The following is a 101,006-nucleotide window of genomic DNA, read 5'->3' as shown; positions in this document are numbered from 1 at the left end:
TTTCTTAGGAGTTTTCCCTGATTCCACTCAGGCAGAGATCCCTCCCTTGTACATTTCTCCAGGTCTCAGACACCCCTATTCCTTTCTTTCTTTCATCAAAACTTTACAGCCCAACACCATAGCAAGGAGACCCTGGAGTACTTCTTGAGATCCAATGGGAAGACGGTTCTAGAAACTAACACCAGCCACAAGACAGCTTTTGTAGTTGTAGTTGAATTTCTTCCAGATTAGAGTCTTTTCATGTGTCTGTTCCTAGTACAGAGCACAGGACTTGCTAGTGGCTTGTTGAATGTGTGTTGAATGAATGAATAAATGAATGAATGGCAAGGACCCTAGGCAACATTTCTTTTGCACCCTAATAGGTGCCTCTTGCAGTGCTGATCTCCCAGCAGAACTGCCTTCAATGAAGACTCGTGCAGTTTCTGAAAGTTAGGCATCTGTAGGATCAGAAGCTGAGAAGGCGAGGGAAATTTACCTTCATAGAGTGTCAGGGCTGGCCATGGAGGTCTATCATTGGACCCAGAGAGGGAATCCCCTCCAAGCCTCTACATCACAGTTCCTCTAGCCTCTGTTAATGCTCCCTCAGTGACGATACATTCATTAGTTTATCAGTTAGTGGTCTGTTGTTAGGAGACTTCCTCCTGACAGGAGCTGGGATCTGCCTTCTTGCCATTTACAACATTAATCTTAGTTCAGAGCCGAGGACTCTGCCTAGAAACTTAATCTCTCTTATAACAGCCTGGCAACTTTCAACCAGGAGACACTGATTATTTTGCCTGGGATACTAGGTTAGGCTTAGCGCAGCTACAGAGTTGACTTACTAGATCCCTCCCTGCCTGGTAATATGTTCCAGCTCTGAGCTTGCAGACCCCCTGGAAGCTGCCTTAGGCCGAAGGCACCAGAAATTCCCAAAGTGGTATCTCTAGCCAGACTTCTCCTTAGATCTGCATATCCACCTGCTTCCTGCCTACTTCCACATAGATGTCTAAAAGACATTTCATCCTTGACATGACTCACACTGGAAACATTATCTCCCCCCCAAACCTGTTCTTCCTCTTTTCTGAGTACTGGGCACCACCATTCATCAATCACCTAAGCCAAAGGATCTAGGAGTCATTTGTAATTTCACCCTCTCCTCTGTGTTCCAGAACAATCCTCAAGACTTCTCAATTCTGGCTCTTAAATATCCGAAAAATAAAAATCTCTCCGCTTCTCTCTATCCACCACCCTGCTTCAGGCCAACATCATCCCAGTGTGATAGATTAAAAATGGCCAAAAGTTCTTTGTAGCTTCTCCTATCAGAGCTGGCCTTGAAACTTGTTTGGTGAGTTTATGCCTCAAAAGGCCAAGTAGTTTCTGCTCTCACCTTCTTGAAACACTGCCACCACAGGAAGAAGCCCAAGCTAGCCTGTTTAACACACATGGACCATCCAATAGATAGCACCAAATGCCAGCTGTATGACTGAGACTATTTTAATTAAAAAAATTTTTTTTTTCTGTGCACCACACAGCATGTGAGATCTTAGTTATCTGACCAAGAACCGAACTTGTGCCCTCTACCTTGTGGAGGTGCAAAGTCTTAGCCACTGAACCACCAGGGACGTCCCTGAGTGAGGCTATTTTAGACCAACCAGACCCAGCTGAGCAATCACATGACTGCAAGCACACGAGTAAACATCAGAAAAACAGCCCAGTTGAGCTCAGCCCAATTTGCCATCCCAAGAACTGTGAGCAAATAAACAGCTGTTACACAAGCTGGAATCAAGGTTGCCAGGAGAAATATCAATCACCTCAGATATGCAGGTAACACCACCCTTATGGCAGAAAGTGAGGAGGAGCTAAAAGCCTCTTGATGAAAGTGAAAGAGGAGAGTGAAAAAGTTGGCTTAAAGCTCAACATTCAGAAAATGAAGATCATGGCATCCGGTCCCATCACTTCATGGGAAATAGATAGGGAAACAGTAGAAACAGTGTCAGACTTTATTTTTGGGGGCTCCAGAATCACTGCAGATGGTGATTGCAGCCATGAAATTAAAAGACGCTTACTCCTTGGAAGAAAAGTTATGACCAATCTAGATAGTATATTCAAAAGACAAGACATTACTTTCCTGACTAAGGTCCACCTAGTCAAGGCTATGGTTTTTCCTGTGGTCATGTATGGATGTGAGAGTTGGACTGTGAAGAAGGCTGAGCACCGAAGAATTGATGCTTTTGAACTGTGGTGTTGGAGAAGACTCTTGAAGGTCCCTTGGACTGCAAGGAGATCCAACTAGTCCATTCTAAAGGACATGGGATTTTTTTGGAGGGAATGATGCTAAAGCTGAAGCTCCAGTACTTTGGACACCTCATGAGAAGGGTTGACTCATTGGAAAAGACTCTGATGCTGGGAGGGATTGGGGGCAGGAGGAGAAGGGGACGACAGAGGATGAGATGGCTGGATGGCATCACGGACTCAATGGACATGAGTCTGAGTGAACTCCAGGAGTTGGTGATGGACAGGGAGGCCTGGCGTGCTGCGATTCATGGGGTCGCAAAGAGTCGGACACGACTGAGCGACTGAAATGAACTGAACTGAACTGAAGCTTTGGGATGGTTTATTATACACAAAAGACTATAGCCTACCAGGCTCCTCCCTCCATGGGATTTTCCAGGCAAGAGTACTGGAGTGGGTTGCCATTTCCTTCTCCAGGGGATCTTCCTGACCCAGGGACCGAACCCGGGTCTCCCGCATTCCAGGCAGACACTTTAACCTCTGAGCCACCAGGGAAGCCCACACAAAAGATAACTAATATCCAAATTCCTTCATCAGGTTCTGTAAGGTTTGGAATATACTTTATCTTTGAATCTCAACTTCAGCCTCTACCACCCATACTATATGCTTCATTGGTTGAAACCACTTGCAGCTCCCTGGCTTATTCAGCTGTCACTTGTGAATCCTTTCACAGGTGTTCCTTCTGTCCACAGTCCTTACATTGATCACCTGTCTCTGCCTCACTATCCTCAGCTTAAAGGCCATCTCCCTGTCTGCCCACAAGTCTTCCCCACCATACCTCTCTTCCTCCAGACTGAGTTATCCGTCTTTCCTTTGTGCTTGCAAAGCCCCCACACTTTCCACCATCTAGCGTAATTTTTCATTTTCTTGTCTTTCTCACTTGATTGGGAGTTCTGTGTGGGCAGTGGCTGATTGATCCCACCTGGGTTGATTGCTTGTGTTAACACAGCGTCTAACATAGTGCTACAATAAGATATTCTTCTATGATGGTAGTGTTCTGTATCTTCTCTGTACCATCTCCTAGTCCCCAGCCACTTGTGGTTATTGAGCACCTGAAATGTGGCTAGTGCAAGTGAAGAACTGATTTTTAAATTGGATTTAATTCTAACTGTGTGTGTGGTGAGGGTGCTTCTTCTGGGTGGGTGTGTTCGTTAGAAAGCCAGACCCTGAGCTTTAAGATCTTGGTATTTAAGAGTAATTGTCAGGATTTTTTTCCTGCCCTGTTGTTTCTTAGAATCTGTTGGGCTGTGAAACACTTTTTTTTTTTTTCTTTAGAGAAAAAGAAGGTATGCTACTGCTACTGCTAAGTCACTTCAGTCGTGTCCGACTCTGTGCGACCCCATAGACGGCAGCCCACCAGGCTCCCCCGTCCCTGGGAGTCTCCAGGCAAGAACACTGGAGTGGGCTGCCATTTCCTTCTCCAATGTATGAAAGTGAAAAGCGAAAATGAAGTCGCTCAGTCGTGTCTGACCCTTGGCGACCCCATGGACTGCAGCCTACCAGGCTCTTCTGTCCATGGGATTTTCCAGGCAAGAGTACTGGAGTGGGGTGCCATTGTCTTCTCCAAAAGAAGATATAGCATTGACTATTTAGTGGATCTTTAACATTTAAAAAATAACTGTCAGGTTTTCCTTACAGGTTATGAAGATCTCTTATGGACTATGAGATAGGCACTGCTACTGCTAAGTCACTTCAGTCGTGTCTGCCTCTGTGCGACCCCATAAATGGCAGCCCACCAGGCTCCCCTGTCCCTGGGATTCTCCAGGCAAGAACACTGGAGTGGGTTGCCATTTCCTTCTCCAATGCATGAAAGTGAAAAGTGAAAGTGAAGTCACTCAGTCGTGCCCGACCCCCGGCGACCTTCCAAGCTCCTCCATCCGTGGGATTTTCCAGGCAAGAGTACTGGAGTGGGGTGCCATTGCCTTCTCCGATGAGATAGGCACTCAGTTCAGTTCAGTTCAGTTCAGTCGCTCAGTCGTGTCCGACTCTTTGCGACCCCATGAATCGTAGCACGCCAGGCCTCCCTGTCCATCACCAACTCCCGGAGTTCACTCAGACTCATGTCCATTGAGTCAGTGATGCCATCTAGCCATCTCATCCTCGGTCGTCCCCTTCTCCTCCTGCCCCCAATCCCTCCCAGCATCAGAGTCTTTTCCAATGAGTCACCTCTTCTGTGAGGTGTCCAAAGTACTGGAGTTTCAGCTTTAGCATCATTCCTTCCAAAGAAATTCCAGGGCTGATCTCCTTCAGAGATAGGCACTAGACGACTATTGTTTGGAACCACTTTTTCTTTTCTGTGAATAACATTAAATTTTTTTTTAATTTTGTATTGAAGTAGAGTTGATTTACAATTTAATTTTAACTTTAAATTTTAGTACCCATGGTACTGTGTTTTTGTGGCCATAGTATTGGGCAGCTCAGTTATGCTCATGGAATATTTTTGGCTTGGTTGTAATTTTTTCCTTTTTTTCTTTTTAAACAGCCACTTCTGGTCATTATATTTACTTCTCACCTGCCAAATACTGATGCATTTAAGGATGGAGGTGATCCTTTATGATGATTTTTCCCATGGTTGTATTTGTTTCTTTCTTTTTTTAATTACTGAGTATTTTTGAATAAAGAAATGAGAGTGAAAGTCAGTCATGGACAACCAATTAGGACGCAAGATAGAATGCTGTGGGTGTAAGTAAGGCAAATTCATATACTGCCTTTTTCCCCCTGACCTTTTATCCCCTTAGTATAATGAAACCAGTATCTCTAATTCTGCCTTATATAAATATTGATATAAACCTAGTTCTTGTCTTTTTACTGCATTAGCTGGATTCTCTCCTGGACTTGTCCGGTTTGATACTGTCATTCCTCTGAAGTGAGCTTATCCTGAGAGCCTTCTGGAGAGAAGACCTGGTCTCATCCAGTCCCTTCTTGGATCTCGTCTGGCCAAAGTGGAGAAGACTCTGCTTAGAGACCTAGACTTCACCACGTGGCAGCCACATGGCCTGAGTCTGTAATTCAGCAGTGGCAGACGGCCTGCTGCTGCTGCTATGCTGCTGCTAAGTCACTTCAGTCGTGTCCGACTCTGTGCGACCCGGGAGATGGCAGCCCATCAGGCTCCCCCATCTCTGGGATTCTCCAGGCAAGAACACTGGAGTGTGTTGCCATTTCCTTCTCCGATGCATAAAAGTGAAAAGTGAAAGTGAAGTCGCTCAGTCGTGTCCGGCTCTTAGCGACCCCATGGACTACAACCTACCAGGCAGGCTCCTCTGTCCACGGGACTTTCCAGGCAAGAGTACTGGAGTGGGGTGCCAGTGCCTTCTCCGGGCAGACAGCCTAGTCCCTCTTAAAGGTAACAGCTGAGACTGGCTATGCTGTGAATACATCGCAGGAGAAAAGAAGCCGCAGTGCTGAGAGACTTCTTGCCACTCCTGTAATCCATGCAAGCCCCAGTCAGATGGTTTCCAGCCCTGACATCAGAGACAGGCAGGCAGACAAGGGCCACTACTAAAGGGCAGGTCTGTGGGACAGTAAAGGCCAGGGATAGTCCTTTTCAACAGAATTTTCTCAAATGTTCACTACTAAAAAAAAAAAGACCAAAACCAAACATCATAAACAAGTGAAAAGTTAGATTACAGAGCAGAATGTACAGATAATCCCAATTTTATAAAAATAAATACATTCCCACCTATGTCATATAGTAGGAGTTAATGAATATTTTATCATGTGTGTGGGAATCTGCAAAACATACTTGTGGTGCCATTTCAGAATGTGAATTTGTTACAGGGAAGAACTGACTCCATATTGGATCTGTTTCTTTTACTTTAATCTTTGCTTCCTGTGGCTTTCGTTCACTAAAATTATATTGTCCATACCTAATGGAGGGGCTTCCCTGGTGACTCAGATGGCAAAGAATCTGCCTGCAACACAGGATACCCAGGTTTGATCCCTGGGATGGGAAGATACCCTGAAGAAGGGAATGTCTACCCACTGCAGTATTCTTGCCTGGAGAATTCCATGGACAGAGGAGCCTGGTGGGTTATAGTCCATGGGGTCAAAAAGAGTTGGACACGACTGAGCAACTAACACACACACAATGTCCTGCCTCAGGAACCCTGCCCCTCTGTCTGAATGTTAAACCAAAATGCCTTTGTTTAGGACCCTGTCCATTTGTGGATGGCTATAGGAAGGGAATACCAGCCCACCTGACCTGCCTCTTGAGAAACCTATATGCAGGTCAGGAAGCAACAGTTAGAACTGGACATGGAACAACAGACTGGTTCCAAATAGGAAAAGGAGTATGTCCAGGCTGTACATTGTCACCTTGCTTATTTAATTTATATGCAGAGTACATCATGAGAAACGCTGGGCTGGAGGAAGCAGAAGCTGGAATCAAGATTACCAGGAGAAATATCAATAACTTCAGATATGCAGATGATACCACCCTTATGGCAGAAAGTGAAGAAGAACTAAAGAGCCTCTTGAAAGTGAAAGAGGAGAGTGAAAAAGTTGGCTTAAAGCTCAACATTCAGAAAACGAAGATCATGGCATCTGGTCCCATCACTTCATGGCAAATAGATGGGGAAACAGTGTCAGACTTTATTTTGGGGGGTTCCAAAATCACTGCAGATGGTGATTGCAACCATGAAATTAAAAGACGCTTACTCCTTGGAAGGAAAGTTACGACCAACCTAGATAGTATATTCAAAAGCAGAGATATTACTTTGCCAACAAAGGTCCGTGTAGTCAAGGCTATGGTTTTTCCAGTAGTCATGTATGGATGTGAGAATTGGACTATAAAGAAAGCTGAGCACCGAAGAATTGATGCTTTTGAACTGTGGTGTTGGAGAAGACTCTTGAGGGTACCTTGGACTGAAAGGAGATCCAACCAGTCCATCCTAAAGGAGATCAGTCCTGGATGTTCATTGGAAGGACTGATGTTGAAGCTGAAACTCCAGGACTCATTGGAAAAGACCCTGATGCTGGGAAAGATTGAGGGCAGGAGGAGAAGGGGACGACAGAGATGAGATGGTTGGATAGCATCATCAATTCAATGGACGTGGGTTTGGGTGGACTCTGGGAGTTGGTGATGGACAGGGAGGCCTGGCGTGTTGCAGTTCATGGGGTCGCAAAGAGTCCGACATGACTGAGCGACTTCACTGTCACTTTTCACTTTCCTCACCCTTACTCCCATCTGTAAAATAATCTGGCATCCAGACCTCGAGATGATGGTTATTTTGAGACATTATTCTGCCATCTTCTTGGTCTGCTGGCTTTCTGAATAAAGTCGTATTCCTTGCTTCAACACTTCATCTGTAGACTGATTAGCCAGTCCTCCGTGAGCAGAGCGGTAATGTTGCAGCCACGCGTTCCGGGAAACAAACGCACTCAGAAGGACAATGCAGATAGTGGAGTGCAGTTTATTACACCGGTGGGCCCAAGGCAGAGTCTCCTCTTAGCCAAGGACCCCAACCAGTTTTTGTGAAAATCTTATATACCCTAAGTGTATATGTTCAAACCCAACTCCCCAAATTCTCTGAAACTAGTCTGAACAAAGGAAAAGAAAGATACCTTCAAAGTTAACCCATGGTTCATATGCCTTAAACCCGTGATTCATATGCCTTAGGCCTAGGTAGTTCAGTCAGTCAGTCAGTTCAGTCTAGTTCAGTCGTGTTCAACTAGGTAGTTGCTGCTGCTAAGTCACTTCAGTCATGTCCGACTCTGTGTGACCCCATAGACGGCAGCCCACCAGGCTCCCCCGTCCCTGGGATTCTCCAGGCAAGAACACTGGAGTGGGTTTCCATTTCCTTCTCCAATGCATGAAAGTGAAAAGTGAAAGTGAAGTCGCTCAGTTGTGTCTGACCCTCAGCGACCCCATGGACTGCAGCCTTCCAGGCTCCTCCGTCCAGGGGTTTTCCAGGCAAGAATACTGGAGTGGGCTGTCATTGCCTTGTTCGACTAGGTGGTTAACAGCGGACAATTATTAATAGGCCTGTGGTCATATCCCAATAAGCATAATAGAATTTATGATTCTATTTGGTTACACAGATAATTAGTGTATTCTTTTAGGTGATGGAGAGTCTAGATACAAGCCCTGGGGCTCTTCCATTCCGGGGGAGGGGGGGTGTCTGATTTTCCAGTTGGTCTGTCGTTTCCGTAAATACTGGGCATATAGCTCAAAGTCCACAGTCTGACCCAAGATGGAGTCCTGCTTTCAAGATGGAGCCTGTTCTGTCTGTTTCCTCCTTCAGTAACACGTTGTACAGTGTACAAGCAGTAACAAGTGTCCAATTCTTTGGCAAGGGGAGAGAGCAGAGTTCATGGCATAAAAAGAAATTTTGCCCTTGCTCGTCCCTCTGCCTGGAAAGTTTCTTCCCAGATACTCTCAGTTTGCTTGCTATCTTTATCTAGGACACAGTTCCAGACCTCCTGCATCCTTTCTCTATCAGCACCTCCATCAAGCCTTCTTTCCTGTGATTTGTGAGTCGTTTTCATCCCTCTTATCACTTACCAACATTATATTACATACCCATTTGTTTTACTTGCCTGGGAGAGTAGACTTTGTTCTTCTTTACAGTTGTATCCTCAGTGTCTTAAACACAGCCTGACCCATAGGAAGGTTCCCCATAAATCTGTTAAATGACTAAAATGTAACAAAGGTTACATTCTTCTCTGTCCCTAGCTCACCCTGTCCTGCCTCTGTAAGCCCTAAAGTTCAAGTTCAGCACTCCCCTCCCCCCGTACTCCCACCAAGGCTCCAAAGGTCCCCTTAGAGAGGCAGCTTTCAAACTTTTTTGATCATGACTCTCAGAAAAATATATTCAATCTCCAGGGCTCACACCTGTACGTGCATATGTCACTGAAACAACCTAAACACCCTTACTATGAACAATGTTTCCTACTTTCTCTCCCCGTCTCTCTTCCTTTCTGTTTCACTTTCTTTGATGCTAGTCTCCACTCCTTCTTGGTTGGAGACCACATACCAATAGGTCACCGCAGCCTCAGGGCAGTTTCTAGGAGTGGTCAGAGGGCTCATTTGTATCCTAGTCTCAGGACAACTACCATAAACGCAGATTCCTGGGTCCAGGCCAGACTTGTAAATGAGAATCTCCCTGGGTAGCCTGTCTGCTTAACCACTCCTCTTCCCTGTCCATCTCAGGTGATTCTGTGGTCTGATAAAGTTTGGGGGATTATGAGTATCCTTAGGCTTCTTGGAGAAGGCAATGGCAACCTACTCCAGTACTCTCGCCTGGAAAGTCCTAGGGACGGTGGAGCCTGGTGGGCTGCCGTCTATGGGGTCTCACAGAGTTGGACACGACTGAAGCGACTTAGCAGCAGCAGTAGCAGTAGGCTTCTTGGGGACAAGTGTTGTTGGGCAGGGCTTCATACGCATTAAGGGAAGGGGTTGATCCTCCAGTTCCAGTCCAGCTCAGCCCCTGAGGGGTGGAACAGATGATCCCAATTTTATAAAAGTAAATCCATTCCCACCTAAGCCCCTTGTACTCTCTAGTCCCTCTGCCTGGGAGCACTTCTGGGAATTCTGTCTCTGCTTTCCTGCCTACAGCCCTCCTACAGCCACCATAGCTCTAGGGCCACACCCAACAAATGGGCCCCACTTTCCCCAAGGGCCTCAACCCCTTCTTCCTCCTGCTGCTCTCCCCAGTCTCTTTCCTTCAGACAAAATCACCTCCTTCTGTTTTCTTTGCTCTTACCATAAGATTCAATAGTCCTCCCCTCCTTTAGCCCTTCAAATAACAACAAAAAATTCTAACCACCATGTCTATTGTGGCCCATTTCTATCTCCATCCCCAGAAGTATAATCCCAGAAATACTATGAGGCCTTCACCCTTCCATTGAGATGCACTACAAACTTCTTTTGACGCCAGCAATACTACACCCCTTTAGCCAAACAACCTCACAAAATTTATATTTAGAAAACTTGCTACAAGTATATTTACAGATCCTCACATGCAGAGTAAAACATTAACCCCTAGGGCATGCCATACACGCAAGCTAAGCACTCTGCAGATAATATCTCATTTAATTCTTGAAGCAGCCCTCAGGGATAGATACTATTATCGCCCCCATTTTAGAGATGAGATAACTGAAGCACTAAATAATCTGACCAAGTTTCCATAGCTGTAAACTGTAAGTGGTACAGCTCTGGGGCTGAAGCCTCAGGGGCTGACAGAAGGGAAGGATTCTCTTTTCTTCATAAAGCTGTGGCTTAGAGGCGCCTCGGGGTCAAAGTGCCTGAGCCCCAGCGTGAAGCAGGATATAGTGATGCGCCTCTTTAGAATTTTGTTCTTACAAGCGTTCAGTTGCTGGACTTAGAATACCGCTTGTCACTCAAGGACTGCCCCTTCTGCCTTTGGCTGATTTCTCTCCTCAGTCCTCTGCCAAGATCTCCTAAAGTGGAATTTGGGGGTTGGGAAGTTGCACTCTGCCTGTACGCCCAGGAAAATCAGTCTGTATCCCATGCAGAGGGTTCAGTTTGGCCTTAAATTCCTTTATCAAATCCTAAGGAAAAAAGCTTCAAGATAGCTCAGGTATTATTAGCAGTAGTTCCTTCTAGGGATGGATTTTTCATCCAGGTGCTTATCTGCACATTCTATTTCCTTCAGTTAAGATGCATTGCTTTTTTCAATACTAGTTAAACTTTTTTTTTTTTTCAAATTAAGAGAACTTGGATATAACAACTTTGGGGAAATCAGCCTAATACAGATGGGCCTTGGTATGCAATTTAGAAAATATTAATCATATTGACCACAAGTCCAACTGCCTGAGTTCCAGTCATATTGCTACCAAAATAGTAACTGTGAGCCCTGGGGCAAGATCCTTAACCTCCATAAAAATGGGGATCATAAGTAGCACTTTGCTTGTACTATTAGCAGGCGCTTAGCAATTGCAACCGCCGTCTGGGCTTAAGATACTGTTTTGTGTTTTAACTCATTTAATGCTCAGCACAAATCGGTGACGTAGTTACCACATAACTCCCGTTTTACAAGTGAGACCCTGGAAGGTCCTCAGCCGATAAACAGCTAAATGGGATTTGACCTCAGACAGCCTGACACCAGAATCTAGCTTTAAGCTACTTGGTTAAAGTTGCCTGTCAAAAAGAGTTGTTGGGGTATTACATGATGGGATGCTTGTAAAGCGCTCAGCACAACTGGCACTTAGTAAGTGCTCAATGAACAGTACTCAACTTCCTACAGTCACGTTAATGTGTTTTATGTTTATTACAAAACAAATACGCGATAAAACGCGATTCAGTAAAACATCAAGAAGACTGTTGAAGCGGGCGGGATCTGGCCCGGCTTGGGGCGGGGTGTGGGGCGGGCGCCCGGCGGGCGCCCACCCGGCAGCGGGAGCGGGGCGGGAGGAAGCGGCGCGGTCTGGGCGCGCCGGGCGCTCTGCGGGGCTCGGGGGGCGGAGCCAGGGAGGCCCCGCCCAGCCGCCACCTGCGACAGGTGGAGCGCTCGGCACCCGGCGCTCGGCCATGTCCGCGGAGGGCGCTGGGCCGGGGCCGGGGCCGGAGCCAGGGGCCGGGCCGGGGCCGCTCTGCCCCGAGCACGGCCAGGCTCTCAACGGGTTCTGCTGTTCCGAGCGACGGCTCGTGTGCGCCGCCTGCACGGGGCTGGGCGGCCGCTGCCGGGGGCACCGCATCCGCCGGGCCGAGAAGCGCGCGGAAGAGCTGCGGGTGAGCGGGCGTGGGCGCCGGCAGGCGGCGGGCTCCGGAAGAAGGGGGCGCCGTGTGGGGGAGGCGCTGAGACCCGGCACGGGCCCGGCAGCGGGTCGGGGAGTCGTGGCTCCGCGAGAGGCACCGGCTGTGGAGCGAGGCGGTTGAGGGTGTGGCTTCTGGAGTCCAGCTGACCTGAGTTCGAGTCCCACCTCCATCAGGTCCTCTCTGTGAGTCTCGCAATCTCTCGGCCTCAGTGTCCTCATTTGTAGTTTGGAGGCATTTATTAAACGTGTTGCTCGGTGGGGCTGGCTTTGGGCAGTGAAGGGCTCCGCTGCTCTAGGTGCCCGGGACAAGGCGTTCCCCGGCTACCGCCCCTTTGGAAACTTGATAAAACTCGGTCTCTCCTTGTTTCCTAGACCCTCGACTCAAAGCTCCTCCCCTCATCCTCCCTTCAGCTTTCCTGGTGAGGTGACTTCTCTTCCCTTTCAGGATTGGCCTGGACTGTACTTGAAGCCGGTTTCACTTAGGTAAACGGAGGGGGCGGGGAGGATGTCAGGAGGCTCCTACTGGAACCTTTCACTTAGGCCTTCTTTCTCCCCACCTCCGCCTCCAGCTTGGCTTCCTGCCACCAACCTCCCCTGTGCTGCTGAGATTGGAGAGTCAAGTCCATGGGGCTTCCTATCTACTTCCACCCCACCTTTGGTCCCTGGGGATTTCTTTGCAATTTGATTAACCTGCTTGATTCTCCCAACCTCTCCCTGGAGGTCTGCGCAGCTGTGACGCCTGAGGGCTCAGACTGGACTGTTATAAACACACCTGACAGGGTACTGGAGAGAGGGATTCAGTTATCCAACAGCACCTGAAAAACTCCTGGTGGGTAACAAGTAGGACCACCAAGTTGGTGATGATGAAAATAAATTTGGATAATGTGGTATAATGAACTGGCACGATGGATAGAAACTTTGGAACTTTGCAAGTTACAAAGCACTTAAATAGCCATCATCTCATCCCATCCAGACCTTTGAAGGTGTGGTCCTACCTACCTTTAATAGATGAGGGAGCTAGCTGAAGCCCAGAACAGGGCAATAACTTTCTCAGGGTTCCAAATGTTCAGGGGCTGGACCAGAGGAGTCATTGCCGAGGCCAGAGAAAAACCATCTCTTTGCGTCAGTGGTTGGAGGGAGGAAGTAATGCTAATGGGAGTGAGAACTTAAGACCTTTTTAGAAAAGTTGCCATCAGGGCTGAATCTGAGTGGTAGAAGGGGTTGAAACCTGGAGGGGGAGCAAGCCTGCTATTTGCTTTGGAATGGACTCTGCCTGGTGCAGGGGGCTTTCCCTGAGCCCTCCTAAGGCCCTTCACATATTCATCTTATTTGCCTGGAGGGGATGTGTCTTGCCTTCTCTCCTTCCAATTTTTAAAAAAAATTATTTTTAGCTGTGCTGGTTCTTTGTTGCTGCCCAGGTTTTTCTCTGTTGGTGGCAAGTGGGGGCTATTCTGTAGTTGCAGTGTGTGGGCCTCTCTCGGCAGCAGCCACCTCTGTTGCCAAGCACGGGCTTCAGGGCACATGGGCTCAGTAGTTGTGGCTTCTGGGCCCCAGGGCACAGGCTCAATAGCTGTGGCACACAGGCTTAGCTGCTCCGAGGCATGCAGGATCCTCTCAGACCAGGGATCAAACCGAACTCTCTTGCACGGTCAGGCAGACTCTTCACCACTGAGCCACAGGGGAAGCCCCCTGCCTCCAATTTTGAGTAAACTGTGGGTTCTTTGCAGACTTCTCTGTCCCACTGGCCAATCAAAGAAATTTTGCCCCAGGGCAAGATTGTTACTAAACTGGGCAAAAACAAGGCCAGCTCAGCAACCTCTCTGTTACCTTCTGGATACCTGCCCTGTAGCTTTTCAGAAGCTAGTCTCACTTCCCTCAGTCTTGTGGTGTGTGGTGGCCACAGCTTTCTTCCAGTCAAGTCATTTCTTTAACTTGGTTGTTTGGGCCAGTGACGTGTAAGACTGAGTCCTGATTGTGGAGGGAAGGATTTATAAGAACTGCCTGGAAGAGACAGCTGAGTCGCCCTTGGCAGATGGAACTGGGGCAAAGCTCTTAGGGGAAATGGTGGCGGAGCTGCTGCTTGGAAGTGCTCCAGCTGTTACCTGGAGAAGTGGAGTGGCAAAGCTGGGACCTGGCCGTCTCCACGGGCAAGTCACTTCTCTGTGGGCCTCGGTGTCTTCATTTCTAAAAACTCTCCCCTGTCTCAGGGCCAATGCTCACAGCTTTGGGAGCTGTGAACTGCTGAAACTCTTGTGGCCAAGGAAGTGGGTGTTCATTCATTCGACAAATACTGAATATTTATTCAGGGTCTTCTATGTATAGAAACTCTCTTCTAGGTAGTAGGACATAGAGAACAAGTTAAAGTCATGATGCTCATGTTCCTGTAGGGGACGACAGCTACCAAAGTAGTAAACAGACTCACGATATACAGTCAGGGAGTAATAAGTGCAAGGGAGAAAAAAAAGTAATGACAGGAAGTGTGGGATGGTCAGGGAAGGCTTAAGCCTTCTTGGAGTCGAGAAACAAGACATAAATGGGAGATAGAAGGAGCAACAGGTGCAAAGGCACTGAGGTCAGGACGGGTTTAGTGTATTTGTGGAACAGTAAGAAGGCCGGAGTAGTAGGAGGACATTGGACAGAAAGGCAGAGACCCATCGGGGGGGCCTTGTTGGTTACAGTCTCACTGTGGGTGCACCGGAAAGCCACGAGAGGGCTCTGAGCTGGGATGTGACTTGATCTGATTTCCTTACCAAAGGTGGCAATGGCTAACGAGGAAGCTGGGGAGGTGGTCAAGAATAAAGGCCCTGTTAGGAGACTCTATCAGCAGTTGCTGTGGGAGATCATGGTGATCTGGGTGGAACAGCAGAAGTAAAGGTGAGCAACCTAGATGTCCATCAGCAGATGAATGGATAAGAAAGCAGTGGTACATATACACAATGGAGTATTACTCAGCCATTAAAAAGAATACACTTGAATCAGTTCTAATGAGGTGGGTGAAACTGGAGCTGATTATACAGAGTGATGTAAGCCAGAAAGAAAAACACCAATACCGTGTACTAACACATATATATGGAATTTAGAAAGATGGTAATGATAACCCTGTATGCGAGATAGCAAAAGAGACACAGATGTATAGAACAGTCTTTTGGACTCTGTGGGAGAGGGGAGAGGGTGGGTTGATTTGGGAGAATGGCATTGAAACATGTATAATATCATATAAGAAACGAAGCACCAGTCTAGGTTCGATGCAGGATACAGGATGCTTGGGGCTGGTGCACTGGGATGACCCGGAGAGATGATATGGGGAGGGAGGTGGGAGGGGGGTTCAGGACAGGGAACACGTGCATACCTGTGGCAGATTCATGTTGATGTATGGCAAAACCAATACAGTATTGCAAAGTAAAATAAAGTAAAAAAAAATTGTGTACCCCCCCCCAAAAAAAAGAAGTAAAGGTGACCATAAGTGGCCAGAAGAGAGAGAGAGACTTTGGAGAAGAGGCTGGTAGGACTCACTGATGGATTAGATGTGAGGTTGGAGATTAACTCCTGGAGTTTTGGTCTGGGTAGCAAGAATGATGGAAAAGGCAATGGCACCCCACTCCAGTACTCTTGTCTGGAAAATCCCATGGACAGAGGAGCCTGGTAGGCTGCAGTCCATGGGGTCGCTAAGAGTCAGATAGGACTGAGCGACTTCACTTTCACTTTTCACTTTCCACGTTCATGCATTGGAGAAGGAAATGGCAACCGACTCCAGTGCTCTTGCCTGGAAAATCCCAGGGATGGGGGAGCCTGGTGGGCTGCCGTCTGTTGGGTCGCACAGAGTCAGACACGACTGAAGTGACTTAGCAGCAGCAGCAGTGAGATTGATGCTTGGAAGTACTGTTAATGAATGGGGATTCCTTGGGGAAGAGCAGCTTAGGAAGCCATGTTTTTGTGCTCAGTTGCAGGTGTGGACAGTTAGGGGGCTGGATATAAATGAAGAGTGAGTATAAGAAAGTGATTATGATGGGCCATGGGATTTGAGGATCAAGAGGGAAGCAAGGCCACAAAAAGGGATGATGGACAGTGAAAAGTGCTAAGACTAATGTACTGGTGACTCCATCTAAGCTGAAGGATTGTTGGAATGGAGATTCTAGAGTGCGTGATCCAGGATGGAAAGTGGTGGGTAGGATGTGGGATCCCTGAAGATTTTGGAAGTGGCATAGTTTTCAATAATGATGAGTTCTGAGATACGACCATGGGAGTAGGTGGCTGAGGTGGGGTAAAAGGGGAAAAGAATCACTGGAATGGAGTGAATGGACCAACTGTGGATCCAGATACCATGGATGTCATCTGTGTTGCAGAACAAGATTGTGGACCAGTGTGAGAGGCTGCAGTTACAGAGTGCTACCATCACCAAATATGTGGCTGACGTCCTGCCAGGGAAGAACCAGAGAGCAGTGGTAGGTAATTTTTCCCCTCCCCCGCCCAGCCCCCCCCTAGGATAAGCTCTCAGCCTTAGGGGCTTAGACCAGTCTAGAGTTCCTTCCCAACCTCACAGACCCATTGTGCTACTGACAAAGCTGGATGCTCAGGAAGGATGGTTTCCTCTTTCTTGGTTTTACATCTGGGCAGAGTGGGTTGTTCCTAGAATGCATTTGATGCAAAAACTGATTTAAAAATAACTTTCTTCAGGTAAAAGATCAGATGAATCTTCTACCATTTTAATTATTTTGTGCTCAGCCCCGGTATTATAAAATAACCAATGGCTTTTACATTGCACATTCTTTGTGACAGTCTTAGGCAGGAGGTGGTAGTAACATCCCTGTTTACAGATGGAGAAATGGGTCCCCCAGCGGTTAATTGACTCACAGAGTCAGTTCTGTGAGCTGGATCGTCTGACTCCCTGAAGGTGATCCCTCTGCAGCACCTCACTAGTGCGTGCGTGCCAAGTCGTGTCCAACTCTATGGACTGTAGCCCACCATGGTTCCTTTATCCATAAGACTCTCCAGGAAAGAATACTGGAGTGGATTGCCATGACCCCCTCCAAGGGATCTTTCTGACCCAGGGATCGAACCTGTGTCTCTCTTGCATGTCCTGCATTGGCAGGCAAGTCCTTCACCTCTGGTGCCACCTGGGAAGCCCACAGCGCCTCACTGCCGATCCTTTATTCAGTTGACGCATTGCTGCTGCTGCCTCTTAAGTCTCAAGTGTGCCCTTCAAGAGCAGGGGCTATGAGTTTCTTCCTGCACACCCCTGCCCTCCTTCCCCAAAAGTACATGGAGCAGACGTGGTACTATTTTAGCCAAAAAATAAATGATTTTGATCGCAAGGAATCGAGTCCAGTTGAACTACTGATAGCATAAGTGAAACAGCATTTCTTGGATTTTAGATACACGAGTCTTTCAGAACCTAAAGAGGATGAGAAGCAGGAACAGACAAGCTGCTAGAAGTCCAGGCAGCTCTTCTCTGTGCATCTCTGCTTCTCTTTGCCTGATGATTTCGCTCTCTTTTTCTTCATCGTTCTCCTTTTCTTGTCTTAACTGCACTGGCTGGGACCTCAGCGCGATGTCGAATAGAAGCTTTCGTAGCAGGTGCTGATTTTGAGGGGAATACTTACAACATTTTTGTCATTTATTTGATTATTTAACAAACCTCTGTAAGCACCTGCCACACACCAAGCACAATTGGTCTATGTGCTAGAGGTTCCACAGTGAACAAAACGTAGGAAAATTCTTGTTTTCGTGAAGCCTACATTCTAGTCAGGGGAGGGGTGTGTGTGTGTGTGCGCGTGTGTGCGTGTGCGTGTTTAGTCATGTCTGACTCTTTGTGACCCTGTGTGTGTGTGTGTGTGCGTGCGCACATGTTTAGTTGTGTCTGACTCTTTGTGACCCTGTGGACTGTAGCCTGCTAGGCTCCTTTGTCCATGGAATTTTCTAGGCAAGAATACTGGAATGGGTTGCCACTACCTACTCCGCAGGATCTTCCTGACCCAGGGACTGAACTCCTGCACTGGAAGGCAGGTTCTTTACCTGCTAAGCCACCAATGGAGAGGGCTAATAACAAATAAAATATATGCTATGTCACAAGGTGATAACCTCTATGGAGAAATAGAATGCAGGAAGGGGGTGGGTCATGTTGAGAATGGGGTTGTAATTATATGTGCTGTGATCAGGAATTGCCTTATTAAGAAGATTGATATTTGTATAAAATTTTCAAGAGGTGAGGGAATGGACTGTATATCCTAGGGAAAAGTATTCCAAAGAGAGAAAAGGCAAGTGCAAAAACCCTGAGATGGGAGCGTACCTGACATGTTGGAGCAGAGTAAACAAGTAAGAAGACAAAGGCAATGAAGTCGGAGAGCAGTGCATGGAGCTAGGTAGAATCCTCATGGGTCACACACAGAGACTTTGCTTTTTATTTGGGGAAGGCAGGAAGTTATCAGAAGTAAGATGATATGACTTAAGATTTAAAAGGAGCGGCTGCTGTGTTGAGAAGTGACCATTGGCAGCAAAGGTAAAAACAGGGAGACTGGTGAGGAAGTGTTGCAGTAATCCAGGTGAGAGCTGAGAGGGGTTTGGACCTGAGTGAGTGTGGTAGGAAGGGTGAGAAGCAGCATATATTAATATGTACTTTCTGAGGGAAGAAAGAGCAGGATTTGCAGATGGGTTGGATGTAGTTTGTGAGAGAAAGGGAGGAGGGATCAGGTTAACTCTTATTTTTTTTGATGTGAGCAACTGGAGGGATGGGACAGCCATTTACCGAGGTGGGGAAGGATTACGTGTAGAGTGATGGCTGGTGCGGGAGGAGACTAGAGTTCAGTTTTGTACATGTTCAGTTGGAGATGACTATTAGGCATTCAAGTTAAGATGTTGAGTAGATAGCTGGGTACACAAGTTAGGAGAGGGCTAGGCTGGAGACATAAATGTATCAGTGTGTAAATGAGGGTGGGGTTTCCTGTGTAGCTCAGTCAGTAAAGAATCTGCCTGCAATGCTGGAGACCTGGGTTCGATCCTGGGTCGGGAAGATCCCCTGGAGAAGGAAATGGCAACCCACTCCAGTATTCTTGCCTGGAGAATCCCATAGACGGAAGAGCCTGGTGGGTTGCAGTCCATGGGGTCACAAGAGTCAGACACGACTTAGTACACTGTCTTTTTTTTTTTTTTTTTTAATAAGTGAGAGTATAAAGTGAAAGTCATGGGAAATGATGAGATCACTAAGTGAGTAAAATACAGATAGAAAAGAACAGGGGTCCAAGGACTGAGCCCTAGGGCACTCTGACATAACCGTTGAGTAGATAGGAACAAGCAAAGTAGACCAAGAAGGAAGCAATCGGTACACGGGAATAAAACGGTTAATAAGAGTGCTGTGTCCCACAATAGGTTTCAAGGAGATGGGTTCAGATTTTGCAGAGAGATCAAATCAGCAGAGACATGAGAATGGACTCTTCAGTAACATGCTCCTCGTTGGAGATCCTGACAAGAGGAGTTTGGTAGAGTACTGAGGTAAAAGTGTGAGCAGAGTGAATTTCCAGAGAGAGTAGAAGAAGAGCAATTTGAGATAGTTGGCACAGATGACTCTTGAGGAATTTTGCTGTAGAAGGAAGCTGAGACATGGGATGATAGTGGCGGGGGATATGCCATCAAGAGATAGTGGAGGGGGATAGCCATCAAGAGACGGATATGCCATTAACAAACAAGCAGATGTTTGTTGCTTGGTTTTTAAGATGCGGGAGATGACTCTGTGTGTGTATGCTGATGGGAATTGCTCAGTAGAGAGGGGAATGTTAATGATGCAGGAAAAGGGGACAATCTGGTTTAGCAGAGGGGGTGGGAGCTAGTAAACAAGTGGAAGTATTGGCCATAGGTAAGATGCACAGGCAGTTTATCCACAGAAATGGGAAGACAGAGGACATGAGCACAGGTGCAGGTGGATGGGTAGGTGTGGGCAGAGCTTGTTGAAGTTCTCTTCTGAGAACTTCTGATTGCTTCTCTTTTCCCTTCTGATTGCATCTGTTTTCCATTATTATTTCCTCTTTATGATTTTTTTCCTTCTGATTTTTTTTGGGGGGATTTACTCTGTAGTTTGTTAACTTCCCAAACTGAACACAGCCTATTGATTTTAGTCTTTTTTCATTTTCAAAGTGAGCATTTAAGCTATGTATTTCCTTCTAGGTATTGATAGAGGGATATCCCACAATTTTGATGTAGTATTTTCAGTGTCATTCACTTATAAGTATTTTAAAATCTCTACTACAGCTTTTTTCTTGTGCTATGAGTTATTAGATTTTTAATTATTTTATTATTAATTATTTATACTTTAAAATTTTCAAATATATGTTTTTACCTTTTACATTAGTATCAGTATCTTAGTTCCCAGACTAGGGATCAAATTTGTGCCCGCCTGCATTGGCATCTCAGAGCCTTAACCACCAGACCTCCAAGGAAGTCCGTAATTAAGCTTATTAATAAGTTCAAATTTTCTCTATATTTACTATTTTTTTGATTGCCAGATTTTTCGATTACTGGCAAAGGGGATTTACATTTTCACACTATGCTGTGAATTTGCCTATTTTCCCTTATAATTTTGTCAATTCTTTTTATATTCTTGGTACTATTTATTAAGTATATATATTTAAATTTGTTATATATTCCTGGTAAAACATCCTTTTTGTCACTTTCCAGTGACAGTACTCTTGTTTGGAAAATCCCATGGGCGGAGGAGCCTGGTAGGCTGCAGTCCAGGGGGTTGCTAAGAGTTGGACACGACTGAGTGACTTCACTTTCACTTTTCACTTTCATGCATTGGAGAAGGAAATGACAACCCACTCCAGTGTTCTTGCTTGGAGAATCCCAGGACAGGGGATCCTGGTTGGCTGCTGTCTATGGGGTCATACAGAGTCAGACACGACTGAAGTGACTTAGCAGCAGCAGCAGTGACATTTTATCAACAGGAATCCTTTTTGCCTTTAAGACTATTTTGTCTTTTACTCGTTACTAGACCAACAAATGTTTTCTGGATATATCAGTTTCTTTTCTTTTACTTTCAACTTCTTATGTTGTTTCAGGTGTGTTTTAGAAACTGGATTTTGTTTCCTTTTTAAAAAAGTCCAGGGCTTCCCTGGTGGCTAAGTGGTAAAGAATTCTGCCTGTCAGTGCAGGAGACACAGGTTTGATCCCTGATCTGGGGAGATCCCACATGCCATGGGGCAATTAATCACCTGCGCTACACCTATTGAGCCTGTGGTCTAGAGCCTGGGAACTGCAACTATTGAGCCCATGCGCCACAGTTACTGAAGTCTGCGCCCCTAGAGCCCATGCTCTGCAAAGAAAGAAGCCCCTGCAATGAGAAGCCTGCACTCCACAGTGAAGAGTAGCCCCGCCTGCAGCAGTTAGGGAAAAGCCCGCACAGCAACAAAGATCCGGCACGGTCATAAGTAAATAAATAAATAAAATTTTACAGAAAGGTTACAAAAATATTTATAAAAAGTCCAACCTGATAATCCCCTGGCTTTTAACTAGTGAGTTTAATCAATTTATTGCTATTGAGATTACAGATATACTTAGATTTATGGCTGTCATTTTATGTTTTCTGTGTATGCTTAGTCATGTCTGATTCTTTGTGACCCAATGGACAGTAGCCTGCCAGGTTCCTCTGTCCATGGAATTCTCCAGGCACGAATACTGGAGTTGGTTTCTGTTTCCTACTCTGGGGATCTTCCTGACCCAGGGATCGAACCCACGTCTTTCGCGTCTCCTGCATTGGCAGGTGGAGTCTTTACCATTAGCCACTCAGGAAGCCTGTTTTCTATGTAGTCCACTTTTACTATTTTTTAAAATTAATTTTTACTGGAGTATAGTTGATTTACAATGTTGTGTTAGTTTCTGCTATACAGCTAAGTGAATCAGTTATACATATACATAAATCCACTCTTTTTTAGATTCCATTCCCATATAGGTCATTATAGAGTACTGAGTAGAGTTCTCTGTGCTGTATAGTAGGTTCTTATAGTTATCTGTTGTATGTCTGTGTCAATGCCAGCCTCCCAATTTATCCTTCCCCTGCTGTAGTCCATGTTTTCTATGCTTTTTTCCCTTCCTTTCCTCCCTTCTTTTGAGTTAATCAACCCCTCCTCCCTTCTTTTTCCCTGTGCTAGCTTGAAAGTTGTATATTCTATTTATGGTCTCTTTTTGGTCCCCTTAAGAACTTTTTAATTAATTAAAAAAAATTTTTTTTTTTTTTTACTTATGCTGGGACTTCGTTGCTGCACACAGGCTTTCTCTAGTTGCTGTGTGCAGGATTCATTTTAAAGCACATCTTTTAATAATTCCCTCATTTGTAGAAAGTTTTCCCTTTTTTTTTTAATTAGAGAGGTCTTTATTGCACTTTTGTTTTGTATGATGGTTTACATGAGTATACAATTCTAAAGTAAATCACAAGCCCCATTCAGAACAGCTAGTTGAATCCTCAGCTCTTGATTACACTGGTCTTCAGTTTCCTTTCTACTTTTGGACTCCAAGGGATTTCCTTTTCTAAGCTGCCAGAAGTAGCTTCACTTTAAAAGGATGCTTTGGTCTATTTTTCCAGCATTTCTGTGTTTTGGTCTGTGTGTGTTAATCACCCAGTCATGTCTGACTCTTTGTGACCCCGTGGACTGTAGCCCACCAGGCTCCTCTGTCCGTGGGATTCTCCAGGCAAGATTCAATACTGGAGTGGGTTGCCATGCCCTTCTCCAGGGGATCTTCCCAAACCAGAGATCAAACCCAGGTTTCCCGCACTGCAGGTTCTTTACCATCTGAGCCACCAGGGAAGCCCGTGTTTTGATCTAGCAGGGATTTTAGTTTCTTCAGGGATATCTTTGGAAAGCAAAAATTTTTTTTCCCTGGGAGTGACTCAAGAAGCGTGTTGAAATTGACTGCAGCCCTCTTGTCAGGGGGTATCTAATGCATGTTGGGTCTGTTCTTGATCCTGTTCATACAGTACAAACGGGACTGCAGAGACCCACCCGTGGGAAAGGCACTGAGGTGGGCTAGAGAGAGGAGCAAGAGCTAATGATACCAAATATGTATGTGCCAGGCTTTGTTCTTCTTATATATATTGACTCACTTGACCCTCACAGTAGCCTTATGAGGTTGGTACTATTAGTATCTTCATTTGATAGATTAGAAAACTGAGGCCCAGGGAAGATAAGGAACAACGTTCCATAGTTAGTAAATAGAGCAGCTAATATTTAAACCTAGGCGCTGTCTCTACAGCCTAATTTCCTAACCACTGTGTTATGTTGCCTCCAAAGAACACTGGACTTAGAATCTGAACCCCGGGGTTCATGCAGCCACTCACTCAGGCCGTCTCTCTTCTGCCTGGGGCACACTGTGGGTCTCAGTTTCTGCTGAAAGACAGGCCTAACTGTCCCCTGCACTGTGCAAGGCAGGTCTTTAGGGGCAGGAAACAAGGAGAGCCAGTGACTAGCCCCGACTTTCTGGCATGAGGGAAATAGCTTCACCCTCAGGTGTCTGGCAAGAGTGCAGGAGCTTCAGACAACAGTGCCATTGGGGAGGATGGGTTACCAGATGGCATTGATGGAGGGGAATAGTGTTGGACTGAGAGTCGGGAGAACTGGGTTCTAGCCCCTGCTTTGCCACTGACTCGGTATGTGAGCACCACCAAGAGATTTTTGACTTAAGGTAGAAAGAACTTTTCCTGTTAATCATTCAGTAAATATTTGAGCACCTGCTCCTTGCCAGACACTGTGCTAGTTGCTAGGGGACACATGCTAAATTCATTGACTTAGAATTTATTTCAGCCCTCTTGTGTGGCAGATTAAGAATGCTACCATAGAAGCAATTGCAATGGACGGATTTGGGGTGTAATGAGCTTTTTGTCCTCAGCCATGGTCCAAATAGATGCTTCCCTCATAGCTCAATTGATAAAAAATCTGCCTGCAATGCAGGAGACCTGGGTTTGATTCCCGGGTCGGAAAGATCCCCTGGAGAAGGAAATAGCAACTCACTCCAGTATTCTTGCCTGGAGAATACCATGGACTAAGGAGTCTAGGAATCCATGGGTTTGCAAGAGTTGGACATGACTTAGCGACTAAACCACCAGCATGGTCCAAATAGGAACTGGACTACTGTTTGTGTGCATTCTGTTGATGATAAACTTTTTAGGCCTTTCTGCTCTGCATTTCTATGATTCTCTGACCTGGTCTCTTGAACTTGGGGTTCCTAACTGTGAAACAAGCAAGTAATTCCAGCTGGATGTTTTGAGTCCTGCCCAGCACTTTCATTCTGTCATCTTAGCTCTATGAGGTGTGACCTGGATGTCTGGATCTCAGCATTCTTTTCCCTGAACCACATTTGGGAAATCTTAGCGCTCGGGTGTTTTAAGCACTATTACTACCCTTTCTGTAACCCATATCAGACGTGGCTAATCAATCTCAGCACTTCTTCTGGCTGAGCCCCAACCCTCCTAATCTTGATTGGGGCTATGCCAGGACCCAACTCCTTGTTTAATTCCGGGTCAGAGCATGGCCAGCGCAGCTCGGGAACTGGTCATCCAGCGGCTGGGTCTGGTGAGGAGTTTGTGCGAGAGCGAGGAGCAGAGGTTGCTGGAACAGGTGCATGGCGAAGAGGAGCGGGCCCACCAGAGTATCCTGACGCAGCGAGTACACTGGGCCGAGGCGCTGCAGAAGCTGGACTCCATCCGCGGCAGCCTGGTGGACATGCTCACTCATCTGGATGACCTCCAGTTGATTGTAAGTCAGGCGGGGGTGAGGACACCACAAGTTGACCAGATTCCGCCAAAGTCTGAAAATGAGAATGTTTTATTGGTAGGAGGTGGGTGGAAAATGATAATTTGGAACCAGGATGAGACAGGGCAATATAACTATATGGGGATTTTTTGTTTGTTTTTGCAACTGGTAACTGTTCTTTCAGTAGTGAGCAAATATTTACTGAGTGCCTAATGTATGCTAAGCATTGTGTTATCTATGCATATTGTTAGTTGCTCAGCTGTGTCTGATTCTATGCAACCTTATGGACTGTAGCCCACCAGGCTCCTTTGTCCATGGAATTCTCCAGGCAAGAATACAGAAGTGGGTTGCCATTTCCTTCTTCAGGGGATCTTCCAAACCTGGGTTTTCTGCATTGCAGGCGGACTCTTAACCATCTGAGCCACAAGGAAAGCCCTAAGGGTGCAGGTACAGGATACAGCTGTCAGCAACTCACAGCCTTGTAGAAGAGACAAATATATAAACTGATAATTAAGACATGGAGGGATATGTGCTATGGTACAGGGCATTACTGGGAGCTGGGGCCCCTGCAGTCCTGGCTTGAGAGGGGTGGTAGTCGGGGAAGCCTTCCTTACTGAAGCAACTTAAAAGCTGATGCCTCAAAGACAAGAGTCATAGCTTTGTAAAAGGAAGTGGGGAGAGGGAGTCCAGAAGCTTGCAGAGAGAACACTGCACTGACAAGAGGTCCACTGCAAATACAGGGCTCATCCTCACTCCCACCACCCGGAAATCACCATCCAATATGTTGGTTCATATTCTTTCAATGTATTTTATATAGATATGCTGGTACCCGCAGTTTTAAGGTGACAGTGTGACATCGCAGTAGATGTGCCAAGCAGAGAAATGAGAATGTGGAACAACATTGTCGTTGTTCAAGTTGCCCCTCTTGTGGTGTCATGGTTTCTGTGACTGTCCCAGATCGCACGTTCATTTTGTCACACAGCTTTCATGTGCGGAGCACATTCTGTCCCAAACGCTGGGAGAGTCACAACAGAAAACTCAGTGAGTCCCGTCCATTGAGCCAATGGGCAATGAAATGTTGGGTAAATAGGTGATTGTCCAGAAGTGTAGTCTGAGGGAAACCTAGGGTGCCATGGGGCTCAGGGCACAGAGGGATTCATTTTGAGTGCATGATGGGAGAGGCCTGTGAAGAAGGACCCATAAAACTTGTGCAGGGTCTTAAAGAAGGAGTGGATGTTTTTATTCTAGAATTTCTGTCCACGTGGAGCCCTCCATGCAAGTTAATTGTAGTCAAGTCTTGACGACCTGCTGGGTTTCTGGTGCCAAGTCTGACTTTGTTTTCTTTTCTCACAGCAGAAGGAGCAGGAGATTTTTGAGAGGTGAGTATGGCCCTGGTATTTGCTTGGGCATTCATGGAAGCCATGGCCTTTGACCTCTCCAAAGTCTACCAAGTCCATTGCTATCAGGCCCCACTGCTCCTGGGAGGAAGCTCGGGGTGGGCAGCTGAGTGGCTTTCCTGAAGCCAGGCTTGAGGCTTGTCATGGGCTTTCTTAAACATTATCCTGTTAAAAAATGTACAGTCACCCGGCTGGGAGGGTTTCACCATCTCCATCTACAGATGAGAATGCTGAGGCTCAAAGAGGGGAAGGGACTTGCCTGAGCCCCAGAACTGGGGCTTGGACCCACAGCTGACACCTGACCAGTACTGTCTTCTCTACTTCATTCCCCCTTTCTCTAATGAAAGAATTTGAAATCTAAGTCTGCTTTACTAGGAAAATTCTATTTTAACTATGCAGTAATAAAAGAATTTCACCAGGCCCTACCTGAGTTCTGAAAAGTCTTGAAAGGTTCTGAGACCCAAGAGCCAGAGGAAGTGGCCAGTTCAGTTCAGTTCAGTCGCTCAGTCATGTCTGACTCTTTGCGACCCCATGAATCGCAGCATGCCAGGCCTCCCTGTCCATCACCAACTCCCGGAGTTCACTCAGACTCACGTCCATCGAGTCCATGATGCCATCCAGCCATCTCATCCTCGGTCGTCCCCTTCTCCTCCTGCCCCCAATCTCTCCCAGCATCAGAGTCTTTTCCAATGAGTCAACTCTTTGCATGAGGTGGCCAAAGTACTGGAGTTTCAGCTTTAGCATCATTCCTTCCAAAAGAAATCCCAGGGTTGATCTCCTTCAGAATGGACTGGTTGGATCTCCTTGCAGTCCAAGGGACCCTCAAGAGTCTTCTTCAACACCACAGTTCAAATGCATCAATTCTTTGGTGCTCAGCCTTCTTCACAGTCCAACTCTCACATCCATACATGACCACAGGAAAAACCATAGCCTTGACTAGATGAACCTTAGTCGGCAAAGTAATGTCTCTGCTTTTCAATATACCTTCTAGGTTGTCATAACTTTTCTTCCAAGGAGTAAGCGTCTTAATTTCCTGGCTGCAGTCACCATCTGCAGTGATTTTGGAGCCCCCAAAATAAAGTCTGACACTGTTTCTACTGTTTCCCCATCTATTTGCCATGAAGTGATGGGACCAGATGCCATGATCTTCATTTTCTGAATGTTGAGCTTTAAGCCAACTTTTTCACTCTCCACTTTCACTTTCATCTAGAGGCTTTATGGCTCCTCTTCACTTTCTGCCATAAGGGTGGTGTCATCTGCATATCTGAGGTTACTGATATTTCTCCCAGCAATCTTGATTCCAGCTTGTGCTTCTTCCAGTCCAGCATTTCTCATGATGTACTCTGCATAGAAGTTAAATAAGCAGGGTGACAATATACAGCCTTGACGTACTCCTTTTCCTACTTGGAACCAGTCTGTTGTTCCATGTTCAGTTCTAACTTTTGCTTCCTGACCTGCATACAGGTTTCTCAAGAGGCAGGTCAGGTGGTCTGGTATTCCCATCTCGTTCAGAATTTTCCACAGTTTATTGTGATCCACACAGTCAAAGGCTTTGGCATAGTCAATCAAGCAGAAATAGATGTTTTTGTGGGACTCTTTTGCTTTTTCCATGATCCAGCAGATGTTGGCAATTTGATCTCTGGTTCCTCTGCCTTTTCTAAATCCAGCTTGAACATCAGGGAGTTCACGGTTCACGTACTGCTGAAGTCTGTCTTGGAGAATTTTGAGTATTACTTAACTAGCATGTGAGATGAGTGCAATTGTGTGGTAGTTTGAGCATTCTTTGGCATTGCCTTTCTTTGGAATTGGAATGAAAACTGACCTTTTCCAGTCCTGTGGCCACTGCTGAGTTTTCCAAATTTGCTGGCATGTTGAGTGCAGCACTTTCACGGCATCATCTTTCAGGATTTGAAACAGCTCAACTGGAATGCCATCACCTCCACTAGCTTTGTTCGTAGTGATGCTTTCTAAAGCCCACTTGACTTCACATTCCAAGATGTCTGGCTCTAGATTAGTGATCACATCATCATGATTATCTGGGTCGTGAAGATCTTTTTTGTACAGTTCTTCCGTGTTCCTTGCCACATCTTCTTAATATCTTCTGCTTCTGTTAGGTCCATACCATTTCTGTCCTTTATCGAGCCCATCTTTGCATGAAATGTTCCTTTGGTATCTCTAATTTTCTTGAAGAGATCTCTAGTCTTTCCCATTCTGTTATTTTCCTGTATTTCTTTGCATTGATCGCTGAAGAAGGCTTTCTTATCTCTTCTTGCTATTCTTTGGAACTCTGCATTCAGATGCTTATATCTTTCCTTTTCTCCTTTGCTTTTCGCCTCTTTTCTTTTCACAGCTATTTGTAAGGCCTCCCCAGACAGCCATTTTGCTTTTTTGCATATCTTTTCCATGGGGATGGTCTTGATCCCTATCTCCTGTACAATGTCACGAACCTCATTCCATAGTTCATCAGGCACTCTATCTATCAGATCTAGGCCCTTAAATCTATTTCTCACTTCCACTGTATAATCATAAGGGATTTGATTTAGGTCATACCTGAATGGTCTAGTGGTTTTCCCTACTTTCTTCAATTTGAGTCTGAATTTGGCAATAAGGAGTTCATGATCTGAGCCACAGTCAGCTCCCGGTCTTGTTTTTGTTGACTGTATAGAGCTTCTCCATCTTTGGCTGCAAAGAATGTAATCAGTCTGATTTCGGTGTTGACTATCTGGTGATGTCCATGTGTAGAGTCTTCTCTTGTGTTGTTGGAAGAGGGTGTTTGCTATGGCCAGTGCATTTTCTTGGCAAAACTCTATTAGTCTTTGCCCTGCTTCATTCTGCATTCCAAGGCCAAATTTGCCTGCTACTCCAGGTGTTTCTTGACTTCCTACTTTTGCATTCCAGTCTCCTATAATGAAAAGGACATCTTTTTGGGGTGTTAGTTCTAAAAGATCTTGTAGGTCTTCATAAAACCGTTCAACTTCAGTTTCTTCAGCGTTACTGGTTGGGGCATAGACTTGGATAACTGTGATATTGAATCTAATCACACTAGGAAGTGGCCAAGAGGTGATAATTTTCCAGGCAAAGAAATTAAATTCTTACCCTGCGTGTGTGAGATTTCAGAGCTCACAGACACAGTGTGTGCTTAGGGAGCACAGTCCATTCTTCTTTATTTTTATAAAGACAGCAATATAGATATCAATAGCAATATATGCACATGGGAGAAAGAAAATAGTTTTCACCAGTAGAAAATGATTTAAAATGAAAAATGTCTTTATCACTTCTTCCCAATTCTGTTTCTGAGTGGTGATTAGCTTTAATAGTTACATGTGTGTCTTGTAGGCTTTCCATGTTTAACCACAAAAGAGTGTGGGGGATTTTTCCCCTCTTTAAAATTTTGTTTTGAAAACACAGATGGGATCACCTCCTATTTGTTTTATAACTTATCAGTCTATCTATCCTGGTACATTTAGATTTATGTCACTTTTTGGGAAGTCTGTGAAGTATTCCACAGTATGGATGTTCCTAAATTTAGGTTACTGTCTCCTTATGATCTTTTCCACACTTCTCCTAGTCTCTCTCTCTTTTTTTTTTCTTTAATTTATTTACTTGGCTGCGCTGGGTCTTAGTTGGAGCATGCAAAACTCTTGGTCGAAGTGTGTGGGATCTAGTTCCCTGACCAGGGATCAAACCTGGGCCCTCTGCACTGGGAGCTTGAAATTTTAACCACTGGACCACCAGGGAAGTCCCTCTCCTAATCTTTTCTCTTTTATCTTCATCATCTTCCCCTAATACAGTCTGTCCTCAATATCAAGCTGATCTGATTTCTTTAAAAATTCTTTATTTTTGGTTTTGAAATATTTCATACGAATAGAAAAGTTGCTAAAGTAGTATAATAAACTTAGAAACACTAATTGATATCAGTTAGCCACATTTGCTCTCTGTTTCCTATGTCTCTTTCTTCCTGTCTGTCTAGTGTATATGGACAGAAAAACTTATTTTTTCTGACCTATTTGAGAGTAAGTTGCAGATAGCATGACTTTTTATCTTATCGCCTACTTCAACATGAATTTCCAAAAAACAGACATTCTCTTACATACCACAGTATAATTATTAAATTCAGGAAATCCCATGTCCATATAACATTATTATCTAATATAGAGTCTGTATTCAAATATTACCAGTTGTACTAAAAATGTTCTTAATAGTCTTTGGAATCCCATTCCCCCCCATACCTAATTCATCTGATCTTTTAATCTGTAATTTTTCCTTCACCCTTTTCCCCCTCTAAACACTTTTTAAGAGTCTAGGACAGTTTTATAGAATATCCCTCAACTGAGTTTATCTAATGTTACTTCAGAATTAGCTTCAGGTTGTACATTTCAGGCAAGAGTATCTCATACGTGATGTCCTCAGTCTGTCTGTCATACCAGGCGGCACTGATATCATTTTGTCCCATTATCAGAGATGTTACCTTTTTTAATTGAAGTATAATTGACATACAGCATTGTATTAGTTTGTTTAAATTGAAGTATAGTTGATGTATAATATATAAGTGTATAAAATAGTGGCTCAGTTTTTAAAGGTTGTACTCCATTTGTAGTTATTATAAAATATTGGCTATAATATTTCCTATGTCGTACAATGTAGGCTTGTTGCTTATTTTATACATAATAGTTTGTACTTCCTAATGCCCTACCCCTGTCTTCCCTCCTTCCTTCTCTCTATTCATAACCACTAGTTCTCTGTATCTGTATTCTCTATTTCTCTATGTTCTTTTTTTTGTTGTTATAGCCATTAGTTTGTTGTATTTTTTTAGATTCCACATATAAGTGGTATATAGCATTTTTCTTTCTCTAGCTGACTTATTTCACTTGGCAGAATTCCCTCCACATCCACTCATATTGTTGCAGATGGCAAAACTTCATTTTTTTAATGCTGAGTAATACTGCGTTGTATATATATGTATATATATCTGTATGTGTGTGTGTGTGTGTATATATATATATATATATACTTCATCGTCTTTATCCATTCACCTGTCGATGGACATTTAGATATCTTATATATCTTGGCAGTTATATATAATGCCGCTGTGAACATTGGAGTGCATGTGTCTTTTTGAATTAGTGTTTTTTGTGTGTGTGTGTATGTATGTATATGGGGCTTCCCTTGTAGCTCAGCTGGTAAAGAATCTGCATGTAAGGCAGGAGAGCCTGGTTCGATTCCTAGGTCAGGAAGAACCCTTGGAGAAGGGATAGGCTACACACTCCAGTATTCTTGGGCTTTCCTGGTGGCTCAGCTGGAAAACAATCCGCCCACAATGTGGGAGACCTGGGTTCGATCCTTGGGTTGGGAACATCCCTTGGAGAAGAGAACAGCTACCCACTCCACTGTTCTGGCCTGGAGAAGCTTACATATCTTGGCAGTTATAAATAATGCTGCTGTGAACATCGGGGTGCGTGTGTCTTTTTGAATTAGTGGTTTTGTGTGTGTGTGTGTATGTATAGACCCAGTAATACAGTTGCTGGGTCATGTGGTAGCTCTGTTTTTAGTTTTTTTTTAGAAACCTCCATATTGTTTTCCACAGTGGCTGTACCAGTTTACATTCCCACTATAGTATATGAGGATTCTGTTTTCCCCACATCCTCACCATTTGTTATTTGTGTTCTTTTTGATGATAGTCATTCTGACAGCTGGGAGGTGATAGCTCATTGTGGTTCTAGCTAGCATTTCCCTGATGATTAGTGATGTTGAGCATTTTTTCAGGTGCCTGTTGGCAATCTGTATGTCCTCTTTGGAAAAATGTGTATTCAGGTCTTCTGCCCATTTTTGTTTTTATTTTCTGGGAGGGCAGGGTTTGTCTGCACCATGTGGCTTGCGGGATCTTAGTTTCCCCACCAGGGATTGAATCCCAGTCCCCTGCAGTAGAAGTGTGGAATAACCACTGCACTTCCAGGGAATTCCCTTTCTGCCCATTTTTTAATTTTTTGTTTTTTTCAATGTTGAGTTGTATGAGTTGTTTATATATTTGGCTATTAACCCCTTACTGGTCATATAATCTGCAAATATTTTCTCCCAATTAGGTTGTCCTTTCATTTTGTTGATAGTTTCCTTTGCTGTGTAAAAGCTTTTAAGTTTAATTAAGCCCCATTTGTTTTTTTTGTTTTTACTTCCTTTGCTTTAGGAGACAGGTCCAAAAAAATATTGCTACATGGAACTTCTCTGAGAGTCCAGTGGTTAAGACTCCATACTCCATACTCCAGCACAGGGTTCGCAGGTTTGATCCCTTGTTGGGGAACTAATATCCCACATGCTGCGCGCAATGTGGCCAAAAAACAAACAGACAAAAAAATGCTATAATTTATGTCAAAGAGTGTTCTTATGTTTTCCTCTGGGTGTTTTTTGGTTTCTAGTCTTCCATTTAGGTCTTTAATCCATTTTGAACTTATTTTAGTATATGGTGTTAGAGAATGTTCTAATTTCACTCTTTTACATGTAGCTGTCCAGTTTTCCCAGCACCACTATTGAAGAGACCATTTTCTCCATCGTATTTTCTTGCTTTCTTCATTGCAGATCGTTGTTGCTATGCGTAGTCACTCAGTCGTGTCCGACTCTTTGCAACCCCATGGACTGTAGCCTGCCAGGCTCCTCTGTCCATGGCGATTCTCCAGGCAAGAATAAGGGAGTGGGTTGCCATGACCTCCTCCAGGGGATCTTCCCAACCCAGGGATCAAACCCAGGTCTCCTGCATTGCAGGCAGATTCTTTACCATCGGAGCCTCCAGGGAAGCTCAGGGCCTTGTAGGTCAAGATAAGGAAACAATTATTTCGACTATTACTATTGTTGGGAATTTGAAAAACAGTAGAGTCTTAGCAAACCATCTGATCAACCCCTTAGTCAAGGGGGAAGACTGAGCCAGAGAGGGATAGATATTTGCCTAAGGTCACAGCCAGTCAGCAGCACTGCCAGGACTAGAACCCAAACCTCCAGATCCTCAGTCAGTACTTCCTTCCACTGCTCAGACGTACTTGGAGTATTCAAGAATCTGATTTTGGTGAACCTCTACAGCTCAGCGTAAAAGACAGGACAGAGCAGCCTGGTCCTACCTGTCTTAAAACCTCCCTGAGCCCCAGATATAACGCCCGCCTGGGTGGAGAGCCAGTGACAGGTTCCTGACTCAGTGCACAGAAAACAAATTTCTCATCGTAGATTAGCTGACCATAAATGTGTGGGTTTATTTCTAGGCTTTCTATTCTGTTCCATTGATCCATGTGATCTTGATTACTGTAGCTTTGTAGTATAGTCTGAAGTCAGGGAGCATGAGTCCTCCAGCCTTGTTCTTTCTCATGATTGTTTGGCTATTTGAGGTCTTTTGTGTTTCCATACAAATTTTAAAATTATTTGTCTAGTTCTGTGAAAAAAATACCTTTGGTATTTTGATAGGGATTATACTGAATTTGTAGATTGCTTTGGGTAGTATGGTAATTTTAACAATATTAATTCCTCCAATCCAAGAACATGGTGTATCTTTTGGTATCATGGTGTATCCATCTGTTTGTATCATCTTCAATTTCTCTCATCAGTGTCTTATATTTTTCTGCATTCTGCCTATAGGCCTTTTACCTCCTTATGTAGGTTTACTCTTAAGAATTTTATTCTTTTTATGTCATGGCAAATGGGACTGTGTCCTTAATTTCTCTTTCTGATAGTTCATTGTTAAGTGTATAGAAATGTAACAGATTTCTGTATGTCAATTTCGTATCCTGCAACTTTACTGAATTCATTGATGAGCTCTAGTAGTTTTCTGGTGGCATCTTTAGGGTTTCCAATGTACAGTATCATGTCATCTGCAAACTGTGACAGTTTTACTTCTCCTTTCTAGTTTGGAGTCCTTTACTGTTATTTTTTCCTCTTGTCTGATTGCTGTGTCTAGGACTTTGTTTATTCATTCACTTATTTAGTATCAACATAGACTCATAGATTCTTGTTTTATTCAGTGCATTGTAATCTATTACTATTATTATTAATTTTGATCTTCAAACTGTCCCAGATTTGGCCAGTAGGAGTCCCTTCAAGCCAGATCCTTCTGACAATGCTTCATCATTCTTAGAGCACTTTCTTGCTTTTCAGCACAAGAAGATATCCTAGGCACAGCTTCTTCTTCTCCTGCCCAAGCTCTGGAATCAGCTATTTCTCCAGGGAGTCTTGGTTCCTTTTAGTGGTGAAGAGTATTTAAAAAGATTTAGGCTTTAGGTGTGTTCCCTGCGACTGATGTTTTGCTTCCAAGCCTTCTCAGTAGACAGCAGGCAGGGTTGGGGAGTGTGTGTGCACATAACTTTTTTATTCCTGAGTCTGTATCACAACTTCTAATTCCGGTCAAACACCACAGGGTTTTTCCTATGCCTTTCCTTATTCTGTATTTATGTAGTTCTTCTTTCACAGTGAGAACCGTGGCTCCCAGCAAGAGCAATATATTTATTCATTTGTTCAGTCCTACAATACATGAACAGTTGTTTGAGTTGCGAAACCCATAGTATGGTAGACAAACCTACTAGGAGAGTTCAGGATTTATCTGTAGTGCTTTGTGCTTTTAGACTGAGGGTGCGTACTCTCAAAGTAGAGTTGGCCCTCCATTTCCATGGGCTCCCCACATATAGATTCAACCAACCAAGGGATTGAGTGTTTTTGAATCTGCGGATGGGGAACTGCAGATACAGAGAGCTGACTGCAAAGGATTTGAATGCCCCATGGATTTTAGTACCCCTGGGCGTCCTGGGACCAGTCCCCCAGGACATGGAGGGACGATTATACCGTTTTCAAAACCTGTTTGTCGGCCCCTAAGGTGGTTTCCATGTCTGTGGCTGAGCTCAGCCCTGGTCTGCCATGACAGAAGGCCATGCTGCACAGACTGGGTGTTCGGGTCCTGGCCAGGGCCCTGGTGCGTGCCAGCCTCGTTTCATTCCCGCTCCTTTGGGGTCACGAGTTTTCTCTTCCATGGCACGAGGCAGCTGGACCAGCCGACTCTCTAGACTCTAGTGTCTATAACTGGCCTCAGATTTGCTCTGATGATGATTCAGCACTGCCGACACCACCTCCTCCTTCCTCCTCACCTGGTCACTGGGGCTTCTCCAGAGCCAGCCTCAGTGCTTTGAGAAGACCACAAAGAGTCTTTGTAACTAGAGGCTGCTTTCAGCTTTCCTAGGGCTCTGTTCACCTCGCTCCTCCCAAGCCAGGACAGTTAGTGCCAGTCTTAAAAAAAAAGAGCTGGCATCCATGAGGAGACATGCTCGCCCTCTAGCCTCCTCCTCTGATTGTGGACAGAGCCACAAGATCTGGGGAAGAGAGTGTGTGTTCTCACTTCTTTGCTGCCTGAGCTCAAAGCTACCTTCAGTATTAGAGGCAGGGGGAAGGTTCTTTCTCAGAAGCCAGATCAGAGGTCTGTGAGGCCCTAAGGTGAATCCTCACTCTGCCTCAGATTTCAGATCAGCCCTTCAGATTTCACTTCAGGTCAAGGCAAAGATAATGGTGCCTGGACCCCAGTCTGGGTTTCTTTTGTTTCTGCAGGGTAGCAGGACTTAAATCCAGTTTCTTCTTTTTAGCTGAATGCTTTCTCTGAATCTCGGTTCCTTCCTGTCCAATGAAATAACTGCCTCCCAAGTTAGAGCAAAGATCCTGAGATTCTACATAGAAACAGCAAGCCTAGAGCCCGGCTGCTAAATACTCCCCTCCTAGGTATCTTGTGTTCCCAAGTCTCTTCCAGCAAAACCCAGTCCCTGCTGCGAGCTGAAAAGAGGTGGCTATTGGGAGCAAAGTGCTATGATTACTTTATGGTTGGGGTGATAACTGATCGTTTCTTCTTATGTGACTCCTGAGGGGTGTTTGATTTAAGAGCAGAGGAATGGCTGTACCTTTTGACCATGCAAATAGGTTTTGCTGCAGTAGATTTTTAAGGAAAGCGAGATTTTTCTCCATGCATGCTGGTGGAGCAGAAAGACAATGGCACAAGAGGCTTAGATCCTCCTTATAGCTCTGGTCCTCCTCCCAGCTAACTCATGAGAGACACCGGTGACTTGCTTTCCCCACAGAACACACTGACACCAAGTATTCCCTTCCCTATAAACCATGTGCCTTGCTGGAATTAAGGCTCCAAGGCATAGAGGGAATGCCCACCTTCTCTTCTGGCTCCATCCCCTTCTCTTTGGGGGTTCCTATGTGGGGCCTGGCCATTCTTGCTGTCACCCTCATGGGAAGAGGATTTTACTTCCATCCCCCTCCTGTATTGATCCAGATGCGTTTCCAGAACCTCCCTAAATCTCTCTCTTTTTTTCTTTTTCCCCCTGCATAAGGACGGAGGAAGCAGAGGGCATTTTGGATCCCAAGGAGTCGGAAAAGTTAAACTTTAATGAGAAGTGCACTCGGAGTCCATTACTGACCCAACTCTGGGCAACAGCCATTCTCGGATCCCTCTCAGGTTAGGAACTGCTGGAGCCAGGCTCCTGTCTGGGTGGGCTTTGCTGCTGCGTCACACTGGGGACTGGTGTGTCTGGCACCATAGCTTAAGCAACCAGTGATGCTGGATGCAGGCTTGTCAGTGGAGCCTAAGTTCTGGACAGGGTTGGGGCAGCTGGGCCAGGTCCTCTCTGTTTCCAGACCAGCCTGTTCTGTGGTTGGGTCTGGGATAAATGCTGTTCCCAGAAGTCACGTCCTCCTTATGTTCTGCCATACTGCAACAGCTCAGTACTATTTCTTGGAAACCTAGTTTCTCTTTAAGAAGCCACAGGAGTTGCAGGTTTGGTCCCTGGGTCAGGAAGATCCCCTGGAGGAAAGCATGGCAACCCACTCCAGTATTCTTGCCTGGAGAATTCCATGGACAGAGAAGCCTGGTGAGCTACAGTCCGTAGGGTCGCAAAGAATTGGAACACGACTGAAGCCACTTGGCACATGCAATTATGTGGCCAGCTGGAGAGCACCTGGAGCAAGAATTGAGCTTCCTAGATTCGTCTCACTAACCTGACATTGACTCAGGCCAGTGGTGGGTCTGGCTTTGTGCTGCATACTTGGGCCACAGAGGTGGACGTGATATGGATTCCTGCCTCTTAGAATTCCCCCACTGGGAGGGTTCTCAAAGCAGGTCTCCCCCAAGTTAAATGGAAGCTTCTACACTGCCTGTTGTAGTATTTTCACAATTCACAGAAAGGCTAAGTTAATGGATTGAATTCTTCTCAATTTTAACCCTCCCTCCCTGCTCATTCTCCTTAAAATATTAGTACAAGCTACAGCTTCTCTTCTCTAGATTCTGGAATCCAGTGGTGCCTGGTTTGCCAGCAGTCGCATTTACTTAGTTGTTGGAAACTGCATATCTGATGCTTTCAAGCTTTCAGGAACCATGTAACTAGGACAAGTCTGATCTGGATACTGCGTATGCCCAACTAGAGAGTACTGCGATCAGTGAATGAAAGTTGATCAGTTGTGTCTGACTCTTTGCGACCCCATGGACTTTAGCCTGCCAGGCTCCTCTGTCCATGGAATTCTCCAGGCCAGAATACTAGAGTAGCGATTCCCTTCTCCACGGGAATCTTCCCAACCCAGGTCTCCCACATTGCAGGCAGATTCTTTACCATCTGAGCCACCAGGGAAGCCCAATCAGTGCCAATGCTAAATGTAGGACCAATATGCTGGGTCTTCATTTGGCCCCTGCCACTAACTTGGTATGTGACCTTGGGCAACTCGCTTCTCCTCTCTGGGCCTTATTTCTATCACTTGTTAATGCTTGGTAATTTACAGGTATCATCTCATTTGATCCTCACATCCACCCTGTGATAAGTCCTGTTCTGATCCCCACTTTTATAGATGAGGAATCTGAGGCTCGGAGAGAGTAAATGGCTTTACCTGCCAGTGAGTGGTAAGGAAGCCCTTTGCTACCTGGCAGGACCAGGTCAGGGCTGAGGGTGGGCCTTGGGCAACTCAAGAGAATTCTTTCTGGTAGGCACGGAGGATGTGCGTATGGATGAGAGGACAGTCAGCCCCTTCTTGCAACTGTCAGATGATCGGAGGACCCTGACCTTCAGTGCCAAGAAGTCCAAGGCCTGTGCAGATGGTCCAGAGCGCTTTGACCACTGGCCCAATGCCCTGGCTGACATGTCTTTCCAGGCTGGGCTGCACGCCTGGATGGTAAATGTCCAGAACAGTTGTGCGTACAAGGTGGGCGTGGCCTTAGGCCAGCTGCCCCGCAAGGGTTCTGGCAGTGACTCTCGTCTGGGCTGCAACGCCTTCTCCTGGGTCTTCTCCCGCTACGGCCAGGAGTTCCGTTTCTCACATGACGGGCAGCACGAGCCCCTGGCGCTGCTGCGTTGCCCAGCTCAGCTGGGGGTGCTGCTGGACTTGCAGGCACAGGAGCTGCTGTTCTACGAGCCTGCCTCGGGCACCGTGCTCCACATCCACCGTGCGTCTTTCCCTGGGCCCCTCTTCCCGGTCTTTGCTGTGGCTGACCAGACCATTTCCATCGTTCACTGACCTGCACCTACTGGGAGGCCAGGTGTCCCTCCCCACCACCCTTTCAGCCCACGTTTCTACCCAGTGTCATCTTCACAAATGCTGCCTGTGCCCCGTGAGCAGCTTTAAGGGGGAATCTGGGTCCAAACATTAAATGCTGGGTATCTGGGGGAATCCGTTACTCCCTGAGGCTTGGTTTCCCAAATCCACCATCCATCTGGTCCTCTGAGGGTGTCTCATTTGCCTCTTTATCACTGGCATCCAGTATCATGCCTGGTGCAGAGTGAGCATGCGATAAATGTGATCAGTGAGTGGACGCATGGACTGATGGATGGATGGATTGGTGGATGTATGGAGGGACAGGTGACCGGATGCATGTTGTAGGCTCTTCTGGAGCACTCCTGCCCCCAGGAGACCCTGTCCTTTGGCAGAAAATCTTATGGCTGAAGCTCTTTCATTCCCTCTATTTGGTGCTTCTCCATCCTTTCATGACATGGCACAGAGAAAATATTTTTCTAGCACACAAGGACGACCTGGAAGGGATTTAGAACTTCTGCCAGGTTGCTGTTGGCCAGAGGACTCTGGCCTCTGGGGCTCTGTCCTCTCCCAGGTTCTCAGGAGACTCAGGGGATCCTGTCCCCAGGTAGCCTGCCTGCAACACACCCATCGGAAGCACTGCCTAACAAGGCAGAGCTCCAGCCAGTGCCCACCTGTGGTCACAGGGATGAACTTCTTTCTCAAGTGCAGCTGTACATGCCATCACCTAATGCCTTCTCTAATACAGTGAGACCAGGGTGAGGCCTTCAAACCAGAAGGAGCCAAGGGAATAAGAGGGCCAGCCTTAGAGAACATGTACATTATTAAAGACTTTAAAACACTGAAAAATTTCTTCTGTGTTCTTTGTTGGTAATTGGGCAAATCCCCCAGGTGCCAGCTCATATCTAGTGTTGTGTTTGCTGGGAAGTGAATGTCTTCACCCTCTATCCACATTCCCAGATACAAGCAGGAAACAGCTCAGCACACACAGCTCAAAGGGCCTGGGGACAGGGTTCTGGGCCCTGCATTGCTGAGACCATGGTCAAGTCCCTTCCTATCCTCTGAGGAGGTCACTGAGAACAGTGGTCCTCCCATTTTGTTTCACCTGGGAACACCATCCCAAGACAGTCTTACCTACAACTTACCTGTAAGGCTCTTGGGCTCAAAGATGGAGGACAGGGCCTTCCCCACTCTGAAGTTCATTCAATAATTTACTAAACACTGGGTGGGTCAAATCAACCTTTTCAGTTGACATGACTTCTGAGGCCCTTGCAACTCTGAAACCACAGCTCATGACCTTTGAGTCCTCACTGCTTGACAACTGGAAATTAATGTTTAGTCACCTGGCCTTGGCACTAAGCCCAAAGAAGACAGATCCACAAGAGGTTTGGCCAAGTCTAAGAAGAGCTTCCTGTCTGCTTGAACACAGACTCTGCTTAAAACCTAGGTCAAAGCCATTTCTTCTGTGCAGCACCTAAAGGTCTTCATGCTATTCTCCCCTCCCCCAGCTACCAATCTACCTTCCCACAGCAGCTGTGGGTCCACAGTTCATGGGCCTGCTGCTAAGAGTGCCCCCCTTATCTGTCTGCCCATCTGTGGGCCACTCCCAGTTCAGGGTCCACTTCAGAGCCCTCCCCAGCTATTGGCACAAGGACATATACTGTGTATGTGCCTGTCTGTGCCTTTTACCTGTAGTACCCCTGGACTTGGCACTGGACAGGGCACAGGTGTCCAGTAAACACCAAGTAGAGAGGAGCGTGAAGGGGGAAAGACAGACATGGAATTTCTCCAATGATTCCTCACCGCTCCCCCCACCCCGCTTCCCTGCACTCCTGCCAGTTGAGCTCCAGCCTCTGTTCCCTATGCTTTCCCACTCCCATACTACCCGTGACCGGGGTGCCCTTCAACACTGCCATCCTTAGGACATCTTCTCTATTCTCCCTGGATCTCCATGGCATCATGTCTCATGCGACACAGATCACTTTCTACTAGAAGTCAGGCCAATGGGCTCTGGAGTCGGACTTGCCTAAAGAGAACCCCAGCTCCTGCAGGTACTAGCTGTGACTCAGGCAGGCTACCTAACCCACAAATCCACTTCCTCATCTATAAGGTGGAAGTCACACTTGCAAGGCCCACTAGAGTTATGTATACATACATAAGGCCCTGCAGAAAATTTAACACACTGCAGGCCTACATCAGCTGCAATTAGTGTGTTCCTTGTCTAAAACTTCCTTCAGGGAATTCTCTGAAGACCCGGGGTTCGATCCCTAGTCAAGGAAATAAGCCACAAGGCATAGTTAAAAAAATTTTTAAGTAAGTTTCCCCTTCAGACTATGCAGTCCTAGAGGGCAGTGTCCTTACAGCTCAGCTTAGTGTCCTGGTTACCTAACTAAGCTCCTCTGATCTCCAGCCTTCCCAGGGGGAGAGTCATGGAGACTTCATGAATGGAAGAAGGTCCCCAGGACCTCTGCTTCAACCCTAGCAATCTCTCACTTTTCCTGTTTTGCATGTTGGGGTTCCACCTAAGTACTCCCATGACAAAAGGCCCTGCTGCTAAAAGAAAGTTTGAAAGTGCTGGTTTTGAAGCTAGTTGGGCCCTCATGAATCTTGTTGGAGGTGAGGGGGACTCGCGGTGGAAAAGGGACACGGGTTTGATGAATGAATCAGAGACCAGGAGCTGGTTGGTGGGGCAGGGCTGAAAGGCACACTCAAGGCTTTACAGTCAGAACATGTTATAGAGGCTGCAGGGGGAGGGGCAAAGGCCAGATCTTGGGAAGAAAAGGGTTCCCTGTCTCCAGTGTCTGTTGACCCTGGCCACTTCCCTCACCAGACTCAAAGCCTTGTGGGGGAGCCCGCCAGGTGGTCAAGGGCAGGCAGGAGAAGGGACAGTGAGGGGAGAAAGTGTTCCTGGGGTACAGAATCCTTGACCGCAGGGTCCAAAGGCTCAGGGCCAGCCACCAGGAAGCTGTGCATGCCTACAGCCCGTGCTCCCTTGTAATCACATTGGTAACTGTCCCCAATATGGGCTGCCACCGCCGGTTCCACCTGAGCAATGTGCAAGGCCTCATGGAAAATACGGGGGTCGGGCTTGGGCCAGCCGGCCGCCTCAGAGGTCAGCACAAAGTCAAAGTGTTCCCGCAGGCCAACGCCTTTCAGGATGTCCTCTAGTCGTCGGTCAAAGTTGGAGACCACTGCCAGCCTCAGGCCTCGTTTTCGGCACCCCCTAAGAGTGGCCTCAGCCCCCTCCAACACCTGCCAGGTGCTAGGACTGCTGAAGTCCTTATACAGCTGCTCAGCAATGGGGACCACAGCCTGGGCATCCCGAACACCAGCCTGGTGGAAGGTCTGCTGGACCAAATCCAGCCACCACTGGCGGGAGGTGAGGCCGTGGCTCAGGCCATAGTTGGGGAATCTCTGGCTCTGAGCCTTGTACACCTGCCTGAAGGCCTGTCCCAGGGCTGTGGCTTCCACCTCCAGCCCGTGGGCCCGGGCCTTAGTGGCATATTCCACTCCCACGGGGTGGCGGAGCCTGAGCAGCGTGTCCTTCACGTCCCACGTCAGCAGTCGTAACTGTAGCCGGTGCGCCATGGGTCTGCAGGAGGGGGGCCAGTCCACCCTAGGTTGGCCCCTTCCTCAGCTGCCAGGAGGTTGAGCTGGATAAGACCACCCTCACCCAACCTGATGGTCTTCTCTTTCTGGGCTTCGTGGGTTAGATCTGCTGGCACTTAGGTAATGGCTTCACAGCAGAAAATTCTGGAATGAGAGAGCAAGTGAAGTGGAAGTTCAGGCTTTGGAGTTAGAGACAGACTGGGTTCAAATTCTGATGCTGCCAACTCACTGTGAGACCCAGAGTGTCTCTGAGGCTCTGTCTCCTCATGTGTAAGGAGAGCAGAGTGACTCAACCTCACATGACTGCTGCACCAAATAAGATTTCTCCGTTCCTTCCACCTATTATGTGCTATATGCTAGGAGAGGGACAGACTTGTAGCCCTCGTGACAGTCACAGGCATTAAAGAACAGGGGATACAGCTATCAGACAAAGAAGGAAGGCAGCAGGTACCATGAGGATATCAGTCCAGAAACCTGATTTAGACTTTGTTGGCGGGGAACTTCCTAAGCAAGTGTAGTTTCAGTGACAATTTGAGAAGGCCGAATCAGCAGACGTGCTGTGTGTGCAGTCACTCAGTTGTGTCCAACTCTTTGAGACACCGTGGACTGTAGCCTGCCAGGCTCCTCTGTCCATGGGGATTCTCCAGGCAAGAATAAGGGAGTGGGTTGCCATGACCTCCTCCAGGGGATCGTCCCAACCCAGGGATCAAACCCAGGTCTCCTGCATTGCAGGCAGATTCTTTACCATCAGAGCCTCCGGGGAAGCCCAGGGCCTTGTAGGTCAAGATAAGGAAACAATTATTTTGACTGCTATTACTATTGTTGGGAATGTGAAAAACAGTAGAGTCTTAGCAAACCATCTGATCAACCCCTTAGTCAAGGGGGAAGACTGAGCCAGAGAGGGATAGATATTTGCTTAAGGTCACAGCCAGTCAGCAGCACTGCCAGGACTAGAACCCAAACCTCCAGATCTTCAGTCAGTACTTCCTTCCACTGCTCAGACGTACTTGGAGTATTCAAGAATCTGATTTTGGTGAACCTCTACAGCTCAGCGTAAAAGACAGGACAGAGCAGCCTGGTCCTACCTGTCTTAAAACCTCCCTGAGCCCCAGATATAACACCCGCCTGGGTGGAGAGCCAGTGACAGGTTCCTGACTCAGTGCACAGAAAACAAATTTCTCAGCCTAAAATCTATAGGCTGGAGGCAGATTCTTGCCCTAGAGCCGATTCCAGACACCCAACCTGTTCAGTAGAAACCTAAGGGGCCAGAGTTCAAAGTGCAGCTAAGTCGTTGCTGAGGTACATACCAGGCCGGTGAATCTGGGGACAAGCCTTAAAGGAAGTTTGGCAACGAAATTTCAGTCAGTCTGGAACTTTAGGGAGATCCTTCTAAAGATATTCCCACGTGGCAGGTGGGTAGATGAAGGCCCAGAGAGGATCGAGAACTCGTCCAGAGTCAGGCAGTAAACCACTGGCACAGCATTTTCCATTTCTGGAAGCCGGAGTTGGGGCTTCTGGCTGCCGGCTTAAATTGCTCACCTCCCTCCCCATTTCCAGGACTCGATGGCGGCAAATTCCAGGTAGCCTGCCCTAGCCTGACCTATCTACGCCTGAGGTATGCAGCGGGACCTGTGGCGCCAGCCCCCGGGCCCACGACCTACCTGCCTCACGGGGAAGTAGGTCAGGAAGGAAGCTGCAGCCCCACGGCCGCTAGGGAGAAGGTAGAAGCCGCAGACGCTCAGCGGCGCCCCTTTTCTCGCGAATCCTAGCTCTCCTCCTGGCCCTCCGTCTCTTCCCGCCCCGCCGCCTCCGCCCCGCCCCGCCGCCTCCGCCCCGCCCCGCCGCCTCCGCCCCGCCCCGCCGCCTCCGCCCCGCCCCGCCGCCTCCGCCCCGCCCCGCCGCCTCCGCCCCGCCCCGCCCCACCGCCTCCGCCCCGCCCCACCGCCTCCGCCCCGCCCCACCGCCTCCGCTTCCTTCTCCTCTCTTCACCTCACCACGCCTCCCCGCCTCCGCCGCCTCTCACCGCCCCTCCTCCTCCGCCTCCTCCGCTTCCTCCGCCTCCGCCGCCTGTCTCCGCCCGGCCTCCTCCACCTCTACTCGCACCCCGCCTGTCTCCGCCCCGCCTCCTCCGCTTCTTCCGGCCCTCCGCCCCCGCCTCACCGCCCCGCCCTCCCGCCTCTCTTCGCCCCACATCCTCCGCCTCCACCGCCTCTCCGCCCCGCCTCCTCCACTTCTCCCCGCCTCCTGCCTGTCACCGCCCTGCCTCCTCCTCTTCTTACGCCTCTCCGCCCCGCCTCCTCCACTTCTCCCCGCCCCTCCGCCCCTCCGCCTCTCCCCGCCCCGTCCCTCCACCTCTCCCCGCCCACGCCGCTTCGCCTCTGCTTCTTCTCCGCTCGCTCCGGCGGCACCTTCACCGCACTGTATCCGGCGCTCTAGTCACCAGCCCTCACCATCCTTCGCTGCCCTCCTCTTCCCTTCCATGACCTTCTCTGTCCCTTCGTAAAACCCCACAGCCTCTCGGTTCCAGATCCCGCACCGCACCAATCAGCTTGCTCGCTTTAGGCCCTCCCTGCTCCCTGGGTGCCCCTGGCCTCCCCATCCTCGCCCAGTCGGCCTCGTGGTTCCTCTCTGCTTTCCCCGCTCATTTCGCCCCCCCACCGAAGTTCCTTCTCCGCCAGCCATGGTTTCGGAGCCCCCCTTCCCCCAGGTGCCCAGGCTGATTGGGAGGAGGGGATTTCTGTCCTGGTCTGGCTTGGTGAGTGCTGGGTAAACTTGGGCAAGGTGCTTACCCTCTCTGGTCTGAGTCCCCAATCGGTACTCGGAGAGAATTGCTTTCTGTTGAAAACTTGTCTTAACCCAAGACAATTTGCTGAGGGTAGAGTCCTCTGTAGAAACCTTTTTTTCTTTTGATGAAAAGAGAAGTCAAAATCTTAGGTGTCTGTGCACTGCAGGGATGCCTGATAGAAATACAGACAGTTTTGGAGGAAAGAGAAAGCATAGCTTTATTTCTTTGCATGTCAGAGAGCATGCAGCAGGCTAATGCCTCGGATAATGTTTGCCCTTCCCTGGGGAAAAGGGAGAGGTCTTATAGTCTAGGCTTTACTCAGGGGTATGTGATACGATTCAAGGCAGTGACAATCTTGCATTCTCTTTTATGCAAAGTTTTAAACTGGCCATAACATTGAGTCTGGTCGTCAAAGAGGTTATTGGCTGGTAACCTTTTTGAAATGAAAAATGCCAAAGGAGTTAAAAGGGTGTGTAGGGGAAAAGAATGCCAGGTGCAGGATAGAATTCACAGTCAGAGAGTGATTAAGGAATTAAATTTGTGAAGGAAGTCTAGTTGCGTGCACTAGAAACAGCTAGAGTAAAACTAGGATTGCTGGACTCTTCCAGGCCTGTTCTTGGGGGTTTTATAGCTGTTTACTCATTCCTTCATTTCCCTTGCTTGTTAGCAGTAAAAAACCCCACTTTTCCATTTCTGTTTAACAAATTCCCCACTGCTGTTTCATTTCTTCCATTTTGGTGGACGAAGGGAATCAGGCGTTGTTCTCATCTGGCTGAGGATAAAATTTCAGTGTCATTCCACTTGATGAACATCAGCTGTTTGGCCCAGGAGCCCATCTATCTCCTACTTCAAAAGTAGTCATGTTTATCTCAAAAATCTTTAATAATACAAAGCAACAGCCCAACAGCCCATTCACTCACTAACTGCTTATTGAGGGCACTAACTTTGTGCTGACCTTATCTGCTCTGTCTGACACCCTGTTCTTCACTGAGGATATATACAATGAGAAACAAGACAAGGTTTTTGCCTTCAAGGAACAGGGGCAGGCAGAAAAAAATCAAGTAAATAAACAAGATTTCACAGGTGGTAAGAGCTATAGAGGTAGAAAACAGTGGTTTCATGAACAGTGACAGGGGACTTCTTTGGATGAACCAGTTAGGGGGGGAGCAAAGATCTGAAGGGCAACCAAGCAAAGATTAAGAATAAGTACAGCTGAGCAAGAGCAATGGCCTCTCCATTGTCCAACCACTTCCCAGGGATTGCTGCAGTTTGGGTTTTCATGCTAACAGACCATGTTCTAGGAGCACACAAACATGCATGATTTTATTCCTTTCCTCCCTCCACTTCTTTTTTGTTTTATAAAAACAAAACATTCCTCTGTATTCCAAGGCAGCTCTGTTGATTTTATTCAGAACTGCCTCACCCTCACTAGTCTTAGGCCTGGGAGGAAATACAAAGTTCAGAGTCACAGACCTTGGCCGCCAAGGGAGAGCTTGACTCAGGTAAGTTTTTCAGCAGAGAAGGGAGCCTTGAGAATCAACAGGAAAGCCAATGATAAGTCCTGCTATTTTGAAATAAATTTTTTTTTTTAATTAGCCAGTTCAAAAATAGGTCCATGTCATAGATACAGTTTCCTTCCTAAGGCAGATGACAGGAATTCCTAGACGGTTTCATTCTTTCATCTCCCCTGTGTGGATTCTGGCCTAGTGATTGCTCCTGGAGACACCTGGCATGTCACAATACTGGCTGTTTTTTTTTTTAAACAATTTTTTTTTTGGTTGCACCATGCAGCAGCATATGGGATCTAGTTCCCCAACCAAGGACTGAATCTGGGACCCCTGTAATGGGAGCCTGGAGTCTTATCGCTGGACTGCCAGGAGAGACTCTCTACGGACATTCCTTTATTTGGCTGTGCCAGGTCTTCGTTGTGGCGGCACTCAAGCTCTTTGCTGTGGCATGGGTGATCTTTAGTTGTGGCATGTAGGATATAGCTATCTGACCAGCGATCAAACTTGGCCTCCCTGTGTTGGGAGTGCAGAGTCTTAGCCAGTGGACCACCATGGTAGTGCCCTCTATGGATATCCTTGAACACATGTTTTGGTCACATGCATCCATATTTCTGTTGGGTAAATCCCTAGATGAAGAATCACTAGGCCATAGGTATGTGTATATCGTTTCAGTAGATGGGGCCAGTTTTCTGAAATGGTTGTACCAATCATGCTGGAAAGTTCAACTTGCTCCACATTCTCAGGAATTGGCAGTCTATGTTTTTTTTAATTTTTGGCATTTTGATGGATATATGGTGGTATCTCATTATGGTTTTGATTTTCTCTGTTAAGTAGTGAAGATAATACTTTTTCATGTATATTGGCCAAGTTTTCACTTACATGAATAACATGAATATATTCTCATTAGACATAATACATGAAGACAAAAATGTACTTGAAGCTAAGGCAATGCATAAAAGATAGTCCTAAGGAATCTCTTACCTCTACACCTTGCAATCCCTCTAGTTTTGAGCACTGGGCTTGAAGTTAGGAGATATGGATCCAGCCTTGGTCTAACACTGGCTTGTGTGAATTTGGACAAGTCCCCTCTCTGAGTCTGTCTCTCATCTATTGAATTAGAGTGTTTAACCTGATGGTCTCTAAGGACTTCTTTGATATTCTGGTCATTGTGTCTGTCATTACAAAAACTCCATGTGGGGGGGATAGCCATTTGCCCCCATATCCATCTCTCCATCTTCCTTAGTAATTGAATCTCCAAGTTTTAGCTGAGCACAGGGCTGCCCCACCAGATTCTTTTCCAGCCTTTCTTACACAACTAGGTGTAGCCATGGGACTAAGTTCAGACAAGGGCAAATGACGTGTGCAACTTTCGGGTTGTGCCCTTGTGAAGAAGTGTCATGCCCTCTACTTGCTCGTCTCCTCTTTCTGCTGACTGAAGGAGGGCCTGATGGTTGGAACTGGATCCACCAACTGTGATCATGAGATAGAAGCCAAGATGCGTTGATGATAGAACAAGGCAGGAGCGATGGCCCCCCACACCATATAGCTGATCATATAGCCCAGACTACTCAGAAACACATTTCCATCTTAAGCTATCATTATTTTGGCTTTTGTTATAATTACTGAACATGAATCCTGACTAATACAGAGTAACTGGGGAATGACTTTAAATCTGATGTCAGAGCAGATTTTTCTGAGGCCGTGACATTTAAACCAAGATCTTAACAATGAAAAAGGAGAACGCTGTTAAGAGTTTAGGTAAAAAGCATTCCAGGCAAAGGGGACAACCACAGGTGCAAAAGCTGAGATCCTACCAGCCTTACATCTCCTTGCCACACCTCCCATGCCATTATTCACAGGGACTAAACTGAGGCTGGTTGTGTGACCCGAGCAGGACCAATCAGAGACCTCCAGAGATCTGCTGTGTGAATACTGGGATAGAAAGGATTAAGGACCATCTTCCCTGGTGGCTCAGATGGTAAAGAATCTGCCTGCAGTGCAGGAGACCCAGGTTTGATCCCTGGATCAGGAAGATCCCCTGGAGAAGGGCACGGCAATCCACTCCAGTATACTTGCCTGGAGACTTCATGGACAGAGGAGCCTGGCAGGCTACAGTCCATGGCATCGCAGAGTCAGACATGACTGAGCGACTTTCACAGACAAGGACCTTGCCGCTGTCAAGTGGCAAAAACCCATATTAGAATAAAGGCAAGCTGAGGCAAACACAGATGACAATAGGAAGGGATACAGGCTTCCAGGAGAGACTGTATCTGTCACTTGCCACCAAGAGCGCCCAGCACAAGGCCGAATACGGGGTGCTGCAAGTGACAGGCCCTAATGTGTGGAATTGGCAGAGTCCACACAGGGCAAGGTCAGGACTCCCCTTTCCCTAGTTGGGAAGTCGGTTGTAAAATGTCTGGTTTAAATGCTTGTTGTTTGGGGGGACCTCAACCGTATACCCACTGAGGTAGTTTGAGGGACCTTAGTAAAATGAAAAGTGAGGATGAGGAAATGTGTTGGTTATTTGTGGTGGTCTGTGGGATGCCGCATTAAGGGACAAGCTACCATCCAAGTTGGCAGGTCCTGAGAGGGAAATAAGAAAATCATATTGTGTTGAGAGAGGCCCTTAATGCTCACCAGATAACCTGGAAATCTGAGAATAAGCCTCGCTGCTTGTGCGAGCCGAGTTCTCTGCCCAAGGATAAAATTATGGTACCTCAGGTGCTAAGTCCTGACTCCAGAGGGCGCCCCTCACATAGACCATATGCCTGAAGGCAGCTCAGTCCCTGGATGTGCCCCGTTACTAGAGCTACCAAGAGCATCAGTGTTAGAGCTATAATTTTGTTACTGTTTACTGGGAGGTGGTACGGCCGAGTAGGGATGGCCTTCGAGTTGGGCTATGTGATTTCAAATCCCAGCTCTGCTGTTTTTGGTGACTGGGGTTCTAGACCCAGTTCTGCCACAAACTGGTTGAGCGGCCTTGAGAGAGTCATATAACTAACAGACAGAGCTTCTTCACTGCAAACCCACGCTAAATTTAGGGATTCCCTTTCCAAGCTTTCTCACCTCAGTCAATGGCCGGCCTATCAGCCACCCAGGAGCTCAAGCCAAGTTTGCCCTTGACCTCTCACCTTAGTCCTAAATCTTCTCTTCTCCACCCCCACGGTCACACTCAGTCTAGGCCACACTTCTTATTTGTGCTTTGCCACAGTGCTGTCAAGATGCTTCTATAAACTCAAATTCCAACTAAAAATCTTAACTTTGTACTGTATTTTCCAAGTCTCCTGTAAACGTGTTATCATATTTTCATAATTTAGAAAATAAAAAAGATTAAAAAAAAAAAAACCATTAAAAACCTTTGTGTGTTCCAGCCACCCCAGCCGTCCAGCTCACTTTGGCCCCGGGATTCCCTTCTGCTGGGAATGATCGTCCCTAAACATGTGTCAGCTTGGCTACTTGCTTTCTAGGTCTAGGTCTAAATGTCAGACCTCAGGGAGGTGTTTTCGGATCCTTCATACCAGGTCATACCTGGTGGCCTTCCAGCGCCTGTCACTACCTCAGTGGTAACAGGTCTGCCCACTGATTCTCCTCAGGGAGCCCCATCATCACTCTGCTCAATGTTAGCTCCTGGGGGCTCGGGACAGTTATTTGCTTCCTGAGAATGGTTTGTACCTAAAGGGCGTGTCTGCCTCCCATCTCCTTGTGCCTAGAACAGAGCTGGGCCCCCTCTCAGCTTGGCAATGATGAGTGTGGGATGACCTTGAAGAATGTTCCCTTCCACACTAATCAGAAACGAGTTCAGGGCCAGGGAGCACAGAAACGAAGGTGGTGCAAGGTTCTGGCATGGTCCAAACTCAGACCCGTCAGTGGCTCATCGCTCATGTTTTCGGTCTCAAGGTGATTCTTCACATCCCAAAAGCTGAGTACAGAATGAGGTGGCCACAGCTCTGTGGAAGAACACCAGGAGTCAGAGGGAAGCTGCCTCTAACTCAGGTATTTCTAAATTTTAAAATAGATTATACTGCTTTAACATCCAAAATAGTCTTGCTTTGGCTCTAGAGCTGGGATTCTCTGTCACTCTGCAGACAGGTGGGTGGACTTACAAACTGGCCCCTCCTTAGCTGGGCCTGAACTTTCACCTGGGGGCAGGGAACATGACATCGCACCCTCTTAGAAGAACCAATAGAGACCTGTTTCTCAAGCCAGAAACCTATGAAGGCATCTTGGTCCTTGCCTCAATTCTCCAACAGGAAAACGTTGGCAAAGCTTGCTTATTTGGTCTTCAGAATGTATCCTGAGCACATTCCGCTTCTTTGCTCTCCACTGCCACAACCTTGGTCCAGGTCACTGGCATGGTTCCCTGGGGTCTGCAGCAGCCTCCCAACCAGGCTGGTTCTGGCTCGCCCCTCCATTTTTTTTCATAGCAGCAGAATGGGGGAAATTGGAACACATTAACGCCTGGTTAAGACCCTTTAGATGGCTTTCTATCAGATGCAAAATAGAAACCAAGCTTCCTAGAAGTGTGGGATCTACCTTTCCAGCCTCTGGTGCTGTCATCCACCTTCTTCATCTGGTTCCCACGATGGGGTTCCTGCTATTGCAGGAACCTGCACACTCTGCCGTCCTTCTCGCAGCTTCTGACGTCCGCCTCCCTCTCCTCTTGTTAAAGGCCTTTCCTTGCCCCTCAATCTCAGGAAGGGCTTCTCAGGCGAGGCCCCTCATCTGTTATTCTGTCTCAGACCCCTTCTTTCCCTGGAAGCACTATTACCATCTGTAACTGCCTTATATCTGTTTTCTTGTTGGCTTTCTTTCTGTCACCCTGGTTCCCTTGTGCAGATTCCATGCAGAGACAAGCTGAAGTCTGTCCTGCTATATATCCCCAGGACCCGGTATTGTGCATGGGCACAAAGCAGACCTTCTCAAGAAATATCTCTGCAATAAAGAGTCTTTTTGGTGGTGCCATCGCCAACAGTCAGGAATTCTCTCTTTGCTTCTGAATTTCGATCCTTCGGCAGCGTTCCTGCTTGTTAACGAATTAATTCTTTTCTGCTTGTTAATGAGTAATTCTTCTCTGGGTTTATGGCTCAGAGAACAATAGGAGACCTCAGGCAGCCTGGCAACCACTGGCCTGTGTGGGGATTGCTTTCCAGTGGAATTGCGGCAAATGTCAACTCTAAACCCAGGGTGTCAATCTAGGCCTGTATGCCCACCTCTGCTGCCAGAGGCCTCCAGCTTTCCAGAGCTTCTTAGGGTCCAAGAATCAACTTCCCTCTCTCCCTTAATGTTCCAAGCCCTTCTCCCAGACCCCACTGAGCTGATGCCATGAGTCTTGGTGGCTTTCCAGCTGAAGCGACCCCAGAGGAAGGAGCGGAGTTGGCAGAGGTGAGCTTCAGGACTGACCCAGAGGAGGGGCTGGGAAGCCTGGGAGAGCCAGTGAGGATGTAGCTGCAAGTGGGATGATTTGGCAGGCTGGCAGAAACCGCCCAGGGCTTCCAGGCACCCGCCAGCACATAAGCAGGAAGAGGGCAGGAGTGCACAGTTCTAAAAGCATCGTTTACTTTGGTTTTCACTTCTGCAAGGCTCAGGAATAGAAAAGTTCTCGTTCTTGAATCTGGTACACTTTCTCCATCACTCCTTCAGCCACTGCAGTAGCTGAGGCGTGTAGTAGGTGATGATGACATCGGCACCTGTGTGGGGAAAGAAGCAGGCAGCAGGGCAGGGCATCAGCTCGGAAAATACCTTCTGGGAGGTGAGGGCTGGGGTGGGAAGAAGGCTGCTATGAAAAGGCACAGCCCTGGGTGTCACCACCTAGGACCTGAGTCCAGTTCTGATCAGTCCTAGCTCTATACACTGTGTGACCTTGGGGAGGGCATTTTCTCTTTCTGGGCCTCAGTGTGCCAATGTATAAAATTGCACAGTGGGGGAAATAGACAAGCTGTGAGTTCCCCCACCACGCCATGTGCCTAACCAACAAAACTAGCTCTCATTTCTGAAATGACATGCATGTGCCAATTACACGCAGCATCTCATTTAATCCCCTCGATGACCACGCACCATCTCTCCTATCCCCAGTCTACAGATAAGGACACTGAAGTTAGAGAAGTGACTTGCCCAAGGTCTCAAAATCAAAAAGTAACTGAGGGCTCCGTGTGCTTCATTGCTCACCTTCTACCCCGCAGTTTCATGTCCCTTCCCCAGCCTGTCTGTTTAGGTCAGACATTGGCATTTCCAGATAGGTGACTCCAGGCTGTCCCCTAACTTTATTTCCCTATTTGGGCAAGCTGCCTATCAGTTCCCTGTGGCCCAGGTCAAAACCCCCCATTCCTGCCTGCTCACCTGCTCTGCGGAAGGCAGTCATGACCTCTAGTACAGCAGCCTTGAGATCAAATGCTCCAGCCTGGGCCCCGTGCCACAGCATGGCGAACTCTCCAGAAACGTGGTACACAGCCAGGGGGAGCTCAGGGTGCTGTTGGGGAAGCAGTGGGGACAGGCAGGTTGAAGTGGCAGGGGGGTGGTTGTGCCTCTGTTGTCCCTTCCTCCCTGCCACGAGACCTGAGTCATTGCTGCTGGCAGCCTGGCCCACTCTTGAGTTGTTCAAAGGCTCCTCTGAGCCCTGGCACAGAGGCCCACAGTGTTTCCCTGGCAGGGATGGGATATGGGAGGTGGGGGAGCGTCCCAGTTCCTGGGCAGATTGCTTCCAACTCTGCGATTCCCTAGATCAAAGGTCCCAGAATCTGTGGACACACTCTCATCTCCCCAGCCCCAACTCTGGCCCTTGTTGCCCAGAAAGAGAAAATGCCTTCCCCAAGGTCACATGGTGTACGGAGCCAGGACTAACCTGATCTGGACTCAGTCTTAGGTGGTGACACCCTTGTCCTCACCTTGTTCTTTACCTCCCGTACGATGTCCAGGTAGGGTGTTCCTGGCTTCACCATGAGCAAGTCCGCTCCCTCCCGAACATCCCGGTCCTAAGAGATGAGGTATGGTGTGGGCAGTGCTTGGGAGGCGAGGCGACAGGGGTTGAGGCTGGGTGGGGCTCACTCACCACCGCGCGGAGGGCCAGGCCTCGTGCTCCGGGTGGCAGCTGGTAGCAGCGGCGATCTCCAAAAGCCGGGCTCGACTGAGCTGCGTCCCTGGGAAGCAGAGACACCAAGGTGGGCTCCAGCTTTGGGCTTGCAGGTCAGGGATTCAACAGCAGACCCTCCCCCATCCCTACTCACCGGAAAGGTCCATAGAAACAAGAAGCGAATTTGGCACTATAGCTCATCACTGATACCTACAGGGAGACAACAGGGTCTCGGCTCAGCCAGCCCTTTCCACGTGTCCCAGGGTGAAGTGACAAGGAGAGGAAGGACCCAGGTCCAAAGAAGAGCCTGTGTCCTAGGCCCATTGGAGCTCTGGGCCTTGCTTCATCCACGTGAGGGGCAGACACAGGGGCAGGTCTGGCCCAGGCTCTCTCACCTCCCCATACCCCTCCCCTACCCTGTTGCCGAATCCATGTGCCATCAGAGCTTCCTTGATGGCTTCCACGCGTCCGTCCATCATGTCCGACGGGGCCACCACCTGGCACCCTGAAGGGCAGAGGGTGGCCTTCAGAACTCTAGGATCCTCCTCTATCCACCCTGCCACCTCCCTGACCTGGGGGTGCTCATCCCTGCTGGAGGCTCACTCACCTGCCTTGGCATAGGCCAGAGCCACCTCTGCCAGCCGCTGGCGGCTCTCCTCAGCTTGGAATGACCCATTCTCACTCAGAAGCCCTGCAGGACAGACAGCTGGGTTTGGGGGAACAGCTCGGGCCTCCACGCATCCCCGGCACAGCGGGAGTGCAGGTGGCCATGGGGCTGGTGGGAGGCGAGAGCTCACCACAGTGACCGTGGGAGGTGTAGGGGCACAGGCACACGTCGCAGGCCACCAGGAGGCTGGGGAAATTCTTGCGCAACAGACGGATGGCCTCGATAGCCGGGGAGTCCTCGGAGTCGGCTGCGGAGCCCCGCTCATCCTAGCGGCAGGGGAAGGACAACGCAGTGTGTCTGTACACGAAGTCTTAGGGAGGCATGGTGGCCTGCTATCAGAGCAGGCCAGCCCACTCCCTCATCACCACCACCGCCCCTGGACCAAGAGGCCTGGGGAGGACTATTCCCACTTTGTACAGGAGACCTGACTTGCCCATTCAGAGTTGCAGCCCTGCTTAGCTTCCTGATGCCACATGGCTGCTGTTTCCAGGGCAGGGGCTGTGTTCCTTCACTGGTGGCCCCAGGCCACCCATCAGACAGATGAACGCACCCATCAGACAGATGGGCAAGCTGAGGCCCCATGTAGCAGAGGCTGGGACCAGCAGAGCCTGGGACCAGCACCAGGCTGGAGCGAGGGTGTAGTCATTGTGGAACCTCAGCTTATTCGCACCCCGCCCCCCAGCCCTTTCTTCCGACTCCTCCTCCGACTCATCACCTTGGGAACTCTGCTGGGGACACCGAAGATCAGGACACAGCGTAGGCCCTCCTCCACCAGGGGTTTCAGCATCTCTTCCAGCCGGTTCACACCGTACCTGTGTGCCGAGGCTGGAGTGAGGCAGGGCCCAGGCAAGGGTCCCCCCACCCCTCTGGTCTGTGCCTCTGTTAAGAGTCAAGTTGCAGATGGCATCAGGAGGGCTTAAGTTTCACAGTATAGGGTGGGGCAGGAACACACCCATCAGACAGATGGGCGAAATGGGCAAACCGAGGTCCCATGTGGCAGAGCTGTGGGATTCAGCTTGGAAGACTCCTTCAAGGTTCTGTTACTGAGCTCCCATCTGAACTTCAACTCTCCTCTGCTGTGATGCCTTTGGTGATAGGCACCAGACTGCCTCTTTTGTTGTGGAACAACTCTGCCCCCGAGAAAACCCTTCTGATGGGAAGTCAGCCTCTCCAGATCGTCTCCCTCCTGGGTCTGCATCAGCTTCCTGGCACCTCCACCTGTGAAATCGCTCCCTCCATCATAACCCTGCCCTCCCCACCCCAGTTCCTACCTGGCCACTCCTGGGAGGCTGGCGATGGGCTGTTTGTCATCAGGAACATCCCTGCAAGAGCCGGGGATGGGCTATGGATTGGTAGCTGTGGGAAGGGCCAGCGGTGAGGGGGTGAGTGGGAGGGATGGTTGGGAACCTGGGAAGGGATATGGAGGCGGAGGTGGTGGGAGGAGGATGGGATCCAGTGTCTGGTTCCCCTGCCTGGCCAAGCCCAGGGCCTGAAATAATAATAGGAACAACAAGAATAACAGTGACAACAAGCAACTGTGCTAGAAGAACAGTACTCACAGGAAGGAATCAAGTGGGTAAGAACCTGGACTCTGAGTCAGAAGGTCCTTGGTTGTTAGCCCAGTCACTTACTGCCTGGGTGACCTTGACCACATGATATTCTCTTTGATCCGTATCCTGGGTGGATTCATTCACTCATTCCACAAGTATATATATATAGGGAATGCACTGTGCAGCTTGTGGGCTTTTAGTTCTCCAAACCGGGTAATGAACCTGGGCCCTTGGCAGTGAAAGCACGGAGTCCTAACTATTAGACCTCCAAGGAATTCCCCATTCAACAAATATTTATTGAGTACTTATTATGTGTCAGGTACTGTTCTTGGGGCTGGTGATCCAATGGTGAACAAAACAGACAAAAACCCCTGCCCTTGTGGAGATGACATTCTAAGGGATCATATCCATATTTTTCTCATCTGAATACTGTCAGGGCAGAATGAGGTAACATCTATAGGTGCTTAGCACAGTAGTACCCGGGGTACACTAAGCTCTCGATAAGAGTCAGGTGCTATCATGAATGATGATGACCGCCACCTTTTACATGTACAACCTACAGAAGATCTCAACTTCTGTCTTATGGCACAAACTCAGGGTGACAGGCAAGGGTTATTTTTATTTTCCAACAAGGAGGACTGTATTCTTTTCAAGGTTTGTTTTTTCCAAAGATGGTTGTCCTAAACCCATAGGTCACTTCCAATACCTTGAGCTCCAAGCTGACAGTTCACTTTACCCCTTACAACACAGACACCTGCTCTGTTCACACACACACCCCCCCAACCCACCCCCTGTAGATCAGAGACCTGGCTCATTGGGGGACTCACGTGACAAAGATGGGGTAGATGAGGTTGGAGGCGCTGAGGCTGGTGGCAGCTGTCTGCCAGTTCCGGAGCAGTGGGTGGAAGTAGCCGCTATGCAGAACTGACTGAGGATGCATGGTGGGCATGGAGGGCACAGGACAGTCAGCTGGTTGGAATGGAGGTCTCCCAGGGGGTCTGCCGTGTGCTCAGCTCTGGGGGCAATGGGAGGCACATGAGACATGGTCCTTGGTACCAGGAGGTGGTCACATTCCCCCAGGATCTAACCCAGTGCTACTGGGGTTCATCAGTTCCTGCCAGTCTGCATCAAGATAAGCAGACACATGATAGTAGGCCTTCAGAAACTTCCAGAGCAAGCTGAATCTAATGATATAAAATCTGGATTTATATTTTACAGTCTCTCTTTTAAAAAAAACAAACAAAAAACATGTCTCTAATAATTTATTTTCATTGTACTTTATCAAAGAATCAGTCTGGGGTGGACTGGACATGAATTACTATGAGAATCCTTGATCTAGCCACCACTTCAGCTCTGCCTATTCCATGAATGACATCCGTGGGCATGGCAGGAATTTCAGAAAAGTACAGATAAGCAGAAAGAGAAAAATGTCCTGTAATTCTGCCTCTAGGGAAAAGCACTGCTAACCCCTTGACCCATGGACTTCTTATCATGTAGGACACATGTGATAAGTGGGCACATGTGAACAGGATTCAATGGCACATGTACACAGGATTAAAAGGACACGTGAACAGGATTAAAAGGACAACACATGTGAACAGGATTAAACGGCAGTGTCCGACAGACAAGACACCCCTGGGAGTGGCCACAGGTGTCCTTTCCAGCCAGACAGCCTCATGTTGCTCCCCAAGCACCTGCCACACTTGGCCACCTTCTGGTTCATTTTCTTTCCCTAGGAGGCTGTGCTCCTCTTTCCACAACTCCCCCAGCCCCAAATCCGACCAGGCCCTCCACGAGACAGTCCCTCCTTCCCTGTCCCTCTGCGCCGTCTCCTCTCGCCCAGATCAGTCTCTCTTATATAACAGTCCTCTGTGGACCTATCTTATCTCGTCCCAGTAGGCAGAGCTTCTGCAGGGCAGGGTCCACACTTAGTTCATTTTTGCCTCCCCCACAGCACTCTGCCACACAGTAAATATTTAAGTGCATGAAGTACAATGACAACATGCACTCAATGCCAAATAACAGGTGTAAGAAGAAAGCTTTGGCATTAAGATGTGCTTCTCGAGCACCTACTATGTGCCAAGCCACGGTGGGCACTCGCACATGTGGTTTCTCATCCAGCTGGCACTGCTGTAGTGGGAGGTTGGGCAGACTGAGTGCATCTTGGAGAGGCTGAGCCCACTGCGAACAAGCCAGGACTTTCCCAATGTGAGTCAGGAGGTCAGAAGCTTGTTGGAAGAAGATAGGACTCGAAGTTGGTTTTGCAGGATGAGTGGGTTCAGCTTTATAGAGGGAAATGGGAGAACGTTCCCTCTGGAAGGGAAGGAAGGGGCCAGGGTGGGGCAGGAGGATGGGGTGTGGATGGCTGGGAGGACTGAAGAGGCAATTGAGGATGTGTGTTTGGAGGAGAGGAGCTAGGGGTGGGTGGGGGGTGGCCAGGATGAGGTCAGGGAAGATTTCTGAGCTGGGGGTGGGGGAGGGGCTTGGTCAGAGCCTGGCTTTAGGGAGATCATTCTTGCAGCCTTAGTGGAGCCCAGCCAACTAGGAGTAGAGGAGGACAGGCTGTGGGGCTAAAGGGGTGGGAAGGAGGGACCATCCTAAGGCGGCCAAGAGGCAGTCTCTTGGGGCGGATGCTCTAGCTTGCTTGACCTGGAGGACAGCGGAGCCAGTGACAGGCAGGAAGAGGGCGGTGGGGAGCCGAGCTTGCAGAGAGAGGAGGTGGAGAGCTCTGTTTTAGACACTTCCTTTTGGAAGTGCCTAACAGCCAGCTGGGGGGGGGAAACAAAGAGCTACCAATCTCTCCTTGTATGAATGGGACCTAGAGGCCCAGAGAGGGGCAGGGACTTACCCAAAGCTGCACAGTCTCCAGGCCTGTTGTGGGAGGGGGGTCCTTCAGTACACTGATGATGCCTTCCCCTCCCTCTGCCCCCCAGTTCTCCAAGGCCCCCTTGGCTTCCTCCCAGCTAGCTCAGGGGCCGGCTTTGTCTGATCCTCCTCCTTGGCGGGGTTGGGGTTATCGGGAGCACACAGGTTCCACTTCACCGCCACACCCCTGGGGACAGCCACATCATCTGACCCAGGGCAAGCCAGGCCTCCCCAAAGATGGCCCAACCCCCATATGAGCGTTCGTTCAGAAGATACAAAGTCCTGAGCGCTGATTCTGTGCAAGATTTGCTCTCAGGTCTGCCAAGGATTAGGCCAGCTCAGAGACGTTAAGTCTCTTGCTCAAGACCACACAGCTAGTTAGTGACTGAGCCAGAATGTGAGTGAGTTTGTTGCAGACAATGACTACAGGGTTTAGCCTACTATACCCCATACTACTGATAAACACTTGATTCAGCAGAAGTCTCTCTGCCTATACTATCTCTGCCTTGAGGCTGGAGAGGTGCAGGATATCAGAGGAAAAAATACTGAGGGCGTGTCACGTTCTGAGCACTGCACTAGGTATTTTATACACATATATTATCTCATGTAATTGCAGAAAATTGTCCTAATTTTTAGTGCTAAGAAGACGGAGGCTCAGAGAGGTGAAGTGACTTGCTCAACGTCATTCACATCACATTTTGAAGCTAGGTTCTAACTTACTTTCCAGAGAACAACCACCTTTACGGCAGCTGGCCCCAGGCTTCTGGAATTCAAGACTGCATTCCACTGGTCTCAAATCTGTATCTACTTTAGAAGGCTGCTGAAGGAACAAATGCCTTCAGAAGCAACAGGGCAGGCTGCCTAGGGCCGTGCAGTCCCAATTTACCCAGAGGAGACTGGGGTTTTAAGGGTGGGGGGCAAGGGAGGAGGGTGAGAGTGGTAAGGGGCAGGCCTTACTAGGGCAGTTTCACTTCTATCTGCTTTTTTTTTTTTAAATTTTAGGTTTCCGAGAAAGATTTGAGAAATGGGTATTAGTGCTGAAAACATTAAAAGAGTTGAAATCACCAATCCTGTTTAATCCCTCACATTCTGCTGTGGAAGCAGGGTGCAAAAAGCAACAGGAGTTGTTTGACATTCACGGCAAGTCATGTACCGCTCTGAGCTTGACCTGGCTTCCACTCAAGTGCCCTGTTACCTGCCCACACACAGTCATCCTGTTACATATGAGCTTAATAAACAAACATTTGTGCAGCAGAACACCACCCCCTGAGTGTCACAGCCAAATCCAGATGGAAGTTTTGCTTTACCAAAAGACCCTCAAGGACTGGAAGATTTATCACAAACTTGGGAAAGGCCCTTTTCCTAAATTAAGGGAGCCTCTAAGCCACAGCTCAAATCCTGTGACACCACACTAAAGACAAGGGCAAGTCACTGTGGGATTCAGAACACATTAGCTTAACTGGCAGGTTGTAGCAGGCAGTGCAGAAAGAACAAGTTTCAGGGTCAAAGTCCCAGGTCTTGTCTGTGTGTGACTCTGGGCAAGGTTGCGGAATCTTCATTTCACAATCTATGAAATGGGAACAATACTATCTAACTTAACAAAGCTGCAGAGAAGATCAGAGATAGTGAAGAGGTACGTGCCTGGAACAAGGAGCCACACAGTAAACACGTAGCTGCTGCTACTTTTACTGTCATCAGTAGCAGAAGTGAGCTGACTAGACCTCCAGGAGGGTCCTCACAGCTGTGCCCTCTGCACCCAGAAGGGAGAACATTCCCTCAAACCTGGATGGGCCACAGGGTCTTCCAGGATATCTGAAGTGGGGGGTTCCTGCCTTCCAGCAGTTTACATGGTAGAGGAGAAACCATCACCATACTGATGCTTCAGTAGAGGGGTGGGCTACAGGCTGTGGGAGGGACCTGTCTCTTGGGGAATCAAGCATGGATGGCTTCATGGAAGACGGGACACTGAGGCCTAAGTAAATTTCAGACTGATTGTGAAAATGTCTCCTTCCTTGGAAGGTAACCTCCCCCACCCAAGAGTAACCTAAGTTGGGCCCTAGGGAACCACCACCAGGAGGAACGGAGAAGAGCTGCTGGGTCTGATGCCCCCCGTGTTGTGTTCCTCTGAGGATTCCAGAGGCTACGGTCTTAGCACAAAGGGTTGCAAGCTGCTGCCAGGGAAAGCTGGCTCTGCCACTAGCAGGGCAGGAGACAGTCAGGAGAGCCAGCTAGGTAAAAGGTGCTCAGGGCTGAGAAATCCAAAGCCTCGAAGGGCCTAGTTGGTAGGCAGTTCTGAAAAGGATCTGACTGGCTGCCTGTTTATTCAACCTGCATTTCCTGAATATCTATTCCGGCCTGCCCCACGACTTGGAATGGAGATTAAAGAGAAGGAGACCCAGGCCTTGACTTGACTTTGAAGAGCCCAGTCTCATCTGGGCTTAGATATTTGGAGCTAAAAGGAGAATCTGTCAGTTCCAAACTCCTAGAACATACTGGTTAAGGGGGTTCCTTAAAGCATGCTGATTACATCACTGAAATGATAGTAATTTGGGCTGACACTGGTCCAAGATTGTACAGAGGGTCAACGGGGCTGGAAGGCAGGTCTCCAGCAAAGAATTCTTCAGTGTCCACCATTACCCCTGGAACTTTAAGTACAGATTTCAAAGCAGCCTATCAACAGAGGTGGGCTCCTGGAGAGCTCTGCAAGAATGGGACAGGGGAGGGAAAAGGCAGGACAGTGACTATGCACCTGGCTGAAGCTGGTAGCACGACGGTTAAGCGTGTGGGTTTTGGAGTCTGTGGATGTGGGTTCAAATTCTGATTCTGTCACTTTTCAGCTGTAAGACCTCAGTTTTCTCATCTGGTAAATAAGAACTTGAACCGACCTCAGTGGGCTGTTATAAGATGGAATGGGCCAGTGCAGATAACGTACAAGCAATCCTAGCACTGAGCGGCTGTTATTGTTTGCACCGCCCTCCCGCATCCTGCGAGGCACCTCCGGCTCTGAACTGAAGGAGAGAGCCCCGGTGGTCTCCAACGGAAAGGACTCCAGAGGAGACTCGGAGCCCAGGCCCGGGTCTCTAAGGGCAATAGCCACGCAGAGACCACCCCCAACCCCAAACCCCGCTGCAGCTGAACAGTCTACCTCTAAGAGCCCCAAATAGGGGTCGCACGGTGACTCCGTCCCCAGCTGCACAGCCGGCGCTTGGGGCGTACAGCACAAACTGGGTCTGGGGACACAAGACTTTGGTGCCACAGCCCCCGCCTCCAAGTCCGCCATTTCCCCGAGGCCAGACCCTACTCACCTGCCTCCCTAAGGAGTCCGAGACACCGCTCCCGCCAACGCTGTCGCGGGCTTTAGTCTCCCGGAGGCCACGTGCGGGCGGGGCGGCTCTTTCCGAAGCCGCACTCCCCCCGCTACCGCAGCCCGCCCCCGAAGGCGAGCAGGCCACGCCCGCTACGGGCATTTTGCCTGAGGGCTGGTCCGCTCCGGCCGCGGCCCCTCCTACAGGTCAGCAGGCCTGGCCAATCGGGTGTGCCGAAGGGCTGGCGGGCCCGCCCCTCCCTTCGCCGGGATTTGCGCATGTGCAGGGAAAGGCCCTAGGGAGCCCACTTGCGGGCCAGGGGCAGTGCTATTCTGTGCTTCTTGTGGACCGGCTTGATGGTTTTGTTTAAAGCCCCTCTCTTCCCAGCCTAGCGCATACTTGGCGCTGGTTGCTTGTTGAAAGAATAATTAGATGTCTAGGACATTAAAACAACACCATCGTGCCTAACACAATAACTAAGTCCACTTTGCGGACTGAGCATTTCAGAATTGTTGAGTTCAGCAGCAGGCTGCCCTCCAAGTTTTCAGAGAAAAGTTATTCCAGCGTAATTTTTCAGGGCTTACTCTGAGCCATCGTTTGGAAGATGTGATGTGAAAGACATGGGCACTTTGGAAAGGCCTCAAGTCTGATAGGAGCATCAGACCGGTCTATCTATCATGGGTACAAGGAGAGATTTGACCAAAAGTCTGAGGGTGAGTGGGCAAGGTGCAGCAGAGTATATTCAAGGGCAGGAGGGATCTGGTGAGTCTTATGGGGCTTGGGTGAACTGGTAGCATCAGATGAGGGAAATAAGGGTCGAGATCAATACGTAGCAAAGGAATACCTTTGTAAAAGTGAGACAGGGATTTTTGAACAGTTGATTTTGATCTGTGAAGGATGCCAGTGGGTTGTATTACACTTATTCTCAGGTTTTATTTATCAAAATCTGTGCTCCAAACCTGTTTTATACCTCTTTATATTCCAAGTCTAAGAGACAGGCTTAAAGCTGGGAGAATATGATACTGCTTAGTTCCTAGCTACTAGAGTTCTGATCTGTGTTCAAATAAGGAAGAAAGTAATGTTTTTTGTGCATTAAAGAGTCCAGGGACAGTATCATATGTTTTACATTCACTTATCTACATTTGATGACAACTATGTTATCACTTTAATTTTATAGATTGGAAAAACAATTGCCGAGATTAATTTGCCCCATGTTACCACTAGGATTTCTCAATACATGTTTACCATACTCCTTCAACTCATAGACGTGTGTTCAGTCACTCAGTTGTGACTGACCCTTTTCGGCCCTGTAGACTATAGCCTACCAGTCTCCTCTGTCCATGCAATTTTCCAGGCAAGAATACTGGAGTTGGTTGCCATTTCCTACTGTATGGGATCTTCTGATCCAGGGATCAAACCTGAGTCTCTTGCATTGGCAGGAGGATTCTTTACCACTAGCACCACCTGGGAAGCCCCACTCATAGAGGTAATCACAGAGTGGAAATTTTAATCTATTTTTCCCCATGTCTTTTTGGCCTTGCCATGCCGTATTTGGGATCTTAGTGCTGTTTGGTATAATCTGTTTTTTCCACGTCTCATGCAGGGTCTTATTTCCCCCACCAGAAATGAAACCTGTGCCCCCTGATTTGGGAGCTCAGTCTTAACCACTGGTCCACCAGGGAAGCCCCTCTCTCTCTTGGCTGACCTGTTTCCACTTCCTGCAGCCTTTAAAATATAATTCTACCTTAATCTGTTACTCTTAACCATAAAAAAGTACTGTGAATGCAACAATATAAATCTTAAATATTATGTTGAACAAAAGGAATTAGACACAAGAGAACATATTGCATGATTTCATTTATATGAAGTAGAAACACAGGCAAAATCAATCTGTGCTGGGAGTCAGGATCGTGACTACTACTGGGTAGATAGGGAATAATGAGAAGGGAAATCAAAGACTTTTTTAGGGTGCCGGTCCTGTTTATTGATCTCAGTGTGTTTCATGAATGTGTTGTTTGTGAAAATTTACAAAACTCTACTCTTATTTGTACTTTTTGTCTGTATACCATACTTACTAAATAAAAGTAAAAACAAACAAAACCAAGCCCCCTACTAAACTATTTTGAGTGCCTCCCAGGTAGGTACACAGGAAATTTATGTTAGAAATCAATATTACCTAAATTAAAAAAAATATATAGAGATGAATATATTAACATAGAATGAGCAAACTGAAACTTGAAATTTGGTTTGAATTCTGCTCCAAAAACAAATACTTGATGACAGTGCCTCTGATGTCTATCAGAAGCCACAGGGATTAGTCTTTAATTTCATCACAGAGTACAAATGTATGTATCCAGATTTTACATTTTTCTTAGTCTACTAGTATGAAAGAAAACGAATTATCTTAGACAAGATTATCAGTTTTTCTTTTTTTTTTTTTTAGGTTTTTACTATTTATTTATAACAGATATTCCATGTCCCGGATCGTCTCTAGTCAGAGAAATGAACGTGTGTACAGAAGAGAAAAAGATAAAAACAAGGCCTTCTTGTGTGTATCCATTGTGTTAAGAATCTTGTGTCTTAAAATTCTCAAGATAGGTATTATATTGCCAATTTAGAGATGAAAAAACTGCACTTTAGTGTATTAAAATTTAAAAACTTGTACAGTAACCAACTATGAAGGACTCAGTGTATGCTGTTTTCCCAGAGACGTAATACTGTCACATATAGCTAACTGTTAAGAGATATATCATCAATATAAATTGCAAGGGAGAAATAAGAAACAAATATATATTGAATAACTTTGTCTTTCATACAAATATAAATGTGACAGCAGGAAAAAAAAAAGGGGGTTTAAAAAGGGGGTTTCTGCTGTGGAGAAGGAAAAGCCACTGGGGGTGTGTTTGTATGAAAAATGCTTTGAAACAGCTACATAGATCAGAGGTAATATGGTGTTACAGTTGAAATCGTGGAGGTAACAGCAGTGTTCCTTCATAGGGTTTAGGAGTTAATACTTGATAGCAGTTTGAACACTGCCAGATACATAGCAGGGATTCAATAAATGCTTGCATCTAGTATGTATAGGGTGCCCAGCAGAGCCATGGAAAGCTCTCACTGTGGGTGAAGAGCAGCACCCTTACCTGTTAACAACCAACATCTGCTGGTGGTCCAAGGTGCTGCAAGAGCCCGTATTTACAAGGATCTGGCTCAGTTCACACCACAAGAACTGTATAGAACATGATCCGTGGTCCTCCCCCAAAGCACACTTGTATCAACAAGAAGGATGATAGAGGAGTCATCACTTTTAACAATAATGTTTATTATACAAAGCATTATAATTTTCTCAATATTCTTCACTCAATTATCAACAAACTTTCCACTGTATTCATTGAACAAATAAACAGTGTCAAACTACACTTCACTACCTTTCAACCTCCAAGCACTCAACTTAAAGAGACCAGCAAAAAAGTGCTTGGAGCACCAAATGGAAAGAGAAGAACACCTGGAAAGGTCAACAGAGATACTTAGAAGCAGTTAAAGGGGATGGGTTAGGGGAGGAAGTAAATTCCTGAGCACCATCAGATTTCCCTCATGGGTCAAAGAGGTTTACAAAATCAGTTTTAAGACATGAGATTAGAACTAGGGACTCAGAGGAACCCATACTCTGGGATACTGCAGGTCATCCAAGTTCCTGGGTTGGCAGAAGTGAAAAAAAGAGGGACAGAGAAAGTGGGAGTGGAGAGCAGAGGAGGCAGCAGGACAGAGACAGGTGCTGAGAAGCACAGAGGAGAAAGCTGTGCCTAGAAGAAATAAAGTTCGGAACTTGTCATGAATTGGAAAACGAAAAGCCACAGTCACAAATCTGGAAGATGGACTACGGGACACGAAAACCTGGAATTTTATACCTTCCAGGAGGTGATGACAAATCCTGAAGCTGTACAGTGGCAGGCAGTGAGGTGCATTTAAAACCCTCTGTTTTATAAGAGTAAGACTTTGGCAACCTTGCTTAACTAATTCTACTCCGTGGATTTGAAAACAATGTGCCTAGAAGGTAGCCTCCCAAGCAGGTTACACGTCTACAGGCAGTATAGAAGGGCTCTAAGCCAAGTGGGTCTATAGAAAACAAAATTCAATTAATGTTACTGTCAAGTGAAGAGACAGCAGATTTCATTGTTCTCTTCAACCTTTTTAGTAGTTTCCTAAAGCTAAGCCATTCTGATCACTTGAAATAAGCTAGTATTGCCAAATACTGTATAATCAAATAGGTCGACTGTGATCAAACCCCAATTTTTCCTGAGCCTTAACTGCCTCTGTGATTTGGGACACAGTTGCAGCATGGAAATTACTATTACTTTTCTGGGGGGCAGGGAGGGTACTGGGGGTCAACAATTGCCTAACTATATGTGTATGTAAACAAAAGAGATCAAACTGACCAATTAAATTAGCCATTCAGAATCCCTCTTGCCAAAAAGTTATAACCTTAAGACTGATTAAGCAAACCAGGATTCTGCTGCTCAGATGTTCTGAGTCTGGGAAGCACAGGCTTTGATGATAATCCTGATGATAATTCAGTTTTTATTTCAATCTTCTCAGGCTCTTCTGCCTAAGACTACTCTGCCCAGCCGGAACAAGCTTCACACAAACGTGTACCAGGTTTTCTCCTGGTTCCTTCCAAGGGGCGTCTCCCCATCCTCCTCAGTTGTCCACTTCCTCCTCTTCATTCTGTTCTTCTTCCTCCAGCCTTTCCTCATCTTCATCATTGTCCTCATCCCTGCTCTTGTCCTGCTCTTCCGAATCTGTTTTTTTGTCTTTGTCCTTCTTCTTTTGCTCTGAAGCTTCCTTCTTGCCTTTCTGCTCCCTCCTATAAGCTGTAAGGATAAAGAGGAGGTTAGGAAGCAAGGCTGAACCAGACAGACAGCAGCAGCTAACTCAACTGGGTAACTGGAAAAGCTGAGGTACAAAAGGAAAAATAATCTGCCCAGCATCACCAAACAGATAAATGAGCTGGTGCCTGCCATTTGAGTCGCATCCAATACTTGCTACTGGACTTTTTAAGAGACTCAAGTTGATCAAATCTCAGGGCCTAAATGAGCAGGTCATTTAGGATGAACATCGACTTGGATGTTCAAGAAGACGAAAGCGCAGTTACCTTCCAGAGCTTCTTTTAATGGGGTAACGAACCGCTGAAACTCCATCTCCTCCATGGCTGACAGCACATCGCTGGCATTCAGTGTCTTGCGTTTCCCTTTCATCGCAAAGTTGTTGGCACTGAAAGAAGAAAGATCAAGGGCTGTCAGATGCCCTCTTGCCGCGTATGGTGTGGGTGGGAAAAGGAGCGCCCAAAGGTGGAACGGGAAAGCCTGCGTCTTAGATGCCTGCATGGATATTTGTGACACGGTAAGTCCCACCCTTCCCTATACAAAAGGGTTAAAGTAATTGTCTTATTTTGTTTCATAGATTTCAAGATCTAGAACGAGGGCTCGGAACCTCGCTCCATTGAGGTAGAACATAATTATTGGGGTTTGCGGGGTCCAGGTTACGAACTCCAAATCAGGTGGCTCTCTTTACGCCTCCCTTAGGCTTTAGCCCAGCTAAGCTTCGGCTAAGTCTGCCCGCCTTACCAGGATGTGGCGTACAGCACGAAGACGCTGGCGGCGCGGGAGATGGCGCTCCGGGCCTCCTTGGAGATGTTGACACCGTCCGGGAGCTGTGAGAAAAGCGAGGGTGAGCAAAGCTACCGACCTAGCACCTGTTTCCCCCTGCCCGCTCGTCCGCCCCTGGTCCGGCCGCCAGCTGGAGCTGCTTACCGCCTCCTTGATGATTCTGGTGATGACGGCATTGGGCAGGTTTAGGTCCTCGGGCCTCTCCGCCATGGTCGCGGCCGGGGACCGTGCCTGCGACCTCCTCTTCAGGCCGCCACGGCGTCCGGACTTCCCGCGTCGCCACGGTCTGACCCAGCGAGGCTTCCGTCCCACCCCGCGTTGCCTACACCGTGTCCCACAGTGCCCCGCGCGCCAGAGCCGCCTTCCTCCCGCAGCTCCGCCTCCGCCTCTAGAGGCCGGTGCGTCTGAACTTCCCACGCTGCCATGGTTTTGGCCCGAGGGCCTTCCGTCCGGCCTTACAGGCACCTGGCGTCCTTTCCCAGGCTCGTTTCCCTGCTTCACACCTCCCTCGCATCTAGAAATTAAGTATGGCACACTGGGGCTTCCGTCCCTTCCCCACAGTGCTTTGCGCCGCTGCTTGGCGACGGAGCGGCCAGGCGTCTAGCGTGGGAGACGGAGGCGTGGACTGAGCCGGCGGGGCGGGGCTCCTTCGGGCGAAAGGCGGGACTCCTCGCCCACCTCTTAGCTCGTCTGCAGCTGTGACTTCCCTTGGGCCTTGGCGTGCTTTCTGCTTTGGTTTTGCGGAATCTCGGCCACCTGTTGCTGCATTCTCCCACTAATCTTTTTAGCCTTCTCAACTTTGTAATAATGGTATTAAGGATAGCTGTTACCTAAAATTTTTTTAATACAAACTACTTTGCCACCATGGTGCTATAGCTGGCAACATGGACACAGGCATGACTAGACCTCTGGGCACCATTCGGGCAACACCCAGCCGTTTGTAAGAGTAACGTAACATTACATAAGCATTCAAAACAAACCCTGTTACGGTTGTACTTGTTTTTTGTTTCATTGAATTGTTCATCGTGCATCTTTCCTAGTCAAAAATATTTTTCATGGTTTTGCAGTGGCTTTTTAAGTTCTATCGTTTTTCTGTTACATATGTAGAAATTGTCCTCAGGCTCACTGAGCAGAAATTGTTTCTTTTTATCCCTTGAAACTTGCTATTTCAGGTCACTGTTAGTTTTCCTGTTTGTGTTAGAGACATGAGCACAGAGAACTATTTCTCTCTTATAAGAAAAAGAGCAGCAAAAGCGGTGATGCATGGCAGCTGAAGCTGCTTCAGATACAGATGATAGAGTTTGGTGGGGTAAGTCTCTACTTGGATAAAATACACCTGGTTTAAAGATGTTAGGAAGTGCTCAGCTCCAGCCAGGTGCTGTGTAGTTGGAATTGGGCCTCTGTGTTGTTAGATATTTGATCTTTAAGAGGAGCCGGAAATCTGGACATTATATGGACTATTTCCATTTTTAAGTAATGGCTCAAAGTGTAAGCGAAACAAAACAAGTCATAGGTCAGGTGCAATCCCAGGCTACTAGTTTGTTTAATCTTTGGTTTAAATTATAAGTTGTTTAGAACAGAGACTTATTTTGTTCATTATTGTTCTCAGTGCTCATAACAGGTCCCCTCACATATTTAGTAGTCAGTAATTGTTTTGAGTAAAAGAAGAAATGGACACTCTCCTTAAAAAAAAGTTATTAGGGATCTGGTGGTAGTGATTGCCTAAAACATTTCTAGAGAGAGAAAGATAACATTTATTGAGTACCTGTTATATATCATACATAAAAGTACATTACCTCATTTAATGCTTCTGCAATCCTACTTAGGGATTTCCCTTTTCCTACTTTATATGAGGAAACGGGCTGAGAGAGGTGAATTCACTTGCCCAACACCATAGAGCCAGTAAATGAAAAGCTAGTGGCTTCTGATCCAACTTCTGAGTCGACTGACTTGCTGTTTCAGCAAACCCGTTTATTTCTGGTGGGTATTTTAGCTGCCTGTATGAGAACTGGAGCCTATTGAAAAATGAAGCGTCTCTTCTAAAGGTTTGAGCCATCTAAAGCACTTCTGTGACCCACAGGGAATTGGTTCCAGAAGCCCCTGTGTATACCATTATTTGTGGATATTCAGGTCCTCTGTATGTTGGTTATAATTTGATAAGGCTTTTTGGAGATTGGAGCATCCTTTCCCTAATGGTTAATGAAAGGGGAAAGGAAAGGATGTTAATAATTATTTTGAACTGTTTGCCAGACCTGTTAATATCTATTAACTAATTGTAGTGACCCTGTGAAATAGGTTTTTCCTCATTTTGCAGCTAAGGAAACTGAAGCTCAGATTGGTTAAATCTCAGGTCACTCAGCTATTAATTAAATGGTCAGTTGGGAGGCCTTCTGAAGTCAGTCTGAATCCAAATTCTTGTCACTCTATTCCAAGCTGAGATTTTCATACTTTCTTGGTACCCCATTCTTAACTATCCTGTAACCACTGTTTATCAATATGATTCAATAAAAACATTTTATGCTTTGAGTCCAAATTAATATCTGGACTAGCTAATATTTGTGAAAGTAAAGTTACTCAGTCATGTCTGACTCTTTGCAACCCCATGGATTGTAGCCTACCACAATCCATGGGGTCGTAATATTCCCTAATTATAGGGTGGTGGTTTCTCCAGAGGGCTAGAAAGCTGCAAGATTGGCTTTTGTCCTAAACCATTTGTAGATATGGATTTGCCAGATAAAAGCCAGTGGGATGAAACCACCTGTGACCTGGCTGTCTGTCAGCATCCACAATGCTGGGCAACTATCCGCCGGATTGAGAGGGGCCACCCTCGACTTCTGGACTCCTCCTCCAAATCTTTTGTGGATGCTGAAGGTGAATTAGCCAGCCCTGTCTCCTCCCTTACAAGATCCTTGAATTGTTTCTATTTGGCTCCCTAATGCCATGTTGTATATTTTCTTCTGGTCTGGTCTTTCAGACAAGCTCCCAGTGCTTACCATTGTAAACATCGCAGATTCCTGCTTCCCGGCCAAGAGAGTTATTCGTCGGCGTCACTTACCAGGATTTACCTTCACAAAGGCTCACTCTTTATTGAGTTCAAAGTTTGACTCCAAGTTTCAAGGCAGGTAAATAATCATGGAATCTTCCTTAAACGGCTTAATACCTCAAATTTTTTGGTTAACTTTCTTTGCCTATGTACTGAACTTTGAGAAAGCCAGATTAAAAACAAAGCATTAATGAGAAATGCCCTGGAGGTCCAGGGGATGGAACTTGGCACTTTCGCTGCTGTGGCCTGGAGTTCAATCCCTGGTCAGGGAATTAAGATTCCACAAACCACGTGGTACAGCCAAAAAAACACCAACTAACAATCACCCACCCCAGCCCCCTTGACCCACCACCAAACAAAAGAAACAAACCCTTTAGCAGTTCACTTAAAGGAGTAATGAGTAGGCAGTGTGGGAAACAGAAAGAAAGTATTCTTGTTTGTCTTGTAGGAGTTGGTTAAATAATAACTCTCGTTTCCCTCCTCCCTCTACTCCCTGGTGATCTCTGTTCTGTTTTTCTTTTTGCCTCTGTGCATTTGCCTGTTCTAGGTATCTCATGTAAGTGGACTCATACAATATTTGTTCTTTTGTGTTTAGCTTATTTCACCTTGGATAATGTTTTCAAGCTTTATAGATGTTGTCACATGAATGAACCTCATGCCTTTTTAAGGCTGAAAAATGTTCCATTGTATGTCACTGACACGTTAAAAAAATTATTTATTGATTTATTTGGCTGTGCTAGGTCTTCTTTGCTGCACGAGCTTTTCTCTAGTTGTGACAACTGGGGGCTGCTTCCTAGCTGTGGTATGCGAGCTTCTCACTGCAGTGGTTTTCCTTGTGGAGTATGGGCTCTAGGGCATATGGGCTTCGTTAGCTGTGGCTCCTGTGCCCTAGAGCCCAGGCTCAGTGGTTGTGGTGCTTGGGCTTAGTTGCTCCTTGGCCTGTGGAATCTTCCCGGATCAGAGATTGAACCTGGGTCTCCCGCATTGGCAGGTGGATTCGTTACCACTGAGCCACCAGGGAAGCCCCACATTTTGTTTATTGGCTTCCCTGGCAGCTCAGATAGATAGTAAAGAATCTACCTGCAATGAGGGAGACCTGGGATCAATCTCGGGGTTGGGGAGATCCCCTGGAGGAGGATGTGGCAACCCACCCCAGTGTTGTTGCCTGGAGGATCCCCATGGACAGAGGAGCCTGGCGGGCTACAGTCCATGGGGTCGCAGGGTCGGACACGACTGAGCGACTAAGCACAGCACAGCGTGTTTTTTAACATCTCCATCAAAATTACTGAATAAATTTTTACTAATGGTGATGTGACTGTTTGTAGTTGGAGAAAGGCTTAGGCTAAGAATTGAGTTTGATGCAACAAATAGTTATGAAAGGTTTGCGATGTGCAATGTCTAAGCTGTTCAAGGAAAAACAAACAAGCAAAACTTAAGAAGATGATAAGACCTGACATTCATTTGGTAGGTATTAAGTCCAAGGTTTTCTGTAGATAAGTAGGAGCTTTTCCTCACAGCACGAACTTTATCATCTCAGTAAGGCTTTTGTGACGCTTTCATGTTTGGAAACTCATTTTTTAGGCCTTGGAAGGATTTACCTGACAGAGACTTAATGAACCGTACTGATAGATCTCCCAAAGTAAGTCACAGATTAAAAAAGGTATTTCCTCAGCATTTTCTCTTTACTACTGGGAATAAAATGTTGCCTTTATTTAACATTGAGGATGACTGTAATACAAATAATGACGATAATAACTACCTAATACTGAACCCTTACTATTTGCTAGACTCTGTGCTAATGCTTTTATATGTTATACTGTTTCTAGAAATCCCAGACCTAGTGGGATTTATTTATGGCAGTTTTCCATAGTTAAGAATTTTCTGTCTCTCCTGTATAGAGCGTGTTCAGCTACTGTCATCTCATAATACAGGGAAATTAGAATGCTGCAATGTCAGATCTAAAATGAGCCTCAAGGTCGGCTATACTCATGATTTTTAAAACTTTTTTAGCTATCGCTCATGGTAAGAAATACATTTTACAATAAAATACCATGGGACAATCTTTACCCTAACCGTAAGTTACACTATACTCTGAAAGTTTCTATCCTTTTCTGATTCATTTTAAAACAATGGAGGCTGTGATTCACAAAATTTGATTTTGCGACCTATGAATAAGTTACAACTGCAGTTTGAAAACTATTTCTGTGGTCTGTTTCATTTATCTTACAGTTGAGGAAACTGAGGCCCAGATAGGAAGTGATTTTTTTAAAAGCACAGCTGGTTAGGAAAAGAGCTATATTTTAAGAAGAAAAAACCCTTCTACTTGTCTGCAGTAGAGATTTACTGTTCTTTGCAGTCCTACTGGATACCTTTTATTTTTTCCTATGAGATCCTTCACTTTTCAGTGTCACATGGTGGAGAGTGTAAGAACCAACGGAGGGTAGATGGGTTTGGATAGATGAGTGAACAAATCACTTACCTCTTTGGCCTCTTCAGAATGAGAGTGTTAGATTAAATTAGTTTTTAAATTAATTGTTTGTCTAGGATAATACATGCATATGGTTCTAAATTCAAAATCCATAGGAGGGCTTATGGTGCCCCAAATATCTCCTCTGTTCCCCCAAGTCGGTCAGTTTCTTTTCATGGGGACAACCTATTTTTAATAGTTATTTTCCTGCATGAATCCTGCTAGGGATATAGACTAGATGATTTATAAAATTTCCTTATAAATTCACATTTTCCTAAATAGCAAAATGTGGAAAAAAAATGATGACTTTAACTTTTATGTAGATGCTTGTAATTGTAGACAGGCTATAAAAGAGAAAAACTTGCTTCTGGTTCTTTCGGTTCTCTCCCTGCTCCCAGATTGTATTGTTTTATCTGCAGGGGATGTTAGTTTTTGGAGTGCAGTGGGCAGAATAAGTAGTGTTCCCTTGGGTAAGCCCCAAGGCGTCCTCCTATGAGGTGGGGTTGGGAGTTGCTAAATGCCGCCCTAATGTCTCAGGAAGGCCGGGGAGACCATTCACTCATCAGTGCTCACTCTTGCAGAGCACCTTTCCCGATACTTGGTTTCTCAAAGGAATATTATGAAGCTATTTTGGGGATAAGAAATGTTTATTTTATTCTGGTTTTTAATCATCTTCTGAACCACCATACCTTTTTGGTTAGCATGATTCATTCCTTAGCCTGGTCCTGAATACCATCAGCAGTGGTACCTTTAAGCCATACATAGGTTTTATATTTTTCTCTTAGCTATCAGTGCTGAATCTGAATGAGACAAAGCTTCCTTGCCCTCAAGATGTAGGAAATATGGATGTCATCTGGATCCCAGAGAAGCATGTGAGGTGAGTATCATGTTGAGAACTTGGGAGTCTTCAACTCTTGTGTTCCACAAATGCCTACTGTCTTCTGCCAGCCTTCTCTCTGTGAACTCCTTTTTAGCTACCTCTTTGCATGAAGGAGGAGGTCAAGCAGAGCAGAAGGCCATGGCCTCTTGCATTTACCTCTTGAAGTGATGCGAAAGTTGCTCATTCATGTCCGATTCTTTGTGACCCCATGGACTGTACAGCCCATGGAACTCTCCAGGCCAGAATACTGGAGTGGGTAGCCTTTCCCTTCTCCAGGGGATCTTCCCAACCCAGGGATCGAACCCAGGTCTCCCACATTGCAGGCAGATTCTTTATCAGCTGAACTACAAGGGAAGCCCAGGAATACTGGAGTGGGTGGCCTATCCCTTCTCCAGCGGATCTTCCTGACCCAGGAATTGAACCAGGGTCTCCTGCATTGCAGGTGGATTCTTTACCAACTGAGCTACCAGGGAACCCCTAAATGCTACCCTGGAATTCTTGTTAGTGCACTTTGAGATTCATGCTTTGGGACTTTGCTCCATCAAATTCTACTTGTCTGTAAATAGCATACAAGATAGGGCCCAATGTATTTTTGAGGTTTATTAAGAAACAAATGCCATCTATCAGTTTTTCTTGTTAGTCATCAGCAACTACTAAAAGTTTTCAGTGAAGCATCTGAATCTTTGGTCTCAAGCCTAAGGACTAGAGCACTGATACAAAATGAATAGCATATAGAATTTGTGTACAAAGCAGCTGTGATAAAGATCACTTGGTGAAGGTCCAAAGATTTGCTAATATTGACAGTCGTTGGAAGAAACGGATTTTTCTTTCATGACTGCTGAGGTTCTCAGATTCTTTTAGAGTGACTGTTTAGACATGTTATTCAAGTCACTAAGTCGTGTCTGACTCTTTGCAAGCCCATGGACTGTAGCCTGCCAGGCTCTTCTGTCCATGGGGTTTTCCAGGCAAGAATACTGGAGTGGGTTGCCATCTTCAGTTTAGAGATAATGAGACTTTATTTTCTTTTAAAAAAATCCTGTGAATGCTTATATATATGTGTAGGTATGTATTGTGTGTATGTGTGTGTGAATATATATAGTGTAAACAAAAAACCTCTAAGGGTTTCTTTCCTTTCATATAAAAGAAGCCCAGAGTTAGGTGGTCCACAGCTAGTATCTCAGCTCCATGAGGTAATCAGACACCAGAACGCCTTCTGTTAATAGCTTTTTGGGCCCTGGCCCCCACCTTCTGAGGTGCTTCATGGGGGTTTCAAAGTCTAAGTTGATTGATAGAGTTTAAGTCATCATATCTGTATTCCAGGTAAGAAAGAGGAGGAAGATGACAGGGCAAAAAATATTTGAGCACCTCTGGGCTAAGCAGGGGAATTCAGTCAAGAACTAAATACTTTGTCCCTGTCCTCCTGGAGTCTTATGGTGATGGTAGGATTCAGACATTATAAACATCCCTGCACTTAAGTATATAATTACTAATTTGGATTAATACTATAAAAGTAAATAACTGAATTGCTTGAGAGAATGGAGGGGAGCCTAATTTAGATGTGAGGGCAAGGTGAGAGGGGGGTTCTTGTTTTTAGCAGTCTCTGAACTGCAGGTACCTCTGAGTTCCTAACCAGCCATCTTTGAATACTGAATGGAGGATAGAAATCTTCCTGGTCATCATTCATAAATATCCTTGATGCCTCTGCTTAAGGTGTCTGGGAATAAGTTGTGGTTATTCTTATTTCAAGCCCAGCTGAGGAGAAGCATCTTATTTGCAGCCAGGATGGGAATATGAACAGAAAGAAATCTCCAGGGGTAAGTTTACTGTGGCCAAACCTTCCTGATCTTTGTCTGTAAGAGTTTATTTTTGTTTGCCCCCTTCTCCCATTCTCTCTTTAAATGAACAACATCTGCAAAATAAAACCCATCTTAAGGAAGGAATATAATAACCAAACCATTTTCTGTGCAGAGAAATGAAGAACTAGGTCTGTTCCCTACCTCCTCCCTGTAGGAAGGTAAAAGAACACCCTGAAGAGATGTTAGGAGCAACTGCTGGGCATTCAGAGGGAATTTTAGGTTCATTAGAAACTAATTTTCAGTGTGATGAAAGTGAAAAGTGAAAGTGAAGTCACTCAGTAGTCGTGTCCAACTCTTTGCTACCCCATGGCCTGTAGCCCACCAGGCTCCTCTGTCCATGGAATTTTCCAGGCAAGAGTACTGGAGTGGGTTGTCCTTCTCCAAGGGATCTTCCCAACCCAGGGATCAAACCCAGGTCTCCTGCATTGCAGGCAGATCCTTTAACCTCTGCTCCACCAGGGAAGCCCTGGTGTGATGGGAATAGAATTTCAACAGACTAGAAGTTACAGTGGAGCTGTGCTTCTTGTTTTTGGCGGTTGGTTGGTTTAGTCACTAAATCGTGTCTGACTCTTTGTGACCTCATGGACTGTTAGCTTGCTGGGCTCCTCTGCCCATAGGATTTCCCAGGCAAGAGTACTAGAGTGGGCTGCCATTTCCTTCTCCAGGGAACTGTGCTTCTAATGCTACTTCTACCAATTATTGGGTAAATGTAGCCTTGGATAAGTCACAAAGCTGGAAGTTTGCTACATCCAGGAGAATAGTATCTTGGCCCATTTTGTTCGTTGCTGAATTCTTAGCCCCAGCCCTCTGCCTGGCACATAGTTGGCCGATAAATACTTGTTCGGAGCCTTTTGGGGGAAAAATGGAACAAGTCCATCAATCCCTGTGTGATCTGATTTCAACAATGTGGTTGAAGAGCCAGATTGGTAAACATGTGGCAGGTTGTAGTCTAGAGGGGGCGAGGATGCTGGAGTAGGTCTGGAAACAAGGAGTTTCCCACACCAGGGTTGTGTCGGGAGGCTGGAGTGGTGGTGGGACAATGTGGCATCGAAGAGAGTGCTACAGGGAGTTCTTTCTATTGTTCCTCTTCCAGAAACACAAGTCGGAACTTCCAGGGATAATTGTACCGCCTCCCACCCCAGCACACTTGTATGAACAACTAAGTTCAGAATCCTTACCTTTATGGAACCAGTTTGACATGTTGCCTCAGGATCTACTGAAGGAGTGAGTGTCCTGTAAGCTGTGGGAGAACCACAGCATCCTCTTTTCTCTAGAAGCTAAGAAAGGCCTAAGCAGTGTGCTCTTCCTGGGGAGGGAGGGAAGAAAACCATCCCCCTACTTGGTCCCTGAATCTATGGACTTAGGCATATGCAGTGCTGACGATAATCACCACCATTTAAGTATTTACCACCTGCCAGGCCCTGTGCTTAATAATTAGCACAATACCTATATTCTCTCATTTAAACCTTCCCTGGGAGGTAGACACACTGTTCTTTTTATAGGTGAGTTATGGGTTAAGTGGAAGACGGAATGGAGATGTGGTTTGGAGCAAGACCACCTTTGAATTTTGTATTGAAATTCATTGCCTTCATGAATGTCCGCATTTTATTTAGCCTCATTAATCTTCAGTTTCCTCATTTGCAAAATGAAGATCATAAACCTGTCCTAAGGATTCAGTGGTGTAAAGCACATGAGCCCGACATGTAGTAAACTTAATCCACTCACCCATGATTGCCATAGTTGCATCTGAAAGCCGTTACTGAATGAGCACCTGTTGGTACAGGCCTTTTAAGGCCCAGGGTAGACATGTCTGCAAATGTAGAGTCCTTTTCTTCTCTTTCTCCCCAGCCAAGAAAAGCTATTGCTGACTGTCTCTGTGTCTGTCCCCTTCAGCCTCTTGCTGGATAAAGGGAAAACCATACTTTATCCAGAGATACGGACACAGTTGGCCATGATGAGAAAGAAACCTCCCTTGGAAAAGAGCCGACCCGACAGTGCCATTTCTGCTAAGATGTATTTATCTGTACACCGCCTCACCCTTCAAGTAAGAGCAAGGGGCCCTCAGAGGAAGGTGTCTGCGTGCAAGTCCAGACTCACCTGTCCTCAAGGCTGGAGGACTTAGCTTTCTAATTTCTTTCTCTTCTATTCTTCCACTCTGGATCCAGGTGCCACAGAAGGACTGGGCTGTGTGTGGGTGAAAGCGGATGACAGGGAGAGGTTGGAGGAGAGCAGCATTCTCTATTTCTTCTGCACTCAGCTTCCCACACGTTTCCCCTTTCCCGAGCTCCTGGTATAATGTTGCACACACTGGGCTTCTCAAAAAAGTGCTCATTGACTCGATGGATAAACGCATTTGGGATACATTTTGGGAAAGAGAAAGACCTACAGTAGAGCTTTTTTCTTTTCTCTTCTTTTTCCCTTTTTCTGCTCTAGAAACCAGCATTGAGATATCCTGAACATTTGAAGAAACACTGTTCTAACCTGAAAACAGATGGTAGGTTTTCTGATGCTGCTAGGTCTCCAGGTACCATCCCCTCTCGGCCCACGTTTCTTACATTTGATCTTGGTCCCAACTCAGTGACGTTTGCGGCCACAGTCGGACAGGGTCACATGTAGACCTTAGGAGACTGCAGTTTCGAAAAGCAGCCCCTCCCAGCTTGGTCCTGACCAGCGGGGAGAGAGGTCCCCACTGGGGGGCAGGGCACAGCAGGCGGCCCGGGGGAGGGTGGGAGCTGTCCGGGAGAAGAGGGCTGAGCTGGCTGTCTGGTCACCAGGTCATAGGAAGCAGCAGTGGCAGCAACAGAGGAAGGTGAAGACAGCCGCTAGGAAACAGGTAGAGTGACAGGGACGCTCGGGATGCTTGGACGCCTCCACCTGGGGTTGGAGCAAGTGGGTGCAGCCTGGAATAGGAAGGGCTCATACAAGGGATGGGATTCTCCCTGTTTGCTGGTTGTAGATACAAAGTTCCTATGTGGTTATACTAACAGCCTTCCTTTCGACCCTTTTGGGAACGAGTTCTTCACTTTCAAAAGTCCTAATTCACTTCCTCCTCATGTGGGTTTCAGGAGGCGAAAAAGAGATGCAGGAGTGAACCAGAGAGCCACAACAGCTCGCGCAAGCATCCAGGTGCCGTGGTTTGTTTGTGACCCATGCTGTGGCGAGGAGAATACGTGGGCTTGGGAGTGACAGAGTCCCAGGACCCAGCTGAGGGCAGGAAACGCTGAACACGTTTGGCATTTGAGGATCCATGTTTGTCAGGCGCTTGAATTCTCCTTGGAATGCTTCTGTTTGGCTGGTCTACCATGTATCAGCCTTCCATCAAATATTTGCTCAGCAAGTGAGCTGGGCCAGATGTCTGCTTCACATGGGGATTTGAGAGATGGCCATGAGCACGAGTCAGAGTCACTCCTCAGGTCTTACTTTAGAAAAGGAAGCGGTTTGGGGATGAAGAGTTAGCCCAGGTTATTGAAGAGAAGAGCCTCAAGGGCCCACTGGCCCGTGAGACAGGGAAGAGCCAGGGCCCCTCACGAGAGCCCCAGGAGAGTTCTAAGGAAGCAGAGTCAGCCACTTCTCAGGCACAGGTTGAAGTCTCAGGAGTCTTTCACAGTACAGCCCTGTCCAAGAGGCAGGGGGCTAGTTCTTGACCGGCAATTCCTTTCCTTTAGCGTCCATGCCAGAGATAAGAGATTCCCCCTTTTGGAGTTCTTAGCATGTCTGAGCTGAAGGTTATACTTACCCCAGTCCCTCTGACGTTTCTCAGTTTGAGTGAAGAATGAGAAGCAAGGAGAAAGAATCCCCCTAAACCACGGCAGATTCTTCTGCCCTAAATAGACTGGACATCGCTGTCTGTGATGGGGAGCTAACTGTTTAATCATCAGAATTCACCCTCCAACCCTGGGGCTCTGGGATAGCGAGGGTGAGGTTTCCTGAGAAGGATGCTTTTCTTGGTTTATCTCCCAACTCATCCTGCTCTCTGATACTAAAAGTGTCTTCTAACCTGGAGATCGAAGAAGCCTCCTGACCTTCACACGGGAGGTAGACAGCACTGGGCCTGTGGCCCAGCGCGGAGGCACTTGTTCAAGGCTAGCCTGGTATCCAGGGTGATGACAGCTCCCCTGAGTTTCGTTCTGGTGCCTTCTGTTTCTCTTCCTGGTCCCTCCAGTAGGAGCAGCTTTGCTTGGGTGACGGGCTCCCTTTTGAATTATATTCTTAGAGCAGTGGCTTGTCCTCTCTGAGTTGAGAAAGGCCTCGTGGAAGAGGTGATTTTTGCACTGGATCATCTGTGAGAGTTGCCCGGATATGGAAGAGAATTCCTGGAAGCAGGGATGGATTGGGTGAACGTGTCTTGGAGGAGCGTGGCTGCAGGGAGCACTGAGCAGTCTGCTGTGGCTGTGGGGTTGGGCATTTAAGGGAGAGAGGTGGATCAGGCTGACGAGATGGCCTGCTGAGATGTTTGATCTTTATCCTCAGTGGTGGGCAGTGGTGATCTGCCTTGATGGCAACCTGAGATCAACTGAGGAGCTTTCCAAACCCTAACACCCATGTTGCACCCCAGACCTATTAAAATCAGAGTGTATGGTGTTGGGTCCAGGCCTGGGTGGTTTTCTGAATGCCCCAGCGTGTAACTAAGGTGTGAATCAGTGCCGACAGGGAGCCAGCGCAGCTCTGGAGCAAGGGACTTCCTGTTTGGCTGTCCCTTTTAGCCTCATACCACTGGTGGTAGCTTGGAAGATTGCTCATTTAAAGGAAGAGAAACAGAGGGGAAAGAACTAGTGCATTTCATGACTAGCTGGGGGAAAGATCTGATACAAAAGAGTCATAGATCAAGAAATTTTGGGTTGGGAGGATGTTCATTTTCATAAGTCGATAGAGGTAACTTAGGGATGGTACAAGAAAGTAAGAACAGGATTCATAGACTGAAAAGACAGACCTAGGAGTTCTTTCGCTACACTGACATACAGGTGCTTGCCCTGTATGTTTCTTTGAAGAATCTTGGATCTTTTAACACACAGTTTACCTTACTCACTAATTCTATAATAGATGTGGTCACAGTCCCAGGTGAACAGAATCACGAATAGAACTTAAGAGGGCCTCACTCCCTTTTACCTGCCTCTAAGGTCCTGTATTGTCCTGGCTGGGGAGTCACCTGTAGACTAGGGGTCAACTAGAAGCCCAGCAATGGGATGTGGAATACCAATAAGAGACTTGAACTGATCTTGCGGTCACTAGGTCGCAAAACTCTACGAGGTCAGCAAAGTGACAAAAAGCGGCAGCAGCAGCAGATGAAGACACGAGGCCCCCCCTCGAAACAGGTGAGAGTGTATGAGGGACATTCTGCTAGGGCCCTGTTTGAGTTGGCTATGGGGTGCATGCTAAGACACTTTGGTCGTGTCCGACTCTGACGCTATGGATTGTAGCCTGCCAGGCTCCTCTGTCCATGGGGATTCTCCAGGCAAGAATACTAGAGTGGGTTGCCATGCCCTCCTCCAGGGGATCTTCCCGACTCAGACAGGGATTGAATCCACATCTCTTAGGCCTCCTGCATCAGCAGGCAGGTTCTTTGCCACTAGTGCCACCTGGGAAGCCCTTAGTTGTCTATTTTTGTAAAACAAACCACCCAAAGTGGAACCACAGTGGTTTGTTATTTCTCATGATTCTGTGGGTTGATTGGATAGTTTTCTGGTCTTGCCTAAGGTCACTCATGCAGCTGCATTCAGCTGGAGGCTGGGCTGGGGCTCTTGGCCAAATTGTCTTTAGTTCTCTTTTATGAGGCCTCTCCATGTGTCTAGTCTGGGCTTCTTGACAGCCAAGAAGTAATCTCAGGAAGGCACTTTGCTAGGGATGGGCCTGGAACTGGAACCATGTCACTTCTGCCACATTTTATTTGTTAAAAAAAATCGCAAGTCCAGTTCAGATTCAAGAGGAGAGGAAATTGACTCTGTCTCATGATGATCACTTTTCACTTTGATGCATTGGAGAAGGAAATGGCAACCCACTCCAGTGTTCTTGCCTGGAGAATCCCAGGGACGGCAGAGCCTGTTGGGCTGCCATCTATGGGGTCACACAGAGTTGGACACGACTGAAGCGACTTAGCAGCAGCAGCAGCAGCATGATGGTAAGAACAGCATGTGCTTATAGGAATGGGAAGAATTGCTGGCAGCTACCCAGGTTTGATCCCTGGGTTGGGAAGATCCCCTGGAGGAGGGAATGGCTTCTCACTCTAGTATTCCTGCCTGCAGAATCCTATGGACAGAGAAGCCTGGCAGGCTATAGTCCATGGGATTGCAAACAGTTGGACATGACTGAGTGAGTAACACATACATATGCCTTTGGAGGCAGTTTACCCTTAGTTAACTGCTGGGACTGGGGAAGACTGCATTCTGGCTTCATGTGGTCAGCCTGCAGGGCAAAAGAACCCATGACACAGGCTTCTCTCTTCAGTGTCAGGTGGTGGCATTTTGTCCTATCTTAGATGTTAATTTCTCCAAGGAAAGCATCATTTAGAAAAGCCCTTTGTTTCCTAAATCCTGACTCAAGTTTCTTTACACTTACGAATTTCAGGATTCCACAGAGAGACCACAGACAAACGTTGCTGAGAAATTCCTGGACTCCTCCCGCAGTAAGAAGAGTAAGACCCTAGGGTTGGAGGAACCTTAGAAAGTGTCTTGAGGACAGGGGGAGCAGAACCCTATTGATCAGGATGGTTCACCTCCCTGGAGGGCACAGCCCTCATACCTCAGAAGAGTCCCCCAGACTCCCCAGCCCTTCCTTTTCTGTCTTCCATTTTTCATAGTTAATTGGGAGAAGGCTACAGGTGCAGTTGATGGCTGGGTCTTTTTTTAGGTCCCGAATTATCCCAAATAGAATACACAAAGAAGGACATCAAGACTCAGATGGAGATTTTGCTGGAAGACCGAATGAGGACCCCAAAGAGTGCTTCTAGCGTCAGCTGGAACCCTGAACTCAAACTGTTGAGGATTCTTCAGGCCACAGATGAAGAGGATGAGGAGATCCATCCCTCTGGGGCACAGAGTGAAGTGTCTGAGGTGTAGGCGGAAGGATGCTCGGGCTCCCACAGTGACCTTGGGACATGAGGGCAGGAAGGAGAGGGGACTTCGACTCCCTGGAGCCCTTACCAGGGTCTGACCTTAGGGATTCTGTTTTCTTCACTTGCTTCTGAAATAAGTGAGAGAGAGAAAAAGCCCTTTCTAACTTGGATTGTTTCTCTCCCTTTAGGGCCCAGGGTAATTTTAGTGATTAAACACAGCCGCTGCTTATCAACAGACTCGTTTCTCTGTTTCTGGGTCACTTTTATCTCCTCGCTGAAATGCTGAAAGGTTTCTAGTTATAGGAAGATGAATTTGGCCTGTGCAAACCCCTAACATGTTACTTTTCCTTTTATTCTCTGGAAATGGTTTATCTTGAGGATCACATCTGCATCTGTCAAATAACATTCATTGTTACGTGTCGTATCCCTATGCATGTGGTAGGGGACTTGGACTGACATAAAAGAGCCCAAGGATCCAGTTCCTGAGTTACTGAGTCCGCAGGAAAATTTCACTAATGCTCGTAAAGACTCAAAATTTCAGTCTCGGGGTCCCCTGTGCTTGGTTTTTGCAAGGATTTTTTTACAATTTTTATGTCCTTAAACTTTTTTAATATGGAAAAATTTCAAAATTATGTAAAAGAATTATGTAAAATTATTGAAACTCTCAGGGATCCAGAATCTTAGGTTTGAGTTATAAAAGCTTGGGCCCCGCCCCGTGAGTTGAGGTAAGAGCAGGTGGGGCCCCAGTGTTCTCAGCAATTCTGTTCCCGAGCTCTAGCTTCCTCCCCATAATTAGGGGCTGGAGGGAAGAAGAGAGATTCCATCTATAGGCTGTACTCAGCAGAGCTTAGTCTCTGCAACAGGTAGGGGCAAGATGAGAAAGGATGACATTCTGTTCTTCCTGGAAAGTCTCCCTCGGACGTGGAACTAGGGAGAGAGGGAGCCCTGTGTCCTTGGCTGCAGTAGTCTGGAGGAGAGTCATCTCACTGAAGTGGGGGGAAAGAAATGGGTGGGGAAAGGCTCTTCCCTTCATGTACCATAGACTTGTAGTAAGGGAGTTAGAGAAGGTGAGGTTCTTTGTTCAGGAAAAGAACGAGAGACCAGCACTTTACAGGAACAGATCATCTTTAATGAGGCGAGAAGGGGCAGCAGTCAGATTAGCGAGCTGCTCTAACCTAAGAAAAGAGGAAGTATATATAGGCATGTGTGTGGAAAGTTACTGTCTTAAGGGGGTCTGTTCTTCTCCAAGGTTGTTCAGAGTAGTTATCTCTTAAAGTCCTGGGGCAAGGACTTTGGAGATCGGCCAGAGGCTGGACCCGCTGGGAGCTGGACGTAATCAACTTTAAAGTCCATTTTTTCTTTGGGTGAGAGAGTTCTTTATTTTGCATTGAATGGTGGGGAGGACCTGGAGGGGAGTTTTAACTCCAGGCTATTTTGAGCTGTGTAACTTTCCTTCATTAGGTTTTCTTGAACAACTGTTTCTTCATTTGTTGTATGCTCTTAGAGCCATTTCCAGAGACTTAAACAAATCAAAATAATTTTCATTAGTTTCACTGGAGAGCTGTTTGTGGAGCTCCTTGGACTGTGAGGCCAGAAGTGGAACTCTAAACTGGGCCTGAGAAATTTTTTCATAAAGAGAAACTTACCCCTCATCAATTATTTGGTTACCCTAAATACAGTTCATGCAAGAAAGGCAGATTAAATAGTCGACTCCTTTTTTAACATTGTCTCAAAACAGACCAAATGAGAAAGCTGAAACTGCTGCCTATCCATTCTTCATCTTTTTCAAGACAACTCAGAATTATATGACCTCATTTGTGTTACTAGACTGAACTATTCTTAGCTGAATCTTCACAGTAAGAAGAAGCCGAGAGGCATTATGTGGACTGTTTTTCTGAAATTTGTTTCCTCAAATATACGTTGCATTGCAGAATGACTTCTGTGGGCTAACTTACAAATTTATAAATCTTGCCACTTCTCCTTAGCCTGCCTTCAGGAGTCTTCCGGAGAAAACCCAGTGTCCAGTGGTCAGTAGGGGGCTTGAGGTTGCACAAGGCTTAGCTTCAAATCACTCATTTTATCTGAAGACTCAGAGAAGGTCTAACTCTTTCAAAACAAATTCAGCTCCTTTGCTTACGTAGTAAAGCAACTCCCACATTAAAGTCCCGATGGTTAGTACAAAGTTGCCTTTTGAACTGTGAGGTATTTTGAGTGAGAAAATAATTGTTATCTGAATACTGGACTTTGCTTCTCTTTTCAAAGAGAGAAAAAAATTATTATAGGCCAAAACTTGTTTCATCTTTGTTACGCCAATCCCTCATTTGGATAATCACAAAATGGATATAGAGAAGTATAGCCTATGGAGCACATTACAGTTTTCAAGGTGCTTCATATCCACTGTTTTGATTGGTTCTCTGGCCAACTCTATAGACACATGGGGATTGTCTCTGTTTTATGGTTTAGGAAACTGAAGCTCAGAATACAGGGCTGATGCTAGGCCATTTGGGGACCTTTGGGTGAATTAGAGAAAGGGACCCTTCAAGACACTTCACAAACTATTTGCTAAAAAAATTATTTCAATGGATAAACACATCTACGGTGATTACCATTTGAGCAACACCCCGGGAGCTGACCCACCACCTGCGCAATAGTACCTGCTGGCCTTGCTGGCGAGGTTAGGTAATTTGCCAGACATCCAAGGCCGGCAAGTGAAGGGGGTTGGGCTTAGAACCCGAGCGCTTGCTCTTGTTCTTGCACTGTGTTCTGACGCCTCTCTGGTTCCCTCTCTTTATGCACAGACGACAATCTTAATCAGACAGGAAGGATGAGGCCATGTAAAAAAGAACTGACTGATGGCAAGGAGCCCTCCCGAAGCCTCTGCTTCAGCCTCTCCATGTTCTGAGAGAGAAGGAGCCAGGTAACTGTTGCTAACTGCCGTTTTCCTACCATCTGGGCCGCAGGCATCAGGAGAATCAAGGCCTAACAGCCAGGAGGCTCCCCAGGATCAGTTGGAGATCCACTTTATATATTTAAGCAGGCTTCCCTGCTGGCTCAGCTGGTAAAGAATCCACCTGCAATGTGGGAGACCTGGGTTCAATCCCTGGGTTGAGAAGATCCCCTGGAGAAGGGAAAGGCTACCCACTCCAGTATCCTGGCCTGGAGAATTCCATGGACTGTATAGTCCAAGGGGTTGCAGAGTTGGACTGAGCAACTTTCACTTCAGACAAGAGGACCCGAGCCTTGGCCTGTTAGACTGTTGTCCTGGAGCTTTGAGTTCCTAAGAAACTAGATTCTGATTTCTTTTGTTCTTTTCTACTTTCTTTGTGATCTCTACTAGGGATAGGCCACTTTGAGTCACCCTGGTTTTCTGAGCATACCTTCCAGTGACACGGGTCAGTTTGATCTGTGTGTAGAAAGAGAGTCATTGATCTTCCAACATTCTCTGCCCATGCTCTCCTCCTTGTACAACCATCTTTTGTTTTGCTGTTGGTCCTGACATCTGGGGTAACAGACTGTTCTTCATTGATTTTGGATTACAGAATGCTTCCTTTGGAGTCAGGGTTTCATTCATGGTGGCAATGACCCTTAAAATATCAGTTTATTCAAATACACCTGAAGGTTGTTTGCTGAATTAAGCACAGAAATGCATCTGGCTTTTAGATAGAAATGTTCAGAGGTTCTTTGGAATCCAGAAGAATCTGGGGGAAAAAATGTAAATTTTCAACCGCCATAACGTACCAAGGTATGAAATTCATTTGCGCTCCTGTTTATACATTTAATTAAAAATATTAAGCATTTATTATATGTTAGAGAATCAACGCCTATCTTATCTTGATAGAGAAAGGGAATATTCTAGAGACTTGGAGAGTCCTCAGAAATACAGCTAGAAATTTTACTGGATCAAATGGTAAGGTTGTTTTTGACCACTAGGTGGCGATATCACCTTGTGAAAATGATACTCTTCTGCGGACTGGAGGCCTCCAGTTATTTCTGAGACCGTGTGTATACAGTCAAAGAGACTTCTTTGTGAATAAATGGAGGAAAAGCCATATTTTATCATTTACATAGTGATCTGATTGAAACGCTCAAGGGGACTGGAAACTCCAGGAGCGATGGGACTGTGTCTGTTGTCATGCTTATTATAGCCGTAGCTTATAGTTCATGTAGTGGGCATTCAGTAAATAAATAAAGCTTTTGAACCATTTAGATTGTCATTGGAAGAACCATTTCAGGAGTGTGGAAAATCCTGGAACATACACAGAAGCCTAGGATTTGGAGAAGTTGGGGGCAATTGATGATCCTGATGGATTATCAGTTGAGCAGAGACTCAGAGAGGCAGCATTGGGAAGGTAGAAACATCAAAAGTGATCTGAGGCTCTTCTAATTGCTTTGTGTTTCCTAAATTTCTCTTGATGAGAAAAAGAATTTCTCCCTTTATAATATAGGGGGTTGTCAACCAAAAATCTGAATTTTTTGCTTGCTTCTATATTACTTCTAATGATGGCTCTGTCTTGGAAAGGATCTCCAAAAATAATGTCCTCTTCTCTGCCTGTCATTCATTGGTAAATTGTTTATTCTGTAACTTACTTATTGTTCATTCATTCAGTCCACAAATAGTCACTGCACAGCTGTGAGGTACAGAGCGCTCGTCTAGACTGCGCGATCATCTCTGACCTTTCCCTATCATGGCTCCTTTGAGTTCAGTTAATCACTCAGTCCTACTAGCTGTGGCATCCACACCATGCTCCTCCGTTCCTTTTGCTCTTACCCTAGCCCTGGCCTCCTCCTTCTTTCATCTGGGTCACTGCATCGATCCCTGATCTTTACCACTCCCATCTATTTTTCCCATCTGTCCAGTGTGCACAGATGGTTGTGTTACTCCTTTGCTGAAAACTCTCCCTTGCCCTCAGGGTCAAACCCAGCCTCTTTTGCTTTACGAAATAGGCGGGTGACCCGGCTACGCCCTACTTGTCTCCCTCTATCCCAATTCCCCCTGACTTTAATATTTTATTTTATTTATTTATTTTTGGCTGTGATGGGCCTGGCTTTCTAGTTGGGCCTGGCGTCTCTCTAGTTGTAGCGTGATGGTTTGGAAGTCGTAGCGCATGGGCTCTGTAGTGGAGGCGCGAAAGCTTCTCTGGTTGTGGTGTATGGACTTATTTGCCCTGTGGCACGTGGGATCCTAGTTCCCTGGCCAGGGATAGAACCAGCGTCCCCTGGATTGGAAGGCAGATTCCTACACACTGGGCCACCAGGGAATCCCTTCCCCTTGACTCTCACCTTGTTCTGTGTGCTCTAGCCACAGTTTTTCCTTTTGGTTCTTTTAATAAGCCCTGGGCTGTCTTACCTTCAGACTTTTTCTCCCCCATGCTTTTCCTTCAACCTATAAAATTCTTCCCTTCCTCCTTCTGCCTGGTAACCTTCTACTCATTCTTCAGATCTCAGCCTGTGGTGTTCTTTGGGGGAGCTTTTTCTGATCACTGTCACGGTGAGGTCCCACTCTTCCTCTTTTCCTCTCATAGCCTCTGTGAGGTTCAAAGCCTGTCCATCGTCACCCTCCACTGCCAGAGGATCAGTTCTATGACTGGCTTCTGTCTTCACCACGTGTCTTTAGCGCCTGATTGAGTGCCTGGCACATTGTAAGTGCTCAGTAATATATGCTGGATGAATGAATGAGTTAAAAAAAACATGGTGACATATCTCCTCCTTTGGGGGTGCATATAACGCAGCAGTGTGAGCTGAGTGGTACAAAGAATGAGCTACAGTGGTAAGAAGGAAGGGGTACCTTGGGTGCTGCCGTCTGAGGCTGAGTCTTGGTAAATGGAGATGTTTGTGGAGGTGGCCTTTAAGCGGAGGGAAGTGAGAAAAGTTTGGAGGGTAGGCAAGGGGAGTAGTGTTCCCATCTGGCAAGAGTGGGAAGTAGACCTGGAGGTAGCCTGTGCCCAGACAGTTCAGCCTGGGACTCTAGGAGAGAGAGAGAGAGTGGACTCTAGCTGATGGCACTGATGGCTTTTGAACAGAGGAGCGATAGGACTAAATTAGGGCTTTAGATTCTAACATTTTAAAATTCTAAAGTTTAGAAATGGTTAATATAATGGCAGTGAAACATGAATTGGAGAGAGACCAGCAAGACCTGTAAGGAGGCTGTCAGAGAAGTCAAGATGCAAGGTGACTGGGGCCTGGATCATGTAGGTGGCAACAAGAAGGGAGACAAAGGGACGTTGTACAGAAGAAAGATTAAAAAGAAGCTGGAAAGTGGAAAGAAAAGAATGAGGGAGAGGGAAGAGTCAAAGAATTTTCAGCCTGATTCAGTGAGGTGCTGTCATTATTAGAAATTGTGAAGTTAAAAGCAAGAACCAGTTTAAGGGGAGAGAAAGGAATTTGTCCATCAGACCGTTACAGTGGAGTTCTTGCAATCTATTCTTTTCACTTACAGAAATTTTGTGTGGGGCCAAAAAGATAAAACACAAGCAGGAGGGAGTGACAGAGAGAATATATGCAGCTGGTGGGGGTTGTTGTGGCTCTGCACTCAGAAAAATACATCCCAGAGGGAGTGCGAGATGGGGAAGGTGAATTTGCCATTCCCCTTTTGATTTCCAATATCATGTGCATTTTATGGATGACTAAGGGCTTATTCGAGGGTAATTTTGACTATTCATAGTCTGTGCTTTATATGCTGATTAGATTTGAATTCTCTGGCAAGATTTGGCTCTTTAAAATGTGTGCCAGACACTAGGCTGAGCAGTAGCAGCTACTAAGAAGACCTGTCTCAGTCACTGCATTATAGAATAGCTGAGTAGAAAGATACAAAAGCAGACAATTAAGGCTACGGTCCAGGTGAGGCATTGACAGAAGGGGGTGGGTGCAAAGAGGAAGGGAAATTGCTGGTTAGAGAGAGCAGAGGTGGCCCAGGGCCCTGGTGTTGGAGAGAGGTCGAGGTGTCATCATCAGAACAGGTAGCTGAGAGTGAAATAGGAGTGGATGAGAGCTCAGAGGAGGAGGCTGTTGAGGAAGGAGGGAGATTGAAGGGCACAGCAGGGTAGCATGGTCTCCCTCAGAGTCAGGAAAAGTCACAAAATAGAGGAATTTTCAGAGAAGTGAGAGGAGAGCTAAGGCAAGTGGATGAGGACTGAGATGAGGCAAGTGGTATTCACAGTAAGGAAGTCAATGGTGACCTCTGAGTGAAGAGTTTCAGTAAGTGGTAGAAGCAGAAAAAGGGGTTCAAGAGTGAATGGTAAGAATCTGGAAGCAAAAGGAATACATGCCACTGCTATCAACTACAGCTCCAATGAAACCAACCTAGATATATCCCCTAGTTCCCCTAGGAAATTCCTCTGGAGAATGTTTGGGATCCCTGGATGCCATGACTTCCGTCCCGGTATGATCTGTTACTGTCCACTGGAAGACACATCGTCGTCACAATACCCTGATCCAGAAAAAGGCTTTGGTCTACATAAACTTCATATTCAAGCTTGAGTGTAATCCAGCTGAGCCACAGATCTCGGCTGTGGTTGCTGCATTTTGCACTAAACATATCCATATTCTTTTCTTCCATAAGCAGAATCCACATTCCGACATGACTGCAAATGTGAACTTGCTAATAGCTTCCCTGGAGTTTACTTCTTGCAATTACCTCATCAGAATTTAGACAAGGCAACATATAACAATTTATTCCAGGATAAATTCCAGAGAGCTCTGGGTGTTTTTTTTAGTTAATGGCTCCTTGTCCTACTTAAATTGTTCTTTTCAAGAGATTTAAATAATAAGGAAAAAACTCTCTCTTTTCCATGTACCCATGTAGTTACCATTTCTGGTGTTCTCTTCATTGCTTTTGTAGATCAAGACTTCCATATGGTATTGTTGTCCTCCTTCCCTAAGACTTTAGCATCTCTTGTAGTACAGGTTTGTGGTTAAATTCAACTAGTTTTTGTAAGTCTGAGAAAGTCTTTTTTCACCTTCATTTTAAAAAGACATTTTTGCTGGGTAAAGAATTCTAGGTTGACAGCTGTTTTTCTTTACAGTTGTTGCTTTACTGTCTTTTGGTACCTATTTCTAAGTCCAATATCATGCTTGTCTTGGTTCCTCTGTATATAATGTGTGTGTATGTGTTTTTTCTTGCTGCTTTCAAGATTTTTCTCTTTGTCAATGGTTTTAAAACAACTTGCTTATGATGTGCTTTGACATAGGTTTCTTCGTGTTTCTTCTGCTCGCGGTTCATTGAGCTTCTTGGGTTTGTGGGTTTATGTGTGAATGTGTGTGAATGCTCAGTCACTCAGTCATGTCCTACTTTTAGCGACCCGGTGGACTGTAGCCCACCAGGCTCCTCATCCATGGGATTTTCTAGGCAAGGATACTGGAGTGGGTTGCCATTTCCTTCTCCAGGGGATCTTCCCAACCCAGGGATTGACCCCACATCTCCTGCATTGGCAGCTGGACTCTACCACTGCACCACCTGGGAAACCCACGTGCATATGCAGTTTTCAACAAATTTGGGAAATTTCCAGCCATTATTTCTTCAAATATAACTTTTATCTCTTACTGCTGGAAGTTGTCCTACAGTTCACTGGTGTCCTGTCTTTTTTTTCTCTTTGTGTTTCATTTTGAGTGGCTTCTATGGCTTTGCCTTCAAGTTCACTAATCTTTTTCTTTTTTCTGCATTAATCCACTGTTAATCTCATCATATATATATATTAACCGCAGATATATTTTTTACCTTTAGATGTTTAATTTGGTCTTTTTTTGCATCTTCCATAGCTCTACTTAACATGCTCTGAAAGTGTGTCTTGAACATAAAAATATACAGTTGTTAAAACTATTTTAATGTGCTGTCTACTAATTCTATAATCTGTGTCATTTCTGGACTGGTTTCTATTGATTTTTCTCATTATGGGTCACATTTTCCTTTTTCTTTGCATTCTTAGTAACTTTTATTGGACACTAGACACTGAATTTTGCCTTGTTGGGTGTTGGATATTTTTGTGTTCTTATAAGTATTCTTGAGTTTATTCTGGGATGCAGTTACATTACTCAGGAAGTTTTTGATCTTTTTGGCTCTTGCTTTTAAGTTCTCTTAGATGAGAACAGAGCATCATTTAGTTTAGGGCTAATAATTCCCCACAACTGAGGTAAAACCCTTCTGAGTACCTACCCAATGCCCCCATGAATTAGAAGGTTTTTCCAGTCTGGCTGGTGAGAATAAGAACTCACCCTGGTCCTGTGAGAGCCTGGGGAAGATTATTAACTCTAATCCTTTTGGGTGGTTCTTTCCCCAGCCTCAGGGTACTTTCCTAATGTCTATGAGCTCATCAGCCCTTGGCTGAAGATTTGAAGGGAGACCTCTGTAGATCTCTGAAGCTCTCTGTGCAGCTGTTTCCTCTCTGATGCTCTGTCCTGTGAACTCTAGCTGCCTTGATCTCCTGACCTCCTCAACACAGGGTTTGAAGTTGATCTCTCCAGGCAGCTGGGGCAATCACGGGGCTCACCTTGTTGGTTTTGTTTCTCAGGGCTCACCATCCTTTGTTGCTTGATGTTTCATGTATTTTGTCTAATCTTTCAAGTTGTTTCAGGCGAGAGGGAAAATCCATTCCCTGAATTGGATCCAGTCCCAAGATGTTACTCTGTCTTGGTGAGAGGCAGAAGTTTATGTTGTTTAAGTTCGGAAAACTTTATGAGGGCCTCTGGAGCCCTTGGCTATGCTAAGCCAAGCTGCTTATCATCAGGTCAGGAAAAGGGGTGCTTCTTGAAGAGGCTGAAAGGGATTCCGACAGAACCACAAGGAAACTGAGCCAGTCTAGGAGACGCAGGGGACTCTGCTTTTCTGTCAAGTCCTTGGCTCTTATCATTGCACTGAACTTACTATTTTACGTTCCTTTGGCAGGGAAGGTTTTGTTCTCTTCTGTTTTGAAACAATATCTCTCAACTTAGTTGAAATTCTGAAGCTTTTTTTTTTTTTAAACTTGGTTCCTACTTAGACCCTGTTTGTGTATTTGGGTCACCAAAGGCTTCTATACCTGAGGCAAATTAAATTTCTCAGTGGTATTTACAGCAACCAGCACCTGCTCCCATAGACAACCACTGTGTTTTACCTTGAAGATGAATTACAGACATACTTTCAAAAGATCAATCCTGCATTTCAAGGGTGAAAAAATACCACTTAACAAAACATTCCAGCTGGTTAAATTTAGAACAAGAAAAAAACCTGACCCAAGAATATTCTCTGGCTTTGAGCCCAGGGTATTTTTCCTTTTGGAGTGAATTTGGTACAGTTTCATTCATGTGGAGCTGTTGCCTCCCAGCATTTTATTCTGGGATGGAAGGTCAACAGCAATTGTCTTGTTGCTGAATCCAATGGACACTTCTCAGTTACTAACCTCCTTGACCTCTCAACAGTGTTTGAGATTGTTGACTATTATCTTTTCTTAATACCCTGCCTGGCTTACCTTTTCCCTTTCTAAACGTTCTTCCTCTGCCTGCCTGTTCAGTTGATATTCTTCTCAGTTCTTTTCTGAACCCTCTTCTCACAATAAACATTCTCTTTGGGCTCTTTTATTCATACCATGGCTTCATTGGGAATTCCTAAATCTATATTTTCAGCCCAAGTTATTTTCTCCTGAATTTATATCCAGTGTATTCAACCGTTCACTTGGCATCTTCGCTTGGACAGCAAGTCGGTAACTTGACCTTAGCAGGCTCAGAGTTGCTGTCATGTTCTCCATCTCTGTAAATGGTACTTCTGAACCAAGCTAATTTCTCAGGTCAGAATTTCTCTTCTCTTACCTTTCAATCAACCACCAAGTCCTGTTAATTCTGCGTTTTTCCATCCATTACTTTTTGACAAGTGGAAGGTGAAAAAGTGAAAGCAGTGATGGATTTTATTTTCTTAGGCTCCAAAATTACTGTGGACAGTGACTGCAGCCTTGAAATTAAAAGACGCTTGCTCCTTGGAAGGAAAGCTGTGACAAACCTAGATAGCATATTAAAAAAACGGAGATATCACTTTGCTGACAAAGGTCCATATAGTCAAAGCTATGGTTTTTCCAGTAGTTATGTATGGATGTGAGAGTTGGACCATAAAGAAGGCTGAGCACCAAAGAATTGATGCTTTTGAAGTGTGGTGTTGGAGAAGACTCTTGAGAGTCCCTTGGACTGCAAGGAGATCAAACTAGTCCATCCTAAAGGAAATCAGTCCTGAATATTCATTGGAAGGACTGATGCTGAAGCTGAAACTCCAATACTTTGGCCATCTGATGGGAAGAACTGACTCATTGGAAAAGACCCTGAGGCTGGGAAAGACTGAAGGCAGGAGGAGAAGGGGATAACAGAGGATGAGATGGTTGGATGGCAGTACCAACTCAGTGGACATGAGTTTGAGCAAACTCCAGGAGTTGGTGATGGACAGGGAAGCCTGGTATGCTACAGTCCATGAGGTGGCAAAGGGTCAGACACAACTGAGCAACTGAACTGAACTGAACTGAAAGAAAATCAATCCTGAATGTTCATTGGAAGGACTGATGCTGAAGTTCCAATACTTCAGCCCACATGAAGTGAAGAGCTGACTTATTGGAAAAGACCCTGATGCTGGGAAAGACGGAAGGCAAAAGAAGAGGGCGGCAGAGGATGAGATGGTTAGAAAGCATCACTGACTCAATGGACATGAATTTGAGCAAACTCCAGGAGATAGTGGAAGACAGAAGTCTGGCATGCTACAGTCCATGGGGTCACAAAGAGTCAGACGTGACTTAGTGACTGAAAAACAACAATAAGCCCTACTGTTACTGCACTAGTTTTTTTTTTAAGATGGGTCACTGGAAAAGACTTTCCCTAATAACACTCCTGATTCCAACCCTCATGCCACCCCTCCATCTTCCCAATCCACTTTTGACACTCTGCTAAGTCGCTTCAGTCATGTCAGACTCTGTTCGACCCCATAGATGGCAGCCCACCAGGCTCCCCCGTCCCTGGGATTCTCCAGGCAAGAACACTGGAGTGGGTTGCCATTTCCTTCTCCAATGCATGAAAGTGAAAAGTGAAAGTGAAGTCACTCAGTCGTGCCTGACTCTTAGTGACCCCATGGACTGCAGCCTACCAGGCTCCCTCGTCCATGGGATTTTCCAGGCAAGAGTACTGGAGTGGGTTGCCATTGCCTTCTCTGTTTGACACTCTAGCCAGAGTGATTTTTCTAAAGCACAAAACCTGTTGGGATCTTAGTTAAAATCTTTCAAGGACTGTCCTACCTTTAGGAGCCTGAGCTCCTTTTAGTAATACATGAAGCCCTGTAAGATGTTTATCTTCTTGTATATTACTTCCTTCATCACACTCCAGGCTCCCTGCCATATATCCCATTGCTCTGTTCCTCAAATGTGTGAGCTTCTCTCGCTTTCTGGTCTTTGAATGTTTTGCTCTCTTTACCTGTAACCCTTCCTTCACCTCCTTAGCTTGGCTAAATCATCCTTTGGGTCTCACTTTCTTTGAGAAGTCTTCTCTGACTTGCTTTCTCATCCTGGTTTGTCCAGCTGCCCAGGCTAAGTGAGATATTAATCCGTGTTTCTGCAGGTTACCATGTTTCCTCTGTTGTAACACTCATCCAGTCTTCCCCCAGATTTTAAACTCCATCTTGTTCACTTCTGTATGTTCAGTGTTCAGCCTAAGGCTTGACACAACACAGGTGCTTATTAGCTTAGCAAACATTTGTTGAATTGACTCTTAATGTGTCAGAAGCCATGGAGGTCTTAGACCTACTAGTTTGCAGCCTCATCACTCTGAGCAGGAAGATTAGTGTGAATGATCACATTCTATAATGGTTCTTTGGCTGGACTCTTATTCTTCCACTGTTTATTTACTACCCTAGCAACCTGATTCGTTTAACAACTCTGAAGCTTAGTTGTCTCATCTATAAATACAAAGGCTTGAACTTCCTGAAGGCAAATGGTGGGATGATTTTTTTTCTTTTTTTGGTTCAATTCAGTTCAGTCGCTCAGTTGTGTCCAACTCTTTGCGACCCCATGAATCGCAGCACACCAGGCCTCCCTGTCCATCACCATCTCCCGGGGTTCACTCAGACTCACGTCCATTGAGTCGGTGATGACATCCAGCCATCTCATCCTCTGTCATCCCCTTCTCCTCCTGCCCCAATCCCTCCCAGCATCAGAGTCTTTTCCAATGAGTCACCTCTTCGCATGAGGTGGCCAAAGTACTGGAGTTTCAGCTTTAGTATCATTCCTTCCAAAGAAATCCCAGGGCTGATCTCCTTCAGAATGGACTGATTGGATCTCCTTGCAGTCCAAGGGACTCTCAAGAGTCTTCTCCAACACCACAGTTCAAAAGCATCAATTCTTCGGTGCTCAGCCTTCTTCACAGTCCAACTCTCACATCCATACATGACCACAGGAAGAACCATAGCCTTGACTAGATGGACTTTAGTCGGCAAAGTAATGTCTCTGCTTTTGAATATGCTATCTGGGTTGGTTATAACTTTTCTTCCAAGGAGTAACTTTCTCTCTTGTGCAATGATTATTCATATTCTTTGATACATTTTTTTCTTACTGATTTGTAAGACTACTTTGTACCTATATACATATTTGCCATATATTTTGTAAATATCTTAAATTCATTAAAAATTATTTATTTATTTGCTATGTTGGGTCTTAGTTGTGGCACGCGGGATCTTTGTTGCTGCACATGGGCTTATTCTCTGGTTGTCCCATGGCGTCTGGAATCTTAGTTCCCAGACCAGGGATCGAACCTGAGTTCCCTGCTTTGGAATGTGGGTTCTTAACCACTGGACCACCAGGGAAGTCCTAAACTCAGTTTTTAATTTTAAAATTTTGACTTTTTATGGCCATAGAAAAACTGTTTAAAAAAAAATCTTTTTCAACCATTAAAAGCTTTTAAATCCATTCTTAGCTTACCTGCTATACAAAAGCAGGTTGGCTGGCTGGATCTGGCCTGTAGGCATAGTTTGCCAATCCCTGCCCTAATATGTTCATTAAATTTGAGCCATCTTTGCATTCCTAGAATAAATACCATTTGAATGAATCATGAATTTACTGCTGGATTTGATTTGCTATTATTTTATTTAGGATTTCTGTGTCTATATTCATAAGTCAGATTGGCCTAGCAGAGATTTCAAACTAGTTATAGGACATAGATATATTTCATTTGACTAACATGATATTTAAAAAAGATTTGAATTGTCAATATAAAAAATTGGGAAATATATTAAAAATTAGAGATTTCTGATTTTTCTTTTAAAAAAGGAATGTGGCAAAACTGGGAGGATGTGGGCCTAGTTTTGTCACATTTTTAATAGATCTTCTTTTTCTATGTTTTCTATTTTATTAATTTCTACTCTTGTTTTTATCTTTGGCCTTTGGTCTGTAGTTTGCTGCTGCTAACCTTATCTGGTTTTTGTCTTTGCTTAGCTTCACATCTGGAGAAGGCAATGGCACCCCAGTCCAGTACTCTTGCCTGGAAAATCCCATGGATGGAGGAGCCTGGTAGGCTGCAGTCCATGGGGTCACTAAGGGTCGGACACGACTGAGCGACTTCATTTTCACTTTTCACTTTCATGCATTGGAGAAGGAAATGGCAACCTACTCCAGTGTTCTTGCCTGGAGAATCCCAGGGACGGGGGAGCCTGGTGGGCTACCGGCTATGGAGTCACACAGAGTTGAACATGACTGAAGTGACTTAGCAGCAGCAGTAGCAGCAGCCGCCTCGTATCTAGGGCTGACAAATCTTCCAGCATTTTTTATAGTTCTGAAAAAGTTTTAAACTACAGAGGCATTATCTGTTTCTTGAAGGTCTAATAGAATTGTTTTCTAAAACTGTCTGTTGTTTAATCATGTCCGACTCTTTTGTGACCCCGTGACTGTAGCCTGCTGGGCTTCTCTGTCCATGGAATTTCCCAGGCAAGAATACTAGAGTGGGTTGCCATTTTCAAGTTTTCTATAATTTTGTCAGGTAGATTTTTTATTCCCTTTTGTATTTTATCTATGGTTAGTGATCTATTAAAAATTTCAAACCCTTGTATCAATTTTAACAATTAATACTTTCTTGAAAAGCATCAGTTCCCCCCCAGATTTTCACATTTACAAATAAGGTTGCAATGGTTTTCTCTCATAATTGAAAGTATTACTTTTGTATCTTGGCTATCCCTCTTTTTCCTAAACTTGCTTCTTTATAGCTTTCTTTGTTTTGCCAGAGTTCTGTTCTTTGAAAAGAACCAGGCCATGGTTTTATTGTTGAAGTCTATTTTCTAAAGATAAGTTTCAACTTTAACCTTATTATTTCCTTTTAAAATTTCATCTGCATTAGCTGTTCCACTTTTAACTTTTTAAAATGTCTTTAAAGAATTTTGAAAATTGTTCTTGTTTTCTAAATCAAATCATGTTTTCCCTGAACTTTCTACTCTATTCCATTGATCTGTCTTCTTTCTATATTATTTTAAGACTATTTAACATCTGGTAATCTTTGTCCCCTTTATTGTTATTTTTTAAAATTGCTTTGACTATCAGGTCAGATGCTATCTTAAAGGCACTAGGTTTCTTTGATAGCTAATGTGAAAATGCACCCAAATAAATCTCTCTAGTCTCTTCCATCCAAACACGAGAAGTCCTTATTTTTCTAGAAAGGGAGTCAGTCTTAAAAATATCTATAATCAATCTTTGTATGTGGGTGTGGTGTATGTGTATAGGACATTTAAGTGTTTTTTTTTGTGTGTGTGTGTGTGTGTGTGTGTAGCATGTGGCTATGCACCTGTGTATGTCCAGAGATGTGATTGTATATATGTGTGAGGTGTGTATGTGGTGTGTGTATCTATACGGTATATTTGTATATCTGGTGTATTTGTGAATGTACATCAGAAGTGTTATGGTAGGTGTGTGTGTGTGCAGTGTTTACATTGTGTGTGTTTAGTTTGTATGTGTGGAGTGTGTGTAAGTATAAGAGGGATACTGAGGCCCATGGCCAGGGAGAGCTAGAGTGTTCAGGGCATGTCTCAAAGCCAGGCCTCGTTCTCACACTCCCTTGCCTTTTTGGAGAAAGCAGGGCCACAAATGGCAACCCTTTCTGGACATCCCGTGTCGACCGCAGTGTGGGTTAAAGGGCCAGTGTCTCTTGCAGTGCTGCTGCCCAGGCTCCGCCCACTTCTGTCCTCCCCCTCCTGAGAAAAGAACAACCTTCCCCCTTAAGAGAAGGAAGCTTCATTGCTCTACTAAAGGAGTTAGATTAGTATCAGAGTGGCACTGGGGTCTCCCAGCTGAACAGGTTAGTTGCTGATGCGGCAGAAGGAGTCATGAGGGAAACTGCGAGGCAGCGGGACCTTGACCCCAGTGGGGGTGAAGGGCCCAGTGTGGGCCTCCATCTTTTCTCCCCCAGGCCACATACGGATAATGTAAGTCTGCCCAGCCCTCCTGCTGGCTGTACCTTAGTACCTCTAAGATGTCACCTGGTCTGATATCTAAAACAATTTGGAAAAATAATAATAGAGGGGGACTAGGATTTACTGGGGCTTTCCAGGTAGCGCTAGTAAAGAACCCACCTGCCAGTGCAGGAGACATGAGATGTGGGTTTGATCCCTGGGTCGGGAAGATCCCCTGGAGAGGGCATGGCAACCCACTCTAGTATTCTTGCCTGGAGAATCCCCATGGACAGAAGAGCCTGGTGGGCTACAGTCCATAGGGTCTCGTAGAGTTGGACACAACTGAAGCGACTTAGCACACATGTACGCATGCAGGACTTAACAGATGTTAAATAGTCCTAAAATAATGTAGAAAGAAGACAAACAACTCAATGGACCGGAATAGAATGTGCATCTGCCGGTTGCTCACAGCTTCCTGAGTTCAAGGTGGTCTTCCCTAGTGCAAGTGGTCCCTGGCAGAGCTTTGAAGGGGCCACTGTCCCCTGGGCTCGTCACTTTTCCCTTCATGGACTTCCCTTTCCCCAGGCTCTGGAATACCATACTTTCTAATTCCTACTGGAGTGAACCCCTCTCTCAGGGACGTCCTCAGGCCATGTCATGCTCCCATCTTGCTTCCACAGGTCTTCAGCACTTTCAGCCTCAGTGTCTTGTCTGCATCCTATGGCTTGAGCCTAAACTTGCCTATTTTCCCTGGCTGCATGGAGTGGCAGAGCTCGGATATCTCCCTGGCCAGAAAGGATGCCTGGACTCAGACTTCCCCAGCCAGAAGAAGGATCAGGCCCACTCAAGTCCAGGGTGCAGGTAAGTCTGTCTACCACTGGGCTGGGGCCAGGGAATCGGCTTGTCCCTGCTATGGGCAGTGCTCATCAAGTGGGTGTGGAGAGAGAGGAGAAAGGGCTTTATAATGAGCCAGGATTCACATGATCCGCTGGCCGATACGTGAGTCATTTGCAGTTGACCACTCGTTTGTAGATTTCTGGGCTCTTCTCCAGTTTCTCTTCCCCGCTGGTGGCCAGTTGGCCCTGTGGCATCCAGTTTCCTTACCTGCCTCAAGAAGGCAGGTCTGCTACCCTCTCTTGCCATTGGCCATGGGGCAGGCATGGAGGCCAAGGAAGAACAGAAGGAGGATGGTCCTTGGGACCGACAGGCCTGGGCTTAACTTTCAGCTCTGCCAACCCTGGACAAGTCATCTGTTCTCTCTGTGTGAGATTCAGATTTATCCCTGGTGAACTGGAGCTAATACTTCCTAGAGTTACTAGTAAAGATTAACCGAGAAGATGGCTGTAAATTGTACAGCTCAGCCACTGGCACTACGTCCTCAATACATAAAGCTTTTTTCTCCACTTTCTCTCTTGCATCCTCCCATCTTGTCTTGAGTGGCTCAGTGAGTCACAAATATCCATTTGGCAACTTCCAACACTCCCCATTTTTAGATTTACATAAGACCAGCAGCTTTCTCTCCCTCAGCAGCAACAGAGGGTTGCAGAGCAGATGTCTTGGTGTGAAACTCCTCCCAGAGGCATCCCATGAATGTTTGCCGACAAAACAGCACAGGGGCTGACCCTCCTTCCAGCTCTGCTTCCTCCCACCACTCGGGAGATTGAAAGGGCCTATCCCTCCGCGTGGGCTTCAC

The 101,006-nt window shown here is 46.5% G+C and overlaps 4 protein-coding genes across 16 annotated transcripts; 2 read left to right on the top strand and 2 right to left on the bottom strand.

Moving 5' to 3' along the window:
- Positions 1–11,730: 11,730 nt before the first annotated feature.
- On the top strand, positions 11,731–39,490 carry BSPRY (B-box and SPRY domain containing). Of its 2 annotated transcripts, none has more exons than XM_042242871.2 (6): positions 11,731–11,962; positions 16,332–16,430; positions 24,492–24,722; positions 26,076–26,098; positions 36,460–36,584; positions 38,100–39,490. In XM_042242871.2, exons 1-6 carry the CDS (start codon positions 11,762–11,764, stop codon positions 38,624–38,626), a joined length of 1,206 nt encoding a protein of 401 aa, XP_042098805.1. In that variant the 5' UTR covers positions 11,731–11,761; the 3' UTR covers positions 38,627–39,490. The 2 variants fall into 2 exon arrangements, with proteins under 2 accessions (XP_042098805.1, XP_004023455.5); XM_004023406.6 differs by having other exon boundaries at positions 26,073–26,098.
- Positions 39,447–44,017, bottom strand: HDHD3 (haloacid dehalogenase like hydrolase domain containing 3). Its single transcript, XM_004003994.6, has 2 exons — positions 43,912–44,017; positions 39,447–42,394 (listed from the first exon to the last, which is right to left on the bottom strand). Exon 2 carries the CDS (start codon positions 42,227–42,229, stop codon positions 41,474–41,476), a length of 756 nt encoding a protein of 251 aa, XP_004004043.3. The 5' UTR covers positions 42,230–42,394; positions 43,912–44,017; the 3' UTR covers positions 39,447–41,473.
- A 4,105-nt stretch (positions 44,018–48,122) lies between these two features.
- On the bottom strand, positions 48,123–62,132 carry ALAD (aminolevulinate dehydratase). Of its 6 annotated transcripts, none has more exons than XM_042242870.2 (12): positions 58,675–62,132; positions 56,654–56,841; positions 55,548–55,598; positions 54,992–55,088; positions 54,407–54,542; positions 54,217–54,300; positions 54,026–54,114; positions 53,764–53,819; positions 53,589–53,676; positions 53,425–53,511; positions 52,880–53,009; positions 48,123–52,230 (listed from the first exon to the last, which is right to left on the bottom strand). In XM_042242870.2, exons 2-12 carry the CDS (start codon positions 56,773–56,775, stop codon positions 52,172–52,174), a joined length of 999 nt encoding a protein of 332 aa, XP_042098804.1. In that variant the 5' UTR covers positions 56,776–56,841; positions 58,675–62,132; the 3' UTR covers positions 48,123–52,171. The 6 variants fall into 6 exon arrangements, with proteins under 6 accessions (XP_042098804.1, XP_004004041.2, XP_060264870.1 ...); XM_004003992.6 differs by having other exon boundaries at positions 61,997–62,132; XM_060408887.1 differs by having other exon boundaries at positions 48,123–53,009.
- Positions 62,133–62,293: 161 nt separating this feature from the next.
- Positions 62,294–100,103, top strand: C2H9orf43 (chromosome 2 C9orf43 homolog). Of its 7 annotated transcripts, none has more exons than XR_009599110.1 (14): positions 68,010–70,530; positions 70,634–70,781; positions 72,284–72,341; positions 73,955–74,046; positions 75,797–75,863; positions 76,999–77,129; positions 77,799–77,949; positions 78,339–78,399; positions 78,680–78,738; positions 78,971–79,031; positions 81,135–81,217; positions 82,145–82,211; positions 82,467–82,533; positions 82,749–82,786. XR_009599110.1 is itself a non-coding variant. In XM_060408884.1 (14 exons), exons 1-13 carry the CDS (start codon positions 70,380–70,382, stop codon positions 85,853–85,855), a joined length of 1,233 nt encoding a protein of 410 aa, XP_060264867.1. In that variant the 5' UTR covers positions 68,010–70,379; the 3' UTR covers positions 85,856–85,870; positions 99,994–100,103. The 7 variants fall into 7 exon arrangements, 5 of the variants coding, with proteins under 5 accessions (XP_060264866.1, XP_060264867.1, XP_060264865.1 ...); XM_060408884.1 differs by lacking the exons at positions 82,145–82,211; positions 82,749–82,786 and adding exons at positions 85,752–85,870; positions 99,994–100,103; XM_060408882.1 differs by lacking the exon at positions 82,145–82,211 and having other exon boundaries at positions 68,010–68,184; positions 70,378–70,530; positions 82,749–83,188.
- The last annotated feature ends 903 nt before the right edge of the window (positions 100,104–101,006 follow it).

The sequence above is a fragment of the Ovis aries genome, chromosome 2 (assembly GCF_016772045.2).
Source record: "Ovis aries strain OAR_USU_Benz2616 breed Rambouillet chromosome 2, ARS-UI_Ramb_v3.0, whole genome shotgun sequence".
In the NCBI taxonomy this organism is placed as follows: Eukaryota; Metazoa; Chordata; class Mammalia; order Artiodactyla; family Bovidae; genus Ovis; species Ovis aries.
This window is presented reverse-complemented; position numbering and strand designations above follow the sequence as displayed.

Bases quoted from the DNA above. Each gene is read 5' to 3' on its own strand.
- ALAD (XM_060408887.1), bottom strand. From the start codon at position 56,775: ATGCCCACCATGCATCCTCAGTCAGTTCTGCATAGCGGCTACTTCCAC. The intron at 54,115-54,216 runs GTGAGTGAGCCT...TCTGCCCTTCAG, and splicing joins TCTGGCCTATGCCAAGGCAG to GGTGCCAGGTGGTGGCCCCG. The intron at 53,512-53,588 runs GTGAGTGAGCCC...CTCATCTCTTAG, and splicing joins GCCTGGCCCTCCGCGCGGTG to GACCGGGATGTTCGGGAGGG.
- C2H9orf43 (XM_060408882.1), top strand. From the start codon at position 70,380: ATGGATTTGCCAGATAAAAGCCAGTGGGATGAAACCACCTGTGACCTG. The intron at 72,342-73,954 runs GTAAGTCACAGA...TTTTTCTCTTAG, and splicing joins GTACTGATAGATCTCCCAAA to CTATCAGTGCTGAATCTGAA. The intron at 78,739-78,970 runs GTAGAGTGACAG...TGTGGGTTTCAG, and splicing joins AGACAGCCGCTAGGAAACAG to GAGGCGAAAAAGAGATGCAG.
- BSPRY (XM_004023406.6), top strand. From the start codon at position 11,762: ATGTCCGCGGAGGGCGCTGGGCCGGGGCCGGGGCCGGAGCCAGGGGCC. The intron at 11,963-16,331 runs GTGAGCGGGCGT...TCTGTGTTGCAG, and splicing joins AGCGCGCGGAAGAGCTGCGG to AACAAGATTGTGGACCAGTG. The intron at 26,099-36,459 runs GTGAGTATGGCC...CCCCTGCATAAG, and splicing joins GAGCAGGAGATTTTTGAGAG to GACGGAGGAAGCAGAGGGCA.
- HDHD3 (XM_004003994.6), bottom strand. From the start codon at position 42,229: ATGGCGCACCGGCTACAGTTACGACTGCTGACGTGGGACGTGAAGGAC.